We start from the raw sequence: 144,179 nt of genomic DNA, 5'->3' as shown, positions 1-144,179 counted from the left end.
AAACCTACCTCGAAAGGGGGTATGGGCCTGAGAGATCTTAAGGAAGTTCATAAATCTCTTCTCATGAAATTTGCATTCAGATTGCTCACCTCTAACAATCTATGGGTAGGTTTTTTCAAGATTAAATATTATAGAAATGATCATTTATTAATAAGGAAGGGGAGACAAAATAACTCTCGGTTCTAGAAATCAATTATGGCCACCATTCCGGAAGTTATGGATAATGTTATTATTTTGGTGAGAGGTGGGAACTCTTCTTTTTGGTTTAATAGGTGGTTGTTATCAAGCCCGTTATCTGTGAACACTGAAGATATTTTGAACAAGAAATTGTGTATTAAGGATTGATGGCTGAATAATAATTGGAACTTTGATTTATTACTGGAATTGGTTGGTGCCGATAAAACAATGGAAATTTTGCATCAAGTGCCGGCTGGTAAAAGTGGGTAGGATATCTTTGTCTAGAAGCCTACCCCTGACGGTAATTTTTCCACAAAAATGGCTTGGGAGGTAGTGAGGAGCAGAAGTGATAATTTTGTGTGGAATGACTAGTTGGCATTCTTTATTGCCCAGAAGAATCTCAATGTGTTTATGGAGAGGCTGGTTTAGATGCTTGGTTGTAGATGATTGAATTCAGGCCAAAAGAATATCGATGGCTTCGGCTTGTGATTGCTGCATTCAAAGGAAGTCAGGAAAACATAGATCATATTCTTTTTCCAAGCGAGGTGGCTTCAGAGGTTTGGTGTCAAGCTAGTGTGGTGTTGGGGATTCCTTTCCAACAATCCCTTCCCTGGAAAAACAGAATGGCAAATTGGTTCCACTATGCTAAAAAATCGTCTATTAAAGGTATTTTAATCTAGCTGATTCCGTGTTTGATTACATGGTGCCTCTGGAATCAAAGATGTAAAGCGAAAATGGAAGGAGTTTATCAAAGTGCAGATCAAATGTGGAGAAGTGTTCGATTCTAGATTAGTTTTATAGCTAAGAGCACCAATTCTTTTCAAAAATTGAAGAAGTCAAACATCACGATTTTGAATGAGTTTCAAATTAAGCATCAAAGAGTTTGTGACAGGCCTGAAAAAATTATTTTGTGGGTTAAACCTCTAGCAGGGTGGATAAAACTTAATTGTTATGAAAGTTGTAGGGGCAATCTGAGTACGTCAGGAGGTGGAGGAATTATTCGGGATTGCCATGGCATGGCAAAAAGGGCTTTTTCAAGTTATTTTGGCAATGGTACGAATAATAGTGCGGAATTAAAAGTAATCAGGGAAGGAATTTTTTTGTGTAAACGTTTGCATTATTTTAATGTGATTATTGAAAGTGACTCACGAATTGTAGTTGATTGGTTTTGGAAAGGTAGATGTATTTTGTGGTATCTTTGGGATTTTTGAGAGGAGCTCGTGGTGGAGCTAGAAGGAGTGAACATCATGGTGAGGCATCAATATAGGGAAGGCAATAGTGCGGCTGATTTTCTAGTTAAAGAAGGAGAAATGGGAAACAATGTAATCTACGAAGAACAACACCTTCTACCACGTCATCTGAAAGGTATTCTTTGAATGGATAGGTGGGGTCTCATTTCCGTTCTTTGTTAGTTCAACTCTAGAGTTTTTTTTTGTTGTGTTTATGTTTTTATCTTCTTTGTTAGTTATGTTTAGTTTTGTTATCCTGGTTCGGTTTGGTTACTGGTGTTATTTTTTAGAGGGTTTTATTTTATTTTTTTGTAATCTCCCTTTTGCTTATCTTGTAACCACGGTATTACTCTACCAAAAGTGAGGGCATATTAATAAATAAATGGAGGTGCGCCCTCTTTTAGTAAAAAAAAAAAAAATAGCATTTTTGAAGTTCTTTCTTACTCCTGATTATTTGAATCACATAAAGCATTCTCTATTACTATTAATTTCTTCTAATTTTGAACCTTCATTTTATCACCAAGCTATCCAACATGCTCATTGGAGAGCTGCTACGTCTGCAGAATTATCTGCACTAGAAATGAATGACACTTGGGTTCTCACAACACCACCACCTAATAAAACTCCCATAGGTTGTAAGTGGGTATATAAAATAAAATACAATTCTGATGGTTCCATAGAGAGACACAAGGCAAGACTTGTTGCTGAAGGTTACACTCAAATGGAAGGCTTAGATTTTTTTGAGACTTTCTCACCTGTTGCAAAGATGGTTACTGTGATGTGTATCTTATCACTTGCTTCCATACACAATTGGCATATCTTTCATCTAGATGTTAATAATGACGTTCTATATGCGGAATTAGATTAGGAAGTTTATATAAAGCCTCCTCCAAGCTATCTTAGCAAGAGGGAAAAAAGAGTATGTAAATTGCAAAGATCTCTATATGGCTTGAAGCGAGCTTCAAGACAATGGAATTCCAAATTTACTTCTGTGCTGTTTACAATGGGATTTTCCCAATCAAAGGCTGAATATTCATTGTTCACTAAGAAAGAAGGAGGTTCTTTTCTTGCCTTATTGTTGTATGTTGATTGTTGGTCTTACAAGGCTTAACATCCTATTTTGATGCTAACAAACAAGTAGATCTTAACATGCTTTGTTTAGTGATGTCTTTTCAAGTCTCAATGATGAATGCAAGGTTAAAGAATTCATGAAACCTTGTACTTCAAATAAGGATGATTATATCAAGCTTGAGGCATGGATTAAAACTTGAAGATCATGAGATCATTGATATTAAAGATAAAAGTTTCAAGAATAAAAGCCCAAGTGATCACAATGGAAAGCTCAAAGTCTGAATTAGTGATGAAAGATCAAGAGAGATAAAGAATTGAAAGCTCACATCAAATTCAGGATCATTGAAGTTCAGCAATAAAGAGAACTCAAAGCAAAGAAGAATCAAATGAGTCTTTAGGACAAGCTTTGTAAGTACTTCAAGAATGGTTCAAATATGATTTTTCATTTTTGAAGCTCATTAGGCAAAGACAAACTTAGAGACCTTAAGTTTTAAAGTCTTGGAATATATTTTTCAAAGAAAAACAAATTGAGATTCTAAGTCTAAATTAACAAAGAAGATAGAAATCAAAAATATCTTGAAATGAGGAACAACTGGTTGGCAGACGATTGTCTATCTATGGACAGCTAATTGACATATTAAAGGATCTTAATCAAGTAGATAGAAGCATGACAAACGACTGTCAGGTACTTGACAGACGACTGGCAGTACAAAATGAGACGACTGCGTAGGTTTTGTCAGACGACTGCCACCTTTTGGTTATTTTTAAAAACTTGGTTGTTTAGGGACAAACGACTACAACCCTGGTGATAGGCGACTGCCACCTTACTTTTTGTGAAATATATACTTGAAATGCATGGACAGACGATAGCTAGAGACAACACAGTTGTCTGGCTCGTGACAGTTTTTAAAATATTCAACGAATATATTTTTGAAATTTCAATTACTTGAGGCCTAATTAATATAAAACTTGGACCTTACTCCAAGTAAACTTGGGGAACAAGCTACATACCTTTCTACATCTATAAATACCCTCAAGTTACATTGATTTGAATACCAAGAAATCAATTCAGCAATCAAACTCTCTCTCAAGCATTCTGAAAATATCAAAGCTCTTTGTTACTCACAAACTTCCACAAAGTTACTGAAGTATTGCTGGTTTTCTCACTGATATTGTGCTTCAACTATCAATTCTTTCATCCATAGAAAGAATCATACGGTGAAAATTTTCTAGAGCTTCAATTTGAATTTCATATTGTGAATTTTATTGAAGTATATAGTTTTGAACTGTACTAATCAACTCTTTGAGGAGCAAATTCTTTGTACACAAATATATAATTTGTATCTTGTAGATTGACAATTCCAAGGATTGTTTGGATCGTTGGCTAAGCAAGGGGATATTGCTTAAAGAGGCGGGCTCTAGCCTAATTGAAGGAGTGACCGAACGAGGGTACATCATTTGGAGAGGCAGGCTCTAGCCTATTGAAGGAGTGTGTAAATGGTATTGTTCCACCTGGCAAAGGAGCTAAATTTAGTAATCCTTTGGTGGTTTGCCAAAGGCAAGGACGTAGGCTGGGTATAAGCCGAACCTCATAAAAATTCCGGTCTCACTCTCTCTTTCCCTTACTCTTTATTTTCAGCATATTTAAATTACGTCAATGGTTTAATTGATAATCATATATACTACGCATATTTGGAAATCAAGTAAACTTAAAGTCTAATTTTGATTTGGGTTACGGAAACCGAAAGGGAGTACGTTGGTTAACCATATCTTGTGGAAACCATACGGGAGTACTTTACTTGGTTAACATCCTAAGGATAAATTAACTAAGAGTTTATTTGAATTCATAATTTTGGGAAGAGTGTGAATGGGTTGTTGAATATTAAATTGAGATTCAAATTACATTCTCTAAAAGGTTTTCAAATTTATATCCACAGGGCTTATATAAACAAACAACCTTCTCAAGTTCTTATATTACCAAAGTGCTTTATATTTTAATCTTGGTTTTGTTGTTTGCTTTCAAATTGTGGTTGATTGGTTTAATTGATTAATTGATTACTTGTTTGGTTGAGCAATAGTATTGTGAATTAAAATAACTAAGTTATTGTGTGATTGGTAAATTAAACAAAAAAATTCTAAAATTGATTAACCAAGATGAAGTCCTCATAAGAATTAAAAGAAAGTTTTAAAATCCAATTCACCCCCCCCCCCTCTTGGGACTACACCTTGCTTTTCTATTAGTATTTGAGCGGGGTTATAGCAAATCTTAATTAGTAGCTATAAAAAGATCGTAATGGCTCACTTAGGCGTAGCTCCCTTTGGAGAGGGACAACCTTCAACTAAGCCTCCTATCTTTTGTGGACACAACTATACCTTTTGGAAAAAGAGAATGCAAATCTATCTTCAAATTATGAATTGGAAAGCTTGGGAGGTTGTTGTGAATGGTGACCAAATTCCCTTTAAACTAGTAGATGGAAAACAAGTTCCCAAGGAGAAAAATGATACGACAGACTTAGATCATAAGATGTTGTAAGTTAATTCTAGTGCTATGAATGTTTTATATTGTGCTTTAGATGCTAATGAATTTAATCGAGTAATAGCTTGCAAAACGGCTAAGGAAATATGGGACAAGCTAGAAGTTACTTACGAAGGCACTATAGATGTTAGGGATAATAGGATCGATATGCTTACAAGTGAATATGAAGCTTTTAGAATGAATCCGGATGAATCCATAACTAATATGTTTACTAGGTTCACTCACATAATAAATTCTATAAATGCACTAGGAAAAACCTACACAACTTATGAGATGATAAGGAAAATTCTTAGAAGGTTGTCATATATATGGGAACCAAAAGCCACTGCCATAATGGAAGGAAGAAATCTAAAAATCAGTTCCTTAGATGAACTTATAGGTTCTCTCCTCACATACGAAAGGGCAATAAATGAAAAGAGTGGAAAAACCAAAGCCCAAGAATCAATAGCCTTTAAAACCTCAAAAGAAAACTCTAGTAGTGAAGAAGAAATTGATGAAGATGAACTAACCTTCATATCTAAGAAACTTGCAAAAATCCTTAGAAGGAAAAACAAATTTAAAAGAAGAAACCAAGACTCTGAATCAGAAGAAGAGAATATTAGCACCAAGAAATCAAAGAGTAAAACCCCTACGTGTTATAATTGCAACAAAGTTGGACTTATAAAATCGGAATGTCCACTACTACTAAAGAAAGAGTCTAAAAAGAAAAACAAAAAGGCTATGAAAGCTACTACTTGGGATAGTACAAGTAGTTCGGAATATGAATCAAGTGACCAAAAGGTTTCTTATACTTGCTTTATGGCTTGGGACGATGAGGAAAGCTCCTCATCTAAATCTTTAAATAATTCTTGTTGTGATGAATCCAATGATGAGTGTATGTCATCTTATGATGAATTACAAAAAGATTTATTCAAAGTTCATAAGATGTTAATTAAAGTAACTAAACAAAAAACATCATTAAAAAATAAGAATGAAAGTATAATGAAAGAGTTAGAATCCCTTAGAACTGCTGAAAGAGAAAAGAATTCAAGAATCATAAAAATATAAAGTAAGAATGAAGTTATGACAAAGGAGTTAGAATCTAAAAATCTTACTGAAAATGAAAAAGATTTAAAAATCAAGAAACTAGAAAGCAAAAAAGAAGAAATGATAGAAGACCTTTGATCCCTATCCTCTACGGAATATGAGAAAGATATATATATTTCTGAATTAGAGGATAAAATAATAAAATTATCTTAAGAAATGGAGAAATCACTAAAGAAGGTTGATGACAAGAAAGAGATAGAGATAAATGATCTCAAAAAATCAAATTGAAGATAAAGAAAAGATCATTTATAACTTTACAAAAGGAAATGCAAACTTTGACAAAATGATAGGCTCACGAAGGATGTCCTTGAACAAAGAAGGCATTGGATTTAATGGGGTTCAAAATAAAAAGAAAAAGAATCTTTACATGGGTTTTTTTTTAGAAAACATCCAAAGATTATGCTAGCACATCCTCTAATGCCTACACTAACACCATATGCTATCAATGTAAGAAAAGGGGCATATAAAGTTTGAATGTCCATTTAAGAGAAAGGGTGTGAAAACTAAACAAGTATGGAGAGTAAAAGAAACATCATTTATTAAACCAACCGAACCCAAGAAAGTATGGGTACCAAGATGAAAGATTAGTTCATAAATGAAAAACTCCATGGATTAAATCATTCCTCTTTAAAAATTAAAAAAGTAACTTAATTCATGATCAACAAACGAACTAGTTGAAATAGAAAAACTTAAAGATGAGTTTAAGAGCTTATTATAACAAACACAAATAACATTGTTGGCAAATTCATAAGATGATTTTACAAGGCTTAATTTAAGAAAATATTAAGAAAATATTAAATTGAGCTTATTACATAAGTGTCTTGATTAAGAAAAAGATATTTGAGAATGAAAGTCTATATGCAACATGCTTACATGCCTATCTGATATGATATATGCTACATGTGTATAACTTGACTTGACTTGACTTATATTGATAATTTATGGCTCATTATGTTGAAAATTTGAACATGAGATTATTGAGCACAAGCACGAATTTTGATATGAGATTATTTCTTGACCATGCATGCTATTGATGAATCACATGGATAAACTTACTGCTCTTTATATTGATATCTATGAACTATGAAAGATATAATAGTTATATTGATATCTATGAGCTATAATAGTTATATTGGTATCCATGGGCTGTGCATAATAATGACTTTGGTATATATAAAGTACTTTGGTATCTCTAAATGTTTTAATTGATATCAAAATTTAAAAGCTCACTTGGTATCACAATCTAAAAGCTCAATTTGCTTTTAAGCATGACAAGTATGATTATATCTATGAGCATGGTATGACATTGATGATATTAGCATGATATTGATATTTGATACATGATGTGAATCAATGTTTTGAAACATGGGATGATAAAAGCAAAATTGGTAACAAAACTAAATGTATTGAATTCAGGGGGAGTGTTATGAGTACTTTTTACTTATATTATGATCGTTTCCCTATTAATAAATTGATATCATGAATTCAATTTTAAATTGATATCATTATTATCATAAAATCAACAATTGGTATCTTGAATATTGTCAAAGGGAAGAAGTTGTTAGTAAAGATGTTACAACTCATATATATGACTATTAAAACACACTACAAATGCTATATTGAAAAATAATAAATTGAGTGTGTGTATATATGTTTGATATGCATGTTTGATGATATGTTCAAAATGTGATTTTATTTTAATTTAATCATTTTTTTTCTTTTTGATTGATGTCAAAAGAGGAAGAAGTGTTAAGCAAAAATTGAGCATGGTATTGCAAAAATTAAGCATGAACATAATATATATCAAAAATTGAGCATGAACATAATGTATATCAAAAAGGAGGAGAAGTATTTGATATTGATTGATAAACTTGAACTTGAAAGAAGTGATGAGCATGATATTGTTAAAACGATGCTTATTGAAAGGGGGAGTCTTTTAAGGCTCACTCCAATTTTTACTTCTTGTTTGTCATCATCAAAAATAAGGAGATTGTTGGCCTTACAAGGCTTAACAACCTATTTTGATGCTAACAAACAAGTAGATCTTAACATGCTTTGTTTAGTGATGTCTTTTCAGGTCTCAATGATGAATGCAAGGTTAAAGAATTCATGAAACCTTGTACTTCAAATAAGGATGATTATATCAAGCTTGAGGCATGGATTAAAACTTGAATATCATGAGAGCATTGATATTAAAGATAAAAGTTTCAAGAATAAAATCTCAAGTGATCACAATGGAAAGATCAAATTCTGAATTAGTGATGAAAGATCAAGAGAGATAAAGAATTGAAAGCTCACATCAAATTCAGGATCATTGAAGATCAGCAATAAAGAGAACTCAAAGCAAAGAAGAATCAAATGAGTCTTTAGGACAAGCTTTGTAAGTACTTCAAGAATGGTTCAAATGTGATTTTTCATTTTTGAAGCTCATTAGGCAAAGACAAACTTAGAAACCTTAAGTTTTAAAGTCTTGGAACATATTTTTCAAAGAAAAACAAATTGAGATTCTAAGTCTAAATTAACAAAGAAGATAGAAATCAAAAATATCTTGAAATGAGGAACAACTGGATGATAGATGACTGTCTGTCTATGGACAGCCGACTAACATATTAAAGGATCTTAATCAAGTATACAGAAGCATAACAGACGACTGTCAGGTACTTGATAGACGACTGGCAGTGGAAAATTAGACGACTGCGTAGGTTAGTCAAATGACTGTCACCCTTCTGGTTATTTTTAAAAACTTGGTTGTTTAGTAACAAACGACTACCACCTTGATGACAGGCGACTGCCACCTTACTGGTTTTTGAAATATATACTTGAAATGCATGGACAAACAACTGCCAGAGACCACACAGTCGTCTAGCTCGTGGCAGTTTTTAAAATACTCAACGTATATATTTTTGAAATTTCAATTACTTGAGGCCCAAATTAATATAAAACTTAAACCCTACTCCAAGTAAACTTGGGGAACAATCTAGGTACCTTTCTACATCTATAAATACCCTCAAGTTACATTGATTTGAATACGAAGAAATCAATTCAGCAATCAAACTCTCTCTCAAGCATTTTGAAAATATCAAAGCTCTTTGTTACTCACAAACTTTCACAAAGTTACTGAAGTCTTGCTGGTTTTCTCACTGATATTGTGCTTCAACTATCAATTCTTTCATCCATAGAAAGAATCATATGGTGAAAAATTTCTAGAGCTTCAATTTGAATTTCATATTGTGAATTTAATTGAAGTATATAGTTTTGAACTATACGAATCAGCTCTTTGAGGAGCAAATTGTTTGTACAAAAATATTTAATTTGTATCTTGTAGATTGACGATTCCAAGGATTGTTTTGATCGTTGGCTAAGTAAGGGGATATTGCTTAGAAAGGCGGGCTCTAGCCTAATTGAAGGAGAGACCGAACGAGGGTACATCGTTTGGAGAGGCGTGCTTTAGCCTATTGAAGGAGTGTGTAAATGGTATTGTTCCACCCAGCAAAGGAACTGAATTTAGTAATCCTTTGGTGGCTTTTCAAAGGTGAGGACGTAAGCTGGGTATAAGACAAACCTCGTAAAAATCTCAGTCTCACTCTCTCTTTCCCTTACTTTTTATTTTTAGCATAGTTAAATTACGTGGATGGTTTAATTGATAATCATATATACTACGTATATTTGGAAATCAAGTAAACTTAAAGTTTAATTTTGATTTGGGTTGCGGAAACCAAAAGGGAGTACGTTGGTTAAACCATATCTTGCGGAAACCATACGAGAGTACGTTACTTGGTTAACATCCTAAAGATAAATTAACTAAGAGTTTATTTGAATTCTAAATTTTGGGAAGAGTGTGAATGGGTTGTTGAATATTAAATTGAGAATCAAATTACATTCTCTACAAGGTTTTCAAATTTATATCCATAGGGCTATATAAACAAACAATCATCTCAAGTTCTTATATTACCAAAGTGTTGTATATTTTAATATTGGTTTGGTTGTTTGCTTTCAAATTGTGGTTGATTGGTTTAATTGATTAATTGATTACTTGTTTGGTTGAGCAATAGTATTGTGAATTAAAAGAATTAAGTTCTTGGGTGATTGGTAAATTAAACAAACAAGTCTAAAACTGATTAACCAAGAAGAAGTCCTCATAAGAGTTAAAAGAAAGTTTTAAAATCCAATTCACTCCCCCTCTTGGGACTACACCTTGTTTTTCATAGATGATATACTACTAGCTAGTAGTGATACAGTTTCTATTGAGAATGTTAAAAGATTACTAGGTGCTGAGTTTAAGTTGAAGGATTTGGGGCCTGTGAAGTTTTTTCTTGGAATGGAGATAGCTCGATCAAAAAAAAGGCATATCTTTATCTTAAAGAAAATACTGTTAGGAACTCATTTCAAATGTTGGATTACTTGCTGCTAAACCAGTTTCATTCCCTATGGATCCACATTCAAAATTATCTAAAGATGCTGGTGAAATAGTGGATGATGTTTCAGCTTACAGAAGACTTATTGGAAGATTATTGTATTTGACTCATACCAGACTTGACATTACTTTTGTTGCGCATCATCTTAGTCAATTTTTAGATACCCCTTGAATGCCCCATTTACAAGTTGCTATGAGGATCTTATAATCGATATCTCAAATCTGCTCCTAGACAAGGCTTATTTTTTTCATCTTCATCAAAGGTTCATATCAAAGCTTTTTCAGATTCAGATTAGGCCAGCTACCTGGACACTCGTAGATACATAAGTGGCTATTGCATTTTCATTAGGAATTCTCTTGTATCATGGAAATCTAAGAAGCAACACACCATATCATAGTCCTCAGCAAAAGCTGAATACAAATCCATGGCTTTCTTAGTCTGCGAAATTATCTAGATCAAAACTTTACTTGTTGATTTCCATCATCACCATCCTCAACCAGCTCTCTTATTTTTGTGATAACCAAGTAGCTTTTCACATAGCAGCCAATCTAGTCTATCATGAATGTACTAAACATATTGAAATCGATTGTCATTTGGTTCGTGAGAAATTACAAGAGGGTCTTATTACCACTTTACATGTATCTTCTGCTCATCAGCTTGCAAATTTAATGACCAAGCCTTTAGGTTCTAAAGTTTTTGAAGTTCTTTTATCCAAGATGAATGTGCATAATATCTACACATCATCTTGAGGGGTACTATTACAGCAACAACAGTTAGTTTTAGTTAGTTTTGTTAGTTGTTTTTTTCTGTTTTCTATTAGTTAGTTTTTCTAGTTCCTCTTCTGTTTTTTCTTTCATCCTTCTTCTTTTGGTTATATATACAGAGGTTTCAGTTTGTAAGTGTACGGGAATAAGAAAAGAATTCTTTTATTGCTTGAGTCTTAAGCTGTTGCCATACTCTGTTTCAAAATAAGAGACAACAAAAAATTGTTGGTAAGAAAGCAAAATTAAAAATGAAGAATTGAGAGTCGCATGGGATCAGAGTAACTTCAATGCACATTGTTTTAATCTCAAACTCTCTTCAATCTGCATTTTATGAACTTTGGAATGCCAAGAATTTAGACAATCAAAAATGAATGAACTCCAATGTTATGTTGTGTTTGGTTCACAGAATGGAGCAAGTTGGGAATGGAATGAAATGACAAATCCAAAAAAAATGAGGCTGTAAGTTTGATTGCATCCTTCCCACCCCAATAGTAATTAAATGTCTTTTTGAATAGTCACAATATTTTTTTAAACAAGACTCTTCAACATTCAATTTAAATGTGCCCTCCAAATTCAACGTATAAACTCCAAACTCCCAAATATTATTCATAATCCCTTATAATAAATAAAACAATACAATTTTATATCCAAAAAATTTCAACATTGTTTATCAATTTAAATACAAGGTTTGTTCAACATTGCACTAGTATAAGTTGTTTTAGATTTTTGGGGAAAAAAATAAAGAAAAATAAAAACACAAGAACTTTGTTAGTACCCTAGCTCCTATGTGTGTGTGTGTGTGTGTGTGTGTATACCCTTTTTTCAAGAACATTTGTAAAGAAAATTCTTGAAAAAGAAGACTCAAATCTGCATCACAAGATGTGCTTTAACGTTCTCAATTTTCTACTATAAAAAATATGAAGCAAATTCTCCTCACCCACCTTGGTTTGGGGTAGCTTTTGTCAGAAAATATTTTCCCAGGAGGAAAAGAAAAAGAGCATTACAAGAATTTGCCTCCATTTTCACCCAGAATGTAAAGTGAGCCAAATATGATGAAATGGATGTTTCAATTCTTTTAAAATAAGATCTGCTTAATAAATATTGCACAACAGTTGTTGGTTTTATTTGAATTAAGTATATGTTAATTTCAACATATTAATTTTAACATTTTTAGAATATTAACTACCATTTTAATGGTTTGTATTTATGATATTGGAAGTTATACTTAATTTTACTTATATAAACTGTTATCCAACTTCATTTCAAGATACGTTTTTTTTTCTTCGAAACGACTTTATCTACTCTTTCTTTAGATTTATATTTCGTTGGGTAATTAAATGACACTGTATCTTCTATAACTCTGGTGCTTTGCTTGTGAGTACATACAAAACCAAGCCAACTGAGTAATCCTGCCAGTCGTGCACACAATGTCTATATGCACCGAGAAATGTTTTCTATGGACATGAAATCGGCTTTAAAGATAATGGTCCTTCCACGCCTCAGCTTCTGATAAGTATTTGTATTTTTATTCAATATTAGTTTTATTAATAAATATTTTTTTCTTCTATTATATTTCCAACAAAACTTAAAATCGAATGCTATTATCTATTTTAGAAGGGAAAAAACAAAAACTTCCATATATTAAAAGTATGAACATGTCTCCATTTATTTATTCAATTATTTAAATATTTAAATTTTGAATACTTAAATTTGAGGTTATTCTATTATCTTATTTGTAGATCATGAATCTCATGATACACGATTTTTAGAATGTAAAGTTCGCATGAAATTATTATTATTTTTAAACAAAAAAACCAAATTCAATGGCATCATTTTTTTTAAATAGCAATATTGGTTTTCAAAAAAAAAAGGGTTTTGAAATATGTTACTTGAATTTTAGATATAATATAATTTATCTAATGCAGTAGACATGAGCTTTAAAACTTTATCCATAAAAAAAAAAAAATGAGATGATGAAAAGCATATGGAATGTTTAACTTTTCTTTTATTTATTCTAATATTTATGCAATTGGTTTTTTTTCCTTTTGTAGTTTTTCTAATTCATAGCATCGTAGGCTTTTATTCACCTTTAGTATGTAGCTCTTTTGTCTCTATTTTTTTATTTAAAGCCTAATCATTGGCCAGACTAGGCCAAATGCATCTTTATCATTAGTTATAATAATAATAATAATAATAAAAGAACTGAAAGAATATACATCAAGGTGAAATCCAATACTCCGTAAACTCCGAATATCTAAATAATTTTGATATAATGTAAAGTCATTTTATCAAAATTGACTTCCAAAATATTTTTGAAGTATGATGTTTTTATTGGTACCGATGTGTTTTGGTTGATTTGGATTTTTAATTTAATTTTCGAAATTCATTGGACTAAATACAAGTGTAGAAATTATCACTTCAATACACTTTTAATATGTTTGGTTACTGAGAAAAATTAATGAAAGAGCAATAAAGAATTTTTTGAATTTCTTTTCTCTACTTGTTAAAAAATTGGGCTTGGAACAATTTATGTTTGTTGATACTTGTATATTATAGTTATTATGTAAATTTCAAATGCACTTGTATTTTTTAGCGGTCAACATCGCGGACTATATTTCAATTTTTTTTTTTTTTCGCTTTTTTTGCTAGGGTTTTGTGAAGCCTAGTGCGTTCTCCTAACTCATTATTCTTTTTGCACAAGCGAATCTTTATATTGGTTCACATTATTAGGTTAACATCATAGGCATTCCAGTACTCAAATGCATAGAAATTGTTTTTTTTTTTTCAGTCTTATTTGTGTGACCAGATAATGTGACATTTAATTTAGATTTTGGTATATTATCTATCATGTATTGTAGAAAGTTCATCAATAATTAAGTTATGAAATGAAGAGAAACGGTCTTTTATTTCCAAACCTACTAAAATTTAATGTTGACTCACTAAATTTTGAATTGATGTTTTTCAAATTGATAATTAATTGATCGTAAGCTAGCTATTTATTTTAAATTTTAAGGACATATTCTTTAAATTTAAACTTATAAACTTAACAAATGTTATTTTAATTTTTTTTTTTAACATGGTTTTATAAAGTGAAAAAATAAAAATAAAGGTTGTGGTGCTCCTAAGGTTTTTTTGTTATTATTATTATTATTATTATTTGTTTTTTTACTTTTTTTATTTTTTTTTTAGGAAGAAGAGTGGCACCTCCATTTATTTATTGATAAACCCTTACTTTTGGTGGAGGAATACCTTGATTACAAGACAATTAATGGGAGAAACAAAAAACAGAACTTTAAAAAGACCTCCCAAAAAGCAAATCCAACAACCAGCCAAACCAGGGTTACAGTCCAAGCAAAACAAGGACCTACAAAACAAACCTCACGCGACAAAATAAATAAAAGATAAACAACAAAAAGCATAAACCAAAACAAACAGGAAATCAGCTAAACATACCTCATATACGTCGTACCCATCTTCTCCAGTTTATACAAACCATTGATAACTCTAGGGAGTTGACTACTATTGGTAAATAAACTATTCCTCCCCATCGCACCTTGTCGAGTCAAGGTATCTATCACTTTGTTCCCTTCTCTATATCAATGATTTATCGAAAAGTCTACTCCCTCCAATAAACCAATAAGTTGCTCTCAAAAATCTCACAAATACCACAAGGAGCACTTACTGGATCTTATCCAATTTACTACAATATTCGAGTCACATTCAATATCAATACTAGTATAGCCCAAATGTTTGCAAATCTTTATTCCCTCCAACACAACTCTTAATTCAGCTTCATTATTTGAACAAGAACCAAAATATTTTGAAAACCCAAAAACAAAAGAACCTGTATGGTCTCTAAGGATGCCACCACCACCCGCCGACCCTGGGTTCCCCAAGCTGCTCCCGTCCAAATTTAGTTTCAACCTCCCTTGCCTCGGTTTTAGCCATCTCACACATTGCATAGTTTTAACTCTTTTATTCACAATTTGCACTTTCAGATTCTGTAATATCCGAAAATTAGCATTATTTAACTGAGTCATTCCTGTCATGTTCCTACTCAAAACCCTCACTCAATACTTAATGGATAGCTACACATCTGTACTACTCTCCAATTTCCCCCCTCCCCCCCCCCCCCCATTCTAGTCGCACATCTCTTTCTCCACAGCCTCCAAACTACTAAATAAGGTTTCAAAGTCGTCAATGATCCCAATTGAGAAAATCTGGAAGCCCTATTAAACCACATTTGTACTTTTCTTTCCAATTTTGTTGCCTTAGGAAAGGTACATCTACCTCCATCGAAACCTTTCTCCAAACCTCAGTAGTAAGGTCTCCCTTATTTAACACATGCTCCATATCTTCTGGCTGCCTCATCTCACAACAATTACACACCAAAGCAAGTGAAACCCCCACTCTTCTCACCTTTTCATCAACTCTTAAGCACTCAAAAGCGGTCTTCCATATACAGATAGCAATTTTCTTCGATAACCATTTATTCCATACCCACTTTGTCCAATCAAATTTTGGAGCTCTAACTCTGATAACATCCCATGCGGACTTTGTATTAAAGCAATCATCCTTTTTCAGGAGCCATTTCTTCTTCTGCTTTATTATACCACAGAATCCTCTACAAATTTTTCACATCTCACGCATTATTGACAACCAAATCTTTTAATCTGATATGTAAATGAGCACCATCTGGACAATCTGCCACCAAAGGTCCTGAATTTAGAAACTTATCATACCATAATTTTACATTTCCTTCTCTAACCTTCCACTTAGATTTACTTAGCAGTTCAGGCATACCTTGCAAAACTTTCCTCCAAAAGGAAGAAACTGATCCATGAGGTCTATAAAGAGCAATATGTCCTCCTTTCACATATTTAGCTTTAAAAAATCTAGCCCATAAAGAATTTTGTGTTAATAAATGCCAACCAAACTTCATGAACAAAGACCGTTGCACTTCCGAAATGTCCCTTACTCCTATGCCCCCCTCCTCCACAGGAGCACACAATTTCTTCCAAGCCCTCCATTTCAATTTTACTTTTCCATCCTTAAATCCCCAGAAAAAAGAAGCAAACATACCTTGTATCTCTTTTTATCACCAGTTTCGGGACATTTAGAACAGCTAACAGATGCAAAAACATACTTGAAAGCACATATCTCAAAAAAACAAGACGACCTCCTTGAGAAAACAGTCTACTTTTCCAACCCTCAACTCTCTTACTGATTTTTTGAATTAAAGGGTCAAAATGGCAACCCTTCAATTTACCATCCACTATCGGCACACCCAAATATGTAAAAGGAAATTTACCTTCAATAAACCTAGTCTCTTGAAGAATTTCTCCCTTCCTCTGAATACCCAACTTCTTTGAGAAAAAAATAATTGATTTATCTTTGTTCACCCTTTGGCCAGTCCAGTTTTCATACTCCTTAATTACCTCCATTAACTATCTAACAGATTTGTTGGCCTTACAAGGCTTAACATCTTATTTTAATGCTAAAAAACAAGTAGAACTTAACATATTTGGTTAAATGATGTTATTTCGGGATTCAATGATGAATGTAAGGTCAAGTGTTCAGAAGAATTCGTGAAAGCTTGTACTTCAAAAAAGGATGATTATATGAAACTTAAAGCATGGATTCAAAAATGGATTTAAAGATAAAGCTTAAAGATCATGAGAGCATGAGGATTAAAGAGAACATGATGAAAGCTCAAAGAAAGATGAAGCAATCATAAAGACCTCAAGGAATTCAAGAATTGAAAATTCGAAAGAGTCTAGGAAATTTCATGTAAGTACTTTCAAAAAATTTCAATATGGATGCATGAAACTCTTAGGTAAATTTATTAAACCTAGATACCTTTGAACATAATTGGAAAATATTTTTATAAGGTCAAAAATTGTTTCAAAAAGTAAGGATAGAATCATTTTTGGAATGAAAAATACCAAAAAGAGGATTTTCCAAATGCTGTCAATTTTTCTACATATGCATTGAGGTGCATTTTTCTCTATCAAAAGCTCCTTATTTTAAAATGTGTTCAACATGAAAGTTGTAGTATTTCCTCTTATCTTTCTTTTTACACCAATTTCGTCATTTGGAGTTACATAAAAAAATTTATGATCAAACGACGAAAGGGTACTCGAAGCTAACAGCTTGACAGACGACTGTCAAGAACTAGACAGTCGACTGCCAGTGCATTTTGAGGCATCTGCTCATGTTTGGATAGCCGACTGCCACTTTACTACCCCTTTGGTTTAACTGGACAGACAACTGCCCAAAATGGACAATTTACTGCCACACGGCTATTTTGAAATTTTTCATAACGGTCAAATTTTTAAATGAGGTTGCTTGGGGCTCAAAATTTGTGGAAACTTGGGGGATACTTCAACTCACTTGGGGATCAAGTTACATATTTTTTAAAGTCTATAAATAAGCCTCAAAGATCATTGAATCAACGCACCAAGAATTCAAATTCTGAAAAAATTCAAAGTCTCTCTCAAATTGCTCTCAAATTCTCAAAGCTCTCTCTTGCTCTCAAGTTCACATATTGTGCACGAATTCAACTGAGTTTTTGCTGATCTTCTTCCACTGGAATTGTGCTAAAAATTCTAAATCTTTCAATCATTGAAAGAATTAATCGATGATATACTTCATTGAGCTTCAAGTTAATTTCCATATTGTTATTTACTTTAAAGCATATTATAGTTCTAAATTGTTGTACTAATAAGTTCTTTTAGGAGCAAATTCTTTGTACACAAATATTTGATTTGTATCTTGTAGATTGACGATTCCAAGGGTTGTTTGGATCGTTGGCTAAGCAAAAGGATATAGCTTAGAGAGGCGTGCTCTAGCCTAGTTAAGGAGTGACCGGACGAGGGGATATCGTCTAGAGAAGACGGGCTCTAGCCTTACCCAAGGAGTGTTGTAAAGGTTTGTTCCGCCTATTAAAGGAACAGGTTAGTGAATCCTTTGGTGGTTTGCCAAAGGTGGGGACGTAGGCTAGGTATAAGCCGAACCTCGTAAAAATCCCCGTCTCACTCTCTCTTTCCCTTACTCTTTATTTTCAGTACATATTTAAATTACGTAGATGGTTTAAATTGAAAATCATATATACTACATAAATTTGGGAATCAAGTAAACTTAAACTTTGATTTTGATTTGGGTTGCGAAAACTGAAAAGGAGTACGTTGGTTATACCATATCTTGCGGAAACTATACGGGAGTACATTACTTGGTTAACAGCCCAAGGATAAATTAACTGAGAGTTTAGTTGAGTTCTGAATATTGAGAAGAGTGTAGATATTGTGTTGATTGGATGTTGTATTGCACATCATATTGAAGAAGTAAAACAATCAATACAGGGCTTTATATCAGCAAGTAAAAATTTTATATATACAGGGTTTATATAAACAAACAAACTATTTTAAGTGCTGAAGGTAACTTATGCTTGGCAAATCATTTGGTTGTTTAAATTGTGAATGATTGGCTTGATTACTTCAATGATTGGTTTGGTTGAATGATTGATTACTTGTTTGGCTAAGCAATAGTATTGTTGATTGGATAAAAGAATCTAAGTTCTTTTGTGATTAAAGAGTTAAACAAACAAGTCAAGAATTGTTTAAAAGAAATAAAAGAAGTTTAAGAATTCTCAAAAGGAATTAAAAGAAAGTTTTAAAATCCAATTCACCCCCCTCTTGGGACTACACCTTACTTTTCAAGATTTTTTTCCAACATTATCATTATTATTTGTTGACATCCTTGTTATTGATCTAGTTACAATATATTTTATTGAAATATTATTGATCTAGTTACAATATATTTTATTGAAATATAGTTTTCTCTATTTCTGTAATATTTTGATATAACAGGTGATTAGAAATTTTTCCTTAACAATATAAATGAAGAGATTCAAATTTTTATTTTGTGCGGTTATCAGATATTTTTAAATTGCACATGCTAGTACTCTAATTAATAAAATGATTGAATGGACTCTGAATCATATGATTGTGTGAAATTTTGGTATTTGAAATGTGAAAATTAGTTGTCAATTATTATTGTTTATATTATTTGGAATTATGATATTAGCTCTGAATTATTTTTATTTATCATTATTAATATTAATTGAAAATTTTTCCAAATTGAATTCTTAGTTGCTTACCCAGATTATATACAAATGAAATTGTTGATCTTATAGGTCACACTCGGTTTTAATAATGAAAAATACTCTAGTATTTGATAGCTTTCAAGTTTGTGTGCAGGTTTATATTAGCAAATCAATTGATGGCACACGAAGTAAGGCTTGAAGACCATGAAGATTATTTCTTATTGTAATTTATATTATTTGGGTCTATAATAATTTATATCGGTCTGTAATAATCTCTGCATGTCATGCATGTAGGTTTTGTAAGTTCAACATGACCATAGACTGACCATAGGGTACTGAATGTCATTAGGGCACCCTTCGGTCGACCGACGCTGGATTTTTAGGACTATCTCAAAACGGCCTTAGAAAAGACCCTAGTAAGACCTTAGGTCCCAAACACTCATGTACATATATCATACAGAATTCAGGAGCGTTGAAATGGAATTAAATTGAATATTATACAGAAGTTTGAGAGAGCTCGGTGACCGAACCCTAAGAGTTCAAAACTCCTCAGGTGCCCGAACTCTTGAAAAGTCAACAGTTAACCTAAGCTCTCGGGCGACCAAACCCTCTGAAAGGGATCCCTCACCAACTCGGGCAACCGAGGAAATCAGTTCAAAAACGGCCCGAGCAACCGAATATCTGTGTTCGCGCTACCGACCCACTAATTGGACACTTGAACCTACAAACAAATGTTTTTGACTTTTGTTCAGGCTACCGTACCTACACTTGGGCTGCCAAACTATTTTCAAGAGTTTATAAAAAAAAGTCTGGTCGGGCGACCAAACCTCGATTCAGCTACCCGAACCTTGTCAGGTTAAAATTATTTTAATCGAGGTAAACACGGGTTAATTTGGGTTAATACTTCTTAAGCATTTTAGAAATTTTCTAATAATACCCTGAAGGTCCCAAACAATTATAATTTTACCCTAACTTATAAATATGAGCTCATTTGTGTGGATTAGCAACAATTAGCAAAAATCATTAGTGCAAAATCCTCTCTTTTTCAAAAACTCATATTGTCCAAAATACTCTCAAATACTTACTCCCTTGATACATCTTAGCATTGTGAGAGCTTATTGAGAGGGCTAGTGCTTATTAGAGGTTGCTTATACTCCCATTGTTTTTCTTGATTGATTGTTATTGTTTTTGGGAAGTCAAGCAAGAGTTTTCCCACAAATTTTTATTTGATAATTCTAGTATTGGGAAAAACTCACTAGCTTAAGGATCTTTGCATTGTCATTGCAAAGATTCGTATAGCTTGATTTTGTTGTGCAAAATATTTTTAACAAGCTATTATTTTGTTTTTCAAACAACTATTGAGTCTACTTCCTTGAAGAAAATATTTTGAGTTGTTTTGAATATTTGCAGCATCTTTGAAGCCTTGATTTATTATTGAGATTTGATATATATTGTTTCAAAGAAATAGTTTGATTAGAACACTCTTGATCATATTAGTGATAATACCTTGTTGAGTGTTGCTTGCACAAAATCACATCACTGAGCTTACATTTCCTATATTGTTGATGTGTGGTTGATTGAGTATACTATGCGTATTGTAGTGCATACCTGCTTAGTTGAGAAGCACATTTCCATATACGTAAATTCATATTTGTTGTATTCCAGGTGTGTGCTTGAATAGGGAGACTAGCCCTGTTAAATAGTCCCGGATTGGCTTAGACTCGGTTAGGAAAGTTAGATGTACCATCCTGGTAAGGTATAGGTTGAGGTCAGCCCCGCTAATTGACTTGGTTGTAACCAGTGCCGCTCCACTCGTTAAGTGAGCATTAGTGGAATCCTCGGGCTTGCGAGCTAGAGGCGGGGTTGTAGGCACAATTGGCCGAACCCCAATAACATATCTAGTGTTGATTTTATTTTTCGTAATTTACTTTCTGCACCTATATGTTAATGTTTATCGTTTAAATATTTGATTAGGATTGTGAATACATAGAAAGACCATAGGCTTGTGAAATACTGCTTGTTAGATTAGTTGAACCAAGGGGATTAATTTTTAAATACCCAATTCACCCCCCCCCCCTCCCCTCTTGGGAATACACCAAAGCTAACAAAAATATAATACTACTGTACAATATTTGAATTTGTAAAAATGGTACGTTATATTTAAATAAAAATAGATGACATAAAGTTTTAATAATTCAATATTATAAAAATGGATTGAGTTTGCTACTATTGTTTCATGATTAAATTATATGTTTTCTCCTTTGTCATTACTAAGTATTGAGCCCATTCTACTTAAATTTTTTCTTTATAGTTAAAATTTTAATTTGTAGTTTAAAAAAATATTGATTCTTTCTATTTTCTAAGTTTTCTAAATTACACAAGTTTTAATGTTGTTCTTACTTTCTTGCTGCTGTGTCAGGCACCCCACTTGTGCCAAATACCAATACTACAACTATTACTATTGAATATATATAAGAAACTAAGTAATGCAGAAACTAATAATAAAACAGTAAAAAGAACAAGACAAGAAATTAATGAGGTTCAGTATAGAATTACTTACGTTCTTGGGCGCCAACGATCAATCAACTACTTCTTGACAAAGTACAACTTTGAGGTGTGTTTTACAAATAGAGAATTGAGCTCTTTATATAACTTCAACCTCAGGTCCAAAAGACACTTCTCTCCAATGTGGGACAAATAATAAAAAAATTTAAAATAATTTTTTATACCAATGTGGAACTATTCTACCAATGTGGGATAAAAAACAACAAATCTCCACTTTGACGATAAATTCAACAAATTTTTCAATCACCAACATTTTTTGGAGTTCCACATCATCGGTGCCTTCCAAAAAATATTCATACTTGCAGGATATTTGTCAAGTATAAACAATGTTTGAACTTGATTGTTGTCACAATCTTGGTCAACATATATGCGGGATTTTCAGTTGTAACAATCTTCTGAAGAAGTACCTTGCCTCCATCAATAATATCCCATATAAAATGAAACCAAACATCAATGTGCTTCGTTCGTGCATGGTAGACTTGGTTCTTTGCCAAATGAATAGCACTCTGGCTATCAAAGAATACAACAATATGCTTCTAAACAACTCCCAAATTTTCAAGTAAGCCCTACAACCAAATAGCTTCCTTAATAGCCTCTAAAGCTGTCATGTACTCTGCTTCTGTTGTAGACAAAGCAATGGTAGACTGTAAGGTAGACCTCCAACTCACTCAACCATTAGCAAATGTAAAAACATATCCAATAGTTGATCAACGTTTATCCAAATCACCTGCGAAATCAGAATCCACATATCCAACAACACGTTGATCAATAGTATTATTTTTCTCAAATACTATACCAACATCAATCGTATTCATAATATATCTCAAAATCCATTTCACAGTTTGCCAATGTCCTTTACTCAGATCATACATATACCTACTCACCATACTAGCAGCTTGTGAAATATCAAGTCTAGTACAAACCATTGCATACATCAGACTACCAATAGCACTTGCATAAAGAACCTGCGACATATACTTACATTCCTCATCTGATTTAGAAGATAAAGTCACACTAAGTTTGAAATAAGAAGCAAGAGGAGTGCTTACTAGTTTTGACAGCTTAGACATGCCAAAACTCTGTACTACCTTCTTCAAATACTGTTTTGAGACAAACTAACTCTTCCTCTCATTCTATCTCTGTGAATCTCCATGCCAAGTATCTTCTTTGCTTCACCAAGATCTTTCATCACAAACTCTTGATTTAACTGACTTTACAACTTGTTGATTTCTTCCCTATTCTTTGAAGCTATCAACATATCATCAATATACAAAAGTAAATATATAAAAGATCCATTTTGAAGTCTGCGAAAATAAACACAATGATCATGTTTATTTATGATGTACTTCTGACCCATCATAAACTGATAAAATCGTTTGTACCACTGTCTTTGAGACTGTTTTAAACCATACAATGATTTACCCAATTTACATACCCAATTTTCTTTTCCAGCAACCTAAAATCCATCTGGCTGAGTCATATATATTTCCTCTTCCAAATCACCATGTAAAAATGCAGTTTTTACATCGAGTTGAACTAGTTCAAGATCAAATTGTGCTACCAAAGCCAACAAAATTCAAATGGAAGAATGTTTAACAACTGGAGAAAATACCTCATTATAATCAATGTCTTCCTTCTATGCATAGCACTTATCTACAAATCTATCTTTGAATCGAACATTATTTGCATCTAGAAATCCTTCTTTCTTCACATAAACTCATTTGCAACCAATTGTTTTCTTACCCTTAGGCAGCTGGGTTAGCTCCCAAGTCTGATTCTGATGAAGTGACTGCATTTCTTCATCCATCGCTCTTTTCCACTTGTTTGATTCAGAGTTCCTCATTACTTATTTGAAAGTGTAAGGAACATCATCATCCACAACTGGAAGTGCATAGGCCACCATATCAGTATATTGAGCAGGTTTTTGAATTTCTTGTCTTGACCTCTAAGAACCAATTGATTCTTATTGCTGTGAAGATTCTCGAATTGAAATATCCTCTTCTTGTACACTATTCCCCACCATAACTGGAGAGTTACCTTGTGTAGTCTCATTCTACTGTGATGTATCTCGAACTGTGAAGTATCGAGCAACACCTTCATTCCTGACATACCTTCATAAACGGGTCACTCGTGTATTCACCACCATTATCTGATCTGAGCCGTTTAATCTTTTTGCCAATTTGAGTTTCAACTAATTTTTTTCACTTAAGGAAAACATCACACACTTCATTTTTATGCTTCATAGAATACACCCAAACTCTTCTAAAAAAATCATCAACAAAAGTGAGTAAATAATGCATACCACCCAACGAAGCCGTTTTTGTGGGGCCCCATACATCTGTGTGGATGTAGTCTAAAATACCTTCAATCTGGGGGATTGCAGTGTCAAATTTCCCTCTAGTATGTTTTTCCATAATGCAATGCTCAAAAAATTCAAGTTTGCACATATTTGCACCCTTTAACAAACCTTACTTAGCTAATTGTTGCAAAGATTTTTCTCTTGCATGTGCTAATTGCATATGTCATAAGTTGGTTGCATCTGAACCTACATCTTTCTCAAAAACAACAGTTGTTGAGCCAATAATTGTACTACCTTGTAAATAATACAAGTTATTTTTCCTTATTCCTTTCATCACCACTGGCGCACTTGATTTAATCTTTAAGGTTCCATCCTTCAAAATGATAGTGAACCCTTTAGATTCTAAGGCACCCAATGAAATCAGATTCTTCTTTGGGCTTGGAGCATACCTAACATCAGTCAAGGTCTTAATAGTTCCATATTGACATTTCAACTATATTGATCATATTTCAGTTGTTTTACAAGTATTATCATTTCCCATAAAAACAACCCCACCATCTAATTCTTCAAAATTAGAAAATCATTCCCTATTGGGACACATGTGATAGGAACAACCAGAATCCAAAATCCACTCACCAAAATAATATGACAAAGACGTTCCAACAAGAGAAGAATCTGACTCACTTCCATCATCATTGGCTATATTGGCATTAGAATGTGTTTTACCCTTATTCTTCTGCTGTAATTTAGGGCAATCTTTCTTCCAATGTCTCTCTCATGAAAAAACGCACATTCATCTTTAGCAGGTCTCCGACGAGATTTACTCCTCCTTCTAGACATACGACTTTGAGAACGTCCCCTTATTGTTAGTGCTTCTACTGTTTCCTTATGGACCATCTGATCCTTCTTTCTGCATTCAGTACTAATCAATGCAGTACAAACAGCATCATAAGTAACTTTATCTTTCCCATATAATAAAGTGGTGGTTAGATGTTCATAATCATCAGAGAGAGAATTCAGTAACAATATGGCTTTATCCTCATCTTTCACCTTTTCATCCAAACTTAACAAATCCGCCAAAATTTTTGTCACGCCTCGAACCTATGTGTTAGCTTTGGTGCAATCCCAAGAGGGGGGGTGAATTGGGTATTTAAAAATTATCACCTAGGTTAAACCAGATAAGCAGTATTACTTAACCTAGGGTCTGTCTATGCAAATGTAAATCTAATCATTTACAATATAACATACACGTGCAATAAGTAAATTGCGGAAATGTAAAGAACACGCACGATATGTTATTGGGGTTCGGCCAACTGTGCCTACGTCCCCGCCTCTAGCTCGCAAGCAGGAGGATTCCACTAACAGCTCACTTAAGGGTGGAGCGGCACCATTTACAACCAGGTCAAATTAACACAGGGCTGACCTCAACCTTAACCAGGTCAATTAGCGGGGCTGACCTCAACCTACACGCCTTAACAGGACGACGCACCTAGCTTTCCTAACTGGATCTAAGCCAATCTGGGACTATTCCAGGACTAATCTCCCTCTTCAGGCCCGTGCCTGGAAATACAACCAAAGTGTATTACACTAAAATGGTACAGTGATTGTGCTTTCAAATAAAGCAGATATGTACCCAAATTCGCACAATAATATACACCACAAATATGAAATAATTTGTAAGCTCAGTGTGGTCTAAGATGTCAACTCTCAAATATATTTACTATCAGTGTAATGCGTACGTGAGAGTGCAAACCTAAATGATCTTTGTATCACAGGATATTCAATCTAAGTGCTCAAACAAAGATATCATCCAGACTTCATATATTTCAATCAACAAGTTTTCTCAATACACATATGTATATGAAGCTCTAGCAACATATAAGTTTGGTTTGCAAAAGGATATTCAATCTTTGTATTCAACAAGAGATATATGAGTTAACGAGTATTCCAACAAAGATTTTATCACACTAGCAAATATCTCATCAAGTATTTTCAAGATTAATAACGCAGTAGATATTTGAAAATGTTTTGCAACCAAAATACAATTATACTCTTCTTAAGATGTTGCAATGGAGGTGCAAATCTTAGAAGATCTATCAGAGTTTTCTTAGAATGCTCAAGGTTTAGCTCTCAAGGATAATAAAGCAATCAAATATGAATGGGAGAGCAAACCTACTTAGACTAGCACTCAATCAACTTACAAAGAGTTCAATTTGTATGAGAAGGTAAGTATGAGTGTAGGAGGCTTAGGAATGAGTATTATAGGATTTTGGTTTTTCAAAGAACTTTCCCTAATCAAAGTGGCTAATCATAGCTCTGATTTTCACAAATGAACTTGTATATATAGGCAAGGGAGAAAATATGACCGTTGGGGACCTATAGGGTATTATTAGAAAAGTCTAATGACGTTTAAGGCATTTTAACCCTATTTAGAAAAATATTAACCACGGTAAAAATGGGAGCAACCCGAGAGGTCCGGTCGACCAAAAGTGATTCGGTCGACCGGGACTCAAGTAGCTCGGTCGACCGGGGGGGATTTTGAACTGAGTGGTCGGTCGACCGGGCAAGGTGATTTTCAGAAACACCGAGGTTCGGTCGACCGGCCCCTTTTTGAACTGCATGGCTCGGTCGACCGGACCGCTGGGAATTTTCCCGAGACCCTTCGGTCGACCAAGTTGTTGAAGAACAAAAATGGTCGGTCGACCGTGAGGTCAAACTGTTGACCCCCAGGAGGTTCGGTCGATCGAGGTCAAATGACCTATAAGTGCTCGGTCGACCGGGCCTGGGTCAAACTGTTGACCCAGATCGGTTTCGGTCGACCGGGCCAAATTGAACTGAGTTGGCCGGTCGACCGAAAGTACACCAAGTGTGCATTTCGGTCCCTTCTTGCAACATTCAAACCCTATTCAAGTGCCTATTACATACAAGTGCAAAAATGAGTGTCCTAAGGTCACTTGGGTCCAATTTGGAAACACCGAAAAAGTCCGGTGTCGGTCGACCGAAGGTGCACCCTAGGGTCTTTCTATGGTTCGATTTGAGCTTACAAAGTAAATCATGCATGTGATGTGTGTGACCTTATTACAAACCGAATGCCCTAATTATTATTACAGACCAATATAAATATATTACAATGAATATGATTTGGTCTTTAAGCTTCTCTTGCTTTGTGCACATTTTGATCTTATCATTCTTGATTTCTGCACAAAACCTCAAACGCTCATTAGATACAATGAGTATTTGTCATAATCAAAACCGGGCATGACCCATAAGGTCAACACTATGGATGGGTCCTAGGTGTGAATATAGTAGCCTAACCTATCTCTGTATTAATTAAAACATACATGATACTACACTGAATAAGGGTCCGACCTTGTAGGGTACACGTACACCCTATACACATTCACATACATATCCATACTCATCAAATATGCAGCGGAAATGTTCTTTCTATACATACATCATATCATACCAGAGTCTATACATAAATGGAAATATACATACCAAAATACAATACATACTCCGGGTGTCTACAAAACCCAACACTGACAACTCAGTTACAAAATTCGTACCTACACAGGTATTAAATGTTGCTAAACAACACCTCCGCTTTTGGACGCTAAGATGCTAGTTTTGGCTACTTAAAGGACCTGAAAAACATTTGTACATTCGGGGTAAGACACCTCTCAGTAAGGAAGAAAGCAGGTTATATCAGTGTGTGGCATACAAGTGTTATTTCGGCGTAAAACATAACACAATACAATATAGTACAATACAGTTCAATACAGTTCCAATATTTTTCAAAAATCTATTCCAATACATATGATACCAAACATATGGTCAGTGTCGTCACACTCCAGCACCAGATACCCTATAATAACCAAAGCCTCATAGCGATATCATTGCCAGTATAGTGTAACTCACACCCATCGATGACTAGCCGGAAAGAACAGGCAATATTTCACACCCTCGGATATAGAGCAGAACACTCTTGCCTATGGTAATTAGCCGAGACATGGCTTCAGCGTATGGTAATTAGCCGCCTCTAACTGATTTACAAAACTTGGAACAATTTTGGAACTCATGTCCCTATACTCATTAGCGTACGGTAATTAGCCACCCTTAACTGTTTTTACAAAACCCTGGAACATTTTACATACAACAGTTCATTCCGCACTTATTTGGTATACAGAAAATCATATCGTTTTCGGTTCAAGAATACAGTTTAATACAAATATAGGTACAGTCATCTCAATACTACAGTTTTAATACAACATACGATTTCTCCAACAAAGTAGAAATGATACCCAAAACCTCCAAATTTTCCCAAAAACTATAACCCAAAAATCTAGCATTTTCACCTAATAGATTTTTCTAAATAAGTAATCAAAACATACATTCGATCGTAAACTACAGGTTTACCGATCATAATTTCAAAAATAAACTGATATAAACAAAATCCTCTTACTTTTTCCCGAATACCAAAACACGAACTCTACGGCTCCAAAACTACGAACCGAGACACCAAAACCTAAACATCCAAGAAATATACTTCACTACAATTCATACTACTACATATATTCCAAAACGAAACTGAAATCGAACCCTTACCTTGATTTTAGGTCAAAACCCAAAAATCTCTTAAACGACTTTCTGATCCGCTAAAAACGTAGAGCTTCTCCTTATGATCTACGTGGTAACGTCGGATCGTCGAATCAGGTGACAAACAGCAAAGAATTGAAGAGAGAGAGAGAGAGAGAGAGAGAGATCCTGCTGGTTCTAGAGAGAGAGAGAGAGCGAATCTTAGGTTTCCTAGCACCTAAGCAATGAAATAGGATATTTATAGCCCCTTTGACCCAGCCAACCTCATTAATGAGACGGCGCCTTCATTGATGAATCATCCATACATTTCGTCGACGAACCGGCTCCTTCAGCAATGAACCCTATTCCGATATTTTACAACACGTTCGGTATTTCTTCGTCGACAAGACTCTGAATTTCGGTGACAAAGAGTATGAGGGCCTTCGTCAACAAGAACTATGGCTTCATCGATGAAGCCTACAAAATTTACCTTTTTACTCTTTCGTTATTTAGTCAATATACATATCTCGAGTCGGGTTCTTACAACTTTATTGAAAGCATTTATGTGGTCATTAATTGAAATACCTGGTTGATACTAGAAGTGAAACAATTTCTTTTTCAAATAGAGCTAATTTTCCAGACTATTAGTCATAAATGTATCTTATAATGTCTTCCATAATTTCTTTGTAGATGTCTCCCTCATAACACAATATTTTTTATTTTAAGCGAGACACAAACGGAGCATATCACATGTCTGACGATTGATCTTTTCCCAATCTCTGTCACCCATATCTACTAGTTTATTATCCAAAGTAATATCTAATTCTTGCTAATACAAGATGTCCATCATCTCAAATTGCCACATGCCAAAATTATTGATACCATCAAATTTCTCCACCTCAAACTGAGCATTAGCTATCGTCTTCGATGATGATGTCAAAGCCGAAGGGGTTGGAGTTCGTGTGGATAGAGTTTCTTCTACTTCTGCACTAGTTTATGTCATCTTCTATATATTCAATAGCAACCAACAAAGCAAAAGACCTAGGATAAATAATACGTACCAATTGTGTCTACTCTATTTTATCCTATGAAATTCCACTTTGACCAAGCCGACCTCCAAGGAACGACTGAGCAGCAATGGTCTCTGAGCACTCGCTTAGACAAAGTCTTTCTTAGGCATCAAACGTCGAATCAATGATCCTAGCAGAGAAACACCTCTGTATCGACACTATTCAACCTAACTCTAATACCATTTGTTGTGTCGGGCACCCCACTTGTGTCAAACACCAATACTACGACTATTGCTATTGAATATATAAGAAACTAAAGTAATGTAGAAACTAATAATAAAATAGTAAAAAGAATAAGACAAGAAATTAACGAGGTTCGGTATAAAATTACCTACGTCCTCGAGCGCCGACGATCAATCTACTACTTCTTGACAAAGTACAACTTTGAGGTGTGTTTTACAAATGGAGAGTTGAGCTCTTTATATAGCTCCAACCTCAAGTTCAAAAAACACTTCTCTCCAATGTGAGACAAATAATACAAAAAATTCAAAACAACTTTTTATACCAATGTGGAACTATTCTACCAATGTGGGATAAAAAACAACACTTGCATGATGAGTGCATGTTTAAGTATTATGTATTTTAAATTAATTTATTTATTTCTTAAATTTCTTATCTCTAGTGTAGCCATGTTAGAAATATGTTAGTTGCGTAGTAATATCTTACTAAACTTGTTTAAACATTGTCAAATTTAGAAATATATTGAAGTGTAGGGTTTACAATTTTATTATAGCTATAATATTATTTGAGATTTATTATTATATTTGGGTCAAGTATTAAAAGAAAAATTGCGTCTTAAATAATTTCTTATCTTTAATAGAGGGGGTTAAAGTGTTTTGATATTATATTTATACGTGAAATAGACAATGGTGCATAAATATGTAATTAAATTAATATGCTCAGTAATTATTATTAATGCTTTTGCAAATGAGGCACTGTCTTTGTATGAGAGAAATAGTATGGTGATGGAGTCACGTAAATTTACGAATCTTAAATGACACAGAAAAATTAATTCGAGTACAATAATAGTACACATAATGTGTACTTTTATAGTATATTATCCAAGTCAATAACAGACACAATCATAGTATTGATTTTGATTAGTATATTTGTGAACTAACCTAAACTAATTGAAAAATCATCTTCGACTATTACTAGTGTGATCACGAAAATGTGGGGATAAAATAACTTTATCTTTTACCCTTTCTTAAATTTATATTTTGTTGTACAACTAAATGGCACTACATATTATAATTCTAAGGTTCGTCTGTGCACATAAAATTGAATCAACTGAGTAATCCTAAAGGTCGTACGTGCGATATCGGAGAAATATTTTTTGTTAGTGTCAAATCGAGTTTAAGAATAAGGATCTTTAGTACTTATGTTTTTATGATATAAATCTTATTAGTAAATATTATTTTCTTTTATTATAATTCCAACACAATGGGCGGTTGGATTTGAACCCCAATGGAGAAGTTGGTAAGAACATGTGTAGTGTGATGGAATGGTGGGCGTCTATGTTGATGCATACTTGTGAATAATGCACATGTTCTTTTAAAAATAAAAATACCCACAGCCCACAGAACACGACAAACAGAAATCATTTGAGGGGCTCTGCTCACTTTTTAAGGGAAGGAAGGAAGGAAGGAAGAAAAGTTACCAAAAATGTTTAATATTTTGAGTAGGGTTAGGTGGAAATGCATAAGGCTGAGGTTCACTAACGCCCAATATGAATTAAAAGGTGAGTAGGGTGATGCTGCAACTTTGGCCTCAAAATAATAATAATAATAATAATAATAATAATAATAATAATAATAATAGTCCGTCCTTTTGCAAAGTACAAGTAGATCTGAAAAAACATACCAAGTTAAATAATCCTTGATAAACTAGGCGGGTTATCGGGTACATATTCGACTTAATTAAGTGGCAAAGTTAATAATAATTTGAATCAGATTAGGCGTGGCAGATAACAAATAATTCATCATTTCTATCCTAAGTATAAGTTTTTTTACGATTCGATAAATAATTTATTTGGTAAGCTAATAACGGAAATTATTTTTAAAATTATAATTTGGTAAATTATTAAGCATTTAATAACCAATCTCAAAATTATGTATATTTTTATTTCTTACAATCATGAATTTAAGGTTTTTGTTTTGATAACGAGAATTGGGTATTTCAGCTTAAGTTTAAGTGGGCACATGAGACAGACCAAAGGCACAAACAATAGTGCTAATGCGAGAGTTGGGAATATAAGATTGGGCCATGATCAATTGGGCTTATGCTCACTGATTGATGGCTAATAGGCATCAACATATGTAATTATTTATGAATTTCGACATTAGTTGATAGTAGATTAACGAATAACCTCCAAATAAAACCAAAAATTCACCAACTAAGGGTGGATAAAAAATTTTAAACCATATCCAACTCATTTAATGTGTGGATCGATTATGAGCCGACTTAAACAATTCATATTTTTATTCATTTTGTCAAGTCTAAGTACAAGTGTTATAAAAATCAAATGTAAAGGAAAGTCTGTAAAATATTTGAAACCTTTTTAGAAGTTCATGTCTCTTTGTCAAATCTTTGAGCTAAGTTAGTAATTTTTTTTTCCTTAATAATAATAATAACACAAGATAAACAATTCAATAAAAAGATACAAGCCTTCCATGTAGGGGTGAGTGTGATCTGATTAAAACCAAATTAACCATAAGTGATCGAGTAATTCAACCAATTCATATCAGTTAAAATTTATTTGATTTAGTTTGATTTTCAATTTTCGTTGAATTTCAATTTTCGATTTTTGGTTCGGTATGAGTTTAATATATTCAGTCAATCAAATTAATCGAATTGTATAAATTAATAATTATATATTATATATATCTAAATATTTTGTATATATTGTACATATTATTTATATTTTATATATATTAAAATATTGAATCGGTTAAAATCGATTCATCAATTTAACCAAAATTCAATTTGATCATTTTTGAGTTTTGCTAATATTGAATTTTGGTTCGATTCAGTTAATGAGATTTTTTCAATCAAAATTTTTCAGTTAATTTGATTAATAAATCAAATTAACTATACCAATGAAATGCTTACCACTACTCCTATAAGATTTCAAAATCCACAGTTTTGTAAATTACATCTCTCTCTCTCTCTCTCTCTCTCTCTCTCTCTCTCTTAACATTTGATTTTTAAGATACTTGTACCTTACCTCTTATATTTTCAACAAATATGAATTGAAGAGTTCTACATCTTTTTGTAGAACCTCATAACATGCCCATGTCTTTTATTAAATTTAAAGGGAAATTAATTTCTTATGTCATGCATGTGGCAGCCAAAAATAAGTTTCGTCCCACGGCCAAACATGCAATAAAGCTTTGCGAATCACATCAGTTCAGGCATGAGCCTGGAAGGATGACCGAATCAAGACCATCCAATCAACTGCATAACTTCCAAGTACTAGGTGGAAAAAGGAATGAGATATGAGGAACCACAAGGTCAGGCCGCCAATATTTTCTGAAGGTGGGAGTGATAGTGTGATTATGATGCTTTGAACAAACAAGGGATATAATGAAATGAAGCAAAACCAAAAATAAAAATAAAAAATACACCTCAGACCTTTATATTAGCATCACCTCGGTGTACCTCGAATACACAAAGAATGTTAAAAACAGATTACAAATTAGGGAAAGAGAGAATCCTAAGCTGGGGAAATCAAAAGGATAAGCGGTAAAACAGCTGAAATGCTTACAGATTAGGGCAAAACTAAATGGTAATATACAAAGAATGGCACTGAAATGGGAGCTAATATACACTTCTGAGCAACTACGTCCAGTTGTGAGCATATACAAGAGGGATGGCTTGACAAAAGAAATCCCACCCAAAGGCAACTATAATTATAAGAAGGAAATAAAACTTTAGCTTGTGAGGACTCGTAAAGAATTGGAAGGTGCTGTATTCGAGGGTGAAGCCTCCAAAGCATGCGGAGTTGAGTTCAAAAAATTTAAAGTTCTTTCAAGGTCGAGTAGAGGAGTTAGTCGTCTCCCCACTTCATCTGTTTGTAAATTCATCTCTTCAAGAATCATGGACAGAGCAGACTTACAAGCATCTTCATCCCTGAATGCTAGGGTCCATCTCCCATCAACCAAAGATTTTGCCTTCAATCTTCCGTTAGGAACAGATTTAGCAGGATCCACAAAGGGCAGAGTCGATGGACGAATTCGCAAGTGCAGCCATCTTGAGTGCTTCTCATCTATTCTGGGCTGGCAGGCAAAAACATAGAAGGACAGATTATCCACGGATTATCATCATCCAGGAGTTCCATCAGCTAAGAGCTTTGTGAAATATTAACAACTTTGAAATCCCATGATATCTGTTTATGTTTGCTAATTTTTTTTCTGAAAATCTAATATTTTCAAGCAAAGACAGTTGCAGCCTGCCAGGAATTACATGGAGAAATAGGAAAAAATGTGGCACGTTAGCACATTGCATGGATGAAGTGCATTGAGCTACATACATTACAGCCAGCCAAAGGTGCAGCAACACGGACAACTCCATAATGTTGCTTCAGGGGCAGCTCATCTGCAAGGATCACCCACCCAGAAGATCCGATGGAGGCTGCTAGAAAGTAAAAGTGACGTTCTTTACCCCTCTCAAATGCAATTCTACAGGGCACAGCATCATCTGCATGCGTAGCAATTATAAATATACAATATTTAGTGTGCAAATTTAAATAGCACAAAATAGCAAAAAGCAGAATTCTAGTCTCCAGAATAGCAAGTACTGATATGTTTTCCCCCTAAAATCCCAATCTAATATCCAGAAAGAGTTTCAATGCTATGCATTTGAATTTTCCAGAAAAAATCCAAAGGAAGAACTTCTATAATGTGAATTTGTATTTGGGAACAATTCATGGAACCAAGTTTGAAACTCCCAAACCTGTGAAATAAGCATATAAACTTGAGATAATCGCTCTAAGATGTTAATTTAGAAACCCATGTTCCACATAATAGATACACAATATAAAAAAGAATGAAATATCATTCATATAGCTTTTAACATAAAAAATAAATAAATGAATTCAGTTTCCAACATTTAACTACATCCAACCATATAGGTAAGTACAAGGATAAGAACCAACCAAGTTTTAATTCAGTGCCAGGCTTTGGACCTAAAACATCCAGGCCAGCAGCTTTAGCTCGGGAGTTTGTGGAGATATTAATTGGAGGACCAACAGGAGGTTGATCAGGCAAAGTTCTACCATGGGTGAAAATTTGAATCTGAAGAAGAAGTATAAAAACCTAAAATGGAGAGGATTAAAAATATTAGCATAAGAATAACAGTCAGAACATAGGCACATTTATATACTAGTTACATTTTTTCAAACATCTTACATCCATTTCCAGAATGCTCCAAACCAATAAGGAGAACAGAACAGAAACCAAGAAACACATGGACAATATTGTTTTGCTCCAACATGAACTTCATGGATACAATGGCTCACATAATATAGCACCAGCAATTCACCATCAATTTGATATTCCTATCCCTTCCAAAAGTAATGGTAAAATCAAATTCAAATACAACCTTTACTTTCTCGCACATTCTTTCTCCAGCAATAAAGGATGATTCGCAAGGATCAACTTCTGTAAGTACAATTATACATTTCAGAACAAACTTGCACATGTGCGCATTCTGAAATCACCAGTCAATTTATTGGAAATTGTATACCGTACCATCAAAAGAGGACTTTTGTGACAGCAACAATATGCACTTGAGCTCTTTTTGGGGCGATGAAGCTTCAATTGCTACATAGAAGTTTCCATTTTCAAAATGCAGCACTAAAAAACTTCAAAAGAATGACTATTCTAATGAAAATAGATCAAGTACCTCTTTTGCATTTTTTCCACTCATCACAAAGAATTGTTATAAGTAGATCAGGCCAGACTCCCCTAACTTCCTGGAGAAGACAAGTTGTGCAATTCTTGAACGAATCCTGCTCACAAAGAGATTGCCATGTTATTACATAACTTGTCAACTCATCCAGAAACGCACTAGTAAATAAAACATCTGTATATCAAGAAATCAATGTATGACAATGCAAGATGTGTAATGTGAATACTTGGGGATAAATATGCACCTTGAGCTAAATATAAAAATATCATGGTTTCTACGGTATTACAACAAGATTCAGATATCATTATGCACTTAATTTTTAAACGGAGGCTATATTTACTGCATCATACCCTACAAATCAGATACAATCCCAAGCATGAGAATCTAAAATTTATCTTACGTCCTAGGAGACCACCTTCCTAACTCTCCATTAGGACATGTTGGACTCTTGCATCATCAAAATGATTTCCATGTGTTTTCTTAATTCTTTTCCTCCATATGTAAAAGAAGAATAGAAAAAAGAAACAACAATATATATATATATATATATATATATATATATATATATAAAGAAAAGAATCAAAGAGAACCATGTCAGCAGTCACAGTGCCAAGAATAAAAACAAATATAAGGAAAATAATAACATTAACTCAAGGAATACAAAATAAAAACTAAAGGGTATATTTCTGCTTACATAACAAATGGTGGATTCACGATCCACTAGGTCAATCAACTTTGTCATATCCTCACCCCTAATAGATCAGAAATTATAAAAGATTCATTGCTATTTTTTTTTTCTTTTCTTATCTTATGACATTGGTGAAATACAAACATTACGTACCAGTATTAAATTTGAGCAAGTTCAGAAGATATTTGGATTTTAAATTCATGCATCTTTTTTTTCTCAGATAGCTAACTGGGGATGAAGATAGTAAGGTTTGACCAAGATGAAAGGTGGAGTTGTATGGCCCCTCAAAACTAGGACATCCTTCATGCCAAAATTCATAATCTGAAACTATTCTTTAATTTATTTTAGCAATTCAAAAAATAATAATACAACAGAGCAGTGCAATTAAACAGAATTTTTAGAATTCAAATCCTCCCCAAATCATTGGAGCAGCTTTTAGAAAATCTGGAATAGACCATTGAACTGCCAACAAAATCCCAAGATGGAAGCCTTGTTCATTCTCTCTTTCACTCTTCCTTTTTTCAACTAAAATAGAAATCAGGTTCAAAGCAGAGACACCACAACAGCTTAAAGAGCCAGGAATAGTAACCACTCTAAAGATCATAGCATTGTTGTTTTAAATTTCAATTTCACCTATAATTTCGAGACTTCAAGAGTACAAAATATTTTATGCCAATTTCAAATCTGATTTTTAAAAAAAAAATGATGGAAATTAATATAAAATCATGAAAATTTTGAATGACACTTAAGAAGCTGCTAATAAACATAATAATGCATGACTTAGAACTCAAATATTAAAAATAAATAAATTAATGACAGGTATGAGGTGTATAAGCTGCAACAACTGTAATATAATTACCACATCAAAGATAATCAGATGCAAGTTATATAGATGAAATTCATAAATCAGTTAAACATTAGTTCTTATGAAAATACAACTAATTTGGACCCAAAACATTGAATAAAATTCAGTATCCAACATCTAAGTTCAGTTTTGCATAAATTTCCAAAAATCTGAAAGCTTTCATTCATAACTTTCTCGTAGTAATATATATCTTTGATCAAAAGACAGAAATATCAATTTAAATTTTGAATCTCTTTCAAATTCAAGGAAACTTTGTCAAATTTTCAACAAATTTTAAAGGAATTCTAAAATTTTGAAAAATTTCCAGATGATTTGTAGAAATTTTGAAAAATTGAACTGCTGTTTTGATTTCGAAGGTGATGAAAAGTGAGAATTTTTTATAATTTTGTGGAAATTTAAGACCGTGCACAGTCACACATTACAATACACGTTAAGAAAGAAAAAAAAAATAAGGGTCAGCGAGAAAAATAAGAGAAAGCATATGTACAACTACTTATCAATCACAACCCCCCCCCCCCCCCAAAAAAAAAAGAAAAAGTGAAACTTAAACAATATTATGTTTAGCTTTAGATTCATGCATGAGAGAAGAGATGACACCTATCTCTACATCTATCATATACATACATACATACACACACACACACACACACACACACATATATATATATAAACACATCTTATTTTCATCAATTTAAGATGGCACCCTAAACGTATGCATTTTCACAAAACTAGACAGAATATCTGAAAAGAATATATCTTATAGAAAGAAGAAACTGCCAGATGTACATATTATATCTTACATTAAGCAATTTAACATGATGGTTGTTAAACTCCGTCACACAATAAGGAAGCAACTGACGCAGAAGCCAGCCACCATGCCACAACGTCTCTGCAGAAATATTTGATCGGCAGAAAAGATTGACCAATGCATCGAGCACCTATAAGACGCATTTCATTATGATAACTAAGCATTAGCTTAAAGGATAAAGAAACTTTGCTTCACTTTTATTTCCATTAACCCCTAAACAGCATGCAAATATGTGAGCCAAAAGAAAACCAAGAGAAAGAAATAGCATGGCTTTAGGCTACTCTGTGAAAGTTTGCACATTAGCTCAAAAAATTGAATAAATTGCGATAATTGGCTTTACAGAACAGCAATGCGGCAATCAAGTGCAATTTTTTGGCCTTATTTGGGCAAGTTGCAAATAACACTCAATTTGGATATTTCTTTTTACACAATCTAAAAACAAACCAGCCACTTCTACAATCAAAAAAATATAATTTACCTCCCACTTCAGGTATTAAACCGACAACCTAGCTCGATTAGCATAAAGTCAAATGTATGGCCCCTTAGTTGTGGAGTCGTCATATTTTCCTCTCTTGATATTGAAAGATTTCCCAACAACTTCAATTTCCTATCTCCTTTCAGGTTTCATTTCCCATAAAAAAGAAAATTTGCATTACCCTCATTTTTTTCGAAAGTAATATGCATTCTCTATCCTCTTTCACTATGTACGTGCAGATTGAAGACACTTTCTTGCATCACCAAAGCATTTTTTAAATATCAATCGCAGGAAGCATCATAAGAGTAATGTGTCGCAAAAAGCAAGCGTAATGAAAGTAACATAGCAGGATGGAGGCCTTTAGGCATACACAACCTTGCCCCTATAAGTATATTTGCATGCTTTAAGCCCTTAATACTTCTTAATTAGATTAACCTTTAGTCAACTTCCTAACACTGTTTGCTAAGGGTAATAAACTTAAGATTGGATATTAACAGAAAAAATTATGCTTTTTTTCACTTCTCAGCAATTGTGTGTTGAATAATTAATGAAACTCACAATACAATGAACTCTATTAATCTAGTAAGGGCATAAAACTTACAACTTAAAATTGTTTCATTATTTTATTACTTACAAGTAATAAAAATGCAACAAATTTAGACTAATATGTTATATTGTGTTACCTAAGCTTTAGAATTACAATATTATAAACATAAAACTTTAGAATTACAATATTATAATCATAATTTATCTTTAAAAAAAATTATTATCAACTTGAACAAGACAAAACACTAGAAAAGAATCAAAAGTTGAAGTTGAAAACGTTTTTTTTTTTTAAATCAAATTACTAATATTATTATAACAAAATAAGTTTTTAACAAATAATTGTTCATATCAAATTGTTAATGCATCTTCTGAGAACATTATAGAAAATAAATGAATTTTCTTGTGCTAATCCATGTTAGAACCTTCTTCCCCCTCCTCTTTACATAGCTGAACGGGACTGAAAGAGGGGAAAAAAAAGAGAAAAATTGATGCATAATAATTTTAAAAATAATATTTTTTTTAACAGTTTTATAGTGGTTGTAGCAGTCATGTAATGGCTTGTCATAATTGTTAAGTAGCTGTCGGTAGAGTCTGCTATGGCTGTGAGTTATTCCAACTGCCATAGTGGTGTATAACGATATTGGGACCTCAAAAATCCATCATGTGACAGTCAGGGTAGCTATTTTAAACCATGGGTAGGAGCCTCCTCAGCACGATACACTTAAGAAATTGAAAACATAACCCCTCAATTGCAGCCAGAGGCTAACAGAAACACCAATTTGAGTTAACTGATGTGTAGTCAGAGATATTTTAAAAAGAAAAAAAATTATAAAAATGTAAAAGAACAACATCATAGACCAAGAATAAATGAATAAACATGTGACATGTTTTTTGATAGTTGGTTTGGCAATTCCTTCAGTACATTTAAAATTATTTGCATTCAGATTGAAGACACCTACAGGGCCCAGGCAGGAGACACTCGAGCACTTTCACACCTCAAATATTGCAAAACATGTATCTTAAAAGCATCAAGAGATCAAACGATTGAGACACTGGATTAACTAATCTGTAGCCAACGATATGAAAAAATAACTAAAATGGTGAGAAGAAGAACATACACCGAGAATAAATTAACAATTAAAAAAAATAAATCAAAAAAATTAAAGAACCACAAAAACTTCTGGCATGGATAGACACCTGAAATCTATGCATACGAGGGCTTGCCCGTACTTCCATGCAAGAACACGAAACTCCATATTCCTCCTGGAAAAAATCATAAATAATAAGTAATAGATTTCAGTGAAAGAGTGAAACTGTTAAATTACCACTTTACCTAAAAGCTTAAGCTGTTAGGGTTGTGGGCCAACAATGTATATCAAGCCCTTAACACTCCCTCACACGTGCATCCCGACAACACGTGGAGACGTAAACAAACCCCTTACAAGGAGTACAATAATTTTTAAACATCACACAATAAACGCAGCAACAAGAATAGAATCTAGGACCTACTGGTAACAGCTTTGATACCATGTTAAATTACCACTTTACCTAAAAGCTTATGCCGTTAGGGTTATGGGACAACAACAATGTATATCAAAGCCCTTAACAGAAACCAAATCACAATAATAATTTAAATTCTGACAAATTCTAATACTTCAAGCCTCAGACAGAAACAGTGCAAAGAAATTTCAAACATAGAGCTCTTATGAACAGATCATTACTTCCAAAGGATTTGCAGCACATAAGGTCATGAACTTACTGATCACACACAAGACAGCCAATCCTATATATATATATACATATTTCTACAGAAAATTAAATTGAATTTCACAAAAAAAATAGATAGAGCATGGATGTCCTGAGGAAGCCAATTTCAAAAGGAAAATGCAATTAAACATGCAGGCAAACTGATAATACATACATTTACCTCTATTGAACACAAGATCTGTATCTTGGATGCATCCAATACACAGGATACACCGTCTACTAGAGGAGAGATACAAATTGTAACGTGCTACAAGTTTCCTGTCCCAACATATTATTTCACTTTGTCTCTTTAGATGGTTGTGAATTCTTATTCTTGCAAAACCACATGTTGAGTCAGCAATCTTATGTCCTTCCACACACCACCCCCCAGTGGTAGGCAGCTCTCTTATGAATAGTTTGTTCTTGTAATGTGATGTGACTATCATTCACAATGTGATTTCTGACAAGACAAATATAATGTCAAGGCATGAAGCAGCACCCAGTATTCATTGAATGGCCAATAAAAAGGTACGAGGCATTTAGAGGAAGATTTTTTAACAAATAGAAAGCTAAAATCATTAGTTCAATATACATGGTGATCTGCGCCTCCCTAGGAAGCTTAAGATTTTAGGGTCAAGTCATATTTTAACATGGTAAGAAAACACCAAATTTTTTGAAGTTTTGCATTCAGACCTTGACCCCACCAAACCATTCATATTTTTTTTATTATTAACTACTCTAGCTCTCCACATTCTTAGGGCCAAGTGTGGGGAACAGTGGGACTAATTCTCCAGTATTTGAGTTGTTGGGAGAGGAAGAGGAGGAGTTTAAAGTATGAGTAAATCAGAGAAGGGGTTATTGGTGGATCAATTCATGGAAGTTAATGGCTACAGTGATGAATCCGGGCCTCATGAAATGATAAAGGTTAATGAAGCTTCTCTCTCAGGCTGTGTGGAATTGCGGGATTGTTTTACATTTGATCAGCAAGAGTGGGGGACTTTGGAACTGAGGACGTACACCAAGAAAGCACAAGTTGTTGCTTGCCATTTGAAGGAAGCTGCACATCTTCCAAATGCTGGAGTTGAGGAAGAGACTTTGGCCATTATTCCGTAAAATGAAGATTCATCCTATTCTGAGAATGCTATTAGTCCTGACAGGGTCCTGGGGAATCCTCTTTTGACTTTTGCAGACAGATCAGGGGTCTCCTGCGCCCTTGATAGGTATTCTTCCCATTCCTGTCGGGGGGCTAGAAGGATGGAACTGATGAGGGAGTAGGTATTACCATTTTTCCTTGGAGAGGTGAGAGAAACAATCAACACATTCAAGCCTGGTCAAGAGTATGGGTACTGAATAGATAAGGTCTTTAATAAAGAAGGTTAAAGTGTCTTTTTATTGTCAGTCCTATGAGAAAAGGAAAAAGAGAGTTCAAAGCAAGCTGGGAAATTTAAAGTATTCAATCAATTGGAAAGAAAGGGGAGGAGGAGAGGGGGAGGAATTGTTAAGGGAATTGAGTAAGGGAGAAGGGGGCAACATTGTTAAGATATGAGATTGATGAATTGTAGCATTAAAGGGTAGGTGACTTTAAGAAGAGAGGCCTAATTCCAGAATTGGTGTCAAGATACTCTCCTGATATACTATTTTTACAAGAAACAAGGCTTGAATGGTAGACGAAGGAATCATCAGAACTTTTTGGTCAGTTCGAAGGAAGGAATGGGCTGCTCTTCATTCTTTGTGTGCACAAGTTTTTTGTGGCTCCACCTGAGCGGGGAGGCGGGAGTGGGCGGTGGGTGTCGGGCATGGGACCCAGGTCAATTATCTTAGAGGTTCTCTCTCTTTATCTATGTTGCTTGACCTAGGAGGATGAGGCAATGGTGATTGACCTTAGTCTAGTCCAACTAGGCCTATGCTTCAGTCTCACTTTTGGGAGGAGTTGTATGCAGAGTATGGGTTTTGTTTCCTAGGTTGGTCACTTTGTTTTTTTTGTTGGGAAGGGAGGGAATGGTTTAATATTGTTAGGTTTCCTACTGAGAAAAAAGGGTGTTAGATTTTTCTTCAAATATACAAAGGTTTGATAGATTTAATAGGGTTTGTCAGCTGCTAGATTTTCTTCTGCAGAATACTTTCTTCTCTTCGTTAGTAGGGGGTGAATGGGCAGTTGCTGGTCGATTAGATAGTTAACTGTAGGAGTGGGAGGATGAGTTTCTTGATCTTACTTAGGAAGTTCTAGGGGCCAGTTTCTTATTTCTCTTGTTTGTTGGAGTCTAGAAAGATTAAGGGGGCCCTATACATTTTTTATTTTGAGAACATATGCACAACGTCATTCTTTTTCACCTTTTAATTAGGGGACTTGTGGTGTTTGTTCTTTGGTAGATTGAGGGGACTTAGGTTTATGATGAAGCATAAAGAGGGTAAACGAGGAAATAACGGAGCCAAATTCAGGGGTGTTTGGGGATATTAGACTGAAAAAGGTCAAATACTTGAGTCAGTTGATTGTATTGGATAGAAAACAGGAAGACGGGAGGATTTCGGTAAAGGAGGGTGCCAAGCATAAAACAAAGTTTGAGTGAGGGAGGGTGACTATAATTTAAAATTTTTTTCATCGGGTGGCTAATGGGCAAAAGAGACATAACTATATCAAAGAAATGGAGTTAAGGTATACCAAGGTCGTCAGTGGTGTTCAGGTGATTGTACAAGTAACTGATTTTTTCTAAAGTTTTAATGTCAAGGAAGATTTTGAAAGGCTTATGATTAAGGGGTTGGATTGAAATCATGTTCCTTGTTCCCAAAAGTCTTGGTTGGAGAGGCCTTTTGAGGAGGAGGAATTCAGGGCCTTGGTGTTTAGTTTAGAGTTGGACAAAGGCTCATGTCCAAATGACTTAAATATAGTGATGGAGGACCACTTGTACCCCCTAGGCCGCTTAACCTTGGAGTTCTTATGGGAAAGCTGCCAAAAAGAAAGGTGCACCTTGTTGATATAGGTAGTAACATCTAATCCTTTTAAGCCTTTCTTCCACAGCGTATCACATTCTCCCCCACTTACTACTAAACACAACGTCCTTGTTGCGAACTCACATTTCCAAACCCAGGCGATGTGAATCTCATCACACTTTCAGTTGGGTAATTGCTCTAATACCATTTGGTAATGCTCCAACCTTGGTCTACTAGGAAGCACTGCGTCTCTCCTCCTCCATCTGGATCACATAACAAGGGGACGGGCCTTATCGGACTAATGACTAGCCCCACAAACCAACACGTGTCATTTTCAGTGTGTTTTGTCCTCACTCACACACTTCCTGAGAAAACTTCCCAGAAGGTCACCCATCCCAAGATTACTCCAAGTCAAGCACGCTTAACCTTGGAATTCTTATGAGAAGACTCCAAAAAGAAAAGTGCACCTTGTTGATATGGGTAGTAACATCTAATCTTTTTAAGTTTTTCTTCTATGGGGCATCACATTATATTTTAGGCGGAGGTTTAGGAAGGATGCGTATGGAGGACCTCCTAGTATTTTTTTAGGGACTTCTTTCAAACTTGTAATTATATGTTTAGTTGGGTGCTATTTGTAAATATGTGTTAGTTGTAATACTGGTATAAGTGCTGGGCATGCAAGTTATTCTCTCTCTCTCTCTCTCTCTGGTCCTGTTCTTTCTTCATCATCCTCTCCTTTTTCCCCTTCTCTTTTCACTTTTGATTCTGCCTCTCACCTCTGTTTTGTTCTCTTCTCTAACTTCTGTTCTGTTCTGTACTTCTATTCTCCCTTTTTTTTCTGTCCTGCCTCCCTACTACTACTGCTGCTTCTTTTCTTCTTCTTCTTCTCTTATTCTTATCTTCTTATTCTTTTCCTTCTTCTTCTTCTAATTCTCTCAATTCTATCTCTATAAATAAATTCTAATATCTGTCCTACATCAAATTAGTATCAGAGCACACCACAATCACCACGCAGCCATTCAAAGTATGAACTCCCAGAAATTCAAACACTGTTCAGTGTTCACTGCCAAAACTTCCTAGAAAATACCAGACGTGCCAACCAAACCACGACACCTCCTTATCACTACAATCAGACACCCCCGAAAACCCTTCTCCTACAATATCATCCCCAGCCAACAAGGAAGTGGCCCCCACATACCACCTGAAACTACCCAGCCAACATCCCTTCTGAATATTCCATTTTCCTGCAATTTTTTTTCTTGCACAGAGACCATCACTGGAATCCTTACCTCCTTATCTACCCCCAGCCAAAAGCCTATCACTGTACGTCCCTCGCCGGCGGCTCACGCACTCCATGCACCAGCCACGCGCATGAGGAAGTTGCTGGATTTCCCCTGTTTTGCCCAGATTTGCAAGATATTGCTTCTTGCCTCAAGAATTTGATCTATTTCCTGAGATTATGAAGCTTGCTGAGGAGAAACTGAGTTGTTAGTTTGGGTTGCATTCCTAAGCCCACATAACAACAACAACAACAACAAAACCAAGCCTTAGGTCCCACTAGGTGGGGTCAGTTATATGAATCCTTTTCCGCCAATTTATGCAATTATGGACCATTTCTTTTGACAGATTCAGGGATATTAAATCCTTACTCACTATATCCTCCCAAGTTATTTTAGGTCTGCTTCAACCCCTTCTACTGCCCCCCACAGTAACTAACTCACTCTTCCTCATTGGTGCACTATGTGGCCTACGTTGCAAGTGTCCATACCATCTGAGTCGTCCCTCCCTTTTATCCTCTATAGGAGCTACACCTAACTTATCGCGAATATGTTCATTCCTTAATTTATCTTTCAATGTTATACCACTCATTCATCTAAGCATTCTCATCTCGACAACTTTTACTTTTTGGATATTATGTTTCTTCGTCGCCCAACATTCCGATCCATATTGCATAGCTAGTCTTATAGCTGTCCTATAAAACTTCCCTTTCAATTTTAAGGGCATTCTACGATCACAGAGCACACTTGAAGCACTTCCCCATTTTACCCAACCTGCTTTAACTCTATGCATTACATCATCTTCAATTTCTCCTTCAGCTTGCATAATATATCCAAGGTATCGAAAACTACAAGTGCTATTTATTTCTTCATCATCAAGTTTAACTTTGTCTCTGATATTCCTCCTATAATTACTAAAATTATATTTCATATATTCTGTCGTATTTCTACTTATCCTAAAACCTCTAGATTCCAAAACTTCTCTCCATAATTCTAACTCAGCCTCTACTCCGTCCCTAGTTTTATCAATTAACACAATATAATCTGCAAACAACATATACCATGGAACCTCCTTTTGAATACTCTTAGTCAATTGGTCCATCACTAAAGTAAAAAGATAAGAACTCAAAGCAGATCCTTGATGTACACCTATAGTGATTGGAAATTCTCTAGTTTCTCCATCTATAGTCCTTACACTAGTCATTACACCATCGTACATATCTTTAATAACATCAGTATATATACTAAATGCACCTTTTTTTTTCTAAAACCTACCATAGAACTTTCCTAGGTATCCCATCATATGCTTTCTCAAGGTCAATAAATATCATATGCAAATCCCTTTTCTTTTCCCTAGACTTTTCCATTAATCTTCTTAAAAGGTATATAGCTTCTGTGGTAGATCTCCCAGGCATAAAACCAAATTGAGTTTCAAAGACCTTCATTTCTAACCTTAATCTTTGTTCAACTATTTTTTCCTATAGTTTCATCGTATGACTCATAAGTTTAATTCCATGATAGTTAATACAATTTTGAATATCTCCTTTATTTTTGTATATAGGTATTAAAGTGTTTTTCCTACATTTATCTAGCATTTTCTTAGTTTTTATAATTGTATTAAATAAATTAGTTAACCATATAATGCTGTTATCACCTAAGCATTTCCAAACTTCAATTGGGATGTTATCTGGTCCCATAGCTTTCCCATTTTTCATCTTTTTTAGTGCAAACTTAACTTCATTAACTCTATTTTGTGAATAAATCTCATATTTTTAATCTTTTCCTCATTTGATAATTCTAAGTTTAAGCCCTCTATTTGGTTTTCATTAAACAACTTACTAAAGTAACTTCGCCATCTTTCTTTAATGTCTTCGTCCTTAACCAAGACAATATCATCCTCATTTTTTATACATTTTACATTTCCTAAGTCCTTACTCTTCCTTTTTTTCAACTTTAGCAAGTCTAAATATATCTTTTTTCCTTTCTTTTGTATCTAATCTATAATATAATACTATTAAATGATCTGTATTTAGCTTCACTAACGGTCTTTTTTGCATCTTTTCTTGCCTCCTTATACTTTTCAAAGTTATCCCTGTTTTTACATTTTTGTCACGTTTTATACCAAATTCTTTTTATCTTTATGGCTTTTTGTACATCTTTATCCCACCACTAACTTTCTTTGCTATTCGAGAATCTTCCCCTTGATTCACCTAAAATCTCTTTTGCTATCTTTTTAATAGAGCTAACTAATCTACTCCAAAGAGTATTTGTATCTATCTCATCCTCTATAGTCCAATCCCCATCTTTGATCATTTTATCTTTAAATTTTATTATATTTTCTCCTTTTAAGTTCTACCACCTAGTTCTCTTACACTGGTTTATTTTATCATTTTTCTTCCATTTTTTAATACATATATCTAACACTAAGACTTTATGTTATGTGGTTAGGCTTTCACCCAGAATAACTTTACAATCCTTGCATGATAAACGATCTACCCTCCTAGTTAAAGAAAATCTATTTGACTTCTATTTTGTCCACTTTTAAAGGTTATTAAGTGTTCATCTCTCTTCTTAAAGCAAGTACTCATTATACTAAAATCATACAACATAGCGAAGTCTAAGATCATCTCCCCAGACTCATTTTTGTCTCCATATCAATATCCTCTATGTATCCTCTCATAATTTTTATTATCCCTTCCAACGTGTCTATTTAGAACTCCTCCAATAAATATTTTCTCAATCTCTGGTATGTCTTGTATAATACTATCCATATCTTACCAAAATTGTCTCTTAAGGTTTTCTGCTAAGCCGACTTGAGGAGCATAAGCACTAATGATATTTATTATCTCTTGTCCTAATACCATCTTGATTTCTATAATTCTATTCCCTACTCTATTTACATCAACAACGCTATCTTTTAAGTTTTTGTCTATAATAATTCCTACCCCATTCTAGTGTTTTTATTTTCCAGTGTACCAAAGTTTAAATCCTGATTTATCAATTTCTCTAACTTTCTCCTCCACCCACTTAGTTTCTTTAAGGAAAATTATATTAATTCTTCTTCTGATCATTGTATCCACAATTTCCATGCTTTTACCCGTAAATGTCCATATATTTCAAGTTGCTAATATAATCCTAGTTTCCTGAACTAACGACTTTACCTGACCACGTCCAGAATGATGCAGGAACCCTCGCATATTTGACACCATACCCAGACGCCAACATGGCGCGTCGCCCTAGCCCACCCTCGCCCACTTTTCGCTACACTCGGGTGGTACAAGTGCAACGCGTCACTCATAGGGGACGCCCCAAAAAATATTCGGTAAGGATTCATATCATAGTGATCTGACAAATTTTACACTGTCAGCTACCTAACGCAACCCTCCTCCTTTACCCGTGCTTGGGACCAATTGCGTGCGAAAAAATTAGGACATTTAAGTGTATCACAGGCGGAGTTCCCTAAGATCACATACAGCCTAATATTGGGCTGCCCAAGCAAATTTCAGACTTTTGAAGCATCATCAGCATTCAAATTGAGTTCAAACTACTATTTAACGGTCGTTTTCCTAAAAACCGGAGAGTAGGGACTTGAGAAATTGCTGGACTATCATCAGGATTCAGTGGTAAACTCAATTTGTGCTCCAATTCCTTAGCAGGGAGAACAAACTCTCGCATTTTCTTGACTATTGTTTGTATGACTAGGGAAAATTCGTAGTTGCATACTTCCAAGTTTCTTATTAACCTTCCAAAAAAAAGAAGTTTGCCCTTTGTTCTGTACATTCCCCTAGCTAACTCATCATTACATCCTTGTTCATATCCCATGCATTGTCAATCCCATGTTGCCATGTTATATGAGACCATATCCATTCATATGCATTATGTTCTATAGCTTTATGTTTATGCATTTTAGTAATCTTAGGATTCATATCATTCATAGCCAAGTTTAGTTCTCCTCAACATAATTGCATCATATTGCATTAATCATGGTCACCAACAAAATCATTGACCCCAATTCCACTGAACTTGCACTAAAACCCAATCCTTGTCTGCCCACTTAGACACTCTTCAGGAGTCTGTGGACCAAAAGTTTGAGAACCTCAAACAATAGTTTGACCAGGTCTTGAAGTTTTTAGGTAAACGCAATATGATGGAAGACATAGAACCATCTATTAGGCACCCTAACGAACCCCCATATTCAGTAGGGTTAGCCTAGGGTATCCTTCCTACTCCTAGGGTTCCTCTAGTACCTAACAATATGAGTCAGGCTCCAAAACAGGCTGGTAGGCCAGTTCAGACTGGCCTCTCCAACCTCAAGTTAATGTAGAGTCTAGGTTTGAGGAAGGTAACATTGAGGAGTTTAATGATGCAAGGTACCAACCTAACCCTAGGCATGCTCCACATTACCCTAGGCAGGGTTGGGAAGACTATGGAGATGTGACAAAAAAGGTCAAGGCAGATGTGCAAGCTTATGATGGGAAACTCAACCCAAGCTCCTTTTATACTGGGTATTGGACATGGAGGATTTCTCTAATTGGTACCGTATACAAGGTGAGGATAAAGTTCAGTTTGCCAAGATGAAACTTGTAGGGCTTCCAAAGAAGTATTGGCAAATTATACAACAAACCCTTAAATGGTTAGGTGAACCTCCTATTACTCAGTGGGAAGTGATGAGACAAAGATTGAAAGAAAAGTACATCTCTCCTTCCTTCAGGAGCCAGTTGTTCAATGAGCTCTTGAACTATAAATAAACCACTACTGTAGTAGCTAAATTGATTGATTTGAAGAACTAATGCCTAGGAGTGATGTTGTTGAGGTCACACATTACATTGTAGCTAGGTTTTTGAACGGTCTTAAGGAGGATGTCAGGCGAGAGGTAGAGTTGTTATCTCCATAGTCCTCAGAGGCAGCCTATCAAAAAGCACTTCCCATCGAAAGGTACCTCAAGAGCTCTCATATATCTTCATCTCAAGGGAGTGAGTCATGTCAATCCAAATCTTTTCCTCACCCTAGGCCTACCATCCCCCAATCTAACCCTAGAGAGAGTTCTACGAAGCAAATAGAATCACATCATGTTGTTCGCTCTAGTGGACTCAGTATTCCTCAAGCTAGTAGCTCATCTGTGCAGTGTCATCGTTCCCATGCTGTGGTCATATCACTGCCCGTTGTCCCCAACGAGCTTTAGCTTTAGAGCGTGAGACTGGTGATTTTCCTGATTGTGAGGATCAAGTTGAAGATGTTGTTGAGTACTCAGGAGATGAGGGTGAGCTTGTAGATGATTTTGAGGAGGATGACCACCATGTTAGTGTGGTTAGTTGTGTCTTATCCACTTCCATGGTGAGAAGTGGAAGCGGACCACTATTTTCCACACTTTCATACGTTGTGGAGAGAGGACATGTAAGCTTGTTATTTATGGGGGTAGCAGCATGAATGTGATCTCCAAGGCTGCTCTAGGAAGATTAAACTTTAAAGGAGAGCCACACCCTCAGCCTTTTAAGGTTAATTAGGTAAACAGGACAAACCTACCCATTACCAAGATGTGTCTTGTACCCATCTAGATGGGAGATTATAAGGATAGGGTCTATTGTGATGTACTCCCGATGGATGAAGCCCATGTCCTGTTAGGGCGACTGTGGTTATTTGATCATGATGTCACTAACTATGGTAGGGAAAACACTTGTGTGTTTAGGCACAAAGATAAGAACATTATTTTGACCCCTACCAAGCCCACCCCCAAAGATCCTAAGTTAAGGAACAAGATAGTATGTCAAGCCCCAGTTCAAAGAAATATTCACTTGCTTGATTGTAGGACTTTTGAACGAGAGAGCTTAGGAAACAAGTGCATTTTAGCTGTCATCACTTGAGAGGTTCCTTTTGTGGAGCAAGAGTCTTTATGTGAGTGCCCACCTAAGGTAGGAGAGTTGCTAGCTAAGTTCTTTGAGCAAGCTACCACCTATGCGAGACATTCAGCATGACGTAGATCTTATTCCCGGTTCACAACTACCTAACTTGCCACATTATAGGATGAACCTTAAAGAGCATGCTGAGTTGAATACGCAGGTTGGAGAACTCCTTGACAAGGGCTTTGTGAGACATAGCCTTAGTCCATGTACTGTACCAACCCTCCTAACTCCAAAAACGGATGAATCTTGGAGGATGTGTGTAGATAGTAGAGTCATCAACAAAATCACCATCAAGTATAGGTTCCCTATCCCTAGACTTGAGGACACGCTTGACATGCTAGCTGGCACTAGTTGGTAATCCAAGATTGACCTCCGTAGTGGGTATCACCAAATTAGAATTATACCGAGAGATGAGTGGAAAACAGCCTTTAAGATCCAAGATGGTTTATTCGAGTGGTTGGTCATGCCATTTGGACTTTCTAATGCGCCTAGCACTTTTATGAGGGTTATGACACATATTCTGCAGCCATTCATAGGAAAGTTCCTAGTGGTCTACTTTGATAATATATCGGTCTACAGTAAGTCTAGGGAGGAGCATTTGGTACATCTTCATGAGGTCTTTGCCACCTTGAGGGAAGCAAAGTTGTTTGCTAACCTCAAGAAGTGCAGCTTCCTACAATCTAGTATGCTCTTTCTTGGTTCTATGATTTCTACGCAAGGAATAGCCACTAATCCAAAAAAGGTTAGAGCTATTATAGAGTGGCTTGAGCCTCGGATTATTACTGAGGTTTGTAGTTTTCATGGCCTCGCTACTTTCTATAGGTGATTCATAGGGCATCTTGGCTCCTATCACTGAGTGTTTGAAGAAAAGTTTCATTGGACTCCATTAGCTGTTAAAGCTTTTAGAGAGGTCAAACAGAAGATGATCAAAGCACCTGTACTTAGGCATCTAGACTTTAGTAGGGTTTTTGAGGTGGCTTGTGATGCCTCTGGGATAGGTATAGGTGGGGTCTCGAGTTAGGAGGAGCATCCTATACCATTTCTCAGTGAAAAATTGTTAGATGCCAAACAGAGATATAGCACATATGATAAAGATTTTTATGTTGTAGTGAGATCCCTCCAACATTGGAGATACTTATTACCCCAAGAGTTTGTACACTTCTCTGACCACCTTGCATTGCAATATATAGGCTCATAGAAGCAGTTGAGTGCGAAGCATGCTGGTTGGGTATAGTTCCTCAATGAGTACACTTTTGTTCTTAATCATCATTCCAGTGTTAAGAATAAAGTGGTTGATGGCCTTAATAGGGTAGCAATTATTCTCCATATCTTGAGAGCTAAGGTCATTGGGTTTTATCGACTGAAGGACAAGTACCCCACTTGCCCTAATTTTGGGATTATCTTTCAGGAGGTGACAGAGGGCCACCGTAGGGATTTTGTAGATTTCATCATCCGAGAGGGATACCTATTTAAAGGTACTAGGTTATGCATTCCCCATACTTCCTTTAGAAATCTTGTAGTTTGGGAATTGCATGCCAGAGGGTTACCTGGTCACCTAGGGAGGGATTAAACCATTGCCTTAGTTGAGGATAGGCTTTATCGACCTTCCTTAAAGAGGGATGTTGCTAGGATAGTGTCTCAGTGCTGCACCTGTCAGTTAGCCAAAGCTAAGAGACACAACACTAGCCTTTATACCCCTCTGCCATTGCCACACAAGCCTTGTAGAGACCCAGGTATGGATTTTGTTCTTGGACTACCCAAAACAGCCTGGGGACATTATTCCATATTTTTTGTTGTTCAAAGATTCTCCAAGATGGCACATTTCATTCCATGTAATAAGACTTTTGATGCATTTCATGCAGCTAAATTGTTCTTTAGAGAGGTCGTCAAATTGCATGGGTTGCCAACCTCCATAGTGTCTAATAGGGATATCAAGTTCTCCAGCTACTTTTGGAAGACACTTTGGAAAATGTGTGGAACTCACTTGCTGTTTTCTTCAGCTTGCCAGCTCCAAACTGATGGGCAAACTGAGGTTGTGAATCGTAGTCTTGGTTACCTACTTAAGTGCGTTGTGGGAGAAAAACGGGGCAATTAGGGCTTCATGCTGCCTACTATTGAGTTTGCTTATAATAAATCTGTGAACAGGCCCACACGTAAGAGCCCTTTTGGGTGTGTATTTGGTTACAAACCTCATGGCACCCATTGATCTTGTTCCTTTGCCACCAGATGCCCATATTTCTGAGCCTGCTGAGTCTTTTGTCCATCACATTCATGAGCTGCATGATGAGGTTGAGCAAAAACTTGATATAGCCTATAAGTAATATGGATTATAAGCTTTCTATAGATATGCATCGTAGAGCTAAAGAGTTTAATGCAGGTGATAGTGTCATGGTTCGCATAAAACCTGAGCATTACCCTAGAAATTCATTTAAAAAGCTCCATGCTCGTGCCATTGGCCCTTTCCTCATCCTCAATAAACTTGGACCTAATGCATGTTTACTTGATTAATTGATTTACCTACTCATATGACCATTATTCCAGTTTTTAATATCGAGGATTTGACACCTTACCAAGGCACTTTTGAGCCTCCTCATTTGCCATTTGATGCCCATGTAGGTTCAGCAGCTCTTCAGCTTCCCTCTACTCCTCGACCATGGGAAACAATGGAGTCTATTTTGGATGAAGAGTTTGTGACATCTCCTCATGGTGGTTTTCATCGCTACTTGGTTTAGTGGAGAGGTCGACCCGAGTCAGATGCTACATGGCTTGCCGAGGATGATGTTCGTGGCAGCGCTCCTGACTTGCTGGAGTCATATTTGCAGTCCCACTCGTGGAGCACAGTTCCTTTCAGCCAGGGGAGAATGATGGAGGACCACCTGTACCCCCTAGGCCGCCCATTCAGCACATGTATTTTAGGTGTAGATTTAGGAAGGTTTAGGAAGGATGTGTATGGAGGACCTCTTTGTATTTGCTTCAGGGACTTCTTTTAGAATTTGTAATTATATGTTTAGTTGGTCTTATTTGTAAATATGTGTATGGAGGACCTCTCTCTCTCTCTCTCTCTCAGATTCTGTTCTACATCATCTTCTTCTTCTTCCCCCCTCTTTTCTCCTTCTTCCTTCTCTTCTCTCTTCTGATTCTGCCTCTCACCTCTGTTCTGTTCTGTCCTATACTTCTGTTCCGTTCCCCCTCTCTTCTCCTTCTTCCTTGTCTTCTCTCTTCCGATTCTGCCTCTCACCTCTGTTCTGTTCTGTCCTATACTTCTGTTCCATTCTTCTTTTTCTGTCCTGCCTCCCTACTGCTGCTGCTGCTCTTCTCCTTGTCCCCTTCTTCTTATCTTCTTCTCCTTCTTCTTCTTCTAATTCTCTCAATTCTATCTATATATATAAAGTCTACTATCTACCCCACATCATATAGCATTTTTCAGGAGTGCTGGAATATGGTGAGGAGTCCTTCATGAGTTTCATAAGAATGGAAATTGGGTAAAATGTTAATTCTAACTTTATCACCTCAGTGCCAAAGAAGAGTACATAAACTTAAGGTATAAAATTTTCAGTCTATATATGAGTAACCGGTGTTTATAAGATCATTGCTAAGGCTCTCGCCAATAGGTTGAGTTTGAAACTTAGTGACAGTGACACTATTTCTCTTGCCCATGGTTCTTTTCATGGTCTTAAATTTCCATGAAATTATCGAAATTTCCATCGAAATTTCCGATTTCCGTCACCATCGAAATCGAATGGCAGTCGATTTCCGTCTTGCATAATTTATGTCGAAATCTCAAGGAATTATTCAAAATATATTGAAATCTTGAAATTTTAACGAAACTAGTCGAAATTTTAACTATACAATGAAATTTCGTTAAAATTCAAATCAAAGATTTAGGAGTGAAGTGAAATTTCTCTTTTAATTTATTTTATTGGAGCAAAAGATTATTACAAGTGCTTTTGCAATTATATGGGAAAAAAAAATTTCTCTTTTGAAATTATTTAACTATTCATGTCCTATTTATCATTTTTTGTATAATGAATAATATTTAAATGATTTATGAATTTCATTTGTGTTAACTGAATATGTTCAATGTACATTATCTTACAAATATGTTTGATACACATACTATTTTACAACTTTTCCACCTCATACAAAACATAGATGTATTTAATTTGTAATATATTGGTCCTAAAACTTATACTATTATGTTTTTTAACCATTTCTAAAGTTTCACAAAGAATTTCATGCTTTACTACTAATTTCTGTTATTTTTTCAAAATGAAATTGAAATTGACATCGAAATCAAAATTTTTGTCGAAATTTATGTACTTTTGGAGCTTCAAAATTTGAGTCGAAATTGAAATTTAAGACCTAGGTTCTTTTGTTAGGGGTAGCTAATTGATGGACGCTATCCTAGTTGCTAATGTTGTGATGGAGGATGTTCGTCATAGTAAGAAGACCCTTGTACTTAAATTGAACTTTGAGAATGCATATGATCTGGTTAGCAGTGAGATCTTGGACAAGGTGTTGAGGAAAGGGTTTAGAGATAGGTGACAGAAATGGATGAGGAGGTGTATTTTCTACAATTATAAATAGGGAGCCAAAAGCTTTGTAGGCCTTCAATAGGAGGTGACAAGGGGATCATTTATCCTTGTTTTTGCGCCGCGCCCCCCCCCCCCCCCCTCTTCTCAATGGATAAGGGTTGTAAGAGGTATTGAGGTGGGGAGGGAGGGTATTTATCTAGATGCTGATATTGCATCTTCTATAGAAAATTCTCACCATTTTATATATTTTCTAAAGGGTCTCTGGTCTTGGAATTAACTTGAGGAAGGGTAGAGTTGGGGCCATTAATCTTAGTTTTGATAGGGTTTTGGAGTTGATTTCCTAGCTGGGTGTGGTTTCTTAGATTGGCCTTTGACTGACTTGGCTGTCCCTTTGGGAGGGAAGTCCCGTCCTTTAGCCTTCTAAGGTTGAATGGTTACCAAGGTGGCTAAGTGTTGGGATGGGTGGAGAGGGGTTTTATTTTTCTAGGTATCAGCCTCATCCAGGCTACTTTGTCTACTTTTTCGTTGTATGTTTTGTCTTTACTTAGTATTTCCGTAGGGTAATTAAAAAACACTGCTATCTTGGATAAATTCCCTTAAAAGTAAACTCCCTTTGCAACAGAGTTATAGGAAGCAAGTTCAACTTCAGCTTGCAGGTGAATGGGTGGGATTCTAATATTTAGATGTTCTTCTGACATTCCCTAGAAATTTATTTCACATGTTTACCCTTTCTTTACTCCATTGAAAAATTTTAAACTATGAAGAAGTATTCACTTTTGGGTGGACAACTTAGCTTTTTCGTGTTTCTATGCTTGTCTTTATCATCTTTTTTCTCTCCATTTTGATGTTATTTTCTTCCTTCTAATGATAGATGGTGACTGCTTTCTAGGGATTTTCATTTTAGATGGGATTTGAATGATATGAAGTTGGAGGAGCTTTCACCCTTCCTCATATTGGCCAGTTGTCATATCTCTAGTAGGAGATGTTATTCATGCAAGTCCTTTTTCTTTCTCACCTTGTCAAGTCTAGTATGTCTTTCCATCTTCGTGCATATGGAAGGTCAAAGTTCCTTCTAAGATGAAAGCATTTGTACAGCTAGTGGCCCTTAAAAGAGTAAACACCAATAATTTGCTGCAAAGTAGGAGGCCTTCCAAGTTTCCAGATGGGTGCTTCCTCTGTGCTAGCAGTTCAGAGAAGGTTTGTTTTTGCACTGTTCATTTTCCTGGGGCCTGTGGAATAGATTATTGGCATACTTTGCAACACACTTGGGTATGTCAAGTTGGTGGAGGAGCTTTTTATTCTCTTTTTTAGGTATTGAGAAGGGTAAGGATGCCAGGACGTCATAAATGTGTGCTCTTCCTGCTTTTTTTTTGTGGGGGTGGGGGGTACTGGGGAGTATTCTGGCAAGAGATTGTCTCTACTTTGGGACGGGGTTCAATATTTGGCATCTCTTTGAGCTTTTATTAAGGGCTGTTGCATTGAGAATGTCAACCGACCTAGGAAGGCTTTATAGAGCTCATTGTATTTCATTCATTTTTTTCTGCTTTCAGTTTGAGGACTCCTTGTTCTAATTATTGTACTTTCTCCTTGCTACTCTAATGATGTTTCTTTTCTTATTTTAAAAAATATATATGCATTAATAAACCATTTTCAAATTTCAACTTGTAGCTTTTGAAGCCAAGAGGTAGTTCAACAATTTAAATAAGAAAACAATACAAATCAATATCAACTTATACTTCACATAAAACTGGAAACTCTAAACCCTATCAAAAATTTCTGAGGGATCCACATTTTGGCAGTCCTGGTGCTTAAACTCAATACAAACACAACTACAACCTATTGTGCATTGCAAAAATCAAGTTGATCAATTTTGTTTTGGTCTTTTTTTTGGGTGGGGGGGGGGGGGGGGGGAGGGGGGGGAAGGGAGAAAGCATTTTTATCAAGAGAAAAAATTTGAAAAAAAAAAAAGAGGAAATACACGAGAGAGAGAGAGAGAGAGAGAGAGAGAGAGGACACTAAGTCCACTCACAAAATACAAACATGATATACAGACAGAAGAATAGAACTGATGTAATTTGATCTAATAACAACTGCTCAACTGAAAAACAAAATATTAACCAAACACTAGTTTGAGGTAACGTTATATGAGAGATTTCTTAATCTCTAGTCATACAAATATTTGGTGTGTAAGATGATAGTAGGATGCAAATTACAAACTAATTGCAAATGCTAAAAAAAGAAAAAAAAAAAAAAAGGTGGATCAGTGCTACTTGATTAAAGAATTATTTTACTGTAAAAAAAATATAAATATGTTAATTAAACACTAATTTGATACACTTTAAAATTTAAACGAGAAAGTTTGACCCTACAAAAAATTGACAGGTGCAACCATGCAAGGGTAGCATGTTCTAGAAAAGGTGCAAGAAAAAACAAGAGAAAAATAATGTGCAAGTGATCATCATGGAGCTCCTAGGTTTATTTGCAACAAGGAACATTTATAGATCTCAAAAACCCTTCTAAACACAAACTTTAGCCCGTGAATATTCAGTTTGGACCTCTTTCAACTTTTCAATACAAACGAGCATACATACGTAAGTACAAAGCAAGGATGCATATAATATAAATAATCAGCAAATAATGGTTAGTCATTCTTTCTATATATGACAGAATAATTTAGTCATTTGTACATTGTTTAAAATAAAGGAGCCCAACTATCACATATGCAGAGCTAACAAATCCATGGAAGAAATCTCAACACAAAAAATTTGTCAGATTGTACAAATGCCAATTTGGTAGCAAGAATTAATATAATTTTAACTTGATGAATAACATTTCTTGCCAAAAAAAAGTGGTTTCTCCTAATGTTCAGATTGTACAAATGCCAATTTGGTAGCAAGAATTAATATACCTTTTAACTTGAAGAATAACATTTCTTGCCAAAAAAATGGATTCTCCTAATTTTATCCTATCAAAAACTGTAGTCAGATTTTCTCTGCTTCAATATCAACCAAATTACAAGAAGTTCCAACATGGTTATGTTCATATTGTATCTGTTTTATGGGTTTATACAGCTATAAATGGAGCAGCCTTTTATTCCATATTTTGGGCCTACTCCATTTTTTTAATGAACAAACATTCCTCATTGTAGAGAAGAACAGGAAAAGAGCAGTCAGATGATGACAAGTGGATGACACTTCATCAAAAAGAACGAAAGAATATTCCTAATGTCTAATTGTCCCCTTATATATATATATAGAGAGAGAGAGAGAGAGGTGAATACCTTAAGCTTTTGTAGACAAACATCAAGCTCGCTAGCAATACCATCTCTGGCAAAGCTACTTCCCGAGGAAAATAGTTGTTCTTCACCTACGCCCTCACCAACTAGAGCTTGCTACAACCATGCAATAAAGACAGCACTTTATTTCAAAGATCAAACAATATATATATATGTACAACTTAGTTTTGTAATGAGAAAAAAAAATTCCCAGATAAGCATAATTTCAAGTAGACAGACATGGCCCTGACATTGATAGCATAATCCTTTAAAAACCAATATACTGAACACATCATTATTAGTCACTAACTGAAAAAAAATTAAAATGAAATGATAAGAATTATCGCAATTACAAATATGGACTACTCAGAGTTAAAAAAGCTAATACCCTAGGAACCTGTGAATTGGTAGGAACTCTGAAACTAAAACTTTGTTTGGGAATGATAATATAGCAATCCAGAAGTCAAATACAGTGTTTATCGAACTGTTTTTCTCTTCCGAGTCATTATTAATCTACTTTACCAAATAAAATCATATTTAAATTCAGAAACACCTAAATATCCTCTATTTTTTATATGCAAATGCATTGCACATTTCTCTTCTGCATACACTATGAAAACCCTCCCCCTACCATCGCAAAGCAGGGAGCCATGTGTCCCAGGGATGCCATTTTTATACTTAAAATAGCCTAGCATACTGCACTTTGGAGCATGTGTTATACCTCCACCCTATGCAACATTGGATTTACAAGAGGATTTATTTTTTAGGGGGGGGGGGGGGGTGGGTTACTTGGAATCCATATAAAAGGGCAGCCCGGTGCACAAAGCTCCCGCATATGCGGGGTTTGGGGAAGGAGCACACCACAATGAATCTATAGTATGCAGCCTTACCTTGCATTTTTACAAGAGAAAATAGGAGTTCATATGCTCATTTGATAAATCAGTTAAATATCTCAAACCTGCAAAGCTACTCATGTTACCAGAAACAGGGAATGAGAATGGCTGCATATCCCTAGGAAACTTGCTTATCCAAAATTTAAGCGAGAAATTATTGCAGTTATCTTGCAATCAGTTTTCCAATTATTGTTCCAAAGACGATGTCCACAGTTAAATAAATATACTAAAAGGGATTCAATCACTAAAAAAATGAGCATGCCACTTGTCAAAGCTTCAAAAACTCAAAATAACGTTGAGTTGACATAAACACAAAAACTACAAAATGTGAAGCTAGAAAGTTGTACAAAACTTGCTAGAGGGGCATCAAAAGTAAAGGATCTAAAGACATAGCATCAAGGAGGGGATGAGAGAAGACAGGAAAAAGAATATAGAACCGGATGAAACACGCCGTTATACCTCATTTCAAATTCACCGTCTGTTTTTATAGTACACATGCAGTCTAATTTATATTAAAATACAAACAAGCCCCCCTAAGACACCTAACTACAAAACACAACAAAGATAAACCTAATAATTAATTAGGACCCAACAAACCCTCATCCCTATTCTTAGGAATAGGCTTCCAAATAGTGTCAAAATGATACATCTAATGGCCAACTTCCTACCCTACATCATTGATCTCGTAATATTTAAAAAATGAAAAAAGAAGAGGAAAGAATTTTTGTTCTTCTGTGAGAAAAATGAATGAGAAGAGACTACAGCCCCATAAAGACAGTCACCACCTGCTGACCTACAAATCAACTCCGGTCTTATTCCGTTCCTCCAGCCTTCTAATAAGCCCACTTTTGCAATGCCCAGGTTTTTCATGATGCTATCATAAATTATGCTCACAAATAGATATTCAATTTGTTTTTCCTTGGTTTGGCTCAATTGATATAAACATGTTCAACATAGGCCTGGAATGGTAGTTGACATAACTGAAAAGGCATCCCAATGGTAGAAATGTAGTTAATCATTTTTTCAAGAAGATCTTCAAAACTGAACTTGTTCTTTGTCTATTCATATTCTTGTGAGAAGTTGGAGTTTTTTCCATTTTTGATTTTTTTTTAATAAAATATTAAATAATCGTTCGTTGGAAACTTTATTTCCCAATTTAATGCATCCAAAATCTCGGCGAGTTTTTAAGGAAAACTCACTAGACCATCCAATGAGTTTTAAATGACAAGACGTTTCTTGACTGACGCATGGTAGGCAAATCTCACTGGACCATCCAGTGAGATTTGCATGAGCCTTCTATTTTGCCCTTCTTGCATTGCCTCCGGCGAAGTTCGTTCGTCCCATGCATATATTTATTTATTCTAATTTTTAACTCCCCTTTTGTCTCCATTTTGACATGTGTTTCTCCGTATTTATTAGTTGGCAAGTGGTGCAATTTCCTAAGCCACCCACTCCCTCACTCGCGCACGCTATCCCACTTGCACCAGCTCGTGCACCCTGAATTACTCTTGTTCCTTTGCGACGGCGAGAAGAAACGGTGAGGACAAAAAGGAATAAGACACAGGAAAAGAGGGTTTAAACAACGACACTGACCGCACCCAAGATCAGAAGCTCCTCAACCTTTTAATCTGAGAGTGCGCTTCAGACTCCGATGGACAAGCAAGCACTGTTCCCAGTGAATAAAAAAGAGAGATCAAATTAGTAGGGAAAAAACCTTTTTTTTTTTGTAACAGACTAGTGGTAGAGAAGCCTGTCAACTCAGTGCCGGGATTTTCTCCAGTGGATTTTTGTTGCAGTGGTCTACGTTGCAATTTCAAATTTAAATTTCCAATTGCAATTTCAAATACACTATTCAGAGCACATGCATGTGCAGGAGTCATTATTGCCGACCCCACTGTGCATTCAGCCAACACATTTGAATTTCAAAGCTTGGCTTTGTGTTTTTGACTGGCAGTGCAGCTATCATGATTGCCGACCCCACTATGCATTTGGTGTAAAGGTCACTTCCAAATTTGCACTCGCAACCCCATGTCTGAAAAATCCAACATGGGACTCACGGAACAACTGGGATATTATTGAATAATCTGGGTTTTTAGACGCCACAGACGACACCACATTAGTCTGCGAAATCTGTAACACTGCACGCTCACCTGCAGTGCCCTTTGCCGCAAATGATCGACCACTTGGCGCACACACGACCAAACCCTTTGAAACAAATCCATCCCGAACCGATTTCGAATCCCAACTGATATTGAAAATACCAGAACTCACAGCTCCAACATGACAGACTCAACATGGGATTCGTCAGTGCCTTCTGTACCTAGAGATTCAGAGGCACACACATCTTGACCGGGAATAGCGTTTGCTCGTCCATCGGAGTCTAAAGCGCACTCTCAGATAAAAAGGTTGAGGAGCTTCCGCTTTTGGGCATTGTCAGTGTCATCGTTTAAACCCTCTTTTCCTGTGTCTTCTTCCTCTTCGTCCTCAACGTCTCCATCCTCCTCTGCTTCTCGCCGTTGCAAAGGGACAAGAGCAGCTCAGGGTGCACGAGCTGGTGCAAGTGGGATAGCGTGCACAAGTGAGAAAGTGGGTGGCTTAGGAAATTGCACCACCTGCAAATTGGCAAATACGGAGAAACACATGTCAAAACAGAGACAAAAGGGGAGTTAGAAATCAAAATAAATAAATATATGCATAGGAAAAATGAACTTCGCTGGAGGCAATGCAAGGGCAAAACAAGAAGGCTCATGCACATCTCGATGGACCATCCAACGAGATTTGTCTGCCACACGTCAGTCAAGAAACGCCTCGTCATTTAAAACTCACTGGATGGTCCAACAAGTTTTCCTTAAACACTCGTTGGACAGTCCAACGAGATTTAGGACACATTAAATTGGGAAACAAATTTCCCAACAAACAATTATTTAACATTTTATTTTAAAAAATCAAAAATAGAGAAAAAACTCTGGGAAGTTAGCTGATAATGTTCATGATCATTTACACCACTGGTGCAAGATAAATATCATGAGACTCTATTAAGGAGTCATATCTGATAAAAATTCTCCAACCCTAATAGTCTACAAACCTTTGAAAAAAAAAAACAAGGACTCTAATTTAAAACATCAAAATTTATATTTGATTCAAGTATAAATAAGAAATTTTTGACCAACAATAAAAATTCCAAAATCGCTGATAGACACTCCAAAAAAAAAAAAATCCAATCACCAAATAGGATAAAAAACAAAGTTTTATAGAGTACCATATATCAAATTTTGGATATTTCTTCCACATCAAAGCTACGGAGGAAGAACCAATTTAGATTTTGCCTCAATGTTTGGTATGGGGATAAAGCTCTATAAGACTCTTTCCCAGATTTAAGGGGAACAGTGCAGTACAGAACCTACAAGGTCAAAATTCTGGAGAGACTATCATGACTGAGAGTAAGGAGCAGCAAAGACCTTTGTATGCAAGAATCAAGGGAAAATTCTATAAAGTGGCTGGAAACTAGCAATTAGGTAGTTCTCAGTAAAATCAATATTTAACCATATCATTAATAAGAGTGAAGAATTCTCTGGAAGTCGGCTACTAATCAAGCAGAATATTAGAAAGGGAGGTAGTATCATTATAAGCTGGTGTTTCATGTGTAAGCAGCTGGAAGGAACTAGGAAGTATAAATAATATTTTTCTATACCATAAAAGGGCACGGGAACTCTTTAACTATGATCCTGCAGCAGTTTGATGTACATGAGTGATGTTAGATTGTGTTTTTTCCCTGGTAAAATGTTTTTTTTATAGAAAAAGAAGAAATTTCATTAAAAGAATAGGAATATACAAAAAGGAGAATAAGGCGTCTCCCTCAAAAGATTCTGGGTCAAACCATATAGGAAAACAAATAAAACAGAACAAGAAAGAAGAAACAAACAAAAACACACTAGCACACAAAATCAAGCCAGCAAATAACAACAATCCTGTTGAATATCTGAGAAACTCACTCCTTTAAAGTACCCATAGCCAACACAGCAAAGCGATGCTCTCCCAAACTAACAAAAAATTCAACTACTTCCTCAAAAAAAACAAAAAACACACATTATGTTCCAACCATAAACCAAACAGCAAAAAGGAACAAAAGGAACTGCTAAAAAATCCTCCTTCACCTCCAGAAAAACTCAACTCTCTCCCATTAAACCATATAACTTATTCCACACTTTCCAGGAAAAATCACAATGCAGAAATAAATGGGATGCTGTTTCTGAGCTGTTATGTCTGGAAAAAGTGCCTTCATCAGTCTCCAACTCTGCAACAAGTTATTGATAGACTCTATTAAACACGACCAACCAGGTAAAAGCCTTGATTTAAATGGGGGATTTTGGCCTTCCAAATAGTAATAAACAGTAAAGGAAAAAATTTGAGGAGCAGGTCAAGATATCATAAAAGGATTTGCATGAATACACCACGAAGGATCCAAGGGCCAAGAGAGAACATCCACACTCAAAGAAATATGACAGTTATTCAACAAAAAGGAAAGCTCATCCACTTCCCTATTATTAAGAGATCTCCAAAAAATTAAATCCTTACGCATAGGACCAACAGAATCAACAACAAAAGAAGAAATAACACTACTCTAAGCTCAAACAATACAGACGAGGAAAATAGATGGACAAAACAACAATTCCCAACCAAAGGTCCTTCCAAAAACAAATACGAGAACCCCTTCCCAACACATACTTAGCATAGGGAATGAAGAGACGATAAATCTGGAGACAGATCCCCATGGGCTTCTGAAGAACGTCTAGAACCCAAATTGATGTCCCGTCCATTCTCATTCAACCCAAACTTACTTTTAATGATTCTATGCCACAAAGAAGAATCCTCTAGAGGGATCTGCCAAAACCATTTTTCCAAGAGAGCATTGTTTTAGACACCAAATTTCCAAGACCCAACCCACTCTCCACTTTTGATCCACACACAACACAACATCCCACCACACTAAATAGTCACTGTAACCCCCACCCACAAACCACATAAAGTTTCTCTAGAATGAGATAACTTCTTGTGGAAATAATTCTCATTGATCATAACATAGGTACAGGTCTATATAAACTATAAATAGATGTACAGCAAAAGAATAGAAAGAAAGAACCAAAGATGCTAACTTCTAAGGAAACTAAATATTCTAGGATATTCACACATTTACAGCCGAGATTCTCTTAGAAAAATAGGAAAGTTGACTAAATAGATTTGAAACTTTCCAACACTCCCCCTCAAGTTGGCTTGAAGATATCTTCCATGGCCAACTTGCTAATGAAGTTTTCAAACTATTTCTTCGGCAGTCCCTTTGTCAGTATGTCTGCTACTTGCTTAGTTGTCGAGATATATGGCAGACAGATTACTCCATCATCTATTTTCTCCTCGATAAAATGCTTGTCTACCTCCACATGTTTAGTTCTATCATGAAGAACTGGATTGTGAGCGATAGCTATTGCAGCTTTATTGTCACAATACAGTTTCATTGGTAGTGAATTAGTAATCTTTAATTCTTCCAGTAAACTTTTGATCCATAGTGCTTCACAAATTCCATGAGCAATAGCCCTAAATTCTGCCTCTGCACTACTCCTTGCCACCACATTTTGTTTCTTGTTGCGCCATGTTACTAGGCTTCCTCCAACAAAGGTGCAATAGCCATAAGTTGATCTTCTATCAGTGATACTTTCAGCCCAATCTGGATCAGTGTATACTTCAACCTGTAAATTCCCATGTCCTCCAAATAATAAACCTTTACGTGGAGTCCCTTTTAGGTACCTTAGAATCTTGTACACAGCATCAAAATGCTCGGGTTCTGATGAGTGCATAAATTGACTTACCACGCTTGTTGCAAAGGCTATGTCAGGATGTGTATAAGAGAGATAAAGGAGTTTCCCTACCAATCTTTGATATTGCTCTCTGTTGATCACTTCTTCAGCCTTAGCTGGTTGAAGTTTTATGTTCGGCTCTATAGGTGTTTCTGCTACTTTGCACCCTAGCAGACATATTTCTCCAAGTAAATCAAGCACATACTTGTGTTGGGAAACAAAAATTCCTTTCTTTGACCTTGCAAATTCCATACCAAGAAAATACTTAAAGTTTCTTAAGTCTTTGATCTCAAATTCCTGCACCAAGATCTTTGTTAACCTCTCTAGCTCATTGCTATCATCACCTGTTAGAATTATATCATCTACATAGACAATAAGGGTAACCATTTTACCTTCACTCGTGTGTCTATAGAACATAGTATGATCGGCTTGACCTTGGCTATAGCCATGACTCTTAAGTACCTTCCTAGAGTGTTCAAACCAAGCTCTAGGAGATTGTTTGAGTCCATACAATGATTTCCTCAATCTGCACACCTTGCCTTTACCACCTTTCTCTTCAAATCCTGGCGGTAGATCCATAAAGACTTCCTCCTCTAAGTCTCCATTTAAGAAGGCATTCTTCACATCTAGTTGATATAAGGGCCAGTTAGAGTGAGTTGCTAGAGAGAGCGACACACGGATTGAGTTCATCTTGGCTATAGGAGCAAATGTTTCTTGGTAGTCAATTCCATATGTTTGAGTGAACCCCTTCGCCACAAGTCTTGCTTTGTACCTTTCTATACTCCCATCAGCCTTGAATTTTACTGTATATACCCATTTACAGCCAATAGTCTTCTTCCCCTCCGGTAGGTCACCAATTTCCCAAGTGTCGTTAGCAATTAGTGCATCCATCTCTTCTTGAATAGCCAATCTCCATTCTGGGTGATCTAGTGCTTCCTGAATAGTTCTTGGAATAAACAGATAAGAAACATTTGAAGTAAAGGCCTTATGAGAATCGGGGAGTCTATAATAGGATAGATGGTTGGAAGTAGGAAGTGTGGTACAGGTTCTAACTCCTTTCCTAAGGGCAATGGGCAAGTCAAGATCAGAAGAAATATCAAAACAAGGATCTGAAGAAGAAAAAGTACCTGGAGTATGTGAAGGAGGACCAACCTATGTAGGTGATGGTGATTGGCCTTGCTTTGGATTTGAAGAAAGAGCTCTATTATTCTGATGATTTCTTCTTCTGGTATAAACACGAAGCTCAGATGAGGGAATATTTGATAGTACTTCTCCCCATGTTTGTGAATCAGGTATGCCTTGTATAAGTACACTAGGATTTCCATTATTTTTGTCAGTTCAAAGTATAGGTTTCCTAACCCTTTAAAGAGTGGATGTCAATGTCAAGGAAAACAATTGGAAGAGGCTTAGAGGTTTGCCAATACTCATCTTCAGTTTCCTTTTCCTCCCCTTGAGGATAGTTATGGCCAAAAAAGGGTTGGTTTTCAATAAAAACAACATTCATACTAATATGAATTTTTCTAGTCAGAGGATTAAAACATTTGTACCCTTTTTTATTAGGAGCATATAAAAGGAAAACACATTTTTCTGCCCTAGGATCAAGCTTGGATCGAATATTGGTAGGTATATGAACAAAAATAGTGCATCCAAACACGTTTAGTGGCAGGTCTGATGTTATCCGACATGTAGGAAACAATTTTTTTAAGCAATCTAAGGGAGTGATGTATTTTAGCACTCGAGTAGGCATCCTATTAATAAGATAACATGCAATTAAAATAGCATCACCCCATAGATATTTAGGAACTAGCATTGAAAACATTAGGGCCCGTGCAACCTCTAACAAGTGGCGATTTTTTCTCTCAACAATGTCATTTTGTTGTGGGGTATCACAACAAGTAGATTGATGTTGAACACCCTTTGTTGAAAGAAACGTTCCTAAACATTTGTTAAAAAATTCAATACCATTATCAGTTCTAAGGATACTAATTTTCGTTTGGAACTGGGTTTCAATCATATCCTAAGAATCCTGAAAAAAAATTTCAACCTCAAATTTGTCACTCAATAAGTACACTTAACACAAACGTGTATGATCATCAATAAACGCAACAAACCATTTATTACCAGAAGTAGTAGTGATTTTTTAGGGACCCCAAACATCACTATGAATTAAATAAAAAGATTTGGAAGAATGATAAGCTTTTGATTGATAGGTGCTTCGTTGACTTTTGGATATGTGGCAAACATCACAATGAAGAGAATTGCAATCCAGTTTTTTAAATAAGCTAACAAATGCCTTAAATAGAGAAAACTAGGATGTCCTAGTCTAAGATGCCAAAGCATTATTTGTTCACGTACAGAAACAGAACTAGTACTACTAATCAAACCCTAAGCTTGTTTATCGTTGAATAAAGTCTCATCAAAGTAGCAGAGTCCATCAATCGTCTTAGCACTGCAAATCATCCTCCCCGAGAGTTGGTCCTGAAATTCACAATGGTAATCAAAGAAAATAACACAACAATTAGAATCCCATGAGAGTTTACTAACAAACAGCAAGGTATAAGCAAGTTCAGGGACGTGAAGGACAGATTTGAGCACTATTTTTTCAGAGATTTGGACAGAACCTGTTCCAGCAATGGATGAAAAACTTCCATCTGCAATTCTAATCTTTTTATTACTAGAACAAGGAGAATAAGATTGAAACAATTGTGAGGTACTGGTCATGTGATCAAATGCACCAGAATCAATAATTCATGGTGCAAGATTTAAGCAACAAGGGTAAGCACTAGAGTTATCACCTATTTAGGCCAATGAACCAGTAGGAAGACCAGAAGCAGAAGTAGATTTCAGCAGTTGAAGAAGATGATCCACCTGCTCAGCACTTAGGAAATTAGCTTCATTGGCTTTAGAGACTGCATGATTGCTACCAGAGGGTCCAAATTTGTTGCTCTTCTAATTTGCTGGCTTTCCATGGAGTTTCCAGCAATTTTCTTGAGTGTAGCGTAGCTTATTGCAATAATCACATCATACTCGAGGCTTATCTTCCAACCTCCTTTGATTAGAGCAAGGCCGCAAAGTAGAAATATTGGTAGTAGCCAAATCTATATCACCAGCAGCATGGGGAGCGGGATTATTGGAAGCAAGTAGAGCAGAATTTTCCTATCTCATCATCCTTTTTCTTCATCATCACACTCCTTCAACGATCTTCTCGTTGTACTTCAGAAAATACTTCCCCAAGTGGGGGTAGAGGCTGTCTCCCTAGGATTCTTCCCCTTACTTCATCAAGTTCATCATTAAGTCCAGCCAAGAATTCAAAAATTCTTGCATTCTCCACCATCTTCTTATTGTGATTGCAATCAGCAGGATTTTCCCATTCATAATCATTGAATAAATCCAGATCGTGCCATAGGCCCTTAAGAACATTGAAATACCTTGTTACACTGCCGTCTCTTTGATAAGTATCGCTGATCTTCTGCTGCAGTTCATAAATCTAAGAGTAATTCCCAAGGTCAGAGTAGACTCACATTGTCCCAGAGTTCCTTTGCAGTAGAATAGCACATGTAATTAGCACTAATCTCTTCATCCATAGCATTCACGAGCCATGCCATTACCATGGATTCTTCAGCATCCCATATAGCATAAGATGGGTCTGTCTTCTCGAGCTCCTTAGCTTCACCAATCCAGTATCCCTATCTTCCCTATTCCACGAATATACATCCAGACAGATTGTAACCACCGTAGGAAGTTGGCCTAATTCAATCGTATATTGGTAATTTGGACAGAGTTAGGTTCAGAATGGGTAGGTTTGGTTTCGGGTTTAGTTTTGTTTGAAGTTTCAGCCATGGCTACAACAACAAAAGAGATTAGGGTAGAGTTGAACAAGGAAGAAAACCCTATAGAGATTAGGGTCAAATTGGAGCCGCCAAGGGAAACTGGGGTTTACACAAGGCCAAGAGCCCAACCTAGCTTTGATACCATCTAGAATGAGATAGCTTCTTGTGGAAATAATTCTCATTGATCGTAACATAGGTACATGTCTGTATAAATAGATGTACAGCAGAAGAATAGAAGAAAAGAACGAAAGATGCTAACTTCTAAGGAAACTAAATATTCTAGGATATTCACACATTTACAGCCGAGATTCTCTTAACAAAATAGGATAGTTGACTAAACAGATTTGAAACTTTCCAACAGTCTCACAATTTTTTCAATCTTAATTCCTGGGAGAATCTTAAAAATAGACAGATAATGCAACAAGATAATAGCAAGACAAGCCTAAATAAGCAAATTCTACCTCCACGATAAAAAGAGAGCCCCTTTCCAACCATCAAAACGCTTGGACACATTCTCCCTGCTACAATGTTGGATGCAGGAGACAGTTTGTCAAAAGCAAAGATGGTGAGGGATATGGCTTTGTCACACTTGTTTTGCTACAAGAGAGCTTTCAAAAGAAAATGTTTGTCATTGCAAAGTGTGGAAGGTTTATAAAGAGTAAGGATATATTTCTGATCCTAAAAGCACAAAACAGTAGTGACACAAGTGCTTCATCCTGAGAGGTTCAGAGCCTTGACTGAGTTCTCATACCCAAATACATAGACCAACTCTATGGTTTCCAAGAACTCCGCCATTCAAGACTTGGTCTTGAGCAAGGTCCTCTCGTCAATGATTCCAGAGTCCTAAATTTCCACGAAGTTATCAAAATTTCAGCCTTGCACCACCCACAAAACTGTATTTCCATGGGAAGGAAGGTGGAAAGGAAAGCTTTGTGGTCCTACACAGTTCCCATTATCATTTGGTCTATTTGGTTGGAGAGGAATGCCAGGTGTTTAATGGTGTTGCTCTCTTTCATATTTTGGTTTGGAGTAGAGTGGTATTTCTTGTGTCAATATTATACGAATCACTTGTTTAGGAAGACTTAAAGCATTATTGGACTGTCTTGCTTCATTAAAGATATATTGTAGTAATTTCTTTATGTTCATATTCCCCTTTTTTACTTTATTGGTGGAGGATACCTTGTTCTTCACGTGATCTTTTCTTTCTTCTTTTGTATTTCTTTTCTTTTCTCTCTATATTACGATTCGTTTATCAAAAAGAAGAAAACAAAAAAAAGAAGGAAAAATTACTAAGAGCAAGTTCTGATCATCACCTTATTTTATGTAACTGGTGGTTTGAGAAGTGGAAAGACTCCTATTCGGAGAAAATATGTAGTCATGCTGCAATCTTTCTGATAATGATTTAGGTGGAAAGTTGAAACTTAAAAGGAGCTTATCAAGGAGATCTTGCAGCGCCAGCAGTCGAGCAATTAGGCTAAAGGGGACAAAACACAATATTATTCCACAGAAAGGCCAACGCTCATAGGATATATTATGTCATCAAATAAAGTGGAATTTAGGGATTCTGCTAGAGGAAGAGAAAGTATGAGAAGGGGTCTGCAGCTGTTATGCTATTCACAAGCTGGTAGTAAAAGACATCCAATGCATAATTAGCCTCTTCATTCAAACAAGACAGACATGAATTAGACCTCAATGCTTTACAAACAAAAGAAAATAGTTTTTGCTTTTAAAGAGTTTATTGGCAATAAAGCAACCCGTTTGGATGCGATGTCAGTGGCTATTTTACAACACAACTGAGAGGTACAAAGCAAATATTCTGAGGTGGTTTGATGAATTTTATGAAGATGGATTTCATAACTAGCCTTAATACCACTTTCACATCTTTGATCACCAGAAAGAGGGAAGCAGTCTATACCATGAACTCTCAACCACTAGCCTAGTAGGTTTGCTTTATGGATGATTTTTCTGAAGTGTTAGCTCGAAGGTTGAAGAAGCCAACTGGAAGGCAATATCCCCTTCTCAACATGCTTTGGTGATGGAGCATCAGATTCTTGACACAGCCATAATAGCAAATGAGTGCCAATTCAAAACTAAGAAGCAGTGAGGCATGTGATACTTGAACCTTGATATTGAAAAGCATATTATCCTGTAAACTAGAACTCTATCAAGTATCATCTTTTAGATATAATGGGATTTGGAGCTGTTCGGATCAAATGGATCCATTCCCGCATACCCAACTTTCAGTGATCTATACTTGTCAATGTTCCTCATGCTTTATTTTCCATTTCAAGAGGCTTGAACAATGATGATACTTCGTTCCTTTTGTTATCTGATCTTGTGAGAGGCCCTGTAGATGCCCTCACGAAGACACAACATTGCACCTCCCATCTTCTGTTCGCCAGATGACACTATCTATTATCTTTGTGCAACAGAAAAAAGTCAGCATTATATTTGAGATGCATTCTGCTTTAGTTGGAGATTTCCAGCATAAAGATGAACTTAAGAGTGAGTTGATCATCCCAAGCAATGACTTGAATGGCGATCACCTGGCGAATATTCTTTGCTGGGAAGAAGGTAATAATCCATTTCATATACTGGCTATCCTTGGGAATTAAACACAAGTGTACATGGAATGTGCTCTAACGACGCCTTCAATACCATGCTTTCTCAGATCTTGCTGCTATTGTGCTCTCATTCATGCTCAATGATTCAGCTTAATAGGTCAGGAGTGATGGATTACAGTCTATCTTAGTAGGCCAGGCTCTGTAGCGTTTGCGTCTAGAAGCACATGAGCAAAGGTTGGGATCAAAGTTAAAATCATTATTAGCAACACAGCTTCATTCTATTAGATTGCGTGGATTTTCTACTTCTCGGTTGCAGATTTGTTTCCTAACTCATTACAGCCAGCCATTAACAGAGACACCTTGAAGTCAGCAGAGATATGTGGAATTGTGCCCTTTAATTGTTAGAAGTGCAGATCTGTTTGGAATCCTTTATGAGATCATATAGAAGGAGATAAAAAATAGTAGCCCCAAAACTTGTCAAGAGTGGCTACATAGCTGCTTCTCCATGCAATATTACTTATCATGATATTGGGAAGAAGGATTTTTCTTGAAGAAGTATTAAGAAGCTGAAGGCTCCTCCAAGAATTACTTGCTTTCATTGGAAGGCCTTTTTTTTTTTTTTTTTTTTTTTATTTTGATAGAAGAAGAAGACAATATTATTAATTTTGAAAATCGTACTAAATGATTTAGAGGACAAGGAGTCCTCTCCAACTAGCTAGAAAACCTGAATAAAAACTATACACGGAGGAAAATACCAAATTAGGAAAAAAAAAAAAAAAACAAACAAACACACACACACACACACACAAACCCCTGAAATTAACCAAAATTAGGACTCTCAACTTTCCCAGAGCCACCCACTCCTCCCCTACCAGAGAGAAAAGGGCATCCAAAACTGAAATGCCACCTTGCAATGCACAAAAGGGATGAACACCATACTCGTGGCTTTCTCATGATTGATGATTCGCGAACCTGGTAAAAACTTAGGTGAACACATGCTATCATAGCACAAAGTAGAGATTATCAGTCATCTAACTCTTACACTGCCATTATTAATATTTGTGGGAGGTGGTCTTTTAGCTTTAAACTTGTTTTCTGTTCATACAAGACACATCTGCAAGGATTCTGGCCCCTTGGCACCTGTACTAAGACAGATCCCCAAATATATAAATATATTAATGGGAATCAACACTTTTCCTTTTAGCAAAGCTTAGCTTCTTAAATGCATATTTCCCTTATTTCCCAGAAAAACGGCTCCTTAAAAACCTCCCCCTTCTTTACAATATCATGAAATGTTCCTGAAGCTTGAACTCCTTTGTCAAGGAAATACAAATAACAAAAATATTGAAATCTTCCTTCTCTTTGGGATCAAACATCAAGTGCAAGAATTCGATAGAATGACTCATTAAGATTTTTGTGATCTCTCCCTGGTAGTAAAGTTTGGCCAAAAAAAAAGATAGCGAATAAGCAAGAAATTTAATGCTCTGATTCCTGAAATTTCTAACTTTGTCCACAAATTATCTAATATATGCTCTAAGAAACCTGAATATGCAATGTGAAAGAAATGTAAATAAGCCTGTAAGCAAAATGTGTTATCACAATATTATTTGCTCCATGTGTTAACTTCAGCTTTAACTCTAACTATTTTAATTAGTTGCATATTGATTTTTATTTTTATTTTTTATTTTTTTTAAAAAACTTCACAAACTGAAATTTGAATTCAACAGTTATTAGCTTCTGTTAATTTGAGTTTAAATGAATTATTATAATTATAATCTATAGGTACATTTTATACATTTTAAACATAAAATAACCAATTCACGCTCAACGACCATCCACTCAATGATCAACATATGGCAACAATTATGTCTATGACAATGAATTAGGAGAAAAAATGGACACGCCATTCAGCACTGGCTGACAACAATTTGGCAATTCCAAGATTTTGTTTAGTATTGTCATCCCTAAGAAGGAAAAAAAAATAGAAAATAAAAAACAAGAGCTCTCACTCTGAACAGAAGAATGCCCACTTCCCCTGCATGTCCTATCCTTTCCCCAAACTACTAAAAACAATTACGTACCTTAATCCCCATTTCCTTATGTATTTCAAACAGCTGGACATCCAATTGTTTCAGTGTGTCCAACAAACTTCCTAACTTTTATACAACACCCCAGTTTTACAGTTTGTTCCACTGTTCCCCTTTACATTAATCTCCATTTTAAAAAACATGTAATTTGTCAAAATAGTCTTTTATTCATTAGGAAACAGACTTTTTGCTCTGTATTTGACCTCGAGTTTCTTAATTTTCAATTTGTGAGACAAATTGACTATCTGATAGAAGAATATGATGCAATCTAATGGCACTTAAATTTTCATCGCAATTTTTAATATCACAACATTATAACATACAAGAAGTATAGGACTAAAACATCATTTATGCCACAAATTGCAAATAAATTCGTATTTATACGTTCTATTAACTGTGACTGACAGAGGGGCATGTCAAAACAAATTAGAAAACTTTGTTTTAGCAGGGAATTTGAAACAATTGAAATTCTAGGGGGTTCTTTGAAACTTGACCCAACTTTGGAAGGCAGAAATGCAATATGCGAAATAAAAAAAGGTTTCATGGACTAGCCACCAATTTATCCAAAAACAGCACAAGGAGAAAAAAAAATTATGTATAAACCAATGACAATACATACATCCTAGATGTTGCTGTCCACTCTCCAGCTACTTGAGAAAAATCAATAGCCTAAAAGCATTGCTTACAATTCATTCTTACTTAACTATACACTAAATTTCACCAAGCAAAAAAATTAGATGTCACAAAAGGTTCTTCAACTAACTGCCAGCATTTACAACTCAAACTGAAAATTATCTTGCAAACATCCACTGAATAATAATTTTTGAATCATAAATTTCTTGAAGTGCAAATACTTCCAACATTGTAGAGATTTATTTGTGAGGGAATGCCACATACAAGCAAGAGTTTCTTGTGTTGTTTGCGCTGTGGGAGAATTCCTAGTGCATCAAGCATTGACTCGTCCAATTCTGCACGTACTGGAATTAGTAAGAAACAATAGCTTAACCAGTAGTCATATTAGCTGAACAATTTTCATAATGTAACCTTTTGTTTGCAGCAATGTAGCTAGCACACTCAACGAACCAAAAACTTGTACATCATTCCCAACAGTAACATAAGAAAGTAAGACCTCCCTGCACAAAGACACATGCACTACAAAAATTACTATAATAGCAGTTCATTATTTTTTATCATCCTCTAATGCATAGTTAGGAACTTGAGACAGACACAAGCAAGATCACCCAGAGTGCTATCTTTGCTTTAGCAAACTTTCCCTCTCATGCAGTTTCTTTCTTTAAATTTCTCCCAAATGAAGAATATAAAACAAAACAAGCTATATTTGTCCTCTAGTAGTTTGCAATTCCTTTTTCTTCTATCTTAATGCATTTTTTGTTATCAAAGGGGGGGAAAAAGAAAAAAGAAAAGGCTGCTATGAAAATTTCAACAGAAAACTTCATTGATTTTGGTATCAATATTGATTTCAAAATTGATCTAAATTCATAGTCAAAAATGGCAATTTTTTATGAAACATGGCAAAGAATCAACAGAAACAATAATGCAAGACTAAAACTAAAATTTTGAAAAGAACAGATAAAATAATAAATCTATATATATAAGGATGAATGATGCCGATTGTTTCAATGACAAAAATATCAGCGTCTTCAAAAAATGAGACAAATCAGTTGTAAAAAGAATTAAGTTCAACTAGAATTATACAGAATTACACAGAGACTATTTGTTTCAGATAGATTAAGATTTTAACATGATCCATGAGTTCAATTTGCTTCCTACAGGAATTGCAAATGACTTTGTTTCTATTACAAAAGCATGAAATAATTTCTCACAGCTGTAATTGCAAAAATCTGCTGTTGAATTTTATTTTTTCTCCTTGTATGTTACCAAAAATATAAGTAGTTAATAACCAAATATGCTCAAACAAAATAAAAACAAAACCTGAAAAAACTAATAACTAACTAAAGCATGCACATACACACACAACAACACAAGTGACTTCTACCAAATAATTTAATTCAAGCACACACCACTTCATTATGTAATTTAAACATTACTCTAATATTATATGAATAAAAGTATGAGTCCTAAGAGGAGGTAAAGTTAAATTTGACAAAATGACAACACAATCATTGTGCAAAACAGACAAAAAAATAGCTAGTGAAGGATAGGCTAAAACATTTATAATATATATATATATTTATAACAAAGAAACATCTTGAATATATGCTATGCTTCCAAGCCCATAAGGAATAATTTTCACCTTGCATTTCTTTTCTTTCTTTTTTTTTCCCAAATTTCTGACATAAGAAAAAGAATGAAAGCTACATGGTACTCTAATTTCCACCCACTCCGTCAAGATGTTCAAGGATAAATTAAGTGACAAACATATTTGTAATAAATTATGGCTAGCACCAATTGAAGATAAGATAAGGGAGGGGCCACTAGATGGTTTGGGCATTTGAAATGTAGACCAAATAGTGCACCAGTGAAGAGGAGGAGAGCTAATTACTGTTAATGGTAGTCGAAGGCCCAGGGTAGTCGAAGGGTAGGAGTAGACCTAAGATAACATGGAATGAGATAGTGAAGAGGAGTCTAATAGCTCTTAAGCTGGCAGATGAAAATTCCTTCAATCATATGAATTGGTAGAAAAGGATTCATGTAGCTAACCCCACCTAGTGGGGCCTAAGGCTTGGTTCGTTGTTGTCCCTCAAGATGTTCAAATCATATAGATAATGAACTAATATAAATCAACAAAACACTAAATTCCCCCAATCTATGAAACAAAAATTATCAATTAAACTCAACTATTTTTTAATTAAACAAAATTTATCAATGATAACTCCTCTTCATCATCAACTGTATCCAGCTTAGACCATAGTCCTACTAGAATTTTGTTGAAACATAAATGTAGTGATATGATATCAAACTGGCCAAAAATATAAATAATTATCCTTGGTTTCTTGTAGGACAAATGACACAATGTTTACCTTCCAAAAGCAAACAAAACCAAAACATGTGACAATTAATTGTGTTTCCACTTATGCTATTAATAAACACAGCATTGTGAATTTCTTTGATAGAAAAAATAATAATAAATAATAGAGCAAAAGGAAAATAAAATAAAATGAAGAGAACAAGGAGTCCTCGGACCAGAAGTGAAAATAAAGGAATAAAAAACACTGAGCTCAATAATGCCACCCAATCGCAGTTTACATCCTCAAAACAACAGCACCTTGAAACAACCAGCAGTAAAAACCCAAAGAGATGCCAAAGACCAAACTCTGTCCCAGAGTAAAGATGGAGACAGTCACTTTCCAGAAAAGATACAAGCACTCCATTCCAACCAAATCCTCCATAAAATAGCAAAAAAGGACACACCTCCACAACCTCCCAGCATCCTTACCATTCCCAAAACCTATAAAAGAGATACTCAAAAGCTCCTTCACTGACTCGGGACTCATCCAAACTTCACCAGTACTCCAAATAATCTACTCCATAGACTTCAAGCAAGTGAACAATGCAAAAGCAAGGGTCCTCTGAACTACTATCACACATAAATCACACATCCACAGACAAATCCTTGCAAGACAAAGCAAAGCCTTACCCTGGAACAAATTACTAGCATAACTAGTGCAACTCTATTGAGGGCAACCATTCATCTATAACACACATTAGACTTAACAAGGTAAGGGAAAATTGAACTACACGAATAAGCACCCAAAGAATCCAAATCCAAAACACTAATGCACTCCTGCTAGAGATATGATAACCCTCCAACACAACAAGCAAAGAAGGAGGCTCCTCTGACTGTCATTCAAATCCCTTCTAAGACGAAAATCTTGAGAAAAGGAATCACCTTCTGGAAGCAGAAAGGAGGAAATCAAATCATTATGGAGAGAAGAAAAATGATACAAACAAGCAAAGGAACATACAAGAGCATAATATACAGCATTTTGACCCAGAGCATAAGAGGAATGCATTGTGACTATTTTATTCTGAGAAGATTTTGAAATTTGAAATTTGTTGGTGCTAGATGAAATATACAGAAAATAATAACTTTGTCAGCTATGCCCTGTAGCTCCCATTGGGAAACAAGTTTAGAGCCCATTTGAGACAATGTTTTATTCCATGAAAGTCATTTTGCATGCAAAATTATTTTTTAAGTTATCAGTTTGTGGTCAATGAATCACACTTGAGGAGCTCGAGTTTAATTTTAAGTCTACAATTATTTTAAGACAAAAGTTAGTCATTAGAACTTTCCAAAGCCAATTAGGGTGCAAGGATCATTTTCCAACTAAATTAATGCATACTATTCAGAAGTAATATTATACGCTAAAATTACTTTTATCTCGAAGCCACCCATAAATAGTCTCATAGCAAACTTGAAACAATTTTTTGAAACTTACATATATTTATAACTTTTGTCACTGAATATTCACTAAGGAGTATGTCTTATGAATCCAAAGAAGTTCCTATAGAAAAGCCCCTATCCACATTGAGTTTCATCCTGGTTCATTATTTTAAAAAACTAACATATCTAATAATTACATTTGACTATCATGTACAAAGAAAGCGAGAAAAAATTACTAGTTAACGTGATTTAAGGTGCTACAACTAAAAATTGATAAGCATATTAGTGATCTTCAATTAAAATGAATATGATGAATAAAAAAACTATGTATGATATAAAAATTCAATTTTATTTTTTTCCCATTAGCAAAGGTAAACTTGCCAACGCAGACCATACATAATACACTTCCAGAAGGCACCAACTCTTGAAGGCATGTGTGGATACTTTTAAGGGCCTGAAATAACTCGCAAACTTGATGTGAGACTTCACCCTTACTAGAAGCCCATCATTTGTTTTGTTTTTTTTTTTTTTGGGGGGTTGATCAACAAAGATAAGAAAATTCATTTAGCCATAAAAGGATGATAAAATGGTGCAATCAGTCAATATGCTCAATCCTAATTCCAAAAAGGTTAATCTTATTGACCTATGCTTAGTAATAAATTAAATAGATGCCAAAAATCAATAATTTGACCATCTCCAAAATCCTATTTATAATATAGAATGCAACAATCTAACACATACATTTTCTCTAAATACAATCACAAAAACAATAACAGCAATTAAGTCTCACTATGTGGGATCGGCTATATGAGCCCCTTTCCGCCAAATATTTTGGTTGATTGTGACATCCGATTTCATCCATAACAAACGCTTAATTAAATATGTATAGAACCAAAGAATAGGTCAAATGGCTGATGCATTAATTTTAAAGGGCACTTTTTCCTTCCAAATAGCTTTAGCCTATCAAAGAAAGATAAGAGAAAGGTATCAACATCTATAGAAAAGATAATGCATAACCCACTACACCTGGTTCCCACACCATACAGCAACAGAATGTACACAGCCTTGCCTCCACATTTGACGAAGTTAGTCCCGTGACTTAGACCTATGACCTCAACTACAAACAAGATGTTAAAAAAAAAATTTCTTAAAATTATAATTCTAACATTATGCCTAGGATGAAGCAAAAATAATGCGCAGCCATAAATAAAAATCTCATGACAGAGGGTTCCCTTATGCAGAATAAAGTAAGACATCAGAGCATTATAAAATACATGAGGGAGACTATCTTTGGAGTCGATAAAGGAACAAATCCCAAGTATTTTTGAAGTAAACAAGGGAAAACATCCCCAGCCCATGTTTTTGCAAAAGCAAATAAAGAGCCATCACCAACTTTATACAAGGTGAGTGCAAAGAAAAAATTGAAGGAATTTCCAAGGAGAAGATTTTACATCAATAGCATAACCCCACCACCATCCCACCACAAAAAAAAAAACAAAACAAAAACAAAAAAAAGAAACAAAATTCCAGCTTTTGATGATGAAGACCCTACTTACATTTCATAACCTGGTGCTGAACAGATTCTTAATTGAAATTTCCAAACAATTTTCTCACTAAATAGATATTTTTGCACACCAAATCCCAAGGACCCAAACACCAACCCCACATCCCACCAGTAAGATAATCACCTCCCAAATAAGTTATCCATCCTATCATCTTCATACTCAATCATAAAGATCTCTCATCAGCTCCCCCAACAACTGCCACTTCTACACTAATCCTAGATGAAGAACAAATTAAATAGAAAGAGTCAAAATTCAAACACTAATAAGCATGATATAAACTGCCAACAGAATACAAGCCCCTCTCGAACCCTCTAATATCTTACCCACATGCTCAACCCCCCAAAGACCTACATAGGACAAGGCAAGACAAAAGTGAACATCCCACTAATAAACTAAACGCCCCAATCCCATTCTTCCCCAAATTAATACCCCTCCAATATACCATACTTAAGTTTGAACCATATTAATCTTCAATCTTTAAATTTCCTTCAAAATTTTCAACACAGCAAGCACTTTCAAAAATTTAACCACATCATCTTCTAAAGAAAAATGACATCATCAACAAACTGAAGATGGGAAACCCCTATTTCCAACCTAAATCTTTTTAATAACACCTAACCCTCTCGAGCCTGCAAAATAATCTACTCAACACATCAACCACCACAATAAACAAGAATGGAGACAATGTACCAAAATGATGAAGCCTTGTACAAGCTCTCAAGTGGGCTTTAAGGCTGTCCATTAGCAAAAATAAACATATTGGCAGAAGAGAGCCATCAAACCATACCATCAAGACAAGATCAGTTTAATCGATGCAGCAGTAGAAATCTGTTCTATTTCTATATGATTGTGTGGTCAGAGAGTGATTAACAGCTCAATGATCAATTTGATCAGTGCAGCAGTAGAGGATCATTCTTGATCAGCTTGTGTCTGACTGGGATGGTTGCACAGTCATCTGACAGACCTTAACCCATTTCATCAAGACAACCCTAACTTTTACTCTTGGAAATAAGAGTTCTCAAAGTCAATTTTGAAAAGACTTCCTCCTACACCCACATTGCAACTTCATCTACCACCACATTAGCAACCAACACATCAAGAATCAATCTATCACAAATAAAAGCATCAGACATCTGATATAGACAGTAGGGAGATGAGAGAGAACAAAGCATAGTTTTCAAATGTGGACTGGATCAGCCAATCTTTCCAGGTTCAACTGGAACCAGTCACCAGTCCAGTCCATTCTAGTCAGCCTCCTAAAACCAAATTTGGCATGAATCAGTATTGACACAGCCAAGCCAGTCCGACTGGACAAAACTGGTCTGAACCAAAGTTACAGGCAGGTCAAACACCCTCTTGCCCTTAAAGAGAAAGAAAACCACCTCTTGCCCTTAAAAGAGAAAAAAATGATGTGCTGAAACTTAGGGTCCCTGGGAGTTGAACCCAGGACCAACTGTCTGCATAACATAAAGCAGGTACCACCACACCAACTTTAGTTTGTGTTTACCTCTGGAATAATTTCTATATATAATAACAGCAGCACCCATTACGCCACTACAATTTTCAAATATTATTGCATTTTTTTTAAAAAAATATGAGTACTAATATAAATTCTAAATAATATTTTTATAAAAATAAGAAAAATAGTAGAAAGTTCAGAATTTTTTTAGATGGCTGTAAGAATTTATTTATGTTATTTTTTCTTTAATTTGTTTATATATGTAATTTTTTATCAAACATTTTTGTAAAATATTTTATTTGCAATTAACGTAATTTTATATACATATAATATTTGTACATATGCACATAAAATAAATATTGGTATATGTTTATATCATGTTGATGTCACCAGTTCGACGACCAGGTTGACCTGCCAGTCCGACCAGTCCGATCAACCTGGGGGCTTTACCAGGTTGGTTACTGGTACAGGTTTTAAAAGTATAGAATAAAGAGAACATGAAAGAAGAGAGGAAAGAGCAAAAAGGAGGGATGCTGCAGATAGAGGAAGAAAGGAGGGAATTTCTTATTTGATTTCACAATGTTGACTGCATGTTCCACAACATAACTAACTAATACAAATACACTCTACAACTAAAATACATAAAAACACATTCACCCCTGAATAATATAAAAATATAAAACAAACAAATTTTTTTTTCAATTTATTAAATCCATATTCACATCCAAGATATATGCTAAAAATACACATGTTGAATGAATAGGCAGTCAAAATGGTGGCGGCAATCCTCCATCATACTCCTTGACAGTAAATAACACTCAACAACTTCGAAGCATTGTCATAAGCATCATCACCAATAAGCCAGGTGGCATCCAAGGTGCAACCTCTCCACTAAACTAAATACCCCCACAAACAACCCTAAGGAGAATCAGCGACTAATAAACCAGAATAGCCTCAATTGATCCTGAGGCTGAGAAATAAGAAGAGCCAAAAGGGACAGCACATCTTCACAACCTAGAAGACAAAGGAAGAGGCCCAAGCAGGATGGGAAAATAAGTCTTCAGCAGCAAAACGTAAATGGAGGGAGGTGGATCAGCCCAAAGATTAATAAATCGTAAATCTGGGAGGAGAAAGGGTGGGATGTGCCCCTTCAGAAAAAGAAATGAGGCAAAAGGAAGAAAGGGAAGACAATTGTTGCAGACTACTCAAGGCATTATGCCACCATTACTACCACAGCTGCTGTGTTGTTTAGCTATTATTACTATAATCATCATCGCACACCTCATCCCATGGTCATTTTAAAATATGGATTTATCACTGCTTTTCATTAATGAAATACTTTCCAACTCATTGGCAACAAAATAGAAAATGTTTATATGCATAAGACCCAAGACTTGATTTCAAACTCATCTTTGAGGGGGACCAGATATTAAGCTAGTTGTTTTCTCATCAATCCCTTTACTTACATAGTACAGCACAATGACAACTAATATTTCTGAATTAACATAATGGAAATCGCAAGACAACATAACAAATTTTCATAACACAAAGATGGAGGGCAAGAATCACAAGGTAAAGTGAAAATCTTTTCTAGGGGACATATAAATATAAAAGCAGTAAGGATTTTAAGAATTTCATTGTAATCATTATTTTAAAATAAGGAAATTTAGAAGTTAGGATTGACTAGTGACATCACATTACCTCAAATCCAAACAAGAATTACTATGATTCTGTTGTGAGATACCATCTTCTGGATGAATTTGTGAAGTAGACCAGCTTGTCATGCCAACTCTTAAACTTCCAGAATCCACCTCCATACTAGAACTATCATTGTCTGGCAGTTGGTATCGATGAGTAAAACCATGACCAGAAATAAAGCCGTTCAATTTAGCTTCAATAAATGGTGTAAAACCCTCTACTGAACAGAATAGAGCAGCAGCAATTGTATTTGCCAAATCTTTGATTTTAACTATGCGCAAGATGCAGCAAAGTAAATAAAAAGAAGTGACAGCACCAATTTGTGGTCCCTGGATTTACAAGCTACAAGAAGGTTAGGTAAAAAGTGTTGCTCAAATCTGATCAGAACTGTGAACCAAAAAGGAAGCAAAAGAGTAACAAGAATGAAAGAAAACAAAAACAAAAAATCAATTAATTAATTAATTAATTAATTAAAAAATTGAGGTTCATACTCATACATTAACAGTGTCCATCCTCAGAGAAGGAAGAAGCAGTGGAAATATCAAAAGCTGCAAAATATTGTCTGCTATCAACTTCCCAACATCAGGAATTCCAGCTGAAATAACATCACTAAAATAGTAGAGATCATCCTCGATATCATCGACAACAGAAAGAATGCCAGAAGTTGACTCTGGGCCCAGGTTTCTGTGTCCACACAAAAAAACACTTCTTAGGAATAAGTGCACTACTAGCCATTACATTAAAATATACTAATCTCTCTCTTACTCTGAAGAATTTGAGACCAATCCACTTAATTCGATGCACTGCTTCTGAAAAAATTTAACCAGGTTTGAAAAATAATCTGCATGAGGAGTGCTGGCAACATATCTGTTAACACATTCGTCTCCCACTGAAACCAACAGAAAGGATGCCATGACAGTAAATTTTTTCTGATAAACCATAATTATAGCTTTTATTAAAGAGAAACAAGTCATTGAAAAGGTAGGGTACATATACCAAGACAGAACACCTCACCATGATAAACATTAAGTGTCAAGGCACGTACTGCAGTGCGGATCATGTTCTCTTCATGGAAAGCAAACCGTATTGCCTCGCTATACAGTGGAAAGGAAACTATTTCATCCTAAATGCAATTAAAAAATTCTTATCAGAAATTTAAACGAGAACAGAGAGGGGATGAAAGATGGAGGATTTTCTCCAGTAGAAGGAAGACACTGGTAAGCAACCTTGACAACCAAAATTGATACAACCGGATTCAATGGAGAGAAGGGACTAAGAAACATTACTACTTGGCATCATGTAAGGAATCAAAATTGATGGAACCGGATTCCATGCATCCAAGGGCTTAAAATGAGTTAAAAAATACCTAGAAACGCTGTCAATACCATGTTTCGCATTACTTCAGCTACAAATTTAAAACTCCTACAAAATTATTTGGAAATTTGGTTGAAATTTCATCTCGGCTGAATAATCTTAAAGATTAATGTGTGTGTGTGTGTGTGAGAGTGTGTGTGTGTGTGTGTGTGTGTGCAAACAGTCCAAGGTTAGCCATAAATGAAACAAACCAAACAGCATTAGTAGGTTTCATGGGTGTTCCATTTAATCGGAATGGGGTTTGTTTATAGTTTTCTTATCCAGTCTTCTATAAATTAGTATATTACAATATTTCAAAGAAGGATGGCAATTTTGAATTGAAGGACTTAGCCAAGTGTTTTTCCTCATCTTTCTCTCACAATCTTCTTCCTCTAGCCACCTAATTCTTCCTCTCTCCTCTCTTTCTTCTTCATTCTACATCAATTGGTATACAAGCCGTCCAATCCAACTTCCTTAATCCCTCTTTGACCCTCACCATCCTTCACTCTCACCTGGTCAATTCAGAATCTTCCCAGATAGAGTTGCAGTAGGATGAAGCTGCACCCAACAACAATCAAAGTCACCACGCTCCCCTAGCATAACCATCGCCATTTTCTCTTCTAGCTCCTCAAGGACCGATTGTTCATGCTTCCCACAGCAAGCACAATCAAGATAGGAGCCTCCAGAACCGACCAAACCCAAACCAGCCAGCTGCCACCTCCAGCTCCAGCTGATTGAAATTTGCAGTCATTGCTATTCCTGAAACTTATACTCGCCATGATTCTTGGGCAAAATCAACAACACCAATCAACTTCCCATCCCCAATCAAAGAGAATCCTAAAGTTCATCACCATGAGTGACTGGAAAATGGGACATGTGCTGCACACATCAGTGTCACGCTTGGGCCACAGCAATATGACCTCATACCAAATATGCAGGCTATGTTAATCTGTATCCAATGCAGGGAAGCAACAGCAAGATGCCAAATTTTTTATGTAAGTATATCCTGATCAGAAATTTACTTGTTTCTCTGGTCATTCTCTTCCCTGCTAGTACTTCACTATATCTACATCTTCTCAATGTCAATTATATTGAAAATTCGCTTGTCTCTAGTCAATTGTTATTCTCTTGTCAGTTAACGTTCCACTGTATTCACATTTTTAATCTTATGAATCTTCATAGCACACGCAGTGATTCCAATCACTATATCAGCAAAATGTTTTTTCGACAAATTGGCCAAGATTATACAAATGCAGTGGTGAATATAGTAAAACCAACCAACCATGGTTTTCACATATTTGGTGCAACTACCATCAATTTGTTGGATCATAACCTCAAAGGCACAGGATAAATGGAAAGTAAAAGAAAAAGTGAGCAGTAAGCCAAAACAAGACAAGAAAGAGGAATTAACTTACATATTGTGTCTTCACAAGCAGAGAAATCGTATTCTTGTTCAGATTTCCACTTATTGCTCTTCACGCACAACACAAGTAAGCACAATACCACAATCAAAAAATATGCATATATAGCTCAGGACATAGAAACTTTCCAATAAAAAACTGGAGACATAAACAAAACAACAAACCTTAGAAAGGACATGTAATAAGACAGCAATTCTTCATTGCGAAAGTCAAAGTTGTAAGTTATAAGGTAGTTAATATGTTCATTGCTGAACATATAATCTGCAAAATTTAACCATTTCTGTACGTCAAATGAGAAATTAAACAGCCTCCTGAAAGAAAGTTGTCTTTTTAACCAACTTACATATGGCATGTTCATTTTTTAAGTTCTGAATCATAATGCTCACTGTCTGCAGCAACTGAAGTGAAACAGTCACAGTTCTGCTAAGATTTAGTAGACGAACAAATTCTCCCATGACCTGCCTCTCCATGAAAAACCTGCAAAATAACCAGGACATCATTAAATTGCAGAAGCTAAAACAAGGATAAAAATAACCACTTAAAAAAGTCTCACTCAAAAAAAGTTGGATCATGCTGGTCGCCATATGTTATCAACTCTGCAATTGATCTCAAAGCCTCAATGACAAAATCCTATATGACAGAATGAAACAAAAGTAAAACAGTGACCGCACGATAAAATGCGAAGGCACTGAAAGCACTTGTTTGCAGCAGGACGATAAAAATGGGTGTCACATACCTTGTTAACTTCATTAACAATTTGAACTTTCAACAGCTGATCTGTTAAATATCTGCACCCAGTATTCATTAATTAGTCCAACAAAAAATTTTTCTTACAAAATAGCTAAATATTGAACATCAAAAAACTAATTAAAAATTTATCCTGAATTACCAGCCCATTTGTGATCCAATGCAGTCTAAAAGCACCAAGAGGAGTGTGCTATGAGCCTAGCCACAAAGTTGAGCTCTAACATAATTTCAGAAAGAATAAGGCTTAACCCAATGAACAAGGCTCCCACACCACATTAGGGTCTGGAGTATGCATGACGAATACAACCTCACCTCCATATTTAAGGAGACTTTTTTCCTCTCCTTAATTGCTAGTCACAGCGATAGATGTAGTAGTCCTCCAAGCCAGAGAAAGGACCTTTAATCTAGTCCAAACTGATGGTTACAGCAAGCCATGAGTTCAGGGTGGCTGAGTAAGGTGACCCAGAAACTTTTCTCAAGGCCTATCTCAGACCACTACCCCAACCCCCTTACTCTCTGGAAACATGCGGCTCAAGCATGAAGGTTTTGGCAATCAAGTCAGGTTGTGGTGGTCTTCACTTCATTTTGATGGGCAAGCAAGCTATATGGCTGCTTTTAGACTGAAGTGATTGAAATAATAACTGAAATGGTGGAATAGGAAGTTAGGAACATAGTTCAGGAATAGTCATTTGAAAAAGGATGTGATCCTTCATGGTCTCAAGGAGCTGCACAACAAAGAATCAGATCGAGGCCTTAACACTGAAGATAAAGAAGAATTGCTGTTCTTGTTTCGTCAGTTTGGGGAGGCGGGGATAAAAAGCTGGCTGACATCATTATTATGGAAGAAACAACATGGAGACAAAAATCTAGGGCCTTATAGGCTATAGCTCAAAGGGGAGGATTAGAACACCAGATTTACATTGAACAAAGAATGCCCACAGAAGATTTAACACTTTTGAGCAGAATTGATATTGAGGAGGAGTGTCTGGTTAAAAAAGAGGCCATGAAGAAAGGAATTTATGATCTTGACAAGAACTTTATTCAGAACCTAAAAATTGCAGACCAAGAGTTTATGGAATCACTTTCAGAACCTTGATTCCTTCCACACATGGTGGCTGGAAGGCCTTTTAGCAAGGAGGAAACTCTTCAAGCCCTCAAGGTTTGTAATGGAGAGAAAGCTGCAAGACCTAATGCCTTCACTCTTGCTTTATTTCAAACAAATCAAGACCTCAATCTCAAGCAGGGCACTATCAAGATTTTTGAAGATGTCTACAGAACAGGTAGATTAGTTAGCAGCCTCGACTTAACTTTTGTTGCTTTGATTCCTAAAAAAGGCAGGTGCCTAACATAAAGAATTTTCAACCCATCGGCTTAGTGGGGAGTATTTACAAAATCTTATCCTAGGTGCTTGCCTCAAGACTCAAGAAAGCCGCCCCAGAAGTCACTGACAGCACAAACACACTTTTAGAGCAGGTAGACAGATCTTGGACACTGCCTTTATCTTCAGTGGGGAGTATTTACAAAATCTTATCCTAGGTGCTTGCCTCAAGACTCAAGAAAGCCACCCCAGAAGTCACTGACAGCATAAACACACTTTTAGAGCAGGTAGACAGATCTTGGACGCTGCCTTTATTGCCTTGAAAGTTGTAGATGCCTTCTCCAAGACAAGAAAACAAGGGGGGGGGGGGGGGGGGGAGGACTGCAAAATGGATATGGAAAAAGCTTTTGATCATGTTAGACTGGATTTTCTCCTCTATATTCTTAAAAAAAATAGCCTTTGGCTACCTTTGGCATAAATGGATTCATCAACGTATAACCACAACATTTTCTGAGCTCATTCATGGCTGCCCTCAGATTTTTCAGATCTTCTAAAGGTTGGAATAAGGAGACTCCTTCTCTGCCTTATTTTTCAACATGATGCTTTAAGCATTAAGCCTCCTGCTGTAAAAAGGCTTTAATGAACAGAATAGAAAGGGAAGTTTCTCATCTTCTTTTTGCTGATGATACCATTATCTTCTGCAAGACAGACCCTAACCAAATCCTCAGTTTAAGGTGCATTCTCCTTTGTATTGAAGCTGTCTCAGGGCTGAAAGTTAATTTGGGCAACCCAGTGCACAACACAAGAGGCTGTTTCCACACCTCAAACACATGACCTCCAAGTCACACGACAACAACATTACCATTGTGCCTAGGCTCCCCTTCAAAAAGGGGTGCAACACGAGGAATTCCCAGGAGGTCGCCCATCCTAGTACTACTCTCACCCAAGCACGTTCAACTGCGAAGTTTTGAGGGGATCTGGTGCACTAGTGCTGGGAGACAGCACTGAAAGGCTCTCCTCGCAGGCATCTTGGGCTGCATGGCGGGATTTTTTTCTTTTAACCTACCTTGGCCTCCCTCTTGTAGCTAAAATTTAAGGACAAAGGAGTTTGGGATCATGCCATAAAGAGATTTGAGAGAAAGCTTGCTGGATGGAAGAGGAACTGCCAACCAAAAGGAGGTAAACTTATAGTCATTAAGAGCCTCTCAAAACTAGCACTCATGTTCATGTCCCGCTTCCCCATTCCTTGCTCAATAGCCAAAAGGCTGGATGATATTCAGAGATTTCTTTGGGGAAATATGGGAGTGCATTTCAAATTCCATCTTGTCAAACGGAGGGTTGTCCAGCAACCCATACAGAATGGGGGCTTAGGGCTCAAATCCCTCTCTACCTTCAACAAAGCCCTCCTTGGGAAATGGCTTTAGAGATTCATGAAAGAGCAAGATCATTTTTGGAGAAAGCCCATAGTCTTACAATATGGTTTTGACCACAATGGTCAGATTTTAGAAGTTAGATAACCATATGCTGTAGGAGTATGGAAATTCGTTCAGAAAGGCTGCAAAGGTTTTTTCCCATCCTTGTCCTCTTTCAAATTTGACTTGGGAAACAGAAACAATATTTTGCCATGACATTGGTGCGGTCACCCTCACAAGATTTCCCACTATTTTTAGTTTAGCTTGCCACAGAGATGCACTTATGAGCAGCCACCTTCAAATTTCATCCGATGGGAGCACATGGGACATCCTGATTGTGAGGAACATGCACTACTGGGAGATCGAGAGCTTTGGGAATTTCTTTGGCAGCCAATACAAAGCTCATCTCGGAAACATGTCTAACAAATCAAAGTGGACCCTGAACAATGGTGGCAGCTTTACAGTGACCTCCTACTACAGGAAACTCATAACTCCAGCAGTAAACCAGCAGAGTGTTGCCCTGAAAGAAAATTTGGAGGATGCCAGCCCCCACAAAAGGTTTGTTTTTTGCCTAAGAGGCAACTCTTTGGAAGCTCCTCAAGATGAACAATCTGCAGAAAAGGGGAGTGCCCCCTGGTTAAAAGATGCTATTTGCGCTAGGAAGACACAGAGACAATCGCCCATATTCTTCTTTGTTGTTCTTGGAGCAAACATATCTGAGAATTGGCATCCACAATGTTGAGAGAGCATCAGGTCAGTTCAAGGACAGTGGACAAAGAAATTCGGACTTGGTAAGGCTTTCACTCAAGAAAAGAAAGCAGCTTTGACTCTTATTCCCTTACCACCTTTTGGATTGTATGGAAAAAATAAAAATAAAAAATAAAAAAAGAGCCTTTGAAGGATTAGCTACGCTGCTTAATACAATCAAAGACGATGGACTAGCACAATTCCAAATTGGCATAGCATAGTGTACAAGATTGACTCCAATACTATTCTTGAAATTTTAAACACTGTATTACGGGTGTTTTTGTACCGGGGCAGCACCCCCATGCTGTTTTTTTATGAAATTTATTTTTGCAGATACAAGCATATATGGCAGATCAAATGCAGAATAGCATAATTATCAATTTATCATAAAAAATCAAGTATAGACAGTATTCAGTCCAATCCAGCCCAACCCCGCAAAACCTTAGCTTATGAAACAAATGCACCCTCAGACTACAGTCGTGCACACTTTTTTTCAGATGGGGGATAATGGAAATTTTTCACCATAACTGAACTCATGGTTTAGGTTTTTTTATCGCTGATTTGTGTTAGTTTTGTCCCTTGATCTGTGCACTTGGGTTGGCATCTCCTAACTGTCTTTTTCAAAATAGCTCATCATCTTAACTATACAAAAAATAAAGGGAGACTGCTTTTCACAAGGCTCACCCTTCAGCCAATTTCAGAGTCAATAAAAGAAAACACACAAGAAGTTCTGATATAATAGATGAATACATCCAAATTCACAACTTTATACCAACCAACATACTCTGCAGTCTGCTCCTCGTAAGTAAGGAGCAACATGCACACAATTGCAAGCAATTTATTTGAAAGCTCAAACTGAAGCCTCATCTCTGCAAATCATTCTATCTCTAAACCTACAACAATTGTACAAACTGAACTATACCAACAAAAATCCCTTGCCAAGTTGAGTTCACAACATAGGTTAAAAGAATTCTGGTGTACCATTAGCAATGAGGCAAAATGCTAATGGTTGGATGGCGAGACAGAGTATCCCTGAAGAATTGCACGGGCCAACTGCCAAGTAACTTGATCAAAGACATCAGGTGTAAAAAGGAGAAACAGGCTTACCAAAAACAATTGCTCGGGGAACACATAATACAAATGTGAATAAACCATCTTCTACTGAAAAGAATACAAATGGGAATCAATTTTGGTTGAAGCCCAATAATGGCACAACAACAAGCTAAAAGTAAAGAGAGCCCACAGTGAAGTAAGTTAAAACTAAAGTTGTATTTGTTCGTGGAATGTCTATTCCTAAGAATAGAACATGATAACATGGGAATATAAAAAAGGGTGTATAGGGAAGCAATAATATAGAATATTTACTTATGCTAACATTTGAAATAATCTATCCAACATGGAATAGGATAGAAATAAATATTCCCATGGTAAATTTGGGAATAGTCATTTCTTGTCTGTTCCATGACATGGATTCAAAAAAAAATTTTGCATTGTCATTTGCTTTAGGAACAACACATTTTCTTTTGTAAGTTATGAAATCCTTATTAAACAGTTTTTTTCATAGTAATAGACATTCAATGAATGGTAAATTTGGGAATAGTCATTTCTTGTCTACTCTATGTTATGGATTCAAAAGAAATTTTCGCATTCTCATTTCCTTTAGGAACAACACATTTTCTTTTGTAAGTCATGAAATCCTTATTTTAAAACAGTTTTCCATAGCAATAAACATTCCATCAACCAAACGTAACCTAAAGAAAGCCCATTTCAAGCTGATCAACGTAGATGTTCTTAACCATATGCTACTTGAAGATTTATTTAACTGGTTTTACTGCACAATGTCAAAAAAATAACATACCACTCTTGTTTATGTATCTTTAATTATATCTAGCTAACAATAAAATAGAATCATTATAAAGGAATACAAAGACAGTTCAGAGTTACATTTTTGCATATTGACTGGTGAAAGCTACAAGCATACTCGCCTCTCAACTCCACTGCCACAAATAATTAAAATAGTGAGCACATCCCCTACATAATTCGAAGCAACAACAGTGGCCCTTGTTTTGTAGAAGCAGAACAAAAACAACAAGCTTGCCTCTTTTATTATGGAACAAAACTTACAAGTATGTTCTAAGAATCTATTTCCACTCCTTGTAGGTCTAAATTAATGAGTAAGAATTCCACTAGGGCAGCTCTTGTGAAACACCACAACAAAGCCAGAACATCCTAATTATACACAAAAATTAACCCACCACCCATTTGGCCAAAAATAAAACTAAATGTAAAGAAAAATTTAAGAATTTTTCACCAATGTTTTCTGGTAGTGTTTGCCTCCAATAAACAATAATTCAACCAGAGTCAGTAAATCATGCATAGTTGCAAGGCAGTATTTGTTTCATCCTTTCATCAGTCTCGAACAAAGAAAGTCATGCAATCACATTTTAATGCAAATTCATCCCCCAGCATTTTCTCAGCAACCAAACAGCCCAAAAGTGCCAACAAAACTATATAATTACAGTAAAAAAATATACAAATGCTTTAAAGATAAAAAAATTTAGCTAATGACGGGTACTTTAGTCATTATTCTACACAATTGGACTACATAGAAGCCAAATATATTCGAAGAGAGTCCAAAGACACATAATCGGTCGATACCACCACAATCCCCAGCAATGAAATACAACAATCCCAAAGCTCACATTTTTTTAGCAATAATTGATACGCGAACGGGGAGAAAATCTATAAATGCCACGGAACTGATATAAAGTTCTTAATTGAAAAGAAGCATAGTATGAAGAACCTTAGTTCGCTCAAGGAGAAACGATCTCTCGATCTCCAGAAGGGAAACCACATGATTAGAGGATCAGGGCTTCGAATCGGCAGTCATTCTTAGTATGAAATAGAACTCATTCTTCCTCTGTATGGATGATTTTGGGAGGCCGGGATCGGAGCAGCTTCTTGGAGGGTTCAAGAGGGAGGGTGGGTGGTGGTGGAGTATTAGCATGCGAGTGTCTCTGAACCTCGCAGAGAAGGGGACAAACCGAGAGAGAGAGAGAGAGAGAGAATGGTACAGCCAAAGAGCGAGGGACAGGCGATCAGAGGAACTGGAAAGAACGAAAATTTGGGAAGCCACCAGCAAAAGCCAAAAAGGATGGCCTGGATGGTGGAAGAACTCTGGCTGGGGCAGTATTTGCGTCGGTTGAGAATGGGTATTCGGTTGAGAATGGGTATGGTCTAGCCCGACACAGTTTGCCAACAACGCAGGCACTCAATGGGCCCAATTTTGGCTACAGCTACAGGGTTATCAATGGGCCAGGCCTCCACAACGGCCTTCAAAGCCCCCCTCCCCACGGGCCACGGGTTTGGGAATTGATAAAATGGGTTTGACATGCATTAAATTTGGGTATTAATTTATGGTGTATCCTATATAAATTTCAGAATTTCAACATCATTAACTTTATTTATTATTTAAACCTCAACTTAAAATATGGCTTATCTAGTAGAAGGGCACATTAAGAGGGTTGAAAACATAGTTTTAAAAACAAGATTGGTTCCGATTCAATAAGACCACCTTATTGGTCGCAACGAGCCAACTCAGTGGTCAAACTAGTCACATCAATTTGATGTCATATATATAATTATATAATATAATATATATTATATATAAGTGCAAAACTAATTACCTATTTATAAATTAATAATTATAATTAATCTATACTATTAGAAAGAGGATGCCTCTTTCTTAGTCTGGATTTTTCACTAAACAAAAATGCCCCTATAAATATCCAAAAATTTTCAAAAAAACTCCCATAACTATCCAAAAAATATTCCAAAAATATCCAATAACTACCTACAACTATCTTAAAATTATATTTTTCTTTAAATAGATTTATTTTTAAAAAAAAAAATTATTTATTTATTAATTTATTTTCTTACAATTATTCCACACGCATTGCACATGCCTGCGACTAGTAAAAAATAAAAGGCATCTAAGAATCCAAAGTTTAATATTTTAACATTTTATGTATTTACTCTTTTAACATTAATGTTTTTGTTGATAGTCATTGTTTACCCAATTAAATAAAGACCAAACTTGAAGGTATGCAAAATTAAGGTAAAAATGTAAAGAAAAAAAGAAAACAATTGAGAAAGTCGATGGCCACTATTGTTCCCGACTACCAGGTTCTGATACCAATTGTTGTACCAACAATTGGCACTCTGATACCAATTGTCGACGCCGAGTGTGCGCAGCAGTTGACCTCATACAAACTCTCACGAAACAATCAATGGAACAAGCAAGCAAACACCTGATGATGAACTATACTGAGCAAGCAATGACTCAATCAATGAGAATTAATGAAAATGATAACCAAAAACACAAGAATTTACGTGGTTCGGCAATTTGCCTATGTCCACGGGAGCAGCGACTATTTTCCACTATCTCAATGAAGTTTACAAAGCCCAAAAAAAAAAGTAATCGTCGATGGTTTGGGCCAAACCGTCGAAGGTTTGAAGCCAAGAAGAATACCTCTGCAGCACTGCCTGAAATCGTCAACGGTTACACCAAAACTATCGATGGTTTGCCCCCAATCCTGCAATCCTACAAACCTATCCTTGTTCCTTACTTCACGATGCTTTCCCTGGTGTACATGTTCCACTCAGAATATGAGCCACATCCCCAATAATTTCCACCTTGGCGAATATTCACCACTCAAGAGAAATCCGAAAGCACAACCCCACTGCTCCACCCGGGCCAATAGATTGGGACCTGCCTCTCGTCTAACACTTGGAGACATAAATCAAGTCCAAGCAACGATTGAACTTGACCGTGGTAACAGGAAGTCCACCTAACTGAACACCCAACTCCTTGAACAATCATTTGATCCACAATGCTACCTTGACAGCCTCAGCCACTGCCAAGAACTCTGATCCATTTGTAACTAGTGCAACCAGAGATTGTACCTTGGACTTCCAACAACTAGGTATTCCCATAACATACCTTGTTGTTGGCCTCCTTTCATTCAAGTCCCCCTACATCCACGAACCTCACAAGTAGTGGATCACTCTATTTCCTGCCGAAATACACCACTACAAAGGCGTAGGAAACCTTTGACATGTCTCGAACATCATTGTCCGTCCTTAAGTACTGAGCAGTAGACAATTTACTTTGATTCACTAATGGTGTACCCGTGATCGGTTTAACATTAACTATGCTAAACCTCTCCAACACCTGCTCCACAAAATCACCATGAGATAACCATAATCTCCCTATAGTTTTGTCCATACAGCCACCCTAAGATAACACCAATATCCCTACAGTTATAACCACAAAGTAACCTTGAGATAATCGCAATCCCCCTATAACTTTATCATTGTGAATCTCCAACCCAAGAATCCTTTGGGTAGCACCCAAAACCTTCATGTCAATTTCCTTTCTCAAAAGAGTCTGATTTACCTTAGTTGAAATCTGTTGACTCTACGAGTCCAATCCTGTTTTGATAATGACAAATCACTTGGTATTTGATCTGTACATTGAGATTGTGAACAGGAACTATATTAAGCATGTACGGAAGGATAACAAGTCATGGAAGCCGTAAAGAATAAAGCATACATATCTTGGCAAGATCCATGGAACTCAAAGAGTAAAAAAAAGAAGATGCAAGCAACAAGTTTAAGAGTGTCATGGGAATGGGTACTTAGAACTCATGTATTTACATTTTCATGTGATTTAATTTGAGGCTCAAATCATAAACTAGAATGACCTTAGGACTCATGCATTTCATGAACATCATTAGAGGATATCTATGGACTTAAAGATATTTTTAAAACCCTGGAAAATATGTTATAAAAGAGCCAATAAAGAGAGCAAAATAGATTTTTCAAATTAAAAAGAAAAATCCAGGCTTTGGTTAGTTCAGAAGACAGAACTCGACGTTCAGTCGTCTGAGGATTGCACTTCAGAAGACCGAAGATAACTTCAGCCATCTGAAGAATTTCTTTAGAAGACCAAAAATTAAGTTCAGTCGTCTGAAGAATTAATGGTGAAACACAGAACCTGACAAAAGCACCTCAAACGACTAAACTCAGATTTCAGTCGTCTGAATCCGACACTTCAATCGTCTGGGCCTCTAACCTTAGTCGTCTAACCCTGTATCCAAGTCATTTTTTTGAAACTCTAAGGAACTTCAGTCGTTTGGGCTTTTAACCTCAATCGTCTGAACTTGCGGGAAAGTTAAAAAATTTATTTTTTAATGAAAGAAAATGCAAGCTATTTATTTGATCCAACGGTTAGGATTGATTTTAAGGGTAAGACACCTATATATTGAACATCTAAACCCTAGTGCTAAAGCTAAGATCAACAAGAACAAGAACAGCGATAAGACTCAACTACAAGTAAAAGAAAATCAAAGCTTGACAATACGATTGAGCATATTAGCACAGCTTGGGAGATCACACTACTGAGGTTGTGATTGGGATTTTAAATCTTCCACTACACATCTGAGCTAAAGCTGCTTTGATCCTCAAAAGGTTTTCCTGTGATTATTGTACAAGTGTTTTTTTTTTTCATATTGAGGTTTGGTAAATCACACTACTTGTTAAGAGTTAGTCTTATAGAGTTCTTCATATATATATACTGATCTACTTGTTGATATTCATTTTTCAAAGAGCTTGGCATTGCAAAATCCATTTTTGAATATTTGATAAGAGGTTGATCTTGAGTGTACATATATATATATATTAAATCATTTTGATAAGATTACCACTTGAGAAAAGTTTTTATTATTGATTAGATATTTTTTATTCAAGTGAGTTTTTCATTCAAAGACTTGATATTCTTAATATTCCAAAATCCACTTGATTGAAAAGTCTAAAGGTTATTTATATACACTTGAGAGAAATATTGTTTTGACAAAGTGTGTTTCAAATCTTTGCCATCTTCAAAGCTTTTTATGTATTCAAAGATTTAACCTAAGTTCTCCAAAGCATTGACTTACATAAATATTTTTGGGAGATTTGATAAAAAAGAGAGTTAGTGAATCATACTCTTGCATATAACGATCATATCGTTACATACATTTTGAGCTTCAAGTTTCATCATATGATTATGTATTAGATATTTCAATTGTACTCACTACCTTTGTTAGAAGCAACATTGAGTGTCTTGCAGATTTCATATTGTATTGTAATCATGGTTCGGGTTGTGAACAGGGTTTGAGGAGAGAGTTGTATCTCTTGTAAGCAGCAAATTAGGAGGAAGTTGTACCTCTTGTAAGCAGCAGATGTAAGGGAAGCTCCATCCTAACTTAAAGAGTAGAGATTATAGTGGAATCCTTGTGTGGATTTCTCAAGGCGAGGACGTAGGCCGGGTTGGATGAACCTTGTAAAATCGCATTTGCATTCTCTCTTCCCTTATCTCTTTACTTTCCGCACTACATTTCATTAAGTGTATTATATGTGAATGTTGAATAACTCTACCCACACTTAATTGGGTAAAAAGAACTCATTGATAAAATAAATTTAATTCAGTCCTAAATCCCTGCAATTGATTTGTTAAGTATACAACTATGGATTAAGTGGTAAATAGTTTCAAAGAATTTTAAAATACCCAATTCACCCCCCCCCCCTCTCGGGATTACACCTAGATCAACAAAATCTTCCCAGAAATATGCATGCAACTCATATAAAACAACAGAATAATTGTCCACTTGCCTCCTATCTCCCTCTCCTCCTCTAGGAGCTTCACCAAACCCATCCTGGTCTAATTCTTATATAGTAACTCCATCACCTCCACTATGATACCTATCCTCCTACCCTTCTCTTGGTCGTACAATGCCTCTTAAAAGGTAGTAGAATCCTTCTTGATAGTAATGGATGCATAAGACATCATATCTTTATACCTGGGCGGTAACCTGATAGTGCCTCTAAGCTCATTGTGATCCTGCTGGTCTCCCAAGTTTGAACTCCCTACATTATGACCAATGTTATCTTTAACCTGAATCTGTAACTCCATCACAATCTCATTTCTGCTTCAATTTATCTTGTAATACTGCAAGTCTCCTGAACTAAAACTCCCTGCACTTTTGCCTTAAGTCTACAACTCCACTTACACAACATGCTCATTGTTGTTGCTGTAGCTTTATGGCACCCATTTCTCTTCATTTACTCGAGTATGTTGTCCTATGGCTTTAACTCCTAAAACCGTGTCTCCACCAATCACCGCCCTGTTTTGCCATTAGATCACCCAACTTGAACCCATCTTTCTTATATAGCTGAAAGATGTAATGTCTGGGCTCACACCAAGCCTAGATCCCACCTCACTAGAAACGTGCATGGCTGAACCTACAAACTCTCTCAAACCAAAGAAGTCTACGACATGACCTGTCTAAGCTTCTCCTGCAACTCTCCCATCTAGTGATACTTTTGGAGATCGATTAACCGAGAAACCCACCATACTCGTTGACTCTACAAAGTTCCTTGCAGCCATGCAAACACCATGCCTTGCTCACAAAACTCCTAAAAGCGTACTCAGCTCCGATATCTTACCTAAGGACTTCTCTCCCGGTCTGGTACTCCACTTCAGCCACAAAGTTATACCTGGAAAATATTTCCAACTTGTATCGCATGAGATACCCCCAGACCTTTCATGATAACCTCATGAAGTACCCATGTCCAACCTATGATGCTACCCTCACCAATCCCCAAACATTTATAACAATGTAGTTAAAAATAACCTCTGCTTTGTGTGTAGTTGTTTTACACAAAACAATATTATTTGACTCAAAACTCTCAACTGCAGCTCCACCTACAACTATGTTACCCAGCAGTGTATAGAGATTCTTTACTATCTTCTATCCCTTCATCACCATCAAGACGCCTTCACATACCATCATTATCCTGCCTTCAAACTTGTAACTATACCCGTTGCAATCCAAAGTACCCAATGATATCACATTCTTCCGTAGATCAGGTATATGCCTTATGCCACAAAACGTCCTTACCACACCATCGTACATCTTGATCTTGATATCACCCATTCCGACAACTTTGTAGACCACACCATTTCCCATCAGAACAAAATCATAACTCACCAATCTGTAAGAGGTGAACCAGACTTTGTTGGCCTTCATATGAAAAAAAAACATCCCAAGTCTAGGATCCAAGAATTCGTGAGGCGTTCTGAACCTAATGAAATAGAAACCATCTCATAATCAATGCTATCTTAGTCTTCTTCTTCCACTAAATTTGTAGATATTGACGAACCCTTTTGAGTTTTTGCTTTCCCCTTCTCTGACTACAGACACTTCGATTTTACGTGCCATAGTTTCCTGCACTTAAAATAGCAAATTTCCTTCCTTCTCCTAGATTGCGACTGAGTTTTATTACCACTCAATCCCCTAATCGCTGGTCTTCTTCCTCTGATGGAACCCCAGCAATGCACTCGTGATGTCCTCTAATTCCAGGGTTTCTTTCCCCTAAGTCAGTATCATAACCATATTCTCGTACATAGGCGACATAGGTAGGGAATTTAGCAACATCAACACTTTATCCTTTTCCTCAAACTTTGCATCAACTCACCCCATATCACTAATGATTTGATTAAATGTGTTCATGTGCTGAATCAAGTCTGAACCCTCTGCCATCTTAAGTCAATCTAATTTTGGCTTAAGATACAACTTGTTCGTCATTGACTTGGACATGTACCGGCACTTCAGTTTCAGCCAAATTGCTGTCGACGATTCCTCATCCATAACGTGATACAATATGTTGGCTTTTTGAGTCTGATCCCTATTTTGATTATGACAAACCACAATATCTCATCTATGTACTAAGTGTATGAACAAGTTCATTTTTCTAAGCACGAATGACAAATGAGAAATGGAAGCCGAGAAACACTTAAATGCGCACACCATTCGGCGCAATTCATGAAATTGCAAAGGAGTAGAGCATGAAGATTTTTGTTTATTCTTTCAAGTTGTATTATAATAGTACTAAGTTCATTGGTCTATAATAATTGCATCTCATGCATGATAAGGATTAAATGCTCAAATACATAAGACCATAGACTAACCATTAGGACCCAAAACCCTTACAACAAAATGCTATAACTTATTCACACATGGTTGAATAAGTTCAAGGACAAAAACAGGACAAAAATATGCACTTTGAAAGGGTCACGGTCGACCGAACCTTAAGTGTTCAATTTGCCTCGGACGACCGAAGTTATTTATTAAAGATTTTTTAAAAAAGGGGCTCGGGCGACCGTTCTATTAAATACACATCTTCCTTAAGCGCTCGAACAAAAATTCCTGACTGACACAACTTCCTCGGCAAACTAGTCCTTCAGGTTTGAACTTGACCGAGCTTGACATTTCAGGTAACCGAACATTAGGCCAAGCGACCAAACCTACGAAGGTTTGGAAAATTGCCTTGGCTCGGCCGATCGACACTTCCCATGACAAATTGAACCCTTGTATTTTTTTCAAATTCACTGTCTGTTCAGGCGACCGACCCACAGCTCTGGGCGACCAAACCTCTCGGGTTCGTGTATTTTTACCGCACAAAACAGGGGTTAATTCTTAATTAATCTTTTCAAAAATACCGGTCGTGTCCCTAACTGTAACAAATTTTGGGAAACTTATAGATACCCCTTCATTTGTCCTGATTAGTCAGATATTAGCATTTTGATTAAGAAATTCTCTCTGAAAATTTTATTGTGCTAAAACTCTCATACTCCCACACTTTCATAAGCATATTGTTAAATCTCTTTCTCACATATTATTGATTACATATTTCTTAAAAGGAGAGCATTGTGTTCTTCATTTTATTTGCAAAGTCATTGCAACTTAAGGGTTGATAGAACACTCAATCTTGTGGGCATTTTTTTTTTCATCTTTTTTTCTTTAAGCTTAGACTCTCTCTCATGCTTATATTGTTGATTTGATTTTTGAGAGTTACTTAAAGTCTTTCCCATTGTATTTCACTTATAAATATTATTTGGGAAAAACTTATTAGTGCTTTGTGAATCTTTGCATCCTTATTACAAGATTTAAAAGCTTGCATATTGTTTTTGTTTAGCAAATAATTTTTGACAAGCTTGAAAACCCTAATATCTATTGTGCTTAATGTTTGAAAAATATTTGTTGAGATGCTAGCTTAGGATTTCTAAAGATCCTTTGGGTATTCTTTTATTGAATATATTATATTGAATCAAAGGTATCACTCTCACTTATATCTCTATACACATTTATTGAGAGCTGACATATTGCTAAACCAAATCTCACTTGAGCATATATCGTTATCACGTGTGAGTGTATTTAAGCTTCATCGGTATACTTATCTACTTAGCGTAAGAAGCAAATTTTCTTGTACACAAAATATTTGATATTGTTGTATTCCTAGCATGTGTTCGTTGGAAGAGGATTCCACTAACTTGTAATGTGCACCATATTGCTTAGACTCGGTTAAGAAAGCACCGGATGGTTTAGACCCTGTTAGGAAAATAAGGTACACCTCTCTAAGGTGTGGTTGTAAAGGTTTGAGTCAGCCCTGTGAATCTAACTTGGGGTATTCCCTTGCCTAGTAAGGAAAGGGTAGTGTAATCGGTGTCGCTTCACCTGTTAAGCGAGCATTTAGTGAATCCTCTTGCTTGTGAACTTGAGGCGATAACGTAGGCAAGTTTGGCCAAACCCTGATAACATTTTTTTTGCCTATTTTTTATTTTTGCAATTTAATTCTTGCACTTGAATGTTTATGTTTTATCATTGTGTATGATTGTGAATTACTAAGCCTGCTATAGATGCTTTGAATATTTTCTTAGTTAATTGCTTGGGAAATTGAGACTGTTTAGAAAGACCCTAGGTTGTGTATTACTGATTGTGATTTGAACCTAACCTAGGAAGGAAAATTTTTAAATACCCAATTTACCCCCCACTTGGGAATACACCAATTCCAACACAACACATCATCGGCTAGACATAACCTGATAGTGGACACAACTCTCGCTTCCAACTCCTTCCAACTTACGTGGTCCATGCCTTCTGGCTTCTTCTCGTATAGACCCTTCACCATCCCTTGCTGCACCAACAAATCCTTCACCCTCCTCTGCTAAAGCCTAAAATTCCCTGTTCCATTGAACTTACCAACCTCGAACCTCACAAAAGAAATCCCAACCATTGCGAATCAATAGCTCCGATACCAATTGTTGTTCTCGACTACCTGACTCGGATACCAATTTTTATGCCAATAATCAGTGATCTGATACCAATTGTTGGTGCCGAGTGTGCACGGAATACCTCACACGAACTCTCATGAAATAACCAATGGAACAAGCAAGCAAGCACTCAATGATGAACTATTCAATCAATGAGAATCAATGAAAGTAATTACCGAAGACACAATAATTTATGTTGTTCGGCAATTTGCCTACGTCCACAGGAGCAGCGACTGTTTTCCACTATCTCAATGAAGCTTACAAAGCCAAAAAAAAAGTAACTGTCGATGGTTTGTCCTCAATCTTGCACTCCTGCAAACCTCTCATTGTTCCTTGCTTCACGATGCTTTCTCCGATGCATGTGTTCCACTCAAAATATGAGCCACATCCCCAACAACCACTTTTAGTGATCAACTCGCCCCTTTTCCCACCATCATTATTTGACACCCTAATAGGTGGTCGATTAGCTTATTTAGGTGGTCAATCTGCCGCAAAAAAATTTAAAATTTTGTGTTCTCCTCTTGTAATTATCTAGAAATTTGGAGTTTGTCATGTGTCTCAATGTTGTCACATGTCAAGCAACAATATTGGATGCTAGTGGTTAGTATTTAATGGTTATTAATTTGGAATTTGAATTTTCAAGATTCAAGTTCAACTGGATCTTTCATTCTATTTCTTTGAAGGTCTATAAAAGAACCATTTAGGGAAGAAAAAATGGCACGTCCAAATGGGGAGTAAGGAGAGGTTTTCTAAGAGTTTTGGTGAGATTAAATTGGGAGATTGATTGAAAGAAAGAAAAAGAGATAATTCATCTCATCATTAGTTTTAGGGGATTTGGGGGGTAAATTTGAAAGAAAGATAGGGGTGGCAAAACGGGTCAAAACCTAATGAATCCCAACCCATTTAATCCAAGCAACGCCGCTTGAACTTGTCGATGGCAGCTTCGACTTCTACCATCAACCCCGATACAATTGTAGATGCAATAATCTGAGACTTCGCCCTAGGCTTCCAATAATGTCTTCCCACAACAGTAAACACAAACGCTGCTGCAAGCCTTCTACCATCAAAGCCCCCTGCATAGTCTTCAACAAATCTCACAATCGACGGTTCACTTCGTTGTTTGCTAAAACACCTCATTACACAATCATGAGGGACCTTTGACATATCCCGAACATCACAATGCGTCCTTGGGTACCAAATGATAGACATTCCATATTGATTCTCCACAAAACCCCCTTGAGACGGAAAAGGAAGTCTCCCTGTGGTTACGTCCACAAAGCCACCCTAAGATAACAACAATCTCCATGCATCCCTATTCATGTGAATCATCAAACCAAGACCCTTCTTGGTTGTACCCAACTCATTACATGTCATTCACACGTAACACATACATTATTCCACTACATCCTATCACCCTCTTCCACACTGGAAGCCTCACCAAGTCACACACTTGATTCATATGTAATACCTCCATTTCATCGACCATAGCACTCATCCACGTATTTTTCCGTTTTTCATGTATTGCAACTTGAAAAATAGTGGGAACCTTGCTATTGGTTGTAATGAATGCATAAAACACCAAAACACCAAATTTATACATGAGTGGTGGTCTGATAGTGCATATGGGCCCACCATGATCCTACTGGTCTCCCGAGTTGAAACTCCCTGCAACATGACCAATGTCATCTCTATTGTGAGTCCGTTGCTCCACCTGTATCACATGCTCATTCATATCATGATATCGTTGACCCGAGATAGAACTCTCTGCATTTCTACCCTGAGTATCTAACTCCACCTGAATTACATGTTTGCTGCTACCACAGTTTTCTGGCATTTGTTTCTCTTCCTTTACCTGAGTACGCTGTCCTATGACTTTATCACCAAAAGTCATATCTTCGATCATCCATTTGTTTGCCATAAGATCACCCAACTTGCATCCACCTTTCTTATACCTCAAAAAGATGTATTATTTGTACATAACACCAAGCTTAGATCCTCCATTACTAGAATAGTGCATTAGTGGACATCCACTCACACCTGAGTAGTTTATTGCAAAACCTGCCTACAATTCACCTGCAAATCTCCCATCCAGTGATACCTTTTGCAATCAGTCACACGAGAAACAAGCCATACTCACTGACTTCACTAAGAAGTACCTTGCAAGCCTCGCATATAACCTGCCCTACTCACAAAACTTCTTGAACAAAGTGAGTGTACTCAACCCCAATGTATAACCTGAGGATCTCTCTCCTGGTTTGGTACTCCATCTCAACCACAAGTTTAACTTGGTCAACACATTAACATCAAGCTTGTGCCACATGAGATAAACCAAGACTTTTCGTGATACACCCACTAAAAACATATGTCTACCCCGTGATACTATCCTCACTGGTCCCCAAACATTTGAATACATGTAGTCACCCATATGCTTTAACTGCATATGCCATGACTCAGATTCTACGGCTGCAGCTCCACCTACAATCGTATTACCATGTAGTATATAAATATTTCCCGCTATTTTTTTTTTCTCCTTTCATCACTATCAAGTCGCCTTCGCACACTTTCATTTCCCCACTTTAAGACTGGTAACTATACCCATTACAGTATAAAGTGGCTAATGAAATAACATTCTTTCTTAGACTATGTACATGCCTTACATCATGTATGGTTCTTACAACACTATCATACATTTTGATTTTGACATTTCCAATACCAAGTATTTTTCATAAAATATCATTTTCCATCAAAACACAACCGGTATTAACTGACCTGTAGGTGTCGAACCATTTTCTGTTTGCTTTTATGTTATAAGAGCATCCGGTATCTAGGATCCAAGAATCATCGGTGAGGCACTCCAAACCCGATTAAACACATAGCATATCCCCATCACTGCATTCTGAATCTTCCTCCACTATATTTGTAGATTTTGACGAACCTTTAGACATATATCGACTTTCTAGTTTTCTCCAAACTGATGCTGGAGAGTCCTCATTTTTGACGTGATACAACACGTCATCAACCAAACAAAGTCGAATGGTTGATATTGTCGTTGCCCCCAATTCCTTCCAAGTTGCTTCATCTATGTCTTCCGGTTCAATTCCGTATAAGGCCTTCACCATGTCTTATTGAACCAAAAGATCCTTTACCCTTCTCTTCCAAGTTCCATCAAACTTGACAATGCCAAATTTTGCAGATGAAGATGCAGAGGTCATTACAACAATGCTCTGATACCAATTATTGTGAATAAACTCGAATTTGCACAACAAAAATATATATTTGTGTAAAGGATCAAACAAACAGTGCAACAATCTAAATGGTGAATATAGAATAATTCATAACCACATCAAGTAAATTAAAACAACAACAATCACAAAGACACAAGGAATTACATGGTTCGGTAATACCTATATCCACAGGAGCAAACGATAAGAATTCACTATCTTCTTGTGTAGATTACAATAGGAATACAAGAATCCTCTCATTCTCTCAACAAATATCAACCAACCCAAGACTCCCATATACAACGTATACTTTGTATATACAAGCCTCCTCGAAGGTTTTCCCCCGAAACTCAACCGTATTAATATCAATTTATTCAAAATTTGAAATCTGAATTGGGCATCCCGAGCCAAACCGTTGACTGTTACAGGGAAACCGTCGACGATTTGCCCAACTGCGCCCTGATTTCCTTCATGCTTTCCTTTATAATGTGAGTCATATTTTACAAGAATAGATCAATGCAAGGATACGACCATCTGATCTGGTCTACTTAGTCCTAGGATCTCTGAAGTCCTGGTTGAACCTCCCGTCAAGGGCAAGTGGCCTGCACATCTGATGTTATGTATTATACTGCTCATCTTGGTTTTTTGTACCATGTCAACCTCAATTTCTCATTCGCATCCTAGGTCCTTGGCTCCTCGCTCCAACACAAATGATTCAAATTACTAAAAATTTTTAATCTTCTGCAGCTTATTACGCTTCTGTTTTTGTTTTTGTTTATTTTAGTCAAGTTCTTTCACATTTTTGTTGAGCTCACTGTGACTTTTTTCTTGCCCCGGGTTTTTGCTAGTTCAGGCCTAAAAATGAAGGTGGAAGTTCCAATTGACAAATGCTCGATGGTGCTCTTCCTTGTGTTACTCAAGTTGAACTGTGAAGAGAGCACTTCAACTGCCTTCGTAGAAATGTTAAAACTGAAAGAAAGACTGTATTGTAGTTTGTTTTATTCCTTCTTTTTTTTTCACGTAAAGAATCTGGGTCAACAGTAAGGAATGAGGAGCCTATGTTTGACAATAAAATCTCAGGTTCTTTTTGAGCAGTGTCTCATCTAGTAATCTTTATCAAATTTAAATGTGATTCTAATGTATCTTAAACAATAGTCATTCTAATTAGAGCCCTCCTTGCTGATGTGTTTGGTCCCCAGGAAGATTATATTTGGAGGAGTGACAATACTGTTTCCTCCTAGTGTTGGATGTATCATCATTCAGCTGGGCTGTTGAGAAAATTGCTACATTTGAAAGAAACAGGACAGATAGGCTCTTTGATGGGTGCTCTGTGATCAGGTCCAAAGTGTAACTAATTATTTCATGTACTCTAGAGTGGGTTAAGAGCGCAATGGATTGGCATCACGAACATGTAAAAAAGACACCAATTTTATTTTATTTCATTTCATTCTTATGTCAAATTGCACGAGTTCAACATTATCTCGTTGGGGGAGATGAAAAACTCCAGTTCTTAAAAGAGGGGAAAGACCAGACTGTAATTTTCAGTTAAGGATTTAAGATAATTTGCACCAGAGGGCCTGCTAATGCAGACATGTTTACCTACTAAAAATAGTACTGACTCAGATTAGAATGGAGGCGTTTTCTGTCAAGGGCTTATCACTTCATCATAAACTGTCATTTCCTCTGGCCAACTCCGTGAAATTTCCTACCAATGGTAATGGTCCAAAGCAGACAAATTTCAAGTGAAAGCATTCTCCATTCCTACAGGTTGAACACTTTCCCATTCTCTCTATTAAAATGCAAACAGGAGAAGATTTTCAGAAGGGAGTTGGCTCTGTTCTCTGCCTCTTTAAGTCTGCAACTCTGCAACTCTTGTCAGGTAAGCAACCATCATGCGCGTTCACTATTACTACTATCGTGTTCTGCAACCAACGTCACTTAAAAGAGTTCTTATTCCTTCTTTAATGAGCTTCCCCACCAAGTTCATTCTTTGAGAAAAGATTCTGTTCCGTTTGTCATAGATCAAACTACTTGGAAGTGTATGCTGCAAACTATTTTTTTTTAAAAGAAAAAAAAATACAAAACTGTTTTCTCTTTCTTTTTCTATACTTATCTGGGTCCTCTAGATTCAATTTTTTTTTTCTTCACTTTTCTCTCCGGGTTCTTGCTTTATCTTGGTCAGTTTTTGGCTGCTCGATGTTTTACTGATGATCAACTTACTAGCTCTCTTGAGTTAGAAAAACTCACCTCTCCATGAAGAATCATTCAAGCATGAAGAATTCTAGCACTGAAAAAAACATCAGTTAGAAAGCATCTAATATTTCTTGCTCCAGATTAGGAGAAAAATCTTCGGACAATTTTATCGTCAAAGAAAGTGAAAATCCATTTCGTAAGAAAGGTGAAACAATGAGAGAAGATGAAGGACAGTTATATCAATACAAGCTGAAGGCACTGGCCTCGAGTGACAAAGAAGATTCTTCATATTTAAGAGCTTCCGGATTAATTCCGGTGGCTGAAAGAGTGTCAGTTGGCTGTTGGGGAGGCAAGGGAAGCATAAGGTAGTTCTGCAGCCTGCTGAACTGAAACAGCTTAACAGCAGGCTGCAACTGCTTGAAGAAAAAGCCAAAATGTTGAAGGCAGCATTCTTTGGGAGCATGGAAATAAGAAAAGACTTGACCAGTGAGCTTTATCAGCAGTTTAAGGTTGCGCGTGATCGTCTTGATAATGGAGTGATGGGATAAGCATCTCATGATGTGGCACTAGTCACTAAGGTAATAATAACATCTGTTTTAGAAAAGCATATGGTTTGTCTAATAATAATAAAAATAATAATACTTTTTTGGGGTTATGAAAAATTTATTTGAATGAATACAAATTTAACTATATAAATTAATTTCATGAGCAACAAGAGGGCTTGCCTTCTTCTCTCCCTCATCACAGCTTCTGGGCAACAAAATGCAGCATAAGCGCTTTGGCAAATGATAACTTGGAGGATGAGTCCGAGTCCATGGCTTGAAGAAGAGGTCAGAGCAAATCAAATATAAAACAATGAAACCTTTCTAATTTCTATGTAGGAAGTAATAGGAAATAACAGATTATTTGCACATCTATTTGTCATGTTTCTTTCTTCTGTCCTTTGGTGGATATTTAACTACTGGAATGTGTGTTGCATGAAACGGGAAGGAAGAATGGGAAGTGGTCCGTCACAACTTCTGTATCAAGAATCAAATCCATCTCATCACCACAGACCTTAGTTTAACTTTTTACCCTTACAGTAAGGTGCTAGGTTATGAATGCATTCTCAAACCAGTTGGGACAGGCATGATATTTATGTGACAAAATAACTAGTAAAACGAAACAATGCCTCTTATTTTAATTTTTATTGTAATGTTGTAAGAACAATTAGGCATGGAGAAAGAATGGGCTTCTTTAATTTCAGAAAACACTATATTTTTAGTGTTCCAACTAATTTCAAATTCTTTATTTTTCCAGCATCTAAAAGTTCAAGCCATCCCTTTTGTTGTTTTCCAATTCTCCATACAAATGTTAGAAAGCTAAAAACTAGGGTGAAATTTTTGAAATTCTTAATAAAATTAAAAATAAAAAATAAAAACTGTTCTACACAACCAAACAAACCCCAAGATTGTTTTTGAAAATATGAATTTCAAGTCTTAGATTTAGTTCTATGCAAATTTGAATGTAACTCAATACAATTTTCTAATATATATTCTCTCTAAATTCACACCAAGTTCAAATCCAACATCACAACTTCAAGCTCCCCAACTCATTCTTTAATAACAATACTTGCACCATACTAGGAGAAGTTAGGTAAACCTCATTTCCCGAGAAAAAATTTAGGCGTCCTCTTGGAACTCTTGAAGAAGTGGATTGTCCAAATCCAATAGGACAAACTGCTCAAACTCCATGTATTCAAAATGATGGAAAACAACCCTCAAGATGTGATTTGTGTTTTCTTTCAAGCCCAGAAGAGGGTGAGTCGAAGGAAGGAGAGTGGGTTGAGTAGCATGATAAATAATACAAGTCGAACAGAATATCCGAATAGCTGAATCAGGGAAGGGTAGGGGGCAGAGATCCCAACCATGGTCCGGCCAAGCTTTGATAAAAATGCATTTATCCCTGCAATCATACCAGAATTTGAAAAGTAATATACTCGGAACAACACCCCCCCTCCCCCCTATCCACAAATTCTGAAATGACTAGCTAAAATGCATAGTTTTTCGCTTTGGTTTGGCATCCCCACACTGCGCACTGAAAATTCTGATTCTGGCCCAGGACAAGGGTCTCTTCCCTTTGTAAAACCAGAAGGAACTTAATCACAGCTGCCATTCACACAAGAAATAAAGAAAAACAAAAAACAAAAAAACTGGAAAAAAAAAATAAAAAAATCCTTAAACCCGCTCTTGAGATAAACACAACCAACTGCAAAATAAACTGCAAAAATGAAATCTAGGAAAAAATACAAGGTTCAGAGAGAAGCTCAGAGCAAAACAAATACAAAACGATCGGAAATATTGCTTTCATATTTATGATTACAAGACCCACCTATCTGAAATCTGTCTCAATCTCTGCCTAGTCAAAGGTGTGGGAGCTACTCACCTACATAGTGCTGGGTCTATCAGTTTGTACCATGCCACAGAGAAGTGCCCTTTTTGAAGTAGAGAGCCTTCCTGGTCCACTTCTGTAGCCTCAAACATGGAATTTCTTTTCTGGTTTCTTCTATATCAGTTTAGAAATGAGAACCTCTAAATTCATGATTAATTTTCCACCGGTCGACACCACCAAATGGCACATAAGCTCACAAGTTTGGTTAAACGTCTGCACTTTCACAAAAAATGTGCAAGAAGCTCATAAGGAAGAAAAAGGGAGATACGAATCTTCTTGAGACTTTTCACTCCCATGGTCTTCTTGATCTGCACATTTTAGAAAATGAAGGATTACAGTAAATGGTTCTCTGCCAGTGAGTATAACTTGCCCATCTCATCTGCACAAAGTTCAATCCTTGCCTAGGCAGAGCAAACTCAGTGTAGTTGATCTACAATAATAAGAGAACATTGATATATATATATAAAATCAGATTTCCCCTCTATAACCCCCAGATCCAAAATAATCCCTCCTGGAACTTGCAATAGCCATGCTTTTCTGATGCTCTAACTTGGGGCAGTCACGAATACGGTGACCAAGCCCACCACAAAACGCACAACCCTTGACTCCACTTGCATTGGTTATTGCATCCACATCTTCCATTGGATCACTGAGTTCAGCCAAAACAGGGGGAATCCTCTGCTTCGCCTCTTGCAGAAGATGCTTCAAATCAAGAAGGGTTGTTTCACTTTGATTCTTATTTATGAAGGTTGTTGCTATACCAGTTTTGCCACATCTTCCTGTTCGCCCAATCCTATGTACATAATTTTCAATCTCTGCTGGCATGTCATAATTAATAACATGTTGGATATCAGGAAAATCCAAACCCTTAGAAGCGACATCTGTGGCAACCAAGACATCCTTCTTGCCTGCTTTGAAGGATGAGATGGCATGCTCTCTCTCTTCTTGATCCTTGCCTCCATGTATAGCCACCGCTTCAACACCCTTCAAGAGCAAATATTCATGAATGTCATCCACATCTGCCTTGTTCTCACAAAATATCAAAACAGGAGGTGCAGTCTTTTGCAGGCACTCGAGAAGGTAGACAATCTTTGCCTCTTGCTTCACGTATTCAACTTCTTGAATGACGTCAAGGTTTGCAGCTCCTGCCCTCCCCACATTAACAGTTACAGGTTTTACTAAGGCACTTCGAGCAAAATTCTGAATTTTTGTGGGCATGGTGGCTGAAAATAAAAGAGTTTGCCTCTGAGCTTTGAAATGGTCGAACACTTCTCTTATATCATCTTCAAATCCTAGATCTACAAGTCTATCTGCCTCATCCAGTGTTAAATACCTGGGAAAGAAAACAAAGTATTGCAAACGCCATCATGCATACAAACAAGTATATATGCCTACCATAACTACAAAAAATAAATTATGTAAAGGAAAGGATCCTTCACCAAATGACAATAGAATGAATCCTGACCATGTATGCAAAAATATAAAATATAAAGAATTCATAAAAGACTACACAAGTTTTACTAGTAAAAGCAAACAATTTATACAGGACTCCCTAATAATGTGTATATTATTCTGAAATATCAGTATTTCAACATGAAAGTCATAGGAAGCCAATGTAACTATTATCTCTCTTTAGTGGTTGTAACTTATTATCTCTCTTTCAAAACAAGCCTAATAATGGCAGACAGCAATTAATTGAAGCAGCAGTTGGCGCTAACCATAACAGAGACGGTAAAAGAACCAACAGTGATAATTCATGTTTCTAAGTTGATTAAGCTCAGAATTTCTCTTTGCAAAGTTTGTGAAGGGAAAATAGATCTGTAAAGTTAAACTGTACCAATTCTCCATTGAGAATGAGGTAGACAGCAAGGAAAATATCCAAGACAAAAAGAAAATAATTTTAGAACTGCTAACAAATTTTTGTGCTGAAATATTCCTCTATATTCCAAATCCAATATATTTAAGTAAAATTTTTAATAAAATAGAACTATTTCCCACAATATAATTTCCCAAGAAAATATCAAGAGAACTATTGGTATTTATGCTATTTGCCAAAGAAGAGTAGTAGGAGATAAGAGTAAAGGGGAAAAGAAAAAGACTCCATGAATATTAGTCATTGGGATTAGCAAGAGCCTCTAGACTGGTTGCCACAAACTTACTTTCTAGAACACTACAGGGCCATTTGTCATAGGTCATATTGGAAGATTTCTTGTCAAATTGCAAATATGTAAGTCCGTGAATTTCTTATCTGCAGATTTGCAAATCAGCTTTGATCTGCAACTACCAGCATCTCCCTCTCTTTCTCTGATTTTTCTTAGTCAGATTTCCTTCTCTTGAATTTCCTGATTGTTGTTGGATGTGATTGTTCTCTGCAATGTATATAAATGGATTGTTGGGACATTGATGTATTTAAAGGATTTTTCTCTGCAATGGGGATTTTTCTTTTCTGGTATCATGTATTCTGGTTGAATGGGTTTTCTCTGAAATGCAGAAGGGTCGTGAGGGGCTTTGATCTGCAATTTTTTTCTTATTCCACCTGTTCTTCAAGAAGGATCATGGGGTTTTAGATTGTTCTCCATAAAAAGCATTCTTTTCTTTTGTAAATGTTCATCTCTTTAGTTATTCTATTTTTTAGGTTCTCAAATAATTAAATAATCAATGTTTAGAGGATTAAATGGTAGATATATACATACACAGATGTTTAAAGAAGCAATACCAAACAACTTACCCTATTTAGTGTTCAGTGGTTCAAACTGACTTTAAATTTGGTTATCTGATTCAAGCTTGAACTAAAATTCAGAACTTTTAAGATATATATATATATATATCAAGAGACAAGAAAAAGAGAGTACAAGCTATGGGACTGGAAGTCATCAAAAGAGAAAAATGAAAACAAAAACAAACAAACGAAAAACTACCAAAAACTAATTAAGAGAAATCATTTTAAAACCCTTCCCGTCATAGTTAATTGAACACTGCAAATTTGCTAACTCCTGCCGGCCCTTTTTCACCTCTCTCAGACTCACCATCCCAGAACCGAAAGCCACAAACCAATCCTGTCAATAGTTGCTCAGCTTATAAATCCTTCCCGTTAATACTCCGCCGCAGGAGAAACAGGGGTAGACAAAATACCATCCCTAATCTGATCACTCACCTGCAGCTTTTTTTAATCTATTCCAATATCCTCAAAATAGGAATAACATCTAAACCTTCAAGAGGTGTCAACACATGGGTAGTATCTCCAACAGCATCTGAGGAATCTGAAGCATGCCCATATTGTTCTCGTAGCAAAATTTCTATCAAATCACTTTCATTATCAGAAACACCTCCCCATTTTCCCCCCTTGAACCTACCACCCTTACTATCCTCCTTTTCTGAAACTTTTTTCGAATCACTGCAAGCTTCCTCAATGCAACAAACCATCCATATATATTTTTGAATGTTTTAATCACCCACCAAGTATAAATCTTGGTAGGCTCAACCTTTTCCTTGTCCTTACCAGCAACAAGAGACTTTTCGTCATCCTTATCTCCCATAATAGCATTTCCTTCTCTCTGCTCCTTATCCATATTCAAACCTTCAGCACCTTGCATACACAACTTGTTAGCCAAGTTCTGCTTTCCTGATCCCAGGATGCATTCCCACACTCACCAGCTACCAGCAATTGATTACTGTATAACCCCACACCGAGAACATCTCTCCCCTCCTCTCCTTTCCCTCACTGTTGGCAACATTGGGCAGATCCTAAAGAGGTCTCTTCACACAATTCCCTTCCATGTGAGAAGGACCAGCATGGCCTCTTCCCCCTGAGTGCACCATCCCTGAGAGTGAAATAAAAGAGCCTGTATGCTTCCAGATCATTACGCCTTTTTTGTCTATTTCAAACCCCCCCCCCCCCCTTTCACGCAATTCCCTTCCATGTAAGAAGGACCAGCATGGCCTCTTCCCCCTGACTGCACCATCCCTGAGAGAGAAATACAAGAGCCTGTATGCTTCCAGATCATTATGCCTTTTTTGTCCATTTCAACACACTCCCCCCCCCCCCCCGGCGCGGGGGTTGCGTTAAATGATTTCCCCTGCAACTTGCATCAAAATGAGTTCCACTCTAGGCCTTGGAAAGGCTAACTGGGCAGTTATCTCATTCGCGTGAGGTATGCATGGGTTGCAGGACTGCTCACTAAAGGGCTTGCTTTGGATCTTACATTATATTGGGCCTGGTCATGACACAATCTCTGCTGGCCCACTGTGCATTTAAATTCCCCTAAAAACCTCTGGCCCGCTCCATCCCATCATCATCCCATGACCTCCCTTCATAGAAACCCTAGTCACACAGGAGCAAGCCCTGTAATTCCCATGCGCATATCATTGTCTGCAAACACTTAACTACCAATCTGCTCCACTTGTGACTGTCTACCCTGCATCTCACACAAAGTTGTTTTTGATATGCCATCACAAACTCAACCTGCAAAGGAGCTTTTTGTTCTCAATATTGACCTGCTTATCAATGTTCTTGCTGCATACCTGACTGTGTCAGAAATCATTCAGCCAATGAAGGGGATTCTTGCACAAATTTGTTCCATCTGCCTCCTCTAGAACCACTTGATATAAACATCAGAGAACCACTTGATATAAACATCAGAGAACCACTTTACCGCCACTGAGGAGTTCCTCACCCAACTATTCTGAACTCACTATGTTTGAGAACAAAGAGAAACTCCTCCCCCCCGGCCCACCCTTCCTCGAGTTTATCCAATCTCAGACCAAAGGATTTCCTGCTGATCTGGATTGATTGTCGCCTAGTGGCTAACCCTGTCATAGTATCATGCCATACAACAGCCATGGCAGTTAATATCAGAAAAGAGCTATGAGATAGATAACGAGAGGAGCCATCCTCCCTAGAACAGCCAAAACACTTAACACTTAATTTTATCAAACGAAGCCCTAGTTTATCTTGAATTCCCATGTGAATTCAAATTAATGGAACAAAAATATCACAACCATTCACTGCTCCAAGATGAAGTGGCCCTTGTTGTTGTTGTTGTTGCGTAGATATGTACACTAAGAATATACACAATCTTATTGAAATAAGAATCAAAACTCAAGTTCCTCTAAAAACTTTATTCCTAGGAATCTTCACGAGTGAACCAAATAGAAATATTCCAATGAGCAAGTTGATCGGCTTTTGAAAATCATAGCATTCCTTTCTACCCACAAGTTCTATAGGATGGCAAAAACAACCACACACCATTTCTGTTCTTTGCAAAACCCCAGAAATTAACCAAAAGAAAGTCTCTCACCTTTCCCGGAGCTACCCACTCTTCCCCCACTAGAGAAAAAAGAACATTCCAAAGGTGTAATGCACAAAAAGATGAGCGTTTGATTCGTTCTTTCACAACACGAGACACATATCAGGACTAAAAGCCTTAGAGGGTCTTCTCCTTTGAAGCAGATCAAGCGTGTTAATCCTTTCCAAGCAGTTCCAAGGAAAAAGATTAGGGTTATGGATTTTCAAAAGGTGACATAGGAAAGATTTCAAAAGTAAAAAATATACTTGAAAACTCCCCCTCCCCCACTCTCTCATCCTTGCTAGATGAGGGTGCGACTGTGCAAGCTGATCCAACAAGGAAATAAGGAATACAAGAGCTCATCAACCTCTTGTTCATTACGGTTCCTAAGAAAATGGAAACCCCAAGGACCCCCCTAAAAAAAAATAAAGGAGCTGATAGTAGCAGCATTATGAAGTGATGAAAGCTTATAAACATCTTCCCAGAATCAGACTTTTCTGCCATCACCCACTTTGAATTGAATAAGAGGAAAGAACAGACTACCCGAGAGACAAATTTCCAGGGGCATGCGTGAGATATGATGTCACTAATCTGTCTCCCACCCATTCCGTTTGATCCTGTACTTACTCTTAATCACCTTATGCCATGAGTATTCAGCTTGCAGAGGGAACCTCGAAAGCCATTTACCTGTAAGGGAGATGTTCTTGGATACCATGATCCCAACACCCAGCCTCCCTCAGACTTAGGTTTGCTAACCATGTCCCAGTTGACTAGATGGTCTCTCCTACCCATGGTTTTAAAAACAAGACCAGATCAGCCAGTCCAACCCGGTTGGATTGGAACCAGTCAATTCCCTGGCCCAAGCATATAGGGCTTAAACCAGATATAGAGTGAATCGGTATCAACCCGTTCAAACCCGGGCAACTCGGCCTAGCCCGATCAAACCCAGCGAGTTGACTGGGTCGACCCAAGTTTCAATAAAATGCTAAAATGTGGGATTTAGGAGGTGCTTGGAATAGAACCCAGGACCTCATGCACGTAGGAACACTTATTTATCATGGAAGCCAAATTTGTTTCGTGCTTTAGGAGCATATGTATGTACAAATAAAATTATATGTAAAAAAAATAGAGAACTTATAAAAGTTTAAAATCTTTTACCTTAAAGTCATCGTTTGAAACTTGAAAATATTAATAGAAATAATAAAAAAGAAAACAATGTGTAGTGAATCAATTAAACAAAATTTTTATTTTGCACATCATTAACTTTATTTTTTCTTAATTTTAAATAAATATTTATAAAAAATAATAACAAAAAATGAATTTTTTACTTATTTTTTTCTTCAAAATAAAGTTCTAAATCCAGAAAAAAATGATAATAATTATTAATATTAATATCATTATTAAAATCTCGTTGTAGTGACACACATATAAATATGTATATATATATATATATATTACCAGTTTGACCAGTGGTTTGACCTGCTGGTCTGACTGGTTGAACCAACCTAGTCGGGTTAATCACCAGTTCGGGTTTTAAAACCATGCTCCTACCCTCCCCAAGACCCAACCAAAGGAACTCATGCAGCAACCTCTCTAAAGATTGGAAACTTGAGAAGGAAGGGACCCTAAACAAGTGGCTTGGCCCCAAGAGAGCAATAAGCTCTCTCCAACCCTCGAATTTACTAGCCACCTTTTCCAAGACAGGACCCCGAAAGGCTTTCGGAGTTTGGGTTACCTCCAGAAGGGAGGCGAGATAGGTTATGGTCCACTGAAGGGATTCGCATCCTTCAGTTCTTAAAATTCTGAAGTTCCTCTATGTTGATAAGTTGATCTTAATATCTGAGATATCCTCAAAGATTTTGAGCAACCAAAAGGAATTCTTAGGAATCTTCACAAACGAACCAAGTAGAAATATTCCCATGAGACAATAATCTTACTCTTGGGCATAGCACACCCTGAAAAGTGGTAGTGGCCATTTACAATAACCCAAGCTAAGTGCCCCCTATGATATGAAAAGTTCATTCAAATAAATGTTGCCAAAAAGAAGACACAATATGAGACATGAGATAGTATTAAACTCATAATTGAAAAAGCAAAATAATAAATAGGACTCTAATAGATATGTAGGAAAAGTTTTGTATGATGGCATAAATGGTTGAATAAACAAAGGACCCAAACACAAGTATCTTTATATACAGTACTTTACAGTGTAAAATGTTAAGCTCTGAGAAAGTTGCATAAAAAAAAACACACATTGATGAAAAGATGAAGTGTGAGTCTACACATGGAGAAATATATATATATATATATATATATATATATATGTGTGTGTGTGTGTGTGTGTATTGAAGAGAATAGAGTCCAGTGAGATGAGGAGAAAGTCATGAACTGACAGCATCATCAATTAAAGAAATAAGAACCCAACCTGGATCTTTCTTATCACAGAATCCTATACGGTAAGATTAGCACCCAGATCATATATTTTGGTAGATGAAAAACACCGGAAAATCTAAGTTCATGGCCAATGTCCTAACAATAAACTTAGGTATTTTTGGGATGTTTGTAGTTTGTATAGCATATGTTTCTGTGTTTCGATTTGTATGCCTTGTTTGTTTTCATTTTCCGCACGGCCTCCCCAGGGGGGGGGGGGGGAAGAGAGAACAAATTATATCCAGAGAATATTTCCACACGTTGAGAAATAAAACATGCATTGCCAAATGTACTTCGTGTGGTCAATGTTCATATATGTGGTAATAAAAACCAAAACAACATGAACCATAATGTTCCCAAGGACACCTACACAGCAAACCAATGCATTTCTAGTACAATCCTGATTTTCTGTGAATGGAAAAATCCTTGATAAACATTATCTTTCTTTTCATCCATCATTGAGAAATTTTTTTTTTTCCTGATAAGCATGTGCATAATTAACTTTATTGCAGGAAAAAAATTTGAAATTTATTCTAAATCACTAGATGAAATGAAATGTTGAAATTTATAGTCATTACCTGCAATTGTCAAGGCTCATCTTCTTCTTCGCGAGTACGTCCTTCAACCTACCAGGGGTCGCAACCACAATATGAACACCCTTCTTCACAACCTCTAATTGTGACCTCATATCAACCCCCCCAATGCAAAGCAGTGGTCTTAATTCAGGATATCCATGCTCCCTCAATGGAATCAAAAATTGCTCCACAACTTCATATGTTTGTCTAGCAAGTTCTCTTGAAGGGCAAACCACCAACCCAAATGGCCCTTCTCCTGGAAGAATGGGCATTGTCACTTCCTCTTGCAATGCCACCATAATCAATGGTAACACAAATACCAGTGTTTTCCCCGAGCCAGTAAATGCAATCCCAATCATATCCCTCCCAGATAAAATGACTGGAAGCCCTTGCACCTGAATAGGAGTCGGTTGGACAATCCCTTTGGCTTTCAACTTCTTCAAAATTGGTTCTGGAAATCTCATATCCCTAAAATTCTTTATAGGTGGGGGAATGTCTTCACCATCAACAATGATATGCCATTGCTTTCTGATTGATTCACACTCCTTCCTTGACATTCTTCGAATTGGCAATGGTGCCTTCCATCCTGTAAACAATGGGTCAGTATAAGTAATTCCCTTGGCCAATTCACGAACAGACATAAGGGTTTTCCTATCTGATAAGTGTTCAATCATCTCCTTCTCTTGCTGCACAATCTGCTCCGTAGGACTGATCTCAGGGATATCACGCTTCAGTTGTGATGCCTTCACAAGCAAGCTCGGCTTAACTTCAGCAACTTTTAATTTCTCAGCCTCATCTTCTATGGCGGAAGCTTTCCCCTTGTACTGAAGTATTTTCTGTGCCTCCATCGCCCTCCGCTTATTGACAGGAATATAATCCTGGTAATCGTCATCCTCTTCCATATTGAAGGTTCCAGCAGCACCCAAATTCCTAAAAGTGGTTTTAAACTGTACTTTGTGGGCTAATAGTCAAAACACCTGAAGAACATACAAGAAAACTCAACTGAAATCAGATAAAAATAATTAATCAAAAGAATAAGCACATCAATATGGTAAAATCTAAACTCTAAAGCATCTTGAACCTTTAAGAACTACAACAACAAGAAGAAGCCTTTAAGTCCCACTAGGGGGGGGTCAGCCATATGAATCCTTTTCAACCAATTCACCTGATCGAGAGCATTTTCTTCTACTAGATTAAGAGCTATTAAATCCTTCCTCACTACCTCATTCCAAGTTATTTTAGGTCTATCCCTACCCCTTTTCATGGAAAAAATAATAACTAACTCCCTCCTCTTCATAGCTGCAAAACTAGATTTGCATTTAAAATGCAGAAACCATCTAGGCCACCCTTCCTTAATCTTGTCTTCACCAGTGCAATTCCTAGATTATTACGTGGAAAAAGGTTTTGAAGTTTGAAATTGAAATCCTACAATTTTGGAATTTTTTTGATCAAAAATCAATTTTTAACCCTTTTTCAATTGTTTGAAAAATTTTGGGGAAGAGAGTTAACAACCAAATTTTGATTAGAGAGGCTAAAACTATCTACATATGGGTAATATTCAAACATATAAATTCTTATATTTTTTTAGGGAGGAAAAAAGCATTTGTTATAAGTTATTATATTTTTCTCTATTTTTTGGGAAATTAAAGGGCTTTCAATATTTATATGCATATATCATGACATTTTATATATATTTTTTTCTTAAACAAGGGTGGGAATATATTCATTGAGCAATTTTCTTTGAGGAATATTATATTATAATTGCTTAGATTTTAATACTAATTTTTTAAGTAATTAAGTAAGTTAAAATGAAAAAAATAGAAAAATTAAGAAAAAATAAAAATTAATGGTAAAAAAATATAAGATTATTTTATGTGGTCAAAGAGTCTTATCCAAGAATTTTCTCTTTTATTGGAGGCATTTAGGTACGATCATATCCCACAGGAAAAAATAAAAAATAGAAAAGAAAACAAAAAATGAAAAGAAAAAATACTAAAAAGTAAAAAATTCCTAAAAATTAGGGAAAATGTCTAGGGAGAGTGAAGTCCACTCTCACTACTAAGAGATTGAATCTCACCCACTGGCCATTTTTGGCCTATTTTTTACTTTTTTGATATTTTTCTCAAATTCTTCGTTGAGTTCATGCAACCCCAACTAGTTTGAGGTATTTACCCCTTTCTATTAAGGGAAATGATTTTTTAAAGGTTGAAAGGTCATTTTCGCCTCATCTCCCTCTTCTCTTTTTGGTTATAAATTGACCCATTAGGGGCATGCTCTGGCAAGCATTCTCTCAATATTCTCTGCCCCATTCTCCTCCCTACCTTCACTCCTAGCACCCCCCTCTCATTCTCTCAAATAGAGAGAGAGAGAGAGAGTGAAAAAAAAAATAGAGAAGGAGAGGAAAGGAAGAGAAATATTGTGTGGGGGAAGGAGAACTTCTTTATTCTTGAAGTTCTCAGTCTTCCACACTTTTCAATTTCATTTAACATGAACAAGATCATCAATTTTTTCATTTAAGAAAGTGAGAAAAAGTGAAAGAAAGTGAGAGAAAGTGAGGAAAAGTGAAAGAAAGTGAGAGGAAAGTGTGAGGAAGATTGAGTTGGGGAAGATAATTTCTCTATACTTGAAGTTCTCACTCGTCCACTCTTTCCAATCTCATTTTCCATAATAAGAAATCAATTGTCAACAAAAAGGAAAATGAGAACATAGGAAAGAGATTGAAGGTATAGTATTTGCTTCCTACTCTCCTTTTTTTTTCTTCTTCTTTCCTTTGTTATATCCTCTTCTACACTTTGCTCCTTATCTCTTGACATTAAATATTATCACTTTTTTTTTTTTTTGTTAAATACCCATGAACTAAAAATATGCATAATATGAAGTGAAGTGATTGAAAGACGATCTTTATGGAACAAGCTAATTTGTTGCCTTATATCACTTTATAGTCTTGCACTGGGTTCATTTATTTGATTTTGGGAGCCCAAGATATTTTGTTTTAAAGGCCTTGAGTATGTTTATTTAAAGGTTAATTTTGTGCACTTAAGACTCGTTTTGTAAGAGAAATTATTCCCACCCAACCAAAAGGTGCACATGGGGTGAGTACACGACAGCCTCTTAGTTTGACCATACTTTGATCATCTCCCACTTTCTCCCCACTTTCAACTATCTAACAAATGATATAACTCCAAGAATCTACTTTTTGATGGTTTTGGACGTTCACTATTTAAACCTTTCAAAATAATGTTATAACCAATTTTATCTAAATTGGCAGCATGAACTGCACCCCTTGTGGACAAATTTGTGACTCAGCTTTGGACTCATATTTTGAACTCATTTGATTGAAAATTGTGAACGTCCACCTATCATTTTTAAGAACCATGAGTCTAGTTTCTAAAGGTGTTACTTTGGTATCAATTGAAGCCATTTGGAGGAAGTTATTAGATACTGTGCATATTATTATTATTTTTTTGATTCGGTGCCAAATCCCTCCAAACTTGTATGTTGCCAAAATTTAGAAGTAAAACAGAATATCAAGCTGTATCTTATGATAGATTCACAGTGCATTAGGACATAAATGGATGGAATTAGGAACCCTAATATCAAAGGTATGATTTTTAAATGATGCTACTTTTCTAAAGGATAATGTACAATTCATCTACTTTAATTAATGGATCGTTAATGAACAAAATATTTTATTTCCTTTTATGTAATAATAAATCAACACTATTTCACTTGAAATACTATATTTTATAATTTATTTTATATATGAATGCATGACTTGTGAACATACGAGTTTGTGCACACATGTATATATATGCACATAAATAAATACACATTTATACACATTCATTCATGGATACGTACATACATAGACATGCACATACAAGTATGCATGCATGCGAAGATATATATACATGTTGGTGCACAAATACACGTGTGTTGTCCACAGTTGGAGGTGATCAATTAGCAACTGAAATGTGTGCATTTGGAGAAATGTGCATTTCAAGGAAAAGTGCAATTGGAATATACACATTTGCAACATGTGCACATACAAGAGCATGTGCGTGCGCAAATGCATCCATTTGTGTATCTTGTGTGCACACACATATACTAGCATATGAAAAGTATTAAGTACGTAAGTCAAAGAAAAAGGCTAAAAAACATAATTTGTTAATAGTGACAAGGTGTCTTTTACAAATGAGCAATTCATTTAGTAACTTGGGTTCACTGCATTTTTACCTACCTTCTATTTCCCTTTTTTTTTTTATCTGTTTGAATATGTTCACTTTCTAGTGAAATTGCATCTCAAAATTAATGAATATGCCATTACAAGTTTAAATAAAAGGGAAAAAGAAAAAGGAAAAATCATAAGAGGTTTAGGTGAGTCCAAAGGAAGATACTCAAATAGTAAAGAAAATTGGTGGTGGGATAAAGAAGTCCAAAAAGTCGTTAAGACAAAAAGGAATTGGTATAAAATATAGCAAAACATTGGAGAAATATAGAAAATCTTGAAAAATATAAAAAAAGTGAGAAAAAATGCAAAAAAAGAAAAAAACACTATTAGTGAAGCTAAACATGGAGCTTGTTATACTTTATATACTAGACTCGATACAAAAGAAGGAGAAAAAGACATTTATAAATTTGCTAGAACTAGAAAAAGAAAATGCAAAGATTTAGGTGATGTAAAATGTATAAAGGACGAGAATGATAATTTCTTAATTAAAGAAGATGACATAAAAGAGAGGTTTGGCAAAGATACTTTGATAAGTTTTTTAATGAAAACCAAAATGAAAGATTGAACTTGGAAGTGACAAATGAGGAGAAGACTAAGAGTAGGAGTTTTATTCAAAAAATTTGAGTCCTAAATGGGAAATTCTATAGGGCCAGAAAAAAATACTAATTGAAGTTTGTTTAGGGGATAATGGAAATATTTTGTTAACTAATATATTCAATACTATTACAAAAAACAAGAAAATGCCAGAAGAATGGAGGAAAAGTACATTAGTGCCTTTATACAAAAACAAAGGAGATATTCAAAACTATAATGACTATCGTGGAATTAAGATTATGAGTCAAGAAATTTAATGGAAAAGTTTAGGGAAAATAAGAGGGACTTGCATATGGTTTTTATTGACCTAAAGAAAGCATATAATAAAGTAGCTAGGGAAGTTCTTTCGTAGGTCTTAGAAAAAAAAAAAAAGGTATGCAGTAAATATACTAAAGTCATTAAGGATATGTATGATAGAATAGTGACTAGCGTTAGGATTGTAGGAGGGGAATCTAGAGATTTTCCAATCACAATAGGTACACATCAAGGTTGCACTTTGAGTCCTTATTTTTTTACTTTAGTAATTGATGAACTTACTAGGAATAACCAAAATGAAATCTCTTGGTTTATATTGTTTGCAGATGATATTATGTTGATTGATGATAGTAAGAGTGGAGTGGAATCTAAGCTAGAACTCTAGAGAGTCACATTAGAGTCTAAAGCATTTAGGATAAGTAAGAATAAGATAGAATATATGAAATGTAATTTCAGTAATGTAAGAAGTAGCAATGGAGAGAATATTAAACTTCATAAGTAAGAGATTAATGCCACTAATAGATTTAGATATCTTGGAACTATTATGCAAGCGGAAGGGGAAATTGAAGAAGATGTAGTACATAGAATTAAAACAAGTTGGGTAAAATGGAGGAGTGTGTTAGGCATGTTGTGATCGTAGAATACTCTTAAAATTAAAAGGAAAATTTTATAAGACGGCTATAAGGCCTGCTATTCTTTATGGTTCAGAATGTTGGGCAACTAAGAAACATGTACAAAGAGTATAAGTTGTTGAAATGCGAATGTTAAGGTGGGCATATCATTAAAAGATAAAGTAAGAAATAAGCATATAGGCAATAATTTAGGCGTAGCACCGGTTGAAGACAAGATATGGGGGGCGGCTTAGATAGTTTGGACATTTGAAATGCAGACCTAATAAAGCACCTGTGAAGAGGAGTGACTTAGTTATTGTTTATGGCATAAAAAGGGGTAGAGGTAGGTCTAAAATAACTTGGAATGAGATAGGGAGGAAGGATTTACTAGCCCTTAATCTAATAGAGGAAAACGCTCTCGATCAGGTGTATTGGCAAAAAAGGATTCATGTAGCCAACCCCACTTAGTGGGACTTGAGGCTTGCTATTGTCGTCGTCGTTGTTGTTGTATAGGAAACCTCCTAGTGGTTTAAGCAAGAAAACAATGATCCTCTCTTACATCTATTATGATAAGTAAACCTCATCGCAGTTTTGAAATGATAGAAAAGTGTAGTTATATCCACCTTTGTGTTACTAAAAGTGGAAAGACCAATGACCTACACATATTTAATCAAAACATAGTGTGTGTAATATCATGAGGCTATTGAATACTCAGTGGGTCTATAAATATTTATAACCATTTAAAGGTATTTTTCCAGACAGAAAAAAATTGACATGGTTTTTTGGTGGTTCAAAGAAATGAATTATTTGCTTAAAGGGCTTTCTTCTATAACTCTAACACATGCTTTAAATATATTGATTAACATATTAAAAAAAAAAAAACCTAATAAGAGTTACACTTTGCATAATTTTAGAAACCATTAGAGGCTTTGGGCAGCACCCCTGCTGCTCCTGGTTCCTTATAAATATCAGTCCATTCAAATTTTAAAGGACTCTCTTGAGTGGGCAGAACTAAGACCCTGCTGAAATCAAAAGCAAATAGAGAAGTAATTAGAGAAGAGAGAGATTACCTTGCCCAAAGGACGAATTAACCAAGGCTAAAGAGAAGTCAGAATTCAGGAGAAACTTCTCACAGAAGAGAGAATAAAACAGTAATCCTGAAGCTTAAAGCAAAATCCAGAGGAGAAGGGTGCTCGGCTGCATACAAGGCGCTGAATCCACCATCAGAGCCTAGTACTCCTCAAAATCAGGTGCCAATCCCATCTTATTCTCAGTTTACGTGTGTTTATTCTCTCTAGGATAACATCTGCAATATGTGTTATGGTTTAAAAGCCAAATTGAATGCCAAAAATGAAATCAGATTTAAACTGTGAATTGAAATTGCAGTATGAGGTTGAAAATCAGTAATGTGAGTCTGGAAATCAGTCTGTAAATCATTTGCAGTGTGAGGTTCAAAATCAGTTTGTAATGTGAGTTTGGGAACCAGTCTTAAAATCATTTGGCAGTATCTGACTGGAATTAGTTGTGGAATCATTTTGGAGCTAGGGTTGAAAAATCATTTCAGAGAATTATTTTGAGTGTGAAATTAGAAACTGGCCTAAATATTTCGTGCACTATATAGAAAATCAGTTTCAAAATGGGGGTGTATGTGTGTTAGGAGACTGAATCCACATTGAGAAATGAAGGACAGTCTGAATTGAAAACCTGCCTGTGTAATAATCAATGTAAGCTTTTAGATTAAACTGAAATCCATTTGTACAGCAAATTGAAAATGCAGAAGTAGAATGTTGAACCTCTGTTGTGATTGAAGATTAAAATCCAACAAAATCAGCCCATGTTCTGCAGTATCAAATTGGGTTTAAATGTTGATATTATTAGAAAATTATATTTAATTGAAGAAAATACCAGTTTATGAGGCTGAGAGTGACTTTCTAAAGAAGAAGAAGAAGAAGAAGAAAGGAGAACTACCTGTGGGTGTGGGGGGTGGGGGGAGTGGGAGCCAACGGCACCAGCACCTCCGAGGCGCTGCTATGGCGGCAGAGTGAGCATGCGGCTCACACACAAACCTCGCCAGAGAGAGGCAGCACAGTGGCGACGGCAGGGGATCCTAGGGTTCCTCGCGACACCGAGCTAGGGAGAAATAGGCGCACCAGAATGGGTCAGTGGGCATGCTTGGATCAGTCATAAATTGGATTGAATAAATTATAACATATAATAATATATTTATTTTAATTTTTTCTTTAAAATTTCACCAAATATGATTAATTTAAGAAAAAAAAAACAACGCTCATTTATTTTTTTCTCACTAATATCTTAACATTTGTGAGCTAATAATACTTATTTATTATTTAATTTAATTTTCTCTTCAATATTTTTTCTAAAAAAAGTGAATTAAAATTTAAAAATAACATCTACAATCTATTTATCATTTTTCTTCCTAAATATTTAAAAAAATGTGATTGTATAACTTGTATCTTATCTCTATTTGTTTAAAAAAATATATGGTACATTATACATGTATAAATATCATAATTTATGCATATATATATATATATATATAATATTTTTAATAAAAAAATAGAATAGGTGAGTAGGTACTTAACTCGAACTCGACTACCATTTATAAATTGGGTTGGATTAAGGTTGACTTGTTTATAAACAGGTTACTCCTTAAACTCAAAATCATTTCAACTGTGCAAGTAACGGGTCACTTGTTGGGTTGTGACATGTTTTGCCACCCTTAGCGCTGAAGTTGCTCAAAAGAGTATAGTTGTTGGCAATGATGGAGAAGAAGAATTGGGATTCATCAATTTTAGAATATGTAGCTAGGTAGAGAAGAAGGAATTTGGGGATGAAGAAGACTATGACGAATAGGTAGTTGGGGAGTGGTGGAAGATGTAGGCGGTTAAGTGAGGGTTTTGGGGATTTGATATTGCAATTGTAATCAAATATCTTCATCATATTGAAGATATTGGTTAAGGAGTGATGGAATGTGGGAACTTGACAAGGCAACACAGAGATGGTGTTGGCGGTGATAATAAAGGAATTGATGAAGATGAATGAGAGGTTGGGTGCAAAGACCATGGAGGTCGGATAGAGGTGACGGTAGCTTCAACAATAGTGTGACGATGGTGATGGAGACGCAATGGAACATATTAGATCTAGTTTTTATTTTTTATTTTTTTTCATTTTGCTTAGAAATAAATAAATACAAATATATAATAGAATACAAATAAAAATATATTCAAATATAATTAACTTGAATAGGTGTCGGTCAGGGTGGGATCTACGCTACCATGTTGGTCAAAAACTACTTCCACTTCAGCACCTATGACAGAGGGTCGTTTAAATTGGATATAAAGAGGGATTCTACGATAAAAATCTTAGTTAGTGGCCTTAGCGCACAAAATTCAAGTTTCGTGGTATCATAATTTTTAATTAGAATTTCAATGATCACATGTGCATTTTACCCCAAAATTATATATAAAAGTTTTCTTGACATATAAAGATTGAAATACAAAATGAAAAAGTCCACACCTATATATTGGTTAAATATTGGTCTCTAAATAAAGATTTACGTTTTAGCTAAATCATCATTTGGGAGGTTTCAATTATGGCCTCTCTTTCTGGAAAGAAATTCACCTTTAACTTATTCAAGCATTGCCAATGACATTCAACCAAAATAGTTATAGCAAGATAGCTTCTACACCTACAAACTCTCTCATTTCAAGGTATAGACAAAACAAAATACCATCTTTCCTTAGAGCAATAAAATGATTTGATATACCCTCGCGCGTTGGCTTAGGTGGTAAGGGCGACTCGGCTGAGCCTGTGACCCAAGTTAGCTGCTCGGGATCGATTCTTGCTGCCTTAAGCAAATCCCGATTTACCTCCCTGCGGGGCCTTGGGGTGGGTTCTATGGGCCGTGGGATTAGTCTTGGCTGAGTTGCATCCCAGGGTAATCTGGTAGAGGCCGACTGAGGACACCTGATGTAATAAAAAATAAAATAAATAAATAAAATAAAATGATTCGATATGAGAGTCAAGGTGCAAGATAGTAATACTTTAGTTTTCCAGTGGCAGTTAGTAGTCAACGTTGTATGATTATCACTTTTCCAGCATACAACAGTAATGAATAAAGATCTGGAATCCTCCTCAATCTCTTTATATCAAGGGAACCAAATCTATGCTAATCTCTTTATATCAAGGGAACCAAATCTATGCTAAGTCATGGGTTTTGATACCGCCTAGGTTAATCCCATATGTTTAGTTTCAAGGTTGAAAGTGTGAATATGGGTTTTATGGGGTGTAGTGTTACCATAAGATAGACGAATGCTTCATTGGTTTAACTACCACAAGCAATGTATTTTCTCTTTACTGGGAGACCCACAAAGTTATTCTTATTTGTGTGGCCCCTAAAAGTCATCTAAGCCTGAGATTGAGCATATGAAATGACAATTTAAGTACCAATAGAGTAAAAAAGTGATGCACATGGCAACAAACATGGGCTGGCCTGTTTTGCATATATTCTTTCATGACCATGTAATGTATAAAAAAAAATATTCATATTCTACAAAAATCATGAAAATTCCAAAGTTATAACATGCCAAACAAAATATTAATTTTTTTGCATATATTCTTTTCAAAACCATGTAGTGGTTAAGAAAATTCATTTACTCCAATTAAAAAAAATATTTTTGTATATATTATTGGGCAAATGTTAAATTACTTGTCTTGCTTATGATCCCAAAATCAGCATGTTGGGGATGTGGCTCATATTTTGGGTGAAAGCACATGCACCAAAGAAAGTTACGTGAAGCAAAGGGCAATGACATAAGATAAATCCGCAAGACATAGGACAAATCATCGATGGATTGGCTAAACCGTCAACGGATTGGCCAAACCATCAACGATTTCAGGCAGAATATAGAATTTTTTTTTCTTAGCACCAAACCATCAACGGTTTGGCTAAATCGTCTATGGTTTCCGTCTGTACAGATTACCTAAATTCAAATCGGGGGCTTGTAAATTGGGCTAATAAGAGGGATTTCCTTTGGGGATTGCTACAGGGATTGTTTAGATATGATCTAAGGTTCCTATACGTTTAGGGTTTGCATATAATCATTGATTTGTAACCCTATTGTAAGCTTTGACATTGTTCATAGTGCAAAACTAAAGTACTGCTCTTGTGGATGTAGGTCATTGCCGAATCACGTAAAACTTGTGTGTTCTAGTTGTGTTTTTAATTCTTCTTATTATTGATTGTTACTCATTGAGCATATTTCATCATCGATTGATTGCACTGGTGGTTGTTGATTGATTCATGTGTGATTGTGTGATTCTGTTGTGCGTATTCAAGTTGAGCAAACAACAACAAGTGGTATTAAAGTTATTGGTTCAACAATGGCTGGGGTCTCTTCGATGAAGTTTGATGTGAACAAGTTCAATGGAACAGGTAATTTTGGGCTTTGGCAATGAAGGGTGAAAGATTTACTAGTGCAGTAAGGGATTGTGAAGGCTTTGTACGGAAAGAAGCTGGACGACATAAACAATGCAAGTTGGAAGGAGCTTGAAGCAAAATGGTTTCCATTATCCAACATTGTTTGGCCGATGACGTTATGTACAATGTCATGGATGAGGAATCACTGATTGTGATTTGGTTGAAGTTTGAAAGTCGGTACATATCCAAGTCGCTTACGAACAAGTTGTATATTAAGAAAAAGCTTTATTGGCTTAAGACGGCGGAGGGTTTGGACCTGACTCAACACATCAACACTTTCAATTAGATCACTAGTGATCTGAAGCACGTTGTTGTGAAGTTCAAGGAAGAGGATAAAACATTGATGCTATTGAATTCCCTACCAACGTCTTTGACATACAAAAACCTGGTTACGACACTAACTTGGGGAAAAGAAATCTTGGAGTTGGAGGATATCACAAGTGTGTTGCTGGGGTTTCACCATAGGAAGAACGCCCGCAACGAGGGTTTCACATGCTGAAGGTCTCGTAGCGAAGTTCAATTAGGATCATGGGAGAAGCAGTTTTCGAGGTGGATCGAGTGGCCATATGGCTCTATCCAAGTCTAGGAAGAAAAAGGATGTATAGTATTTTAAGTGCAGAAAAAAGGGCATATAAAACTCGAGTGTCCAGAAAGGAGGAAGGAAGTTGCTGAAGGCAAAGAAGGTTCATCAATAATGATGAATGTAGTTTAAGAAAAAGACTTTGGGAGAAATGACGGTGACATGCTCTCGGTTTCATCAGGGTCGGACAAGTTTGCAGATTCTTGGATTTCGGACTCGGCATGTTAGTATCATATGATGCCCAGCAAGGGCTGGTTCACTATGTACAAATTGGTTAGTTCTGGTTCCGCTCTGATGGGGAATGATGTTGTGTGCAAAGTAATTGGGATGGGGAATATTAGAATCAAGATGTACAATAGTATAGTGCGGACGTTGTGTGATGTGAGGCACATACTAGAGTTGAGGAAGAATCTGGTTTCGTTAGGCACCTTGGATTGTAACAGGTTCAGTTATAAGTCTGAAGGTGGCGTAATGAAGGTGAGCAAGGGAGTTATGACCGTGATGAAGGGAAAGAGAGTGTCGGGTAACATTTACATGTTGTTGGGTACTATGGTTGAAGGTGGAGCTGCAACCGTAGAGTCTGAGTCTGACAGTACTATTCTCTTACATATGTTTCTAAGACATATAAGTGAGCGTGGAATGAAGGAACTTCACAAGAAAAATCTTCTGAATGGCATAAAATCTTGTAAGCTGGAGTTCTGCAAGTATTGTGTGATAGGGAAGTAAAACCGGGTTCAATTCACAACAACCATGCACAAGACTGAGGGAGTACTTGTCACACCCTGAACCCGCAGATGGGTCTCAGGTGTGAATATAGTAACCTAATCTGTCTCTATATCAATTCAAGCATACATGATACAATACAATAAGAGGGTCCGACCCCGTGAGGTACACAGATGCCCTATACACATACACATATACATCCATACTCATCAGTTACGCAGCGAAAAATGCTTCATCTATCTATATAACATACCATACCAGAGTCTTTACAAAACTAGGATACACAAACCCATACAATACTAAGGTACACAATCCCACAAATACCATACATACTCCAGGTGTCTACAAAAACCATCATGACAACCCGATTACAAAATCTCGTACCTAATCAGGCATTAACAGTAGGTAATGACACCTCCACTTTTGATTGCTAGGATGCTAATTATGGCTACCTGATGGACCTGAAAACATTGTAAGTACATTCTGGGTGAGACACCTCTCAGTAAGGAAGAAAGTAGGTTATATCAGTGTGTGGCATACTAGTGTTATTTTACGCAAAACATAACACTATACAATACGATACAGTTTTAAAACATTTCCATACAGTTCCATACAGTTCCAGTATTTTCACAAATTCATTCCAGTACATACGATACTCAAAACATACGGTCAGTCTCGTCACACTAATACGAAACTACGCTATGAAACCCCGAAGCTTCACAGCGATTACACTGCCAATACGACGTAGCTCACACTAGTACGCAACTACTCCATGAATCCGAAGTTTCACAGCGATTACATTACCAACACGCAACTACTCCATGAAACCCGAAACTTCACAGTGATTACATTGCCAAAACAATGTAGCTCACACCCCTCGGTGACCAGCCGTGATACGTAGTGATATTTCACACCCTCGGATATAGAGCCGGACACATGGCGCAGCGTACGGTAATTAGCCGCCACATAGCTATTTCGACGTATGGTAATTAGCCGCCACTAGCCGATTTCACAAAACCTGAAATCATTTTGGAGCTCACACTCCTATACATATCAGCCTACGGTAATTAGTAGCCACATAACTGTTTTACAACATACTTGGAACAATTACATTCAACCATACATACCACACTTATTTGGTTTACGTCAAATCATATCGTTTTCCAATTCAAGTATACAGTTTATACAAATATGGATAACAGTCATCTCAATAATACAGTTGAAACAAAGCAAACGGTTTTCCAAACAAAGTAGAGATGATACCCGAAATTCCCATATTTTACCCGATCGATTTCCCCAAATAAGTTACCAAAACATACATACAATCGTAGGCTACAAGCTTACCGATCCTGATTTTGAAAATAACTGATATAAACTGAATCCCCTTATCTTAACCTGAATTCTAACTATGAACTCTACGGTCCCCAAAACTACGAATCGAAACTCCAAAACCTATAAACCACAGTACAATACATGCTTACAATCTATACTACTATACATATTCTAAATCAAAAACAAAAAACTGAGCCTTACCTCAATTTTAGCTCGAAACGCAAAATTGCTCAAAACGAGATTTCAATCCACTATTCACGAAGAGAATCTCGCTCTGATCTACGCAGTAACGTCGGATTTACGAATCAGGCGACGAACAACGAAGAAATCAAGAGAGAGAGAGAGAAAGCTTCGAGTTCTAGAGAGAGAGGGAGAGATTTTTAGGCAAAATTAGCTTGGAAGCAACCCTTTTAGATATTCATAGCCCTTTAACTCGGGTGAATTCGTCGACGAATTGGCGTCCTCGTCGACGAGTCCGCCATTGCCTTCGACGGTGAGATGGTGCCAAATTTTTCCCAAAATCCCTTGGGATCTCCTCGTCGATGAGACATTGAATTTTGTTGCCGAGAACAGAAGGGACTTCGTCGACGAACTCTGGCTTCGTCGATGAAGCTTGTCCAAATTACCACTATGATGGCCAGCTTAATTTTCACATTTTTTTTTTCATAATATCATAAAATCAATATCACAACACTCAGTAGATCATAATCCACTTGGACCTGTGGGTACCAGAGATACGTCATAACATATAACGGAAGCCTAAGCAGCAGGAAACATACAATCACAATCTCATAATTACGAAAACATCCATCACATTACCATAAATACTAGAGTCACTGTATCACCTATATTTCAATATACACATCCCAAAAACAAGATCTACGGACATTTCCCACAAAATCCAACTGTCCCTACTAAAACCTACCTTTCAAAGAGGGCAGATAAATAACACTATATTAGCGGGGCTTTTCTTGCTTTCCTACTAGGGGCTCTTGAAAAGTTTATAAAATTTTGGGGTGAGACACCTCTCAGTAAGGGAAATAAACTAATACTATTGTGTGTCAACATGAGTATTCGTGTTATACATATATCATATATAAACATATTTAGTAAACTGTCATGTCATATCTGGGAAAACGTATATATCATCATAGCATGGCAGAACATACTGCATTTTCATAATCATATTTCATCTCATAAAATATAATACAAAAACATTCCCAGTGGGTTAGCTGGCTATTGTCATGTATTACCCCCACATAACTGGGTTGTGTGGTCCGAAGGCGGGACCTGACAATGGTTAGCCGACCACTGCCAAGTCAAAAGTACAGTCTGTAAGTCTGATGGGTCTGCCAAACCAGGTCCATACACTAGGGGTGCTCACACACTTCTAAAAAATCACATCGACCATCCAATCTTGCACCACTCAGTACAGTAGCGTTAATACAAATATCATGATCATGATGACTATGGACACATAGCAACAATACCGTGCAAGTACTAGCTTAGACCAAGCCAACCAGGTTCTGATATCATATAACATATACTGAAACTGTGCTATATGGATCTCATATCATTAATTTTCAAATCAATCATATCATTTTGCATATATACGTATATCATGAAAATCATCAGCTCGTATGTCGGTATTTTACATTTTACCATAGCTCGGTTCGTATGCTGGCAAATCTTATCCATAGTGTAACGTCCTCAAAATTCTTTCCATTTTTTTTTTATATATATCTGTGTATCTACATCCATACCTAAGCAGCGGGAACACATATCATGCAACCATTCACATATATACTATACAATACCAGAATCCAGTATATACAGACCATAGCTATACAAAAATACCCCTCCAGCATCATCTACCCAAAAATATACACAACTCTGTCAAAAACTCACCCTATAACCAGGGTAATCGAAACACTCTCTATCCGCGAGCCTGATCTGCTTGCCTAACTGTCTCACCTAAAAAATGTTAAAGTAATGGGGTGAGTCGACGCTCAGTAAGTGGAAATATGCTATTACTAGTGTGTGGCAACTAAGTTAAGAACACTTTTTAAATAGCAACTGAATTGTAATGTAATAAATAATCTATAAAACATATCTTTCTTTCTTAATTTAAAATATACTGTATCGTCTGTATTTTCTACTTTTTATACTGATAATATCATACTATACTCATCATATACTGTAAAACTGTATACATATACATAACTGTACTTTATCCTTGGGACTCTGTACATCATGATTTGACCCCTCATGATAGGGTGTGCGGCCCGTAGGCAGGACTTCATCTGGTCGGCCCTCTAGATAAGTCAATACTCTCTACACTACCTCAGCTCGGCCAAACTGCATCCACTCCTAGGCTCGGGACTGGCTACTACTTCGTCAAACCGGCCCCCTCCACCCAGTGAATTGGGGAGCTGCATACTCTCTGAGCACGACTGACGGTACCCACACACTATCCGAGATATGTGGTTGCACTCTATCTGTATATAGCAACGGTACCGTGCTCTGTAATCTATATTTGTACTGTATCTATCTATAATCTTTCCACAGGGATCTGATACTATATATATATATATATATATATATATATATACACACACATATATACTCTTTTACTGTTTTCATCATGTTTCCAAAATTACCATAACGCTATCTTTTTATACCGTAATACTGTAATTTCTGTATACTGTATCTATAGCATCTTGATGCTACCTTTGTATCTCTGTCTGTATACTCTGTCTATATACTCTGTCTGTATACTCTATATGTTATGGTAATAGGAAACATGGCATGTTATAACTCAATATATACTGTTCTATATAAACTGTGATATAATAATGATCTGAATAAAACTATATACATGTATATGTATGTATGTATATATATATATATATATATGTCTGTCTCATGAAACTATTTGTATAAAAACTATATATGCATGTACATTTCTCTGTATAATCTCTGTGAAAATATATCTATATCTGTATTTTCTATATAACTCCGTATACTGAGAAAAACTATATAAATTATATATACTATCTATATCTATGTATTCAGTATAGTATGATACATTATAAAAGCTGTATAAATTTCTTATCACATGAAAATCTACTCAGGCCACACAAATGTTTAAACTCATATTCTGTAAATACTGTATAATAAACTGGTATAAATATGTATCTATGAAATCTCTGATAGTATTATGAAAACTCCTAGCATAACATATTTCCCTTACTTTAACTTTGAAAAGCCCCTATAAAATTCTGACTCTATATCCGCAGGGTTCCTAACTTAACATCCTGAAAACACAATCTCTCAGAACAAAATATCAGTATTTTCTTACCTACAATATGTCTCATAACTGAGGGAAAAGCAAATACTTAATAAAATGCCTTATCTTCAGATTGGGACGAAATCCAACCCAACTTTTCCAACGACCAGCTTCGGCAGACTTGCTAAGAACTTCGCTAGGAGGGTCGTGGTAGCCTCAGATCTTTGATTCGATGAGAAACAGGCCCGAAAACGAAGAGAGAAGTGAGAGAGGGTCGTAGAGAGAGAGAGAGGAGAGAGAGAAGTGTTGAAAATGGGTAAAAATCCAGGTTTTCACTATTTATACTACGGCCTTCATCGATGAGACACGTTATCTCGTCCACGAATCTTTCAGTAATTTTGTCGACGAACCTTGCTCCCTCGTCGACGAAATTCAGGCTACCCCAAAACCTCTCTCGATATTTTCTCATCGACGAGGCGTGGCTTCATCAATGAATTCCCTTCTACACTCATAGACGAATCCCTTGTATTCGTCGATGAAACCTGTGAAGAAAAATTTCGGGTTGTTACACATAGCACAACCCATACGCTGGAAAATCATTTCCATAACTCGGCCCGTACACTGGCAAATCATTTCCATAGCTTGGCTCGTACGCTAGCAAATCATTTCCATAGCACAGCCCATACGCTGGCAAATCATACATATAGCTCGGCTCGTATGCCGGCAAATCATACACATAGCTCAGCCCGTATGCCTGCAAATATATCAAAATCTCAGCTAATACACCGGTTTTTCATTTTAAAAATCCGTATCATTAACACATTCCCAGAAAACAGTTTTTCATTATAATTTCTACTCATGCCACACTAAACAGGTTTTTCGTATATTTAACATACCATCATTTTCAGCAGTATTTCCCAAATATAAAGCATATATAAATATATTTATTTTCTTGAAATCAAATGTTGTAACAATATACATATTTTTCATAAAATTACTAGCTTAGTTTATCCCCTTACCTGGTTCTTGAAAAGCCCCTAAATCAAACACTCCTGCACCCGTAGGGTTCCCTGTTCAACACCTTGAAAACAACATTCCCTAGAATTAAAGTTCAGTATTTCTACACGAACTACGCTTTCTACAATTGTCAAAAATCCAAATGTTGAGTAGAAAGCTTTACCCTGGATTTGGGATAGTTTCCAACTCAGCCCCATCGACGATCCGCTTCGGCAGATTTGTAGAGAACTTTCCCAAAAGCGTCGTGGTCGCTTCAGATCCTTGAACCCGTGAAAATCCGACTCGAAATCAAAGAGGGAAGGAGGAGGAACCGAAGGGTAAGAGAGAGAGAGAAAAAAGTTTTGCGCAGGAAAATGACTAAAAAAATCATGTTTTACCTTATTTATCTTGTGGGATTCATCGACAAGCCACATCACCTCGTCGACGATTCCTGTAGAAAGTTTGTCGACGAACTTCAACCCTCGTCGATGAATTTCAGGTTTCCACAAATTCTCTCTTGGTATCTTCTCGTCGACGAATTTTTGTCCTCGTCGACGAGCTCCTTTAATACCCTCGTCGATGAGTCCCTTGTGTTCTTCGACGAGGTGCTGAAAAATTCCTCAGGATTATCCCATCCAAAATGCAACGTCATCGACGAAGTTGACTGCCTTCTCCTGTTCCCATTTCCATTTCCCTTTATTTTTATTATTTAAATACCATTATTGTTCGAGTCGTTACATTCTTCCCTCCCTATAAAATTTCATCCTCGAAATTCACTATTCACGTAACTCATCATCCCTTAACAAGAAAAAGGGTCAACTTTTTTTATTACTTACCTTCACTTAAGGCGGAGGAATACCATGGTTACATTCCGAGTCTTGGGAGATTACATATACAAAAGAAAAATTTCCCAAAACTAAAATGCTACACTAATTAAACCATTACATGTACTTGCAAAAAAAATACCACCTAACTACTTAAGTTTCTTGAAATAGTTGTGGGTACTTTTGCTTCATCTGCTCCTCGGACTCCCAAAAAGCCTCTTTTATCGCATGATGCCTCCACAAAAATTTTACCTGAGGAATTTCCTTGTTACGTAACTCCTGCATTTTCCTATCCAGAATCTGTACTGGTACCTCCTCATACACCAGCGAATCACTGAGCTCTAATTCACCATAACTGATGATATGAGAAGGTTCTGGGATGTATTTCCTCAACATAGCAACATGGAATACATCGTGGATCCTAGGCAACACAAGTGGCAAGGCTAGCCTGTAGGCTACCGGTCCCACTTTATCTAGAATCTCAAATGGACCGATAAACTTAGGACTGAGTTTACCCTTCTTCCCAAATCGCATAATCCCTTTCAACAAAGCTATCTTCAAAAACACATGATTACCCACATCAAATTCCAGATTCCTGTAGCGATTATTAGCATAACTTTTCTGTCGGCTTTGAGCTGCACTGATCCTATCTTTGATAAGCTGAACCTTATCACGTGCTTGCTGAACAAGATTTGGCCCCACTACTCGCCGCTCACCCACTTCATCCCAAAATAAAGGATAATGACATCTCCTACCATATAGAGCCTCAAATAGCGCCATGCTAATGCTGGTCTAATAACTGTTATTATATGCTAACTCTACCAATGGCATGAACTGAGTCCAACTGAGTTAGTCTGCCCATCTGACTGAGGATGGAATGTCATGCTAAACGATAACTAAGACCCTAGTGCTTCCTGCAGGCTCCTCCAAAAATATGATGTAAAATGCGCGTCTCGATCTGATACAATCGATATTGGCACCCCATGAGAATGAATTATCTCCTGAATGTATATTTCAGCCAAACGATTAAGGGAGTAGCTGATCTTGATAGGTAAAAAGTGGGCGGTCTTAGTCAAACGATCAACAATCACCTAGATAACATTCTGACCATGTAACGCCGTCGACAGTCTTGACACGAAATCCATAGATATATGATCCCACTTCCACTCTGAGATGAATAACGGCTGCAACTACTTTGCCGGCCTCTGGTGCTTAGCTTTTATCTACTGGCACGTTAGACACTGCGCTACATACTCAACAATCTCTCTTTTCATACCACTCCACCAGTACGACTCTCGCAGATCCCTATACATCTTCGTATTGCCAGGATGAACTGTATACAAAGATCTGTGAGCCTCCTTAAGAATGGTCCTCCTAATATCCATATCAGCAGGAACATATAACCTGGTACGAAACCGCAAAGTGTCGTCATCTGCAACACTGAATTCCTCCCCCTGACCATTTTGCACTCTATCCATCACTTCTGCTAATTCTAGGCCTTCTTTCTGAGCAGCTTTAATCCTCTCCTACAGAATAGGCTGCACCACTAAACTGACAATGTGAGCCTGAGAACCACTTTCAACTAATTCGATGCCGAGTCTCTCCAGATCCATCATGATCGGATATTGGATCTCTATAGTTGCCAACACTAGTTCCCTGGATTTCCTACTCAACGCATCAGCTACCACATTTGCTTTCCCTAGGTGATAACTAATGATACAATCAAAATTTTTAATTAGCTTTAACCACATTCTCTACCTCATATTCAATTCCTTTTGAGTGAAAATGTACTTCAAATTTTTATGGTCGGAGAAGATCTCACACTGCTCGCCGTATAGGTAATGCCTCCAAATTTTCAATGAGTGTACCATTGCAGCCAATTCAAGATCATGTGTAGGGTAGTTCTTTTCATTTTCTTTCAACTGCCTAGACGCATATGCCACTACCCTACCATGCTGCATCAATACACAACCAAGTCCCTTTAAGGACGCATCACTGTAAATGACATACCCCTCACCTCCTGATGGGATGACCAATACTGGTGCTGTGACTAATCTTTGTTTCAGTTCTTGAGAACTCTGCTCATAGCTGTCGTCCCACTAAAATATGACATTCTTCCTCGTCAGTCGTGTTAAAGGCCCTGACAAAGCTGAGAATCCCTCAACGAAACGGCGGTAATAGCCAACTAGCCCCAAGAAACTCCTAATCTCCTAGACATTTCTCGGTCTAGCCTAATTTACTATCACCTTAATCTTAATAGGATCCACATAATATCGTCTCTAGATACAACATGCCCCAAGAACACGACCTTCTCTAGCCAGAATTCACATTTACTGAACTTGGCGTACAACTTCTTTTCCCGAAACTTCTGCAGAACCTGCCTCATGTGTTTCTTATGCTCCTCATAGCAACAACAAAAAACTGGTCTAGGTATTGGTAAAAGACTCTGTTCATCAAGTCCATAAATACTGCAGGAGCATTTTTCAAACCGAATGGCATAACAAGAAACTCGTAATGTCCGTACTTGGTCTTGAAGGCGATCTTCGATACATCTTCTGCTTTCACTATTACCTAATGGTAGTCGAATCTGAGGTCAATCTTAGAATACACCCGTGTACTCTGGAGCTGGTCAAACAAATCATCGATACGGGGTAGAGGATACTTGTTCTTAATTGTCACTTTATTAATCTCCCTATAGTCTATACACATCCTCATAATCCCGTCTTTCTTCTTCACAAATATAACTGGAGCTTCCCATAGAGATACACTGGGTCGTATAAAGACCTTATCAAGCAGATCTTGCAACTGATTCTTCAATTCTGCCAATTTTGTTGGCGCTATCCGGTAAGGTACTTTAGAAATCGATGTTGTACCTCGAAGTAGATCAATAAGGAAATCTACCTCACGATCGGGTGGCAAGCTTAGTAACTCGTCTGGGAAAACATCTATAAATTCCTTTACTACAGGTGTGTTAGGAAGTTTCAATTCATTCTCTGACATCACCTTCACCACTGCCATAAACCCCTGATAACCACTCAGCAATAGTCTCCTAGCCTAGATAGCTAAAACTAGCTGATGTGGGGATTGCACTTGCGAATTCTGCTTACCCCGGAGATCTAAATATCACTTCTCGTGCTTGGCAATCTATGTTGGCAAAATTAGAAGCTAGCCAATCCATGCCAAATATAACATCAAACCCGTGCATATCCAGTACTATCAAATCAGCAGACAAAGTCTTTCCTTAGATATCAACTGGACAACCTCAAAACACCCTACTACACTTCACTACTAACCCAGTCAGTGTAGATACCAACAATTCAACATCTAATGGTTGTGTTTTAGCCCTACATAATTTAACACACCCTGAAGACACGAACGAGTGTGTAGCTCCTGAATCAAATAATGCAATAACTTTAAAAGAAAACATAATAATCATACCTGTCACCACGTCACCTGCCGTCTTAGCCTCACCCAGCGTAAGAATAAACACCCTGGCTGGAGCCGCATTCCTCTGTTGGCCCCCACGTGGCGCCTGATAACCTCCCCGGTATGGTTTGGGAGCTGGAACTGCATTTGGTGGTGTAAGGTAGTCTCACACCATATGCCCTGCTCTATCGCAGTGATAGCACACGACCCCTCCAGCTCAACACTCTCCTAGTGTCTCCTACCACAAGTCTGATAGACTGGAGGACCCTGCCCCGCCTGCACCTCTCGTTCTCCCGTCTCCTATATCCGCCCTCTACCATGGTTTCCTCTCCTCCACTGACCCGGTCTATAACCCTGCTGGTAGTCGGTAGATGTAGATCTCTTCCTCTGTCCCTACTCCTCTACATCAAGACGCTCACCAATTTTTTCTAAGGCTGCCCTGTCAACTAACTCAGCAAAGTCTTAGATCCGTAGCACCACCACCTGCTTGAATATACTCCGCCTCAAGCCTCTCTCAAACTGCCTCGCCTTCTTTAATTCATCAGGAACAATATACGGGGCGAAACGAGAGAGCTCGATGAAACGCACCACATACTGCTGGACAGATAGCTGACCTTGCTTTAGACTCAAGAACTCTTCTACTTTAGCCTCCCGGACAGTAGCTGGAGAATATCTATCAAAGAACAACTCTTTAAACCGGTCCCATGTCATGGCTATAGGAGTCTCCCTCTGCTGCTCCAGCAGTCTCACCGCAGTCCATCACCTCTCGGCCTTTCCCGTCAGTCTATAGGGGGTAAAGAGGACCCTCTGTTCCTTAGTACACTACAATACAACCAAAACTTTCTCGGTCTCTTGCATCCAGTTTTTAGCGGCTGCAGGATCAACTCCACCTAAGAATGTCAGAGGATTCATCTTCGTAAACTTCTCTATGGTGCACCCATGGCATGTAGATGGACCACCTTGTTCCCTCGAGCTCCTAGCAATCTTAGCCATAGCCTGTTGAGCCATGCTACATAATATCGCGTCAGAGTCGGTCCCAGCTGCACCTGATGACCCTGCTCCATCACTGCCACTCGCATGGGCACTACTTCCTCCTAGATCCATCCTGAAAACAATAAACACAACTTAGAAATCCTATCCTTATAATTTACCCGGTTAACCTAGCCTCTTATCTCAATACTTTCAACTTATTTCTAATCCCCAGTCCTACATTCTAGGAACATAGCCCAACAATAGCTTACTATGGTTTTCCTAAAATCGTCACCCTAGGAAAAACACAAAAACTACCATGGAAGTCCTGTCTCCAGACTGTAGAACAAAACCTCAAATCATTTCCTACACTCTGGTTCTGTTTCTGCTGCGTTCTAAAGTCTACAGAACCTAGCAACCTAGGCTCTGATACCAAACTGCGACGACCTGCTTAATTTTCACATTTTTTTTTCATATTATCATAAAATCAATATCACAACACTCAGCAGATCATAATCCACCTAGACTCGTGGGTACCAGGGATACATCAGAACACATAACGGAAGCCTAAGCAGCAGGAAACATACAATCACAATCTCATAATTACGAAAACATCCATCACATTACCATAAATACCAGAGTCACTATATCCACTGTATTTCAGTATACACATCCCCTAAACAAGATCTAGGGACATTTCCCACAAAATCCAACTGTCCCTACTAAAACTTACCTTTCAAAGAGCGTAGATAAACATCACTAGATCAGCGGGGCTTTTTCCGCTCTCCTATTAAGGGCTCTTGAAAAGTTTATAAAATTTTGGGTGAGACACCTCTCAGTAAGGGAAATAAACTAATACTAGTGTGTGACACCATGAGTATTCGTGTTATACATATATCATATAGAAACATATTTAGTAAACTGTCATGTCAAATCTGGGAAAACGTGTATATCATCATAGCATGGTAGAACATACTGCAGTTTCATAATCATATTTCATCTCATAAAATATAATACAAAAACATTCCTGGTAGGTTAGTTGGCTGTTGTCATGTATTACCCCCACATGACTAGGTTGTGTGGCCCGAAGGCAAGACTTGACAATGGTTGGCCAACCACTGCTAAGTCAAAAGTATAGTCTGTAAGTCTGGTGGGTCTGCCAGACTTGGTCCGTACACTAGGGGCGCTCACACACTTCTCAAAAACCATATCGACCATCCAATCTCACACCACTTTGTATAGCAGCGTTAACACAAATATTATGATCATGATGACCATAGACACATAGTAATGGTATCGTGCTAGTGCTAGCCTAGACCAAGCCAACCAGGTTCTGATATCATATAACATATACTGAAACTATGCTACATGGATCTCATATCATTAATTTTCAAATCAATTATATCATTTTGCATATGTACGTATATCATGAAAATCATCGGCTCGTATGCCGGTATTTCACATTTTACCATAGCTCAGCCCGTACGCCGGCAAATCATATCCATAGCACAGCTTGTACGCTAGCAAATCATTTCCATCGCTCGGCTCATACGCCGGCAAATCATATCCATAGCACAGCCCGTAAGCTGGCAAATCATACACGTAGCTCAGCTCGTTCGCCGGCAAATCATACACATAGCTTAGCTCATACGCCGACAAATATATCAAAATCTCGGCCCGTACGCCAATTTTCCATTTTAAAAATCTGTATCATTAACACATTCCCAGAAAATAGTTTTTCATTATAATTTCTACTTATGCCACACTAAACAGGTTTTTCGTATATTTAACATACCATCATTTTCAGTAGTATTTCCCAAATATAAAGCATATATAAATATATTTATTTTCTTGAAATCAAATGCAGTAACAATGTACATATTTTTCTTAAAATTACTAGCTTAGTTTATCCCCTTACTTGGTTCTTGAAAAGCCCCTAAATCAAACACTCCTACACCCGTAGGGTTCCCCGTTCAACACCTTGAAAACAACATTCCCCAGAACCAAAGTTCAGTATTTCTATGCGTACTACGCTTTCTACAACTGTCAAAAATCCAAATATTGAGTAGAAAGCCTTACCTTGGATTTGGGATGGTTTCCAAATCAGCCCCATAGATGATCCGCTCCGGCAGATTTGCAGAGAACTTTCTTAGGAGCATCGTGGTGGCTTCAGATCCTCGAACCGGTGGAAATCCAGCTCGAAATCAAAAAGAGAAGGAGGAGGAACCAAAGGGTAAGAGAGAGAGAGAAGTTATGCACAGGAAAATAACTGAAAAATCACGTTTAACCCTATTTATCCTGCGGGATTCGTTGACGTGTCACGTCACCTCGTTGACGATTCTTGTA

General features: G+C 36.4%; 2 protein-coding genes across 4 annotated transcripts; both read right to left on the bottom strand.

The window, feature by feature from the left end:
• Nucleotides 1-33,502: 33,502 nt before the first annotated feature.
• LOC131166797 (protein TRANSPARENT TESTA 9) lies at nt 33,503-93,364 on the bottom strand. Of its 2 annotated transcripts, none has more exons than XM_058125378.1 (21): nt 92,959-93,364; nt 86,668-86,719; nt 86,485-86,561; nt 86,275-86,408; nt 86,096-86,192; nt 85,926-85,983; nt 84,172-84,280; nt 83,923-84,046; nt 83,655-83,841; nt 83,161-83,486; nt 75,114-75,202; nt 74,967-75,037; nt 58,853-58,963; nt 40,384-40,449; nt 38,158-38,295; nt 35,799-35,904; nt 35,645-35,716; nt 35,496-35,554; nt 35,050-35,209; nt 34,426-34,592; nt 33,503-34,171 (listed from the first exon to the last, which is right to left on the bottom strand). In XM_058125378.1, the coding sequence occupies exons 1-21, from the start codon at nt 93,009-93,011 to the stop codon at nt 33,827-33,829; spliced, it is 2,601 nt and encodes an 866-aa protein (XP_057981361.1). In that variant the 5' UTR covers nt 93,012-93,364; the 3' UTR covers nt 33,503-33,826. The 2 variants fall into 2 exon arrangements, with proteins under 2 accessions (XP_057981361.1, XP_057981362.1); XM_058125379.1 differs by having other exon boundaries at nt 33,503-34,166; nt 92,959-93,337.
• A 16,647-nt stretch (nt 93,365-110,011) lies between these two features.
• On the bottom strand, nt 110,012-126,389 carry LOC131166289 (DEAD-box ATP-dependent RNA helicase 35). Of its 2 annotated transcripts, XM_058124696.1 has the most exons (5): nt 126,163-126,379; nt 125,988-126,033; nt 125,265-125,500; nt 118,507-119,480; nt 110,012-111,546 (listed from the first exon to the last, which is right to left on the bottom strand). In XM_058124696.1, exons 4-5 carry the CDS (start codon nt 119,403-119,405, stop codon nt 110,682-110,684), a joined length of 1,764 nt encoding a protein of 587 aa, XP_057980679.1. In that variant the 5' UTR covers nt 119,406-119,480; nt 125,265-125,500; nt 125,988-126,033; nt 126,163-126,379; the 3' UTR covers nt 110,012-110,681. The 2 variants fall into 2 exon arrangements, with proteins under 2 accessions (XP_057980679.1, XP_057980678.1); XM_058124695.1 differs by lacking the exon at nt 125,988-126,033 and having other exon boundaries at nt 126,163-126,389.
• Between the last annotated feature and the right edge of the window lie 17,790 nt (nt 126,390-144,179).

This window comes from Malania oleifera, chromosome 10, assembly GCF_029873635.1.
Source record: "Malania oleifera isolate guangnan ecotype guangnan chromosome 10, ASM2987363v1, whole genome shotgun sequence".
NCBI lineage: Eukaryota > Viridiplantae > Streptophyta > Magnoliopsida > Santalales > Ximeniaceae > Malania > Malania oleifera.
Note: the sequence above shows the minus strand (reverse complement) of the source record. Positions and strands in the feature narration are given on the sequence as shown.

What these genes read in the sequence shown, in the direction of transcription:
- LOC131166797 (XM_058125378.1), bottom strand. Translation starts at nt 93,011, where the DNA reads ATGTGGTTTCCCTTCTGGAGATCGAGAGATCGTTTCTCCTTGAGCGAA. An exon ending in GACACTTAATGTTTATCATG is followed by an intron (nt 84,047 to 84,171) that starts GTGAGGTGTTCT and finishes TGTTGGTTTCAG; the next exon opens with TGGGAGACGAATGTGTTAAC. An exon ending in TACATTGCTGCAAACAAAAG is followed by an intron (nt 75,038 to 75,113) that starts GTTACATTATGA and finishes CAGTACGTGCAG; the next exon opens with AATTGGACGAGTCAATGCTT.
- LOC131166289 (XM_058124695.1), bottom strand. Translation starts at nt 119,405, where the DNA reads ATGGAAGAGGATGACGATTACCAGGATTATATTCCTGTCAATAAGCGG. An exon ending in ATGAGCCTTGACAATTGCAG is followed by an intron (nt 111,547 to 118,506) that starts GTAATGACTATA and finishes TTTCTTTCCCAG; the next exon opens with GTATTTAACACTGGATGAGG.